Source organism: Phyllobates terribilis, unplaced genomic scaffold (assembly GCF_046119375.1).
Source record: "Phyllobates terribilis strain yellow unplaced genomic scaffold, ASM4611937v1 Scaffold_7__3_contigs__length_470593459, whole genome shotgun sequence".
In the NCBI taxonomy this organism is placed as follows: domain Eukaryota; kingdom Metazoa; phylum Chordata; class Amphibia; order Anura; family Dendrobatidae; genus Phyllobates; species Phyllobates terribilis.
Genome location: NW_027362767.1, coordinates 235363206 through 235507384, shown reverse-complemented (window position 1 = coordinate 235507384; position 144179 = coordinate 235363206). Strand labels below are relative to the sequence as shown.

The 144179-nt window shown below is 44.7% G+C and overlaps 1 protein-coding gene across 2 annotated transcripts; it reads right to left on the bottom strand.

Moving 5' to 3' along the window:
• Positions 1-39656: 39656 nt before the first annotated feature.
• Positions 39657-131244, bottom strand: AVPR2 (arginine vasopressin receptor 2). Of its 2 annotated transcripts, none has more exons than XM_073637764.1 (3): positions 130982-131244; positions 45397-46279; positions 39657-42342 (listed from the first exon to the last, which is right to left on the bottom strand). In XM_073637764.1, the coding sequence occupies exons 2-3, from the start codon at positions 46277-46279 to the stop codon at positions 42137-42139; spliced, it is 1089 nt and encodes a 362-aa protein (XP_073493865.1). In that variant the 5' UTR covers positions 130982-131244; the 3' UTR covers positions 39657-42136. The 2 variants fall into 2 exon arrangements, with proteins under 2 accessions (XP_073493865.1, XP_073493866.1); XM_073637765.1 differs by lacking the exon at positions 130982-131244 and adding an exon at positions 54561-54715.
• Between the last annotated feature and the right edge of the window lie 12935 nt (positions 131245-144179).

Genomic DNA, 144179 nt, shown 5'->3' with positions numbered 1-144179 from the left:
CAGGCAGCCGGGGGTTCCCTGCCTCGACTGGTGTGGTGTCCTGAAGCGCCACGGCTGGGGTCAGCGGGCCTCCAGAATGTGCAGGGAGATGCAACGGTAAGAGCATGAGCATCAGAAGAACGGACGCACTGCTTCTCCCAGGAACCTTCATATAAGCTGCAGCCCGATAATAAATAACACACTTCATGAGCGGATAGTATAAATAGCACTGTATATCATACATACTTATTCCAAAGGTGATTATACTATCCTATATTGGACCAATAGTGCTCCATCGTCAAACCATAAGATACACACAGAAAAAAGAACGAAAAAAGAGCCTGAAGTATTGCCAAACATATATAATATTTATTAGAATAAATAGTTAATCAGACATATATAGGAGCACAAAGAGAGGTATGAGGCAGAAAAACCACAACAACCCTCACCGCATGGCTGCCACCAAGGAAGGACTAGCAATAAAAGAAGTAACAGCTAACTATCAAAACATAATGTGTGTACACCAACATTATCAAAGTTATTCTGGTATCCCCATGCCAAATATGATAGATACATCTTGATAAATAGTATATCTAATAATATTGTTATTGATGTACGTTATCACAGCCCTACTGTCTATATCATAGATATAAAATCCCCATTCATATATGGTGTATAGAAACTGATTACCACTGTATACATACCAGGAATGTGGTTAGAAACTATAGACAGAGGTAATAAGAGGGCAGAAGTCCGTCCAGGGGGCAGCACACGCGGAGCAGGGATGCCCCGACGCGCGTTTCGGTCTTCCCTTCGTCAGGGGGCATATTTGCTGTGTTGTTACTTCCTCCTTATGTAGGCGCCGGACCGGCGCTGCAAACCGGAAATGACGCATGCGTTGCCATGGAGGACCAGACGCCGGCCGGCGTCCGCGACACGTGACATCCGGCGGGCGGGACAGAGGTCCCGACGCCGTATGCCACTCAGATACAGAAAGCCGGCAGGCGTCACGCCCCACACAGCACGCATGCGTACATGGTTGCAAACTACAGAAGGTATGTATCATCCAGTGGTCACAATTATCCAAGGTAATCCACCACCCACATCATTGTTGGAAAGCATCGCTTCCTCAGATGAAGGGACATCATATTCATACATGAATGAAAAAAGATACAGATTCCACAGCCAAAAAGACATCATACTTCAAAATAAAGGGGACGGTGGAAAGATGAAGCAATACAATAAATATAAAGGAATACATACAGACACAGGGTGACATCGTATCCAACTAGATGTAATCATGTTACAATGAACAGAGTCATGAACAGTCAGAGCAATTACATACAGTAGAGCACCATGATATTATAGAGAGACAGATATTCAGAGCGAAGCAAATAATATCAAGCCCTCTATGACTATGTTTGCCTCATTCAAAATATGTGCCCCTATTGGTATAAAAACATTCGCAGAATATCTAAACCATCATGTTACATGGCATAATTATCATACAAAAGAATTCGTCCATTTCATGGTACCCTCTACATAAATATCATGCAAATAGATTTATTGGTACAATTCCTTTTTCATTCATGTTATCATGTCTAATGCCACGTTGTTGCTGGAAACCAAAAGGAGAGGGATGCCCATTCATAAAGCTGAAATCAATGTCACCCATAAATAGTAGGAGAAGTAACAACCGGAAGAAAAGGGGATCCTAATTAATATAAAGAAAAATAAGAACTGTTAAAACCAAACCACATATAAAAGATATGTAAAAACAAGCCTCAACCACATGCATAGATGTAGGTGAAATCAGGGAAGGCTACAGATGACTAAAGGAAGGGGGGATAACTGATATTCTCATTTAATCCCTTAGGGCATAATGTATCTAGGGTCCAGATCCACCGAGATTCCATTTGTGCAAGTTTCTGGCTCACCTTACCCCCCCGTATACTCGGTATCACACAATCGATGCCCCGCACTAGAAGTTTGGAGGCGTCACAGTCGTGATAGGTCTTAAAATGTCGGGGTAAAGTTTTGAGAGTGGATGCGTCCGTATGGTCGACCGCCGCGAGGATGCCCAAAACGTGCTCGCGAACACGTATCTTCAACTGACGGGTAGTCATACCCATATATATAAATCCACATGGGCAAGTGGCAAAATATATCACATATTTCGTGGTACAAGTGATTGATCTTTTAATCTTGTAGACTTTCGAACCATCAGATTTAAAGAACGTGTTAGAGCGCTCCACGTTTGGGCACGCGACGCATCGACCACAAGGGACACATCCACTCCTCATAGAAAACGTGTCCAGAAAGGTGGTCACAGCAGACCCCTCATAGTGCGACCTCACCAAATGATCCCGTAAATTCCAGCGCGCTGGTATGGAGTGCGCACCCGGAACTTCCGGGCTCCATTGCGCAGGCGCGAGGACGCACCGGGGGCGCTTCCCTATGATGAGGCGCCGCAGTGCATGACTGGGTAGCCGGTCTGCGCATGCGGTGCACGTCCAAATCCACCCAAGACGGCGAGCCGGGCGTCCCCACGGGGGACTCTCCAGCATGGAAATGTATTAAAAAAAAAGTTGGGGTGTGTGGAGGCAGAAGGGGGAGGAATAAAAAGAAAAAAAAAACAGAGCTTAAATACTATCAGAATGCACCATGAAGGTGCTTCTGATAGAGCTCTGCGACCCCCCACTTCAGCTATGAGTGACCAGGAGCACCTGGAGGTGCAGATTCTGTATCCCCAGTCACCACAGCAGCTGCAGCCGCAACGAGAACAGCAGCAGCAGTGGAAGAAGCTGGAAAAACATACGGGATGACAAGAGGACCCTTCTCATCATCACAAGCGTGGTAACAGCGGGAGTGGGCGTTCTGGCAGATCGTCCCAGCGCAGCAAGGACTCCAGTGTGGCGTCGACCCCGAGAGTGAACCCATCTACAAAAATGGTTCCTCTGTCTAACTCGGTTCCCATTCTTCCGTCAGGATGGTAAGTGATGTTCGTGAAAGTTCACTTTGTAATTAGGGTCCCCCCTTTTTTCTCTTCTCTTATCAGGGAAGGAAAAGTGCGGACAAGACCAAACACAGGACCTGTGCTCTCTGCGCAGAAGAGTTACCCACTACATGGAAGAAAAGACTCTGCAGCTCACGTATAGAACAAACAATCTGCGAGGAAACCCCAAAGTTCACCTTGGGGCTCAGGTCCATAATAAAGTCCCAGGTATTAGATACCTTTAAGTCTCTTCAGGAGAAAGGGAAAAAACATAAAAAGCACAGAAACATATCCCCTGAATCAGGATCTAGCAGTCTAGAGCAGGGGTCCTCAAACTACGGCCTGCGGGCCACATGCGGCCCGCGGAGGATTTTTATCCGGCCCGCGGAGGATTTTTATCCGGCCCGCCGGGCTGTGAGCGGAGGAGAGCGGTGCCAGTGCCCGCCCTTCTCCCCCGCTTGCTCAGGCCCCCGGCAGCCGGATAGTTACTTCTCCCCGTGCCTCCGCAGATCCGCTGTCTTCCTGCTGTGCGCTCCCTGTGACATCTCAGGTCAGAGGGTGCGGTGACATCTTTCCACCGCGCCCTCCCCTGAGCAATCACAGGCAGCGCAGAGCGAGAAGACGCCGGCGATCCTGAGGAGTCTGGACCTGAGCAGCGGCAGCAGGTGAGGAGGAGGGAGGTGAGTATTTGTTTTTTTTTAATGTATGGCGGTATGGGAAATAATATTAGGGGTGACATCCTGCATGGGGCATTATATGGGGGGGGTGACATCCTGCATGGGGCATTATATGGTGGGGTGACATCCTGCATGGGGCATTATAAAGACAGGGGAGTGATATCCTGCATGGGGCATTATATGGGGGGGGGTGACATCCTTCATGGGGCATTATATGGGGGGGTGACATCCTGCATGGGGCATTATATGGGGGGAGTGACATCCTGCATGGGGTATTATAAAGACAGGGGAGTGATATCTTGCATGGGGCATTATATGGGGGGGGGGTGACATCCTGAATGGGGCATTATATGGGGGGGTGACATCCTGCATGGGGCATTATACGGGGGGTGACATACTGCATGGGGCATTATACGGGGGGTGACATGCTGCATGGGGCATTATATGGGGGGTGACATCCTGCATGGGGCATTATAAAGACAGGGGAGTGATATCCTGCATGGGGCATTATATGGGGGGGGAGGTGACCTCCTGCATGGGGCATTATATGGGGGGGTGACATCCTGCATGGGGCATTATATGGGGGGGTGACATCCTGCATGGGGCATTATATGGGGGGGTGACATCCTGCATGGGGCATTATATGGGGGGGTGACATCCTGCATGGGGCATTATATGGGGGGTGACATCCTGCATGGGGCATTATATGGGGGGTGACATCCTGCATGGGGCATTATAAAGATAGGGGAGTGATGTCCTGCATGGGGAATTATATGGGGGGGAGGTGACATCCTGCATGTGGCATTATATGGGGGGTGACATCCTGCATGGGGCATTATATGGGGGAGGTGACATCCTGCATGGGGCATTATATGGGGGGGGAGGTGACATCCTGCATGGGGCATTATACGGGGGAGGTGACATCCTGCATGGAGCATTATAAAGACAGGGGAGTAATTTCTTGCATGGGGCATTATATAGTGGGAGAAAGGGACATCCTGCATGGCGCATTATATTGGGGGGGTGACATGCTGCATGGGGCATTATATGGGGGGTGACATCCTGCATGGGGCATTATATGGGGGGTGACATCCTGCATGGGGCATTATAAAGACAGGAGAGTGATATCCTGCATGGGGCATTATATGGGGGGGGGATGTGACATCCTGCATGGGGCATTATATGGGGGGGTGACATCCTGCATGGAGCATTATATGGGGGGCGACATCCTGCATGGGGCATTATATGTGGGGTGACATCCTGCATGGGGCATTATATGGGGGGTGACATCCTGCATGGGGCATTATAAAGACAGGGGAGTGATATCCTGCATGGGGCATTATATGGGGGGGGGGTGACATCCTGCATGGGGCATTATATGGGGGGTGCGGTGACGTCTTTCCACCGCGCCCTCCCCTGAGCAATCAGGCAGCACAGAGCGGGATGACGCCAGCGATCCTGAGGAGTCTGGACCTGAACAGCGGCAGCAGGTGAGGAGGAGTGAGGTGAGTATTTGATTTTTTTTTAATGTATGGAGGTATGGGACATAATATTAGGGGTGACATCCTGCATGGGGCATTATATGGGGGGGTGACATTCTGCATGGGGCATTATATGGGGGGGGGTGACATCCTGCATGGGGCATTATAAAGACGGGAGTGATATCCTGCATGGGGCATTATATGGGGGGGTGACATCCTGCATGGGGCATTATATGGGGGGGTGACATCCTGCATGGGGTATTATAAAGACAGGGGAGTGATATCTTGCATGGGGCATTATATGGGGAGTGACATCCTGAATGGGGCATTATATGGGGGGGTGACATCCTGCATGGGGCATTATATGGGGGTGACATGCTGTATGGGGCATTATATGGGGGTGACATCCTGCATGGGGCATTATAAAAACAGGGGAGTGATATCCTGCATGGGGCATTATATGGGGGGGTGACATCCTGCATGGGGCATTATATGGGGGGGTGACATCCTGCATGGGGCATTATATGGGGGTGTGACATCCTGCATGGGGCATTATATGGGGGGTGACATCCTGCATGGGGCATTATAAAGACAGGGGAGTGATATCCTGCATGGGGCATTATATGGGGGGGAGGTGACATCCTGCATGGGGCATTATATGGGGGGGTGACATCCTGCATGGGGCATTTTATGGAGGAGGTGACATCCTGCATGGGGCATTATATGGGGGGGAGGTGACATCCCGCATGGGGCATTATACGGGGGAGGTGACATCCTGCATGGGGCATTATAAAGACAGGGGAGTAATTTCTTGCATGAGGCATTATATGGTGGGAGAAACGGACATCCTGCATGGGGCATTATATGGGGGGTGACATCCTGCATGGGGCATTATAAGGGGGGAACAGCCTGCATGGGATATTATAAGGGGGGAGCAGCCTGCATAGGGCATTATAAGGGGGAAACAGCCTGCCTATTGAGGACCTATGCTGCCTATTGGGGACATTTACCTGCCCATTGAGGACCTATGCTGCCTATTGGAGACATTTACCTGCCTATTGGGGGCATTTACCTGCCTATTGAGGACCTATCCTGCCTATTGGGGACATTTACCTGCCTATTGGGGACCTATGCTGCCTATTGGGGACATGTACCTGCTTATTGGGGACATGTACCTGCCTATTGAAATACCGGTTGATTTAACTTTACTTGTTCTTCATTTTAAATATTGTATTTGTTCCTGTATTGTTTTTTTTACTTCAAAATAAGATATGTGCAGTGTGCATAGGAATTTGTTCATAGTTTTTTTAAAAAATGATATTCCGGCCCTTCAATGGTCTGAGGAACCGTGAACTGGCCCCCTGTTTAAAAAGTTTGAGGACCCCTGGTCTAGAGGATGATGAGGGAGATTCAGATACATCTGATTCATCTTCATCCAGGGATAGAGGTGGATGTAGCTGTTTCCCTATAGAGGAGATATATAGTCTCATTAAGGCTATGTGCCCACGATGCAGAAGTGCTCCGGATTTTTTCCTGAGCGTTTCTGCATCTCCCTGGCAGAAAAAACGCATGCGGATTGTACATGCGGATTGTACATGCGGACTGTACATGCGGATTGTACATGCGGACTGTACATGCGGATTGTACATGCGGACTGTACATGCGGATTGTACATGTGGATTGTACATGCGGATTGTACATGCGGACTGTACATGCGGATTTTACATGCGGATTGTACATGTGTTTTCCTGCCAGGGACATGCGGATGTGAAGCGTCCTTCACTTGCATTTCCGCATGCGGGTTGTCAAGCACTTTCCAAGCGATTTTAGCATCACTTGGAAAGTGCTTGACAACTTGGTCACACTATAAAAATCCATGCAAACAGCATATATAGTGTGACCGTAAAGAATGTTAAAAAATAAATCTATACTTACCTTCCGATGGCCCCCGGAGTCTTTATTCGCTCTGTCCTGGCTTGCCGGCAGATCGCGGTACACTGAAGGACCTGCTGTCACATGACTAAATGACGTCAGCGCAGGTCCTTCAGTCCACCGCGATCTGCCGGCAAGCGAAGACAAGCGCACCGCAGGCCATCAGAAGGTAAATACAATATTTTTTATTTTATTCTTTTTTTACAGGTTCTATGGTACCCGGGTCCGGAGGAGAGTCTCCTGTCCACACCCGGATACCATCCGCACATTGAAATGCGTGGAATCCGCATGTACAGATGCAGTGATGCGTTCCAATCCAAGTCAATGGCGGCGAAAACGCAGCGCTTCTGCAAAATAATTGGTAGTGCTGCGTTTTTTTCCGCAATGATAATCCGCAGCGGAATTTTCCACAGCATGTGCACAGCACATGTGGATTATCATTGGGGAACATGGCAGGCCTTCTACCATGCGTTTTTTAAGCGTTTCTGCAGTGTTTTTGCTGCTGCAAAAACGCTTAAAAAACGCGCCGTGGGCACACAGCCTCAGGCCGTCAGGTCCACTATGGGGCTGATAGACACCCCCCATCCTAAAAGATCTGTCCAGGATATAATGTTCGGCGGGTTGGAACAAAAAAAGAGGAGATCTTTCCCTCTTGATGAGAAAGTCCACTCCCTGATTAGGAAAGAGTGGAAAAGACCAGAGAGGAAAGGCCTTTTATCCCCAAAGAGAAAATACTCATTTGATGACCCCATATGTTCGTTCTGGGAGAAGGTGCCAAAATTAGAAGTGGCAATTTCTAAGGCCTCCAAAAAATTCTCCCTTCCATTTGAGGACATGGGAGTGTTAAAAGATCCCATGGACAAAAAAGCGGACACCTTCCTAAAGGGTTCATGGGAGGCCGCTGTGGGGGATTAAAACCCGCGGTAGCTGGCACTTGTACGGCCAGATCACTAATGGTCCGGCTAGACCAATTGGAAGCACAGCTAAGGGAAAAAACATCTAGAGAGACCATATTATACTTCATCCCTGTAATGAAAGGGGCAGCTGCTTCCTGGCTGACGCATCTGCTGACTCTGTCAGGCTTGCGGCCAGGGCGACAGATTTCTCTAACACAGCCAGGTGGGCCCTCTGGCTGAAATGTTTGCCGGTGATCTCCAGACAAAATAAAGGTTATGCTCCATTCCCTGTGAGGGTGAATTCTTGTTTGGGCCTACAATCGACAATATTCTGGACAAAGCTGGGAGTAATAAAAAATGCTTCCCTGTCCTCTCTAACACCTCTTATAGGAAGTACTTTTGGAGTAAGAAATTTATCTGCAGGAAACATCCTAGGGACCAGAATAAGTGAGAGGATACTGTAGAAGGAGGAAAACCAAAGGGTTCATGTTCAATAGGCCTCACGATGACAACAGAAAACCCTCCCAATGAGGTTTTTCCCAGGTGGGGGGAAGATTATCGCTTTTTCTCCCAACCTGGGAAAGGATATCCAACAGCTCTTGGATCTTAGACATTATAAAATCTGGTCTGAAATTTCAGTTCCACTCAATTCCCCAACCAAGTTTCATAGTGACACCCAAAAGATCCTCAAACGAAGAACAACTAGCTTTAGAACAAGAGATTCTAGGCCTGATAGGGAAAGCAGTCTTTCAAGAGGTCCCTGCCCAGGAAAAAGGCGAAGGATTCTACTCCCCTCTGTTCCTAAGGAAAAACTGGACTGGACTTTCAAGACAATTGTGACGCCCTCCCTGAGCAGATGGGGGGGGATACTCGGAGCCGAGCCTTGCAGATGTTGTGGGGATGCAGTCGTGGCCTAGACCCGTTCCGTGCCCAGGGCTGTCACATGAAAAATGGGCTTCTGGATGAGTGGTTGTTCGACTACACCACCTGTGGTTTTTGGTGAAGGCCACCAGCGCTGCAACAGTCCTCTGAGGCTGATGTTCTGGCAGCTAGGTTGGTGCTACTCCCCACAGGCAGAGTAGGCCTCAGGGTTGTGTTTGAAGAGCTGTGTGGAGGTATGACGGGTGCAGTGCCGCGCAGGAATAAACAAGTGGAGGCGGTACATGAAGTCATCCAGGTCTTTACTCACTTTAGATGCACTTTCAGTCGCAAAGCTTCTCTCTGCTACACACGGCGTACTGCGGCCACAAGGAAGGGGTTCAGCGCTCCCCAGGTAGACCAGGAGTACCTGTCAGGACCCCGCCGATGTGTTCCTCTCCTTAGTAAGTTCTCCCACTGAGTCTTCTCCTGACCGTGTGTGGTATGAACGTGGTGTAAGGCCGGGTCCCACTGGGTAAACGCAGGTTGAGAGCTACAGGTGGCGACTCCGCTCCGTCCGTATCCCCCTGGGATCCACTAAGCCTCCAGGCTTTTCTGACTGAGATGTGAAGTGACAAATCAGATATCGGGGGCCGGTTACCCCTTTCGCAGCAGAAGTCGACAGGTGGCGACTCCGCTCCGTCCGTATCCCCCTGGGATCCTTTTGCCTGTGGAGCCTATCTCCTCCGCTCCCCTCCAAGGCCTTCTTAGAACAGGACCCTGACCGGGCAGAGACACTTGTTAACTCTGAGCCGCTCCTCGCCTCAAGGCCAGAGAGCGAGGACCGCAAATCTTCAGCCAGCTACAGACTCTTGCTGGACCCTGACAGAAGACCCACAATCAAAGACCTTGTACTAAAGATGGCCAAATATTATTTATGATTCTATAATTGCTTCCTGTAAGTGTTTCCTCCACCCTCACCCACTTCTTGGTTCCCCCCATCTCCTCTATCCTGGGCCAGGGCAGCACCCTGGTGCATTTAGACCCCCTACAGGACAGGAGTGGTGTAGTGTTGAGTGGTGAAGTGGGGTCCTGTGTGATGCTCCATCCTTACCTGGAAGAGGAGATACCACACCTCTATCTGAGGTGCAGTACCTCTGTGGCGACTGAACCCTCAGGGGCGCCACACAATCATAAACCTGAAGAAGTTGAACAAGTTATTGAAGGTTCAAACCTTCAAAATGGAAACAATAAAAACATCAGTAAAAATGTTTCCGGACTGTTTCATGACTATTCTGGACCTAAAGGACGCTTATTATCACGTCCCTATCCACAAGGATTATCAGAAGTTCCTCAGGGTAGCAATATCGATAGGAGGGGTAGTCAAGCACTATCAGTACACAGCTCTCCCGTTCGGTCTAACCATAGCTCCACGGGTGTTCACCAAGATAATTGCAGAGGTAATGGCACACTTGAAGGAACAAGATATCCTGATTGTCCCGTACCTGGACGACTTTCTGATAATAGGCAGTTCTTTCCAACATTGCAAGAACCAACTAAGGAAGGTCATGGATTCCTTGACCAACTTAGGCTGGCTTTTGAATCTAAAGATATCCAAAACCGAGCTGAATCAAGTACAGGAATATCTGGGCATCGTGTTAGATTAAAAAAGTCAGGAGTGTCGCTTCCCGGCAGAAAATCATAGCCCAGATATCTCGGATAAGGGACCACCCCTCTATGACTCTGTGGAAAGCTATGTCCCTCCTAGGTTCCATGACTGTATCCCAGCTGTTCAATGGGCTCAGTTGCATATCAGAGATTTGCAATCTTGGGAGCTAAAAACTCTCTAAAAGGGCATTTAGAAGGTCAGCTAACCATGTCGTCAAAAAACGTACTTTTTCTGGGGTGGTGGATGAGGATAGACAATTTAGCATGGGTTATTTCGTGGATGATCTCAGTCTCTCAGATTCTGACCATAAATGCGAGCCCCAGGGGATGGGGAGCTCACTTGAACGACCAGTTAGCTCAGGGTGTCTGGACAGAGAACCTAAGATCAGTATCCTCCAACATGAAGGCTCTTCTAGCAGTAAAGTTCACCCTTTTAGAATTCTTAGACACTCTGCAAGGTCACCAGGTAAGAGTGTTCTCAGACAACCAGGTAGTAGTAGCATACCTGAATCACCAGGGAGGAACCCGATCCCGTTCTCTGATGGAAGTAACAAAGTCCATCTTCCAGTTCGCCGAGAGCAATTTAGGGTCTCTATCGGCTCTCCACATAAAAGGGTCAGAAAACCGCAGAGCAGACTTCCTGAGCCAGACCCAGCTGAGACAGGGCGAGTGGGAACTGAAACAGTCGGTATTCAATCAGATTGTAGAGATGTGGGGATGTCCTACCAGGGGCGGACATATCGCTGGTGCAACTGCACCGGGGAACGGCGGTGCAGGGGGGCCCTTGCCAGCTGGCTAATGATGAGGGCAATCTGGCCTGCTTCTCAGACCCCCAGGCTCCGGGGTGGCCCATGGCCAGATTGCCCTCATCATATGTGGCGGGCAGGGAGCAATCCCTGCACCTCCGCTGCTGACAGGAGGAAAATGGTCGTCATCATGCAGCGCGGGCCTGTGTCAGGGGGAAAGTTACCGGAGACAAGGAGGATGCTGCAGGGGAGCGGGGTGAGAGGTAAGTTGTGTGTGTTTTTTTTATACTGAAACGCAGGGAGATGAACAGGAGAATGAGGGGAGGTGGGGGAGAGCAATGATGGGGCTGAAGTGAGCAATGATGGGCATGGGGAGAGCAATGATGGGGCTGGAAAGAGCAATGATGGGGCTGGGGTGAGCAATGATGGGGCTTGTTTGAGCAATGATGGGGCTGAGTAGAGTAATGATGAGGTTGGGGTGAACAATGATGTGGATGGGGAGAGAAATGATGGGGCTGGGGTGAGCAATGATGGGGCTGGGGAGAGCAATGATGGGGCTGGGGAGAGCAATGATGGGGCTGGGGAGAGCATTGATGGGGCTGGGAAGAGCAATGATGGGGCTGGGGTGAGCAATAATGGGGCTGGGGTGAGCAATAATGGGGCTGGGGAGAGCAATGATGAGGATGGTGGGGATGGGGAGAGCAGTAATGAGGATTGGGAGAGCAATGATGAAGATGGTGGGGATGTGGAGAGCAATGACGGGGTGCTGGAAGAGAGCATTGATGGGGGTGCTGGGAGAGCAATGACTGGGGTTGCTGGGATAGAGCAATGATGGGGGTGCTGGAAGAGAGCAATGACGGGGGTGCTGGGAGAGAGCAATGACGGGGGTGCTGGGAGAGAGCTTTGATGGGGGTTTCACTTTGCTTGTACTGTAAAGCCTTGTATATTTTCTGTGTGCACATAGCCTTACAGTTATTTGGGGAGAGTCACAGAATAGTTTATATTATTGGCCGGTGGAGATTATAATTAATGGGGGGCACAGTGCTGCTTATCACTATATATTTTGATTACTAAGTGGCTAATAGTATATTAATGGGAGGGTTACATATCTGTATTCAGGGGCGCAGTGCGGGGGAGACACATGTATATATGCAATATATGTAACCTTATTATTTTCTAGGCTGGAGATCATCGTGACAAGACGAGACGTGGCTGGGAGATGTCGACATGAAGGTCTGACCAGGTGGAGAAGAAGCAGCAGAAACCGACTCTGATCAGATGAGACGTCAGCTGTAAGTGCCTGGATGTAAATATTATTCTGTATCTGCACTGTGTGACTTGTAGTGATAATGTTATCTGTAATATCCCTGAGGCTGCATTCTCACATTTGTGTGAAATGTCCGTGTGCTGCCAGATTTTTTCATCGAATGGTCCACAGACTCGTAGAGTTTATAGATCCATTCACACATCCATGAAAATCATGGATCTGAGAATGAGATCCGTGAGGGTCAGAGAATGTCCTGTTCTGATCCGATTTTGTCCTGTTCTGATCTTTTATTACGTATCATCCTCTCTAGTTATATATGGTGCCATCTCTTATTATATAGCTTCCTCTGCTGTTATGTACAGTGCTGTCCCTTACATAGCGTATTCTTGTTATTTTTGTCAGTCACAGCACCCTCTCTTTATTAAATAGTCCTCTCTTGTTAGATATATAATGACTGCTGATGGGGCAGCATCTGACCAGAAGACCAGTCCATCAGCTCATCCATCAGAAAAGAAGCTTTCCCATGCTCCATCAGCCGTTGTTGCATTATATATCTAACAAGAGAGGACGGTATGTAATAAAGAACAGGGTGCTATAGATAATCCGATGTGTAAGGGACGGTGCGGTACATAACAAGAGAGGGCACTGTGTAATAGGGGCGGCAATATACATAATAAAGGAGGCTATGTAAGAGGTATATATGTGTGTGTGGCTATATATACATCTGTAGCTTTGTCGCCATAAAAGGTGGGGGGCCCAGACACATTTCTTGCACAGGAGTCCCAAGCAATCATTGTTCGCCCCTGCGTCCTACCATAGATCTATTCGCCAATAATCAGAACAGGAAGGTAGATGTATTCTGCTCAATAGACCCCAAAAGGAACCCAATAGTGTTAGACGCCTTCATGATCCCATGGAACCACCCTCTAGCCTATACTTTTCCTCCAATTTCCTCCTGATTCCAGCAGTTCTGAGAAAGATCAGGGAAGACAAGGCAAAAGTAATATTGATAGCCCCTTCTGGCCGAAGAGGACGTGGATTTCTTGGCTGAGGATGATGTCCATCTCCGACCCCTGGGTACTTCCGGAACTTCTGGATCTTCTTTCCCAGGGACCAGTCCTTCATCCTAAGGTAACAAACTTGCACATGACAGCCTGGAATTTGAGAGTGCTCTCCTGAGGAATAAAGGGTTTTCCCCGAGCTTAATCTTCACGTTACTACAAAGTAGGAATCCTGCAACCACTAAACTTTAAGGGAAAACTTGGAGAAAGTTCCTTTCATCTTTCAGGCTCCAGATTAGAAGGAGGGGTCCCACTAACAGCCATTTTACAGTTTCTACAGAGGGGGTTGGAACAGGGCCTAGCTACAAGCACTTTGAAGGTTCAAGTCGCAGCATTAGGGGCCCTATACAATTGTGACCTGGCCAGGAATCGGTGGATATCTAGATTCATCAAGATTCATCAAGGCATCAGCTAGATCTAGACCCATCCCCTCTCGGAACCCTCCTCCTTGGGATTTAAACTTGGTCCTTACAGCTCTAACCAAACCTCATTTCGAACCCCTGGCAGATGCATCTCTAAGAATCCTATCCCTTAAGACATCACTTTTGGTAGCTCTTACTTCAGCACGTAGAGTCAGTGACATCCAGGCATTATCTGCAGGGCCTCCCTTCACACAAATCTGAGAGGATAGAGTGACTCTTAAAACCGGCCCAGTCTACCTACCAAAAGTTGCGTCACGATTCCTTAGATCTCAGGAGATCACCCTCCCTTCTTTCTGCCCCAATCCCAAAAACAAGGTAGAAAGGGACTTACATACACTAGATGTCAGAAGGCGCCTAATCCAGTACCTAGAGACCACACAATAGTGTAGAAAGGATAGGGCTCTCTTTGTGTGCTTTCAGGGACCTTGAAAGGTACAAAAAGATTCTAAAGGCATGTTGGCAAGATGGATTAGGGATGCCATCACCCTATCATACTCCTCACGTGGGGAAGCCACCCTAGAGAAACTGAAAGCTCACTTGACAAGGGCAGTGGCAGCCTCCTGGGCGGAAAGAGGCGGTGCCTCAATAGAACAGATATGTAGAGCTGCAACATGGTCTTCCCCTTTACATTCTTCAATCACTATCCTCTATCCTCTTCTTCAGACCTTACTTTCGGTAGAAGGGTTCTGGAAGCGGTGGTCCCTCCCTAATGATACATTTCTCTGCAATTCTCTCCGTGGTGCCGTCATGGGGGAAGGAGAAAGACGTAGTTACTTACCGGTAACGGGATTTCTCAGAGCCCATGACGGCACCCGTACGTTTCTTCCCTTTGCGTGTGGGTGTGCACACTTATTTTCGTTATTTATACGTGGTGTTCCTGATAAGCTTCATAGTAATGTTGAACGTTGTGTTATTAACCTGGAGGTCCTCTCGTGCTCTGTAAACAACTGATGCGGGAGAGAGGTGTCGCCCTTTTTATCTGTAGGTTTCCTGTCCTTGAAGGGCGGATCCCCTCTCTCTGTGGTGCCTTCATGGGCTCTGAGAAATCCCATTACCGGTAAGTAACTACTTCTTTTGATCCAATGTTGGATCCCATGTCCTGACTCTTCCCCCTGTGATTTCTTATTTTTTGACGGGTTTACTAGATACAGAAAAACTGCTGCTTCCAAGAATAGTACAGATTGAGTTGAGTTCTGATGTAATTTTACCCAGTTCTGCTCCCTCATTGGTGGAAATTTAAGCTCGCGTTATGACATCGCAGCACCTCATGGGCGGGGTTATCTGGTTTCTCTGAACGATGCTGCTTTCTGATTGGTGGAAATCATAACATTTCAATCCTGAATAGCCTGACATTCAGCATATGAGCTGACATCTTGTGCTCCTTACAAATACACCCAGAAGTTTGTACTTTTGAATAAGTGGTATTAAAAAGTAGAAACGGCCTCATTCTTATTCTTCAGCTCCATCCAAACAATAGGGCAGAGCTTAAATACTATACTTGCCCATGGACGTAAGGAAACGGAGATAGGCCATTAAAGGGGCTTTTCAGTGGCTTCAAGGATCAGGCGACTGAATGGACAGGACTTTATCACTTCCAGTCCTGGCTGATTCCTTTCTTCTGGAAAGTTTTGTAGAAAACTCCTTTAATTTTTTTTATTTCTGGAAAACTGCTTTAATGTCCCTCTTTATATCCTGTGGATGTTATAGAGCTGACCAGACTGATAGACATTTTTGAGGGAAAGTTTCAGTATAACTCATATTTTATTCATGTTACGATACTGGCGTAGTACTGCTGGAAACCAGTGTCCGAAGAAGCACATGCAGGAACAGCAAGCGGTAGTAAAAGTTCTTGGAGATAGCAAGGAGTTGTAGGAAAGAATCCGTAGATGAATAGAACAGTCTGGATAAGAATGTTCAAGAGCTGGAGACTGAAACTAGGCTAACAGCTAGACACAATACTCAAGCAATGAGTGAGAGATCCATGAAGCTTTAAGTAGGCCCAAACAGGAAACAAGATGGATTCCATAGATTCAGAACCTGCCATCTTGGTAAAGGGCAAATACAGAACACAACAGAAGCCTCCAGTGGTAAGGAGTGAAACTACAGCACAATATTAAAGTGAACAATAGCAGCCACTAGTGGTCAAACTGTAGAAGGGCAACAGAAATCCTGACAATTAATTGTAATCCCTGGTGTTTGTATTTAGGAGTCCAGTGGGCAGTTCTACTTGTGATTGACAGTTTTCCCTGTATGACTGTATGTAGAGATCGCTGTCAATCACAGAGTAGCCCGGCCCACTGGACTCTTATATACAAACATCAGGGATTTCAATTAATAAAATATAAGTTGTACTTAATCTTTTCCAACAACCCTATATATCTTTCTGCTCAGCTTCTTCTCTATACTATGCGTTCCACAGATAGGACTACATGTGCCACATGACTGGTTCCTTTTAAAGGGTTTCTGCTTTTATTTCCAAAATCAACACCACTCGTTTCAATGATAGTTGCTGATTTTACAGCACTTTACTTCAATGGCTGATGAGTTACAATAAGAGACAAAGCCCATGGATAAGAGTGGGATTTCTTATACACGTTTAAAGGGAATCTGTCACATTCAATAACTTGTCAAAACTGTTCCTAATGCAGTATATGTGCCAAATCCTGTATCCTAGTAAAGACTCTATAGTTTAAAAAGTTTTAATTTGCACAGTCGAATATGCCAGGACTAGTCCGGAGGGGCGTCTCTTACCCCAGTCTTGCCTTGCCTTGGATCTTCTAATCACGCCTCCTTGTGCATGATTGACAGCTTCGATGCAATATCCTTTATAGTAGGACTGCTGGCAATTTGAGCAAATGTATGAGATTGCCAGCAGTATTACAAAGATGGGGATTGCATTGTGGCTGTCAATCATGATGAGAAGATCCGAGCAGGATTAGCCCACGGGGAAGAGACATCCCCCTTGACTAGTCCTGCGTTATTTGCATATGCAACAATCCAGTTAAACCTTCATTTTTAAAGCATAGCAGTCAGGGGCGGACTGGCCCAACGGAGGATCGGGAAAACCCCCGGTGGGCCCCGGGTCCCATTGGCCACGCCCCCAAGCCATGCCCCCTACCCCCCTGGGCCCTATACATGGAACAGAGGGCCCCCCCCCGGCTCGCTAATCATATCGGCAGCACTGCCGATATGATTAGTGATGGGCCCTCTGCAGCGGCAAAGCAGGGAGAGCGATCTCCCTGCTCTGCCTCCTGCCGCAGTGCCCCTCTGCCTCCTCTGCGCAGCGCGACACTGCCGGCGCGTGTGCAGGAAGTCAGTCTCAGGGCGATGACGTCATCACCCTGGGACTGCTTCCTGTGCGCGCTGTGGAGGATGGACCCGGCGTCGCCCCAGGCAGCGGCAGCAGAATCTATGGGCTCCTGTCAGGTATGTATTATTGGAGGCAGCAGAATCCATGGGCTCCTGTCAGGTATATATTATTGGAGGCAGCAGAATCTATGGGCTCCTGTCAGGTATATAGTATTGGAGGCAGGAGAATCTATGGGCTCCTGTCAGGTATATATTATTGGAGGCAGCAGAATCCATGGGCTCCTGTCAGGTATATAGTATTGGAGGCAGCAGAATCCATGGGCTCCTGTCAGGTATATATTATTGGAGGCAGCAGAATCCATGGGCTCCTGTCAGGTATATAGTATTGGAGGCAGCAGAATCTATGGGCTCCTGTCAGGTATGTATTATTGGAGGCAGCAGAATCCATGGGCTCCTGTCAGGTATATAGTATTGGAGGCAGCAGAATCCATGGGCTCCTGTCAGGTATATATTATTGGAGGCAGCAGAATCCATGGGCTCCTGTCAGGTATATAGTATTGGAGGCAGCAGAATCTATGGGCTCCTGTCAGGTATATAGTATTGGAGGCAGCAGAATCCATGGGCTCCTGTCAGGTATATAGTATTGGAGGCAGCAGAATCTATGGGCTCCTGTCAGGTATATAGTATTGGAGGCAGCAGAATCCATGGGCTCCTGTCAGGTATATATTATTGGAGGCAGCAGAATCTATGGGCTCCTGTCAGGTATATAGTATTGGAGGCAGCAGAATCCATGGGCTCCTGTCAGGTATATATTATTGGAGGCAGCAGAATCTATGGGCTCCTGTCAGGTATATAGTATTGGAGGCAGCAGAATCTATGGGCTCCTGTCAGGTATATATTATTTGATAATCATGCCCATTGCCCAGCTCCCGCCATATGTTGATCGCCAGCCAGATAAAACAAGGCAGCTGGGGGCTGGGATTCGCAGCATGGTAAGGCCCAAGCGTTCTTGGCCCCCCACGCTGAAAATCGCAGCCCGCAGCCACCCCTGAAAATGGCGCATTTATCATAGCACCTATTCCAGGTGCTTTACCCGGCTCTTCCAGCGGCCCTGTTGGTGAGTGGCACCCTGGGTAATAATAGGGTTAGTACCAGGCCAGCTTTGTATTATCAGCTGGTACTAAGCCCGAAATTCATGGTGTCACGCCAAATTAGACATAGCCACCATGAATTTCTAGTAAACAGAAAAAAAAAAGATAGATTTTTTTTTTTTATTAAAAATAAATCACATTTAGGGACACCATCTTTAATAAAGAAAAATCCTCACTCACGTAATCCACAGGTCTTCTGTCTTCAGCTCTGCTATATCTTTGCCATCAGACAAATATGTCTGCTGACAGAGATGAGCCGGCACAGAATGACACTGGAGCAATGTTACTGTGTAGTGCGGCACTATGTTTCTTTTTTTGTCATTTCATGCAGTGTAGAAATCTTGGGAAAAGTGTGGATTGTGCTCTGGAAGTGATCAGTTATAGCTAACTATGTTATTTTCTGCAGAGATGAGTCCTTCATAGAAGATGTGATATATATCGGTCTGCAGCAGATAAAGAACTTCACCTAGAGACATCACTGGTGAGTATGTGCATTACCTATACACACACACTGACACTATATACAGAGCTCCTACATATAATATCACTGGTGATCACTGTATTATCTGTACACTATATACAGAGCTCCTGTGTGTAATGTCACTGGTGATCACTGTATTATCTCTACACTGACACTATATACAGAGCTCCTGTGTATAATGTCACTGGTGATCACTGTATTACCTGTACACTGATACTATATACAGAGCTCCTGTGTATAATGTCACTGGTGATCACTGTATTACCTGTACACTATACACTATATACAAAGCTCCTGCGTATAATATCACTGGTGATCACTGTATTACCTGTACACTGGCACTATATAAAGAGCTCCTGTGTATAATGTCACTGGTGATCCCTGTATTACCAGTACACTGACACTATATACAGAGCTCCTGTGTATAATGTCACTGGTGATCACTGTATTACCTGTACACTGACACTATATAGTATATACAGAGCTCCTGTGTATAATGTCACTGGTGATCCCTGTATTACCAGTACACTGACACTATATACAGAGCTCCTGTGTATAATGTCACTGGTGATCACTGTATTACCTGTTCACTGACACTATATACAGAGCTCCTGTGTATAATGTCACTGGTGATCACTGTATTACCTGTACACTATATACAGAGCTCCTGTGCATAATGTCACTGGTGATCACTGTATTACCTGTACACTATATACAGAGCTCCTGTGCATAATGTCACTGGTGATCACTATATTACCTGTACACTATATACAGAGCTCCTGTGCATAATGTCACTGGTGATCACTGTATTACCTATACACACACACTGACACTATACACAGAGCTCCTGTGCATAATGTCACTGATAATCTCTACATTATCTGTACACTGACTCTATATACAGAGCTTTTTTACATTTTCATTATCAGTCACTATCTGGTGCCATTATGTGCCATGGTCATGGTGTTGCGGAATTTGTCCCTTGTATGTGGTATTATTCGGACAGTCACTATGTGGTGGTAATATGTGGTTTTCTCATGGTGTGGCAGTATATATACCTTGTACTTGGTAGTATTTGATCACTATGTGGTGGTATGTGTTCTGGTCGTGGTGTGGCGGTATTTCTCTCTTCTATATGGTATTATTAGTCTGGGGATGGTTGTCAGTCATTTGTTTTTTCGGATATTAAGAATGGGAACATTCTTTATTTGCAATACATATTAAATACTTGGATGGTTAACCTCTCCCTGTGTTGTGACTACTGCACAGCAGCAGAGATGCACGTCAGCTCAAGACGCAAAAAATAAGCCGTCACACAGCCCCAGATCCAAAAAAATGAGAACACTACGGTGCGCAGAATATGGAGCGAAAAGTGTGATTTTTTTTTTCAAACTTATGAATTTGTTTTCACCACTTAGATACCAGTAAAGGTATACATGTTTGGTATCTACAAACTCGTACTGACCCGAGGCATCACCCTGTCACGTCGGTTTTTCCATATAGTGAACATGGTGACTAAAAAACCCAATAAACAAACATGTAATTGCTCTTTTTTTGCAATTTTACTGCACTTGGAATTTTTGTTGCTATTTCCCTGTACCCTATATGGTAAAATAAATGATTGCATCTGAAAGTACAACTCGTACTGCAAAAAAACTGTCTTTCCTGCTGCTACAGACTTTTATATGACTACAATTTACATTCTGCTACTTATGCAAACATTTTTGCAGTTTACAAGACCCTTCTTACACTTGCTTGCACCCAGGTTTCATGTGAAAGAGTGTTCTCAAAGCTGAAAATTGTAAAAAATCGTCTGAGGGCTTCGATTGGACAGGAGCTTTTAGAGTCCCTCCTTCTGTTGAACATTGAGTGTGACATTTCAAGGAACTTAGACTATGATGACATTATTAATACGTATGCAATGTCATCTTCTGTTCTGAAAAAAAAACTTTTGTCATTTTGCTGCTGAAAGACTGTTAGTGTGCGTTTATTTGTTGTTTTGGGCCTTTCACTAACTATTGAATGGTATTGTATTATAGAGGAGAGGAAAACGTGCAATACAAACTTCCAAAATGCTTACAGAATTCTTTTACTTTTCCCAGTGGGCCAAGTTTGGTGCTGCTACAATGATGCCGGCTGCTGGGATGCCAGATGGATGCAGGTTCAATTTGTGGCTCTTATACTTTAAGAGAATGTACCTTGAAAGTATTTATTGTTATTGTTCTGTTGTGGCACTTTATCACACACTGGTGTGAATAAGATAACAGTGTTCCTCTTTTGCCAGGAGTGTTTCTTTAGTTTATTTATTCGTTATATTGGTTATTTATTGGTTAATAAAGTTGATTCATTTTGAAAGAGTTTGTGGACTTATGTTATTCCTATATACGGTATCTGCATGGTGCTGGTGGGCCCCAAGATTGATTTTTTCCTGGTGGGCCCCAGGTACTCCAGTCCGGCGCTGATAGCAGTGTCACTGTGCTACTTCATTACAATACAGGATGTACCTCTATAATAGTGATTTTGAATGTTTGTGGGACCTGACAGGTTCCCTTTAAAAAAAAAATTCTATGCACCAAAATGAGTAGGTTTATCTTTTTTTCTGATGTTTTTTTAACCTGAATTCAATGTCCCTTTACAATTCAATGTCCCCGGATTCATTCTCCTCTAGCTAATAAACACACTAGAAAATTTCTCCATGACCTTTAAGAAGAAGGGCATGATGTCCCCAGTGCCACAATACCAGCAATAAACCTATAAATATACCCGCTCAGGATGTGGCCGCTATCATCATGCTCAATAATAGAGATATTAACTGCAAATAGTGCAGGTCAGGAGGAGCAGACGTAGGCGCCTTACGTCAATCGGATGTATGAGATGGCATCACTTCAAGGCACGAAAGCCATCTGGGAGAACAAAGCTCCATGGAGTTAAAATCTTGAATTTTGTTGGATGATGTAAACATCCAAGTAATGTCCATGTAGAAAAAGCCGACGCGTTTCTGGTGCGTAAAGCACCTTTATTCATAACTTGGATGTTTATCTTGATTTTACATGATCCAATAAAAGTCAAGATCTTTAAGTAAAACTCTGCACTGTCCTGACCCTATGTTATTCCTCCTGGAAATGTAAATATACAGCAGGGGTATAATAGACAATTAATACTTAACTTTTAATTAGATAAATACAAAATAATATAAAAGATTTCAAAACTATTAGAGGAGACAGCAACGGTATGTTCCCAACTGGTACTGAAAACCACAACCGAGAGAGGGACCTTGCTCTCCTTTTTAACCAATGGGCAATGGCCGATCGAGACCAGATGGGTAAGTCGGTCGATCAATTGTCCTTTTACAGTGTCCAATCAATGCTTGGATGGGCAAAGTGAGTCACGCTGGCAGACTGTTTTTCTTCTATAACAAGGAGTAGAGTAAACAATAGTATATGTGGCTCTAATATATCAAACTAGTTGTACAAGAATACGTCTGAGGTCAGTGATACAATCTGTTCTGTGTATAAATTCACACAATATAAACATGCATAGAGAGTAGCCTTCAGAGAATTAACACAGACATACAAGGATCTAATCACTACTTGGTGGGAGGTGAGGAGCCTAGAGAGCTATATAAAAGCGGGAATTGTACCCCGGAGCTTGAGGATTAATCTAGCAGTTGGCACAAAACATAGAGACCCTAATTTTCTCGCAAAGTGGGAGCAAGAGGCAACTAATAGTTCCATATTATTTATGCAATTATTGCTGGAACAGGAACAATTATCCCTAACTGTACTTAACGAAAAAGTGAAGGAACAGGTGGAGGTCACTAAAAAATTCTCAGCGGAACCAGAGTTTTCAGCAAAAGAAACTAAATTACGAAACGTTCTAGAACGGTTCCAATATCATTTGAAAGACAAGAAACACAAACAGTACTCCAGAGATAGTCAAGACTTTAAAGATTACAAAGCCCACCTTGTCCTTAATAATAAGTCCACCCTGCATGACAGGGAAACTACAACCAATATATAAATCCGACAAAGAGGTCAATTGTGTTCAATTAAAAAGACCTTTATTATGACAAATAGGATACTTGGTGGCAAAGAGAAAGAGCGCACACACACACACATAGTGATACCATATTACGATTAGAAAGTATTAAATATTGTTGTATATATATAAAATATAGAAAGTACACCAGAGCTGAATGGCAGTAACTCAATTATGATTATAGATTCAATGTAAATGCCAATAGTACGTCCAAGCTAATGCAGTAGCAAGATATCAATCCCAGATAATAACAAATTAAAGCCAAGTATAGGCGTAACCAAGGTCATAACCGTCAGTATATGCACCTATCAAGAGGTAAATTCTGTTTAAACTAATTAATTCCAAAAGGCATCTGTAGTTATTGGTAAGTAGCACTACATGCTCGCCATATACATATATGTATCATTGTATAGTGTTCTAATGGTTCGTACCTGATTTGTGAGACATACACGTGTTGTAATAGCTCTGGGCTCAATGGTCCTACTGCTGGTGTGGCGCTCACCCCGATGCACGTTTCGGTGCGTCCTTCACCCCCTGCATTTACATTGAATCTATAATCATAGTTGAGTTACTGCCATCCAGCTCTGGTGTGCTTTCTATATTTTATATACAGTTATATGAAAAAGTTTGGGCACCCCTATTAATCTTAAGCTTAATGTTTTATAAAAATTGGTGTTTTTGCAACAGCTATTTCAGTTTGATATATGTAATAACTGTTGGACACAGTAATGTTTCTGCCTTGAAATGAGGTTTATTGTACTAACAGAAAATGTGCAATCTGCATTCAAACAAAATTTGACAGGTGCATAAGTATGGGCACCCTTATCCTTTTCTTGTTTTAAATACTCCTACCTACTTTTCACTGACTTACTAAAGCACTTTTTTTGGTTTTGTAACCTCATTGAGCTTTGAACTTCATAGCAATCATGAGAAAAGCTACTTAAAGTGGCCACTTGCAAGTTGTTCTCCTGTTTGAATCTCCTCTGAAGAGTGGCATCATGGGCTCCTCAAAACAACTGTCAAATGATCTGAAAACAAAGATTATTCAACATAGTTGTTCAGGGGAAGGATACAAAAAGCTGTCTCAGAGATTTAACCTGTCAGTTTCCACTGTGAGGAACATTGTAAGGAAATGGAAGAACACAGGGACAGTTCTTGTTAAGGCCAGAAGTGGCAGGCCAAGAAAAAAATCAGAAAGGCAGAGAAGAAGAATGGTGAGATCAGTCAAGGACAATCCTCAGACCACGTCCAGAGAGCTGCAGCATCAACTTGCTGCAGATGGTGTCACTGTGCATCGGTCAACTATACAACGCACTTTGCACAAGGAGAAGCTGTATGGGAGAGTGATGCGAAAGAAGCAGAGTCGGCTGAGGTATGCAAAAGCACATTTGGAGAAGCCAATTTCTTTTTGGAAGAAGGTCCTGTGGACTGATGAAACCAAGATTGAGTTGTTTGGTCATACAAAAAGGCGTTATGCATGGCGGCAAAAAAACACAGCATTCCAAGAAAAACACTTGCTACCCACAGTAAAATTTGGTGGAGATTCCATCATGCTTTGGGGCTGTGTGGCCAATGCCGGCACCGGGAATCTTGTTAAAGTTGAGGGACACATGGATTCCACTCAGTATCAGCAGATTCTTGACAATAATGTTCAAGAATCAGTGACAAAGTTGAAGTTACGCAGGGGATGGATCTTTCAGCAAGACAATGATCCAAAACACCGCTCCAAATCTACTCAGGCATTCATGCAGAGGAACAATTACAATGTTCTGGAATGGCCATCCCAGTCCCCAGACCTGAATATCATTGAACATCTGTGGGATCATTAAAGAGGGCTGTCCATGCTCGGCGACCATCAAACTTAACTGAACTGGAATTGTTTTGTAAAGAGGAATGGTCGAAATACCTTCATCCAGGATCCAGGAAATCATTAAAAGCTACAGGAAGTGACTAGAGGCTGTTATTTTTGCAAAAGGAGGATCTACTAAATATTAATGTCACTTTTCTGGTGAGGTGCCCATACTTATGCACCTGTCAAATTTTGTTTTAATGCAGATTGCACATTTTCTGTTAGTACAATAAACCTCATTTCAAGGCAGAAACATTACTGTGTCCAACAGTTATTACATATATCAAAGTGAAATAGCTGTTGCAAAAACACCAATTTTTATAAAACATTAAGCTTAAGATTAATAGGGGTGCCCAAACTTTTTCATATAACTGTATATACAACAATATTTAATAATTTAATACTTTCTAATCGTAATATGGTATCACTATGTGTGTGTTTGTGTGCTCTTTCTCTTTGCCACCAAGTACCCTATTTGTCATAATAAAGGTCTTTTTAATTGAACACAATTGACCTCTTTGTCGGATTTATATATTGGTTGTTGTTTGTTTCCGATTCGTCTATCCAATCCAGTCAGCAGATATACATCTTTTTATTATGTGGATGATTTGGACCATTAAGACTATATATAAGTACAAATGTATATCATCTGCTCGTCCTCTGCAATTTTTTCATGACAGGGAAACTGACTTATCCTCTACCGAAAACAAATTTTCAGACTCTAAGAGTAGAGGTAGCACACAAAAAGGAGAGGTAGAGGGAGGGGTGGTCACAGATCTCATGATCGACAATTTAAGACCTCTAACTCTCCTTTTTAAGAACAAGCCTACCCCATCAGGAACCGCATGCAACAGAATAAGAATTAAAGTCTGATATCCAAATCATTAATCTTTCCAAGAGAGTTCTGAACCAGTCGGAAATGGGAGTCTTGAGCAAGGGACTATCCTTTGTCCCCAGTTCCAACTTTGATCTTTTTAGAGACAATAAGGACCTTCACCTGTTCCTTCGAAAACTGAGATGGAGGAAACACTTCATCAGACAGGATAACCGTACATGTCAATAATTGGGTATCTCGAATTAAATACTACCTGATGTTAGATTACTGAACAGTACTGGTGACGAAGATCTTAACCTCAGGGGTATGGGCCCATTCACCACTCTAAAAAATAAGAGCACTAGGAACCCACCCCCCTCTAATGATATTTCAGCGATTGATATTTTTTGTAACCTTGTAACTGGGGATCTTAAGAAACAATCTAATCCCTCAGTCTATAACTGCAGTAAACCTGAGATAAAAGCACTAAAAAGTCTGGAGCATGACAGCCACGTTGTCATTAAGCCCTCCGACAAGTGTGGCAACGTGGTTGTCCTGGATACCCCTCATTATAGACCGATGTGTGGAATCATATGTTTGTGATAATCCAGACTTATTGTGGAAATTGGAGGGCCTCTCTGTCTAACCAGGTGTGATGATCGGAAGTATCGACGTAGAGTCCCTCTATTCTTCTATACCACATGAGAAGGGTCTGCAAGCTGTACGATACTATCTTAACTCAAGAGGCTGCCAATACCAAGCCCATAGTGAGTTTGTCATCAAGCTGTTGGAGTTCTGCTTAACAAAGAATTATTTCCTCTTTGTACCACCAGCTCAGGGGCACCGCGATGGGTAGCCCATGCGCGCCCACCTATGCAAATTTGTTCCTGGGCTGGTGGGAAGACACTAAGGTCTTTGGGGGAGAGATGGAGGAATATACTGTTAAACTAGAATTATGAACACGCTATATCGATGATGTGTTTTTAATCTGGAAGGGAGGCCAGCAGGAGTTATCTCCACACTTAATCAGAACGATATTGGTATGTTCTTTAGTTCGGTGTTGGGGACATACTCGCTACCATTCCTTGACATTGTCATCACAAAAAATGAGATTGGTGAACGGTCAACACAAACATACAGAAAACTAACAGCTACGAACTCACTTTTACAGTGGATAGCAGCCACCCAAAACATCTGAAAATGGATATACCCAAAGGGCAGTACCTCAGGAGGAACTGTACCTTTGAGATACAGGCCAGAAACCTAAGAGAGCGATTCAGGGACAGAGGCTACCCTGACTATATCCTTAGGAGGGACTACCATTCAGCAAAAAGTGTAACTCAATTTAGTTTGCTCATACCAATGAACAAATCCCCCAACCCTGAGTCCTCCAGATTCATAACAACTTACCAAAATGGGGCCCAACAAGTGACGGAAATCCTCAATAAACATTGGGCCATCCTATGTATGGACTCTGACATTGGGGCTCATCTAGCGAACCGGCCTCAAATCACATACAGAAGGGGCAGATCCATCAATGACAGATTGGTTCACAGCCACTATCAGACACCCAGAACCCCCACATGGCTGAAAAAACACAAGGGCTGTTTTAAATGCCACAACTGCGTATCATGCCAACACATCAAGACCGGTACAAATTTTAGGAGAGATGTCACCAACAAGAACTATGAGATAAGACATTTCATTAATTGTCGAACGAAAGGGGTGGTATATAAAGCCACCTGTGACTGTGGCCTCGAATACGTAGGCAAGACCATTTGTGAGTTTAAACGCAAAAAAGGCGAACATGTCGGTGATGTCGAACACCCCTTGCCAGGCATATGAATGTGTGCCATAATGGTGACATGAAGCTCCTTAAGTTTATGGGGATTCACCATATACCTAAGCTCCAGAGAGGAGGAAACTGGGATAGATTGATATTACAGGGAGAGACTAAATGGATCTTCCACCTGAACATGGTGGCACCTTTGGGCCTAAATGAGCAGTGTACCTATAACTGCTTTATTTAGGCCTTTCCAGATATATGTATATATTTGGCTCTGTGGACTGAGACATTAGACATCATCCTTCTAATGCCCTGATATACTGATATTGCCTTGCAAACAATCACTATTTAATATAATTTCTATCTAATTCATTCCCATTACTAATTCATTCCCGTTACAGAGATAACCCTATCTATTTTCATTGACTATAATAATATTCACAGTGTACTTTTTTGTGCTTGGTCTTGTCAGATTATTTATTGTTTTTGCAAGAAAACTGTATTCACCTATCGTGATATATTTATTGGCTCCTTGTTGAGCATTTATGAATGATAAAATATCTCCTTATGGCCCCCATCTATCTCTATATATTTGGCCAACTTTGATATTACCAACAAGATGGCTGTGCGTTTCATATGGATTTGAATGGGAGCTATGCGTTCCAAAATACCGCCATTGTTATAATGATGTGGCCGTGGCATCACCGGATGTGACATCACTGGATGTGGCGTCACCGGAAGTGACATCACTGGATGTGGCGTCACCGGAAGTGACATCACTGGATGTGACATCACCGGAAGTGACATCACTGGATGTGGCATCACCGGAAGTGACATCACTTGATGTGACATCACCGGAAGTGACATCACTGGATGTGCCGTCACCGGATGTGACATCACTGGATGTGGCGTCACCAGAAGTGACATCACTGGATGTGGCGTCACCGGATGAGACATCACTGGATGTGGCGTCACCCGATGTGATATCACTGGATGTGGTGTCACCGGAAGTGACATCACTGGATGTGGCTACACCGGAAGTGACGCTCGTGCAGTCCACACAGCGGGCGTGCGTTCCACACGAGCATTGACTATAGAGAACTTGCTTCATGCGACATGAATGCCTGGTAAGCAACTACATTCATAGGTCACCTGATGACTCCAGATGGAAGAAACGCGTCGGGACTATAGGGAGAGTGCAGGGCTAATCAGTGCCGTGACTAGATGTGGACTGTCCTTATCAGGACAGGAGCAAAGGGGTGTTGAAAAATACACAGACCCTTCATTTTACAGATATTTTCAATCCTTTAAAAGCTAAAATAACCAGTCTTTTATATTATTTTATATTTATCTAATTAAAAGTTAAGTATTAATTGTCTATTATACACCTGCTGTATTTCTATTTGGACGGGGTATTGTTTACAAATGATTACTTATCATTTTTTTGCTGCTCCCTCCTGGAAATGTAGAATAAAAGATTAAACTGACAAGTAGGTGTTACCATTCCCCTTGTGATATGTGCTTATCCCTATACAGAGTAATAGTAAGAGAATAGGAGTGGTAGTCTGTGCTGCTGATGTGGAAATCGAGAAGAAGTAGTACAGGATTGACCATTCGGTTTAGTCTCAATGCGTTTCGAAGACTGACCAACTTCATCAGGAGAAGCACAATATAGATAAAGAATATTGAATACAGAATATTGTGCTTCTCCTGATGAAGTTGGTCAGTCTTCGAAACGCGTTGAGTGGGGGCATGGTTATACAGATCAGCTGGACTGCCTAGCACATGACAACTAGTCCTGACGTGATAATCTCCTGCTTGTAAAACAGTTATATTATTAAAACAGCAACACACAGACCAGTAAGTGACACATCACTGGAATCAGACTCTCTGCCCCTACATCATGCTGCTCTAAGATTAAATAGCAAAAACCTGCTGACAGATTCCCTTTAAATAATAGCATAATTAAAAATAAAACAGTTGCAGCTGCTCTAGGAGAAAAGTCCTGTCAGTCTGCAGAAAAAAACAACATCTCAATCTAGGGGGTCTGACGTTACATAAACTTTTTGGGAAAGAGATAATTCATACTAGTGGTCATGGTTCCCTCCGTGGTTGTCGCCCACCGTCACTAGACTTTGGAATAGCAACTCTGCTTAGTTCTGCGGTGATGTATGAGCAGATGGGGACCCTTTACATCATGTTTTCAGGATTTCCTTAGTATTTCACAGGTGACGAAATTATTAACAAGATATTAGAAAGTGCCACAGATTCCCTCACCAATGCTAAGGAGATCCTGAAAACGTGGTCTGTTGGGGGCCGTGAGGACTGGAGTTTGGGAAACACTTCTCTACATGATGCTTTACATCCAGTGCCTGAAGGACCTCACTGACTTAAATGGGGTCCATTGGGTTTCCTCTATGGTATCCGTCTATTTAGTGGAACATTTTGGCCTATTTTTTTAGCACCTTTCCTTTTATTGCTCTTTATACAGAATCTTTATCATTTCCCATTCTATAGCTATAGACATTAATAAAGCGTCCCCTCCACTTTGAAGCCATAACAGTTTCCACTCTTCTGGGAAGGATTTCTACAAGATTTTGGGGAATTTTTTTGATCTTCATCCAGAAGATCATTTGTGAGGTTAGATCCAGATGTTGGGGGGAGACGAGGCTTGGGGTCTCCTTCCTAGTTCATACCATAGGTGTTGGATGGGGTTGAGATTAGGGCTCTGTGCAGTCGGTCATATTCTTCCACCAAACTCCCCCAACCATGTCTGTATGGACCTTGCTTTGTGAAGTGGCTTTACACCACTCCATCCGACGCTTGACATTGTGCTTGGTGATGTAAGGCTAGAAGGCAGCCATGGAAACCCATACCATGAAGCTCTTGCCATCTTCCATCGAATGATCCTGGACAGGTCATCTGGTTTAAAACTCCCAACTACTTTTCCAAACTTTGAAGATCCCATGGATGGACTATATGAGAAGTTCCCAAGTGCCACCTTATTTCTGGGATTCCGTTCATATTTGATGTGGTTTTCTCAGCTACTTCTGCCTATTTCATCCCTTCTACCCTAGTAGATATGCCCCTGACTAACCTTTACTATGGGTGAAGGATTTAATTTTGGCAGCGATTGTACAAGATTATCTTAGGTTTAGAGGCACTAAGCCCAGAATATATCAGATGTACTCTACCTTGTAGGTAACATTAAGATTTGATATTAATCAGAGTCAAAATATAAAATACACGTCCAGTTAGGAATCTGTGGACTGATTTATTTTTGGAAATGTGAACAACATGGCAGATTTATGGGAGAGTCTGAGTATCCTAAATCACTTCTTCATCGGACAGAAATGACTGGTATGCAAGGGAGTATCAGGTAACCATAGGGCCCCACAGCAAAACCTACAAGGGGCCCCCACCCCATTAGGACAACCAACAGAAAGTTGCTTTTGGAAATGTTTTTTTCTTTGTATGTTTATCCGGCACTCACTATTAATCCCTTGGAGATGTGGCCATTATTCACTTTTATTTTTTCCTCTTTAGATTACAAAAGGTATTAATTTTTCATTTTTTCCAACAACATTACCGGATGAGGACTCATTTATTTTTGTTTTTGTTTGACACCATTAATTGTTCCATATAAAGTACTAATAAAATAGTGACGTGGAATTGAAAAAACAACCCCCTAAAAACAGCAATTCTGATCGTGTTTTTTGGATTTTGTTTCTTATGACATTCAGCTTGGCGACTTGGCTGTACGGGTCAGTATAGTTATAGTGACACTGTCACACATGGTGTGGGAGAGGCTAAGTGCAACACGAAGGGAAGAAGGGGAGGAAGCCCAAACACTAGGGAAAGGGGGAGTGGAGACCCCTAGGCAGATCTAATATCACGCTGCCTACCCTACCGTCCCTATATAGGTTCCACACATCGCCGAGCAGGACCCTAAACCCTGGATGACCCTAGAGCTAGGCCCTAGATAGGAAGGGAGAGGGGTGAGCACTGGTCAGGCCCCACTACAAGCTAAAGACAACAAGGTAGACAAACAAAGGGGATTAATTTAGCTTGAGCAGACACCAGAGGCCAGAAGAGTAATGCCAACTGTCCTCCAAGGGCAACAGAGAAGAAGCTAGCCAACTGCTACTGTTCCAAGCCTGTACATAGAAGTATCACCAGCAATTCCCTGGAGTAAACTGAGTGTTTTTAACTCCCAGGCAAGGGTGTATCAAGCAGCAGCAGGAGGGCGGTCGCCGCTGGGTCCTAAAGGAAGAAGGATTAATAAGACGTGTGTAATGCCAAGCGCAGAGACCTTCTAGAGCCAGATCCAGAGCGACTGTCTATTACACCTGACAACACCGGCGACAGACATTAAATTTATATAGTTATGTTTTTATATTGCCACTTAAAAAAACAAACTTGCAAAAATAATTTGTTTTCACTTGTCATATTTTGAGAGCCATAAACTCATTTTTAAATTCCACTTGGTAGAGTTGTATCATGTCTTGTTTTTTTTTGCTGTAGTTTTTATTAATACCATTTTGCTGTTCATACAACTTTTTGATATTTTTTTTCATCATCATCTTTTTCCTTTCATAAAGATCTTCATTTAAAAACTGCATTTTGTGATTACTTGTGTTATCTTTGTCTAATATTTAAGTTTGTTTTGTGATCTGAAGCATTTAACTGTGACAAACATACAGAAGAATAAGAAATCGGGATGGGGGCAAACACTTTTTCACACCACTGTACCTCTCCTTTATAACACTGGAGATTAAGTGCCCAAACCAATATTGTCTTTCTCTAAAGAAAAGCTCTAGAATAAACCATCTTAGCCTTAAATGGTCACTGTCATTTCAACATACTTGACATCTATACATCTATAGTACATGCGATAACAAAGTTTGTAAAATATCTTATAGGAAAAATATACTTATTTTTCCACTTATGAGCCACTTTTTCCCCACTCCTTGCCTCCTGAACTCGTAATTTACCTTGAAAAACTACTAAAATAATCAAAATAAGATGGACTGACAGCTCACTTAAGCATCAGATTACATGCTGCATATCAAAGGCGAGGAGTAATTTGAGAGAGGCATAGTGGCAGATCAGTACTGCTGCTTTCTAGTAGGTGTTTTATCTCACCTCAGAGCTGGATTAACAGCTACACTCCTTAGAACTGCTGTATATCAACCTCTATGCTGCTGTTTCTTGTGAACGCATATAACATAGACAACACCATAAAAGCTAGTGCTAGCCCACTAATATCTGGGATAGCTGAAACCTAGCGCCAAGGAAAAAATTCAAAATGCAAGTCATAAAATGACTATAAATCTTGGAGGTTCTTATCATGTACATACACATAGTAACTTATTCTGGAAAGTCATCTGTTACAACAGGTCCGTTTTAAGATGACAGCCTATTGATCTACACTGCATACCGAGTATCCCTTTGTCCCAGTGAAACTATTAGTGAATGGAAATATTACACATTATTACTCATAATATGGCTCCACTTTGCAGTCAGATAATTATTTTTTTCACCTGTGTCCTTTTCTGGCGCAATGACAGATGTCTTGTGTTTGCCCATAGTTGCTGAGAGATGCAAAGGGTCAGAACAGGTTAATTAGTCTTGGCAAACCCTTGTAGGAAGCCAATGTACATAAACTCCTCTAATGTCTGTACCCAGCGAGCAAACATGAATTCACAGTGACAACTTCATTTTAGAATGAGTTTTCATGGAAGTTATTATTGTCTTATAATAACTGAAGGTTTGTCGCCCTGTCTTTTTTAGACGCCATCCATGCAGTAAGAAATCATATGGACCCAACTCAGTCAAGCAAAAGTCCAGAAACTGTGCATGTATAAGCATCGGTATACTGTTCACTATATACACTGAACAAGATGGAGTATATTTTGACTCCATAACTAGGCTGCGAGTGTGGGGTTCCTGAGACACCGTTTCTATGGATGTCTATATTGACCAGTACTCACACGAAGAGATTTCATCAGATAGCTTGACTCAACAGCAGAGGCACGTATGAAGACTCCAGAAGAAGGCTTATTTTCAAGTTGAAACCTTCTAATTATGCACAATTGTGGGAAGTAAAAAGACAATTCTGAACCAGAGCTTTGTAAATATGAAATAGCAACATGGCTGACATATACTATCTGAGGAAGAAGGACAAATTTCTAAAATGGTCGGCAAACCTTATTGCATAGCAGTGTAATCGTAACAATACAATGACAATACAATACTGTAAGATTCCCAAGTTGTGGGACATGACACTCCTTGTCTGAAATCTTTAGATTTCATGATGATCCAATCTTGACACAATGTCCTTCATTGATATTCACTGCTGTTCTTGATGCCTGAAAGACAAAAAAGAAACACACAATGCAACAATCAAACTATAAAGAACTGTAAAGTCCAAATTTGTGGTTGGTGGCCTATAGTCCACAACAATAGGATAAGTCCAGGTTCCAGTTAGAAACCCATCTTTGGATTGGAGAAGCCACAACTTGCAAACACTTCCACCAACCCAATAATCCAAATGTTGAATTTTGAAGTTCTAACATAGCTAGCTGGGAGTATGTAGAGGTGTGCTCCCCGCCATAAGCTGTGTCCAGCAGTAGTGTGATGCCTTCTCTCATGAAGCACTTGGTGATGTACATCAAATGAGCAACAGCCTACACGACAGATGACCAACTCAAGTGGTGCCCAAAGCAATGAGACCTCAGCTTCAATCAGCTGGTCTTATCTCCCTGTTGGACTCCTGTTTCACAAGCCCATAGGTACTGCTGGCATCAATAGCGCTAGGATACTCGTATAGGAAATTTGGAGGCAAGAGCCACATTTCGTTGCTAAGGTTAGATGTAGCTATAAGTCCTGTTCCTTGAATAGCTGGGCCCAGGCCAGTGGAGATGTGGTGCCACTCCTTAGCTATAAGTCTTATTCCTTGAGTAGCTATGGAGATGTGGTGCCAATCCTCAGGACAAACTTCGTGATTTCCACTACCAGTACAGCAGCAAAAAGTTCAATTCTTGGTACAGAGTGTGCAGGTTTTGGGGTTAGACTGGGGTTACCCTGGACAAAACCACAATGTACCTTGTTGTTGGCTTCTGAGGTCTTCAGATGGACTACTGCAGCTACGGCCTCTGAAGAGGCATCAGAGAAAATGTGGGCTTCTCTTCTGACAGCAGCTATAAGGGACTTTAAGGTATAATAATGTGAGATTTGGAGATGTTCTACAACCTTAGAGACTTCGTCCATGTCTCCCACCTTTGTTATTTCTGGGACGGTAACAGAGTGTTCCAATTTGTGTTCTCAGTGGTAAACTCTCTCAGCGGTGTCTTACCGTGAAGGGTGATGGGTGCTATAAACCCAAGAGGGTCATAGATGCTGTTTACCACTGATAAGACTCCTTGTTTGGGGCACGGTCCTGTTTAGTGTCCCAGCGCAGACCAAGGCTGCGTTGCATGGGAGAAGCAGTACTCCTATAAGGCTGTTGTTTAAATTAGACTCAGTGAGGAGCAGGTTATTGAGAGAGATTTCATACTGAGCATTGGAGTCAAACACCACTCTGATTTGAGTAGGTTTGCGAGGGTGATGATCACCAAAGGATGGAAGGTACCAGCATTTTTCTCCTTCCTTTAGTGGTGGTGCTTTCTGTCAAACATATTCTGCATGAAATCGATGAAATGTTTTTCTGTCTCTGGTTTCCTCTTTAGGGTGCGTTTTAAGGGGTAAAATCTTGCAGTTGTTTGCTGCAGATTGTTCAGAAACCCTGTTCTTGGAAAATGAAAAGGTAAAGGTGCTACCCAGCCGCTGGAATCAATGTGAGCGAATTCCTTTTCCATAACCTTTATGAATTATTTCTCTTCTCTTGTAGATGCCAACTTGTTGTCCTCATTTGTAGAATTGAACACCGTTGACCATGTTCATGTTGTCAAGAGGTTCTTATCACCACTTACTGTCAGTCAGCGTCTCCTTCACCCAGTAATGATGTGCGCATGGCTTAAAAAAAGGGCTGGGACCTTTTTTCAAGATATGAGTCTTACATGAGGAAATTTTGGTAGGTCTCTTCATCTTATCTATGGAAACATTACCTATGATAACCCAGCCTAGATCAAAGCGTTGGGCAAATGGAGCATCATGTGGTCCGTTGATTTGCTGACGTACATTGTGTAGGTGAAGAATGTCTCTGCCAAGCAGAATCAGGATATCCACACTGTTGTCAAGGGCTGGTATCTTGTTGGCTATCTTCATTAGATTAGGGTAATGAAGAGCCGCCTCTGGGGTTGGGATCTCTTCCTTATTGGATGGTATCTGGTTGCACTCAACAAGTATGGGTAAGGGTATCTCCACTGTGTTCTCAAGAGAAGCTACTATAAGACCACTGACTTTTCACCCAGACACCTCTGTAAGACCACTATAGGTGCCCAATGTGTAAGGGTGAGCATTCTTAAAGTTAAACAGATCAAAGAGTTCTGACCTTGAAAGTGATCAGTTGCTCTGATCGTCTAAGATGGTGTACACCTTTACGGTCTGGGTGACCCTTGGAATATACGTTCACCTGACATATGTTCGCACAGGACTCGCACAGGTCCTAAAGACCTTTTCCGCAGACTTCTGTGAATGAAGAAGATACTGGGGTAGAACTTGCTGCATGAACTCTGTCCTCCCTGTCATGCTTTGTGGTGGGAGAAGGTGTAAGCTGTGCAGAGTAAGGTTGGAATGGATGGAGCGCTTGTATGTGGTCCTCACTGTCACACTCCAAACACTTAATAGTCATTTTACAGTCTTTAGTAAAGTGTTCAGTAGAAGCACAACATCTGTAGCATACCCCAAAATTCTTTAGAACCTCCACAAGTTCCTGGAGAAGTTTCTTTCTGAAGCCGATGCACTTCATTAAGGTATGTGGCTTCTTACAGTCGATTAGAGTTTTGAACATTTTCACCCTTGTTGCTTTTGTCTGGAGCTGATGTAGGTGTGTGAAGAATATCATTTTTTCTACTGAAACTGGACCTCTGCGGTTTATCTGGTTAGAACGTGAACTCTCATATTTAGGAATAGATAAACCAGTGCCGCTGGGTTCTCCGTAGGAAAAGCTTGGGTCAGTCTTATTCTCTGCAATATATCTGATAAACTCACAGAAGTAGGAAAACAGAGGAAAAGAGACTTAATTTTCTCTTTTGTATCTTGACCCAAGTGTCGTCCACCTCTCAAGTATATTGTACGGCAGCTTAGAGACTATTTGGTTTACCCCATCAGCGGTGTCCAGGTAGCTGTGGCCAGGTAGATGAGTGCCTGCCCTGGGCAGCTGAAGCTCTAACAGCAAGTCACTGAGCTCTTGGAATTTTGCACTGTCCTTGCTGGATATTTTTGGAAAATCCTGTAGTCACTTGAACAATGCATTCTTTATGGCTTCAAAGAATCCTAGAATGTTAGAGTTGGAAGGGACCTCCAGGGTCATCGTGTCCAGCCCCCTGCTCAATGCAGGATTCACTAAACCATCTCAGACAGATGTCTGTCCAACTTCTGTTTGAAGTCTTCCATTGAAGGAGAACTCACCACCTCTCGTGGAAGCCTGTTGGCTTCAGGACTGCTAAAGCTTGATTTTCGTCTTTTCCATGCAGCCATGAGACCAGCCGCTGGATTATTGAAGTGGACAGATATGAGTCTCTTGACCCGCTCTGTGGATTGTGGCCTGAGCCACCTCATCAGCAGATCGAGCTCTACAGCAGCAGTAATGCTGATGTCTTTAATTACGGTTTTAAAGGCACATTTCCAACCCCTATATTTTTCAGGTTGATCAACAAATCTTATGAGACTGGTCTTTGTAAGTTCACGGCAAACCATGGACCTTGCAAAGTTGGACATGTCAGTTTTCTCTGATTTTGGGAAGACACTTGCTGGCTGAGTACTGTTATTCATATGGTCATTAGCGTCTTGACCTAGAAATGCAGGAACTGGTTTGAGGTGCATAGTTTCTGCCACATATGGAACTGGAACTATGTGGTTGTCAGGAGTATGGTGTCTTTCCGGCATATTGGTTTGCATGTGGCCGTCTATGTATGGAAATTGATGAGGCACAGGGCCCTGGCATGTTCTGATGCATGAATATGGTTCATAATTGTGAGGAGCTGCCCACTTACTAAAGACTATGATACTTTTCCAGCAACGGACCACCATTTTTGTCAATATTATTATTGTGTTTTATTAGTGATTTACTTGTTGTGTTTTATATAGTTCTGCTAACTTGTCAGTATGTGCACTAGATTCACTTGTAAAATGTCCAGCATTCCACTGATCTGTATCTCAGGATATCTGTATCTCAGGAGTATCTAACCATTGTTCCAACAGCCAATAATCTCATTATGTGTGTGTAGATTGTAGATACAGTGGAGCCCTCACCACAGGGGGTCTTACATGCAGTCTCAGGTGAAGGCTTCTAGAATATTCTTCATAGTTTTTAGCTAACAGTAAATGCTTAAGGGGGAGGGGGATCATTTCTGACCTGGGAGGAGACTGATCCCAGCGAAAGAAAGGACAGACATGTTTTAGTCAGAGTTGTGTGGAAGGATTGAAGGAAGAGGATAGAGACCGTGGACTTGGAAGGATGGATTGATAAACATGTTACCAATATGGATTATGTCGTTTGGATTTAAACTTTCTTAAAAGGACTGCTGCTACTGGATACCTGTGCTTTCATTTGTTTTATCTGCCGTCTAGAGGATCATGGACTGTGGCTACAGACTATACTGGCTGGAAATACGAAATCTGTGGGCCAACCAAAAGTTGGGAGACAGTGAGTATGGCCTTATAGAAAGCCAGTGGAACTACTGAACTCAGATTGGAAACTTGAGGACTGAGAGAATTGTATTTTGGCCATTTACCTGGAATTGCTTTATTACCATGGCTGTGATCAATAAAATATTGTTGCATCGTTAACCTGCCTAGGTGATTACTTACAACCCACAACCTCAGATCTTTACAATAATAATGATTTGGCAGTGTATTGTACCGACTTAGAATGAAGGATGGTGTAGAAGGTTCAGCATCCTGGTGCTATAGAGAAATGTCTGTACTCTCAAAAACAATTGTAGCAATCAGGGTTGCGCTATTTTGGATTAGTACGTAGTCTCTTGTGCGCATAAGAGGGTCTTCTTCATCCATTTAGCTTAAACTTATGCTGTCTCTTTGATTCCCATTGATAGCTTGTTCCAGGACCTTTAACTTTTCCATGGCACTCCTTCTCTAAAGCCTCTTTTTCTGCTTTTTTGTTCTGCTTCTGCTGCGCTCACTTCCAATGCGTTTATTTCCACCTTTCTACACACCGCTTCTCCTGCTGCTCTTGCTTCCAGTGCATTTATTTCTGCCTTCTTTTGCACAAAGGTGGCTTGTACCTTAGTAGCCTCAGCTTCTGCACAAGCCCTTATTAATTGCTTACCGAGAGTTAAACATTTCAGAAAGCGTCACTTAGATGATCGTTTTAATTGCTTGGTAGACCCAGAGATATCACATACTATGCGGTCTCTCTCAGAATTAGGTTGGCGGAAACCTTGCAGTTCTTCTAGAGAATCCTGTGTATTAAGTTTCCTCAGAGTTATAACATATTCCTGGCTTTTTCTTGTATAAACTTCATATGTTGCACACAGTTTTTGTAATGCTCCCTCTACTGGTAGTCAGTGAGCAGCAGGCTGAGAGATGGTGCTGATGGGACTCAGCAATTTTTGGAGTAAGTATGATACATTACAGGAAAGTTAATGTTTCACAGTTTCAAGATTTTTTTCTAAGCTTCCATGCGAGCTTGGTAGAGCGTTTAGCCTTCTCACTGGACTGTGGATTAAGATCTGTACTTTCTTCATATGACTATGGATCTTGCAAAGGTCTTGCAGTCTTTCCCTCAGACATAGCAGTTCACATGCAGAATATATAGTGATGTGGACTGCTGGATTCTAGCAGAATCTATGCTGAGGAAGACTGAGCTGAAATTGCTCTACAAACTGATAATGTTTTATGTGCTGTGACCAGACGTTCTGATGTTTGTTGCTGTATCTCTATAGAAGTTGTAATATGGCTTTACAGATCTATCTGGCAGAATTGTATTTTTATTATTCTGACTCCATAACTAGGCTGCGAGTGTGAGGCTCTTGAGACACCATTTCTATACATGTCTGTATTGAGCAGTTGTCACACAAAGTGATTTCATCAAATAGCTTGACTTGACTGCAGAGGCACATATAACGATTCCAAAAGAAGTTTTATTTTCAAACTGAATTCTTGTAATTGTGCCCAACTGAGGTAGGTAAAAAAGACAATTATGAACCAGAGATGTGCAAATATGAACTAGCAACATGGCTGACATACATTATCTGAGGAGGAAGAGAGGGGTTACTTTAATCAAAGCTAACATCAGAGCTGGGCTACAGGTAGAAAGGGAAGACAAACTTCTAAAAGGGGCAAACCTTATTACATAGCAGTATAACAGCAAGAATGTAATGACAATACAATACTGTATGATTCCCAAGTCATGGGACATGACAGAGTCTGGAATACTAAGTCTAGGTATGGTCATTTTGTAGTTTAGGTATGATGGCGTAAACCTATAGTGCCATATAATAAGTATTTATATAGCACTATATTGTAAGAATCCATGTTTATATGGATTCTTACAATACCAAGGTTTTGCAAGTTCTTCCTGCTTTTCTTCTCCAGTCCATGACCCCCTTAAAGGGAATCTGTCAGTAGGATCAACACTCCTAAACAGTCTACATGGGCATGCAAGTCATAGAAAATTGAATAAAGTGATACCTTGAAATCTGTATGTGATCCAAAGCTGATCTCTGCAGAGCTGTGTGTGATTACAACTAACACAGTACAGCAGAACTGAATTTTGGATCATTATAAACACAGTTACAGCAGCAGCCTGATTATAACCAACACAGTATAGCATAGTTAAACCTGGTCTCAATACAAACACATTTGCAGTTGTCTTCTCACAGAGCTTTTATCTCTGCTGAACTGCCCTTCCCCATACACTGGCTGACTGTGAGATGGAAGCTCACAGCACTATTAAAGGACAACTGCAGCTGCAAATGTGTTTGTAATAAGACCAAGTTCATATTTGGAATACTGATCTCACTGCAGAGCTGTGCCTCACATGTCTCACACTGGTAACACCACCTTTCATTTAAATTAACCTCTGGAGGCAGATTCTCAGGGAGATCTATGTCCGGCCCATAGATCTTACCAGCTCATTTACATATTAAGAAAATAATGGATTTCTCTGGAATCAGACATCGGATTGCAGATATCAAGTGATCATTTTATTCAACTTTCTATGATCTACATGCCCATATAGACGACTTAGGAGGGTTGATCCCACTGACAGATTCCCTCTAATGTCAATGTGTGACTTTCCTTACCTTTCTTCTTGGTTCCAGATATCCAGAGATGAGTGGTGAGAGATGACCAGTAACACAAATGTTTTTTTATTTCAAGGCTGGTCACCTTACGCTATTCATTTCAAGATATCAATCCAAGACGAAATGCATAGATTCGAGACATAATCTATTGTGGAAGACTTCCTCTACTAGTTCCTACAATATCTATTCACACCAAAGTCCAGAAGAACCAAATCGCCACCCCATTAAAGAGCCCATGATCTTGATGAATCAGACCAGTAGAACCTCTGGGATGTCTTCATTTCTAGACTACTAAGTAAGAATTTTTTTTTGTATCGTTTAGAAAACCAGAGTAGAGCGCATCTACTAAGAACGAATTTCAGGATATTGCATATTTATTTCATCGGAGACCATGTAATACCTTATTTCCCCACCGAGGGTGCTGTTGGTGTCTTCCATCAATTACTGCTGACCATTGGGGGGTCCAATAAAAAGAAGCATTGTGATCATTTTATTTTTCAAAGAAAGATTAGAAAAATTGTAGAACCCTTGACAACCAAAGATTTTCAGTTTTTGGTACAGGTCTCTCTGGCAACCAGCAGCGATCAAAGACTTTCTTTAAATTAATTTATTCTGTACATGTTAAGCACTGACTGTACACTGCACATACTTAGTAGATTTAATTGTTTAGACCATTTGTGATAGAAAATATGAAAATCTCTCACCAAATCCACTTAATGTTCACAGCATCACAGAGAGCTGTAATCCAGCTCTGAATACACAGACATCTACGATATTGTCATCTCTTTTCAGTACAGAAACAAAAGTTTGTGTGTTTTTTTTCTACATGGTGGTGATGGAAGAAGTTCATAGTGATTCTTGTAGGACACTCCAACAGTCCCAAAAAGTCCCCAAAAATGTCTTTATTGTTCTTAAAAAAAAAAGTCTCATTCCCTTGGACACAAGGGTGCGATATTGGGTCCATTATCATATTTCCGATAGATAGCTCTATACAATATATATATTTTAACACATGACGTGCATGTACTAACAATATATAGATATTATTGTAGATCGGGTATGTTAGGAACCTAACCCGTCTTCCTAAACAACGGCTCTGTTTAGACGCCGGCATATAAGGTGCAGTGCATTAAGATTGTTTCACAGAAAAATGAAGTTCTGATGATGCCTTCAACAAGACTAAACTGTTGTGTAGACGTAAGGCCACCATCATTCTTCTTTGTTGGCACAAAATCCATGTCTGTCCCATCAGCCTATGACTGTTCATGTTTGGTACACACGATGGCCAAGCTCTATTTAGTACAGAGACTCCTTAGGTATGGTGGTGGAGCCAGTAAAACAGGAGTCTTCAGGCAGAGAGTTCTTCCGTTGCCTCTTTTTGCAGCCACAACACAAGATGGCTTGTACATCCTTAGAGACACTGCTACTGAAGATGGTGTAGATCCAAGGGTTTGTGCAGCTGTTCAGACTTGCAAGTATCATCAGGATTTGGATGGCAGAGTCTGAGGAACAGGAAGACAAAAACAAAATAACATAATTTAAATGTAAATTTATTGGTATCTTATTGGTTAAAAAAAAACAGACTGCCAGCTCACTGAAGGACCAGATTACAGCTGCCTACTGAAGTCTATGGAGAGGGAAGGGTAAAGGAATACAGTGAGTGAACAAGCAGAGGGAGACACAGACAGATAGTGCTGCAGTTGTTTAGTGAGTCTTTATCTCACCGCAGTGCTGGATGCACAGCTACACTTCTCTGTGCTGATGGTGATTTTGAACATGTGCTACATAGAGATAAGAAAGCAGGAATCCACACAAAGACACAGATTCCTGCTTTATTGTCTCTATGTAGGAAATGTTCAAAATCATCATCAGCAAGGATGACACTGTACAGCAGGACAGAGCAGTGTAGCTGTGAATCCAGATTAATCCAGTGTATGGTAGACATTATAGCAGCAGGTCACCACCCACTAGCTGAGAGTCAATTCAAAATTAGAGATATGAAAATGGTGAAAAATGCAGGTTAGAAGTCATTTAATGACCAGAAATAATGCTATTCCTCATTTGCATACATCCAGATTAAAAATCCAGAGGTCTAAGCCTTCAGACTAGGACTGATAACCATGACAGAAACTCCTAAATCATCGAGGGGAACATGTCTTTCATACATTAATTATCACACTGTGAGAACTCGGTTCGAAACTTTCCAGAAATGTATTTACATATTAATAGTATGTTGTAAATTATACCAAATAGGCTTATCAAAGTGGGTCCTAACCCCCCGGTCAGTCTCCTTGCTGGAAGGATGCCCTGTCCTAGAACGTCTTATCACATTCATGTTTTCTGTCTTGTCACATCTCATAAATTGGACAGCATCCTCTGGTGATGCCCTGCCAGAAAAAATGCTCCCACAATCCCACACAGTAATAGATATAATCAGCCCCTCTGCAAAAATCCCAGAGCCAGTGTTACCGAGGAGCACAAAGACCCCAGAGAACCTGGAACTCCGCAACGCAGTCCCTTTAAGTCTTCAGGAGCAATACCATGCAGACAGTGGTGCTTATCATTCCAGGATCGGAGTCTTATAGGAGGAGATTTATAACTCTGGGCTATTCACACCAAAAGCCAAATCCAATAGGAGCACCTGAAGAGTGTTTGGAGAAGGCTGCGCTTGTTTATTGGGGATTTTAAGGTTCAGGCTACAGTAAAAACATTTGTGGGTGTGGAATTTTTCTCTCTCCATGAGAATGGTTGGGAAGAACTGAGAATGTAAAGGGCCCTCTTTCATTGCAGGATGGAAATTTATAGTTAGAAATGCTTGTCACCTTTACGTCATTATCTCAGAGTAGATATTGCTGTTAAATCTAAATCATGCTCATTTACAAGCCCAACCACAAGGGTGGGGGCATCGTACCATGTGTGGGGGCATCATACCGTGTGTGGGGGCATCATACCGTGTGTCAGGGCATGTTAACGTGTGTGGGGGGGCATGTTACCGTGTGTGGGGGGCATGTTACCGTGAGTGGGGGCATGTGACTGTGTGTGTGTGGGGGGCATGTTACCGTTTGTGGGGGCATGTTACCGTATGTGTGGGGATGTTAGCGTGAGTGGAGGCATGTTACCGTGTGTATGGGCATGTTACCGTGTGTGTGGGGGCATGTTACCATGTGTGTGGGGGCATATTACCGTGTGTGGGGGGGGCATGTTACCGTGTGTGTGGGGGGCATGTTACTGTGTGTGGGGGACATGTGATTGTGAGTGGGGGCATGTTACCGTGAGTGGAGGCATTTTACCGTGTGTGGGGGGATGTTAGCATGAGTAGAGGCATGGTACTGTGTGTATGGGCATGTTACCGTGTGTGGGGGCATGTTACCGTGTGTGTGGGGGCATGTTACCGTGTGTGTGGGGGCATGTTACAGTGTATGGGGGGGGCATGTTACTGTGTCTGTGGGGGCATGTTACCGTGTGTGGGGGCATGTTACCGTGTGTGGGGGCATGTTACCGTGTGTAGGGGGGCATGTTACCGTGTGAAGGGGGGCATGTTACCGTGTGTGGGGGGGCATGTTACCATGTGTGGTGGGGAACGTTAACGTGTGTGGGGGGCATGTTAACGTGTGTGGGGGGCATGTTAATGTGTGTGGGGGGGCATGTTAACGTGTGGGGAGCCATGTTACCGTGTGTGGGGACATGTTACCGTGTGTAGGGGCATGCTACTGTGTGTGTGGGGGCATATTACCGTGTGTGTGGGGGCATGTTACCGTGTGTGGGGGGGCATGTTAACGTGTGTATGTAGGGCATGTTACCGTGTGTGTGTGGGGCATGTTACCGTGTGTGTGGGGGCATGTGACCGTGAGTGGGGGCATGTTACCGTGTGTGCAGGCATGTTACCGTGTGTGGGGGCATCTTGCCGTGTGTGGGGGCATGCTACCGTGTGGGGGGGCATGTTAACGTGTGTGGGGGGCATGTTACCGTGTGTGGGGGGGCATGTTACTGTGTGTGTGGGGGCATGTTACTGTGTGTGGGGACATGTTACTGTGAGTGGGGGCATGTTACTGTGAGTGGTAGCTTTGTGGGCTCATCATAATGTGGGGAAGACACTGAGGGAGTATCATACTGTATAGTATAGATTGCTCTAGTATATACTGTACAGTATAGATTGCTCAGTACACATAGTTTACTTTGGACTGACTGTGTAAACAAGCATTCAAACAACTGCCGATCTGTCACAGTTTACCGATTGGGGGTCGTATGGTACCACTAGTCGGTCCATGTTAACAGACCTTAAGTCTTTTTTTACTGAGTTTTTAGAGCAGAAACTTCCCAAAATCGTCTTCAAAAACTCAAAACTCTTCAAAAATGTGGAGTTTTCGCTCAAAAAAACTAAAAAAATAACTCAGTGTGAACACATCCTTAGTCAATTAATATATATTTGCTTGCATATTAAGCCCTAATAAATACCTGTTTTATGATACTGCTCTTTGAACCCATCACTACATACAGCTTTATGGCAGTGGATCATATACAGTATTGTAGCAAAAATAGTCTAAAAATCTACTTACGACTCGTTCCTTGCTCTTCATTCCAGACATTCCACAACTGTGCGATAAAAAACGGTGTCCAACAAACCACGTAGATCAGAACGATAGCAAGAGTCATCCTCACAGTCTTGGACATGGCTTTGGTCACCCCAGTGTCTGAGACTGGTGGCACTCCATTCGTTCCATTCACCAGTTTTTCTTTTCTCCTTGATCCAGGTGATCTTTCTGTTCCTAAATATAAACTATTGTGGATTTCTCTGAAGATCAGCACTTGGCACGTTGTAATAAAAAATGCGGGAAGGATAAGGACCGCCAGGGTTATCCAAGTCACATAAGCTTTAAGGCCCCATGGCTTCACAAAATTTGCCCAACAGTCGTGCACACCGGGATGGACCTCAGTTCTGGAGAATATAAAAATCTGTGGAAGACTGAGGATGCCAGATGCCACCCATGCCAAGCAGACCGGGATGTTCCACCGGGCTGAGCCCTTTTTAAAAGTCATCATGGGCCGGCAAATCGCTTGATGCCTATCGAAAGTCATGGCCACGATCATATATGAAGATGCAAACATTCCAACAACCTGGAAGTACCTGACAGACCTGCAAAGGAAATCTGGACCTTGAAAACGGTCAGTGATGTCCCAAATGAGTTGAGGTAAAACTTGGAAGAAAGCCACCACTAAGTCCGCCAAGCATAAGTGAATCATGAAGGTGTGCATAAGAGCATTGTGCTTCCGTCTTCTCAGAAGAGTGAACAAGACCAGACAGTTTCCAAAGGTGGCGAGGCCAAAGACAATGGTGAGAAGAGCAATGTTCCACTGTGCCACATATGGGTTTTTTTTGTCCCCATCGTCACTGGTGACATTGGCACTAATACTTGCAAAAGGGCTGTGTGTCACAGACATCTACCAAGAAACAAGACAAGAAATATGGTCAATTTACAGCACAATGGGAAAATTCATACTTCAAAAAGATGTAAGGGATAAAATTGTTTGTAAAAGGGCACTGACTTGTATAAAAAAAAAATAAAGAAGTAACACACTCCAGTTCCCGCTATTCTCTACCTCTTCATACACCAGAAATGGTCACTGGCTGTGGTAGGTTATCACTGTGGCCAGTGATTGCCTTAGTGAGCGTTTCGGGCATGTCGAAATGCGTAGATCAGCATGGACTTGGTAAACACAGGAAGATCGATAAGGGCTAAAGTAAGTATTATTTTGTTTATACTAGTGTGAGCCCTTTTACAAATATTTTTACCCTCTGGACAACTTCTTTAATATGTCTGCAAACATTTTCTCCTATGTAAAGACGCGGGATATTTTCAGCATATTTACATTACACAAGAACTAATTCCCAGGAGCCGATGAGATAATGATGTACCAATTAGTAACAGTAATGGAAAAAGGAATAGACCCCCTTGGAGTCTTTTAGATCTACTCTACTGTGAAGATCTTCCTGTTCAAAATTGTGGACTGAAATGTCCTCATTGTTGACCTAATGTATTGGTGATCTACTCAGAACATGCTAGAAATCATGGGTTGCCTACCTTGGGCTTATACTGATATGTATTGGTGCCTGAGGTTAAAATATAGGGCAAAAGTGCCAGCTATAATAATTTTTTGATGGACAAACAGAACTATTGACCAAAGGTACCAATCCAACTTCCAATTATTACATGGCAAGCAATAACAATAACGTTTGTCCCAATACATTGACCTTATAGCAAATATCAAAATAGAGCTCCTTGTGCAATGCTGGTTTCCACCTCTATACTTTTTTAGTCTTAGGAGGATATGGAACATTTTCATTCTCATTATTTGTAAAGAATGACCTCAAGAACTTTGGGTCAGTCCTCTACTCCCTTATTTGGTAGCACTACATTGTTTTTGGGCTTCGTCATGGGGACACTGAGCTTTTTTCTTCTACGTACCTCTCATTATTTGTAGAGAAAGACCACATGATCCATCTCCCTGGTTTGGTACTACCTCTCTCTTTTGAGCCCATGTTGGGAGAGCATGGAGGTTGAGAATGACTTAATAAATCATGAGTTAGTTCTCTTCTGGCTTTGCTTGTAATTGGGAAACCCAACAGTCCTCTGTTTTCGGGAATACCTGGAGTGTAGCTTAAATTCCTGAATTTTGTATTCTAAATATTGGTAAACCTGGGAAACCATGTGCACCATGTGTTGGACTGTGACGCCAAGGGCCGACCAGTAACCAACCCAAGGGGCCAAATTTTCAGCTACAATGCAAATGTGACATTATCCTCGATCACAATTTCTTATAACAATGAACTGGGTGGATTGTTAAATGAATAAGATGCTGCCTTTCTCTGTACATAGTGATTCAAGTGTATTGTGCCAAGTACAGCTCATATAAGAGGGTGGTGGCCCACTCTTGCACAGGGGCCCACCGGAGGATTCTCCTGTTCTCCTGTGGGCCAGTCCAAGCCTGGCACCATCGCAAGGAAAGAGGAAAAGGATGAACTTAACTTGGATCTGCATTTATGGATACAAAACTGAAGGACCTCTACAGTTCACCTTTCTTCAGTATAACTTGTCCATCAGCTCCAATCTTCTTGATTCCCAAACAAGTCAATCTCTGTTAGAGGAATTTGTTTAAAGACGTTCCCAAAAATCTCTAATATCCAATATATCTCAAAACATCTTGTAAATATTGATGTTGGAGGGCGTACAAAAAAAGGCAAAAATGGAGGCAGCATTCAAGTTTTATTCAACCATCTAAGTTTTGCACATTTTTCTTTTACTCGGACGCATCGAGTGCCTTCATTTTTTTTTTTGGATATTCAGAGAAATTTCGTGGTCCCTGCTCTAGGAGGGTTTCCACCACCGACTGAAGTCTGTGCTGCTTTTTTGATTACTATGCTGGAGGGTAAATCATTGCGGTCATGTATTGGAATTGTGAAAGCACTTATAATATATGCCACCCATCGAGAAAGCAAAATTGCATATCAGTGTAAAATTAGATATACTTGGCTCATACCCCATCTATATCTCCATCTTGGCACCTATTTGCCATCTACTTTGAAGGATTCAGTATATTTGGGTAGGTATTTTCATGTCAATGTTTTTTTTTCCTGTTTTGGGAACGTTACGACATGAAATATTTTCGTGACACTTTATGATCCGCCTATGAGGGAGAGGTTGCATCTACAGCCGTGTAATTATCCAGGAATCAGGCATCTCCTCTGGGTGCTCATCAATGCTTCGCAGGTGCCTATTACATACAGTATAGCTATTTATGAGCTGCATTGTTACCTTCCCTATACACGCTGACGGGAGTAGTACACGCCATCATTGGAACCATTACATTCAAGTATCTGGTGCATTCCCAGAGTGAATTTCTATTTCTTTATGATAATTATTGACCAGATAAAAGCTAACATTTGGGCAGCATCGGTATACTCTGTATTATCTACTATTAGCTAGATTTCATATAGGCTCATTACTTTGCTCGCTGTGACCCGAATCTATCCACTGCTCCCAAACCTCTCTACATTGTATGATATATAGAGTGACATGATAATCCGATCCCAGGAGGCCACAGATGCTGCATTTCTCACTTACGATAAATCATGCCGTGCCTTACTTATTAGTCCTGGATCCATAGCAATATATCAGTGCAGATTTATGTACATGCAGGGTCCATGGGTGACTAAAAACCCCTATGAGATAGGTACCCATTTATTCATTAACATCTGAATCTTTCAGGTTTTTCAGATAAAAGGGTTATTGACTTTATCTTCAATTCAACAAGTGGAGATGATTTTATGACACTTATTACTATATAAGTATTACAAGTTCTTTTTCTGCACTTTTTAGTACAACCTTCCTTATAATTCTCCAAATAGCTGCTGGTGGAGTTGTATGTGACCAAAGTTGTCCAACAGCCTCTTCCAGTTGAGATACACGGTATACGAGAAAGCAGCTTTTCAACTGGAAGAAGCTGAAGGACACATCTACTGTATGCTCCTCCATCAGCAGTTATTTTGTACAGTGGAGAACTGTGCAGTCTGTAAGGAAGGAGGAGGAGAACCTGTAATGCTTATATATTATAAAGTGCCACCAAGTCATGCCCCCAACAAATTACATTTTATGATTTTGACTTTTCTTAATGACTTATAAAATAAGGTAAAACGTCAGAAGCAACTTAAGTTCTGGCCAGCATCATCCATTAGTGCAAAAAGCTATTCTTCATGGACTTTGAGAAAAGGAGATATGGATAACTTCAGCATCAGAAGGTTACGTGTGATAGTCTTGAGATATGAAGAGGATATGGGAGTGGTAAATATATTGCTTCAGAAGATTTGGGAACTGAGGATCGATTTGGGTTCTAAGTAAGTTTAAGGGTCTGAATAAGTTCAGGAGTCTTAATAATTTTGGGGTCTGATTTTAATTCAGGGTTCTGGTTTGGTTTTATTACTAATAAATGAAAACAAATCTTTTAAATAGTTTAAAGGAGTTTAAGAAAAGTTTCATAGTTTTAAGGTTGAACGAAAACACAAATCTATTGAGTTCAACCTATGACCTAACAAGTTGACAAGACGACATCTTTAAGTTGGTCTCCAGCTCAGACCTTCACGTGACCGCAGATACAGGTAAACCATAATTGCTGACTCTCCCAGGGGCAGAAACTTCAGTCTCCCAGAAGAGTTGGTAAATTTGTTAAGGGCGCACCGCAGCCTTTTGAAACCTCCCGGAAAGATGAGATTCTGGACATTTCTTGTGCGTGACGCTGGGATGCTCCTTCATTGAGCAGAGCCCGTCATCTAAGTGCACATTCAGTGGGGTGCAGGGAACATGATCTGAAAAGAGGTGTAGTTACGGGAAAAAGCTTTAATACTACACTAGAAACCCTTCCAGAAAAACGTAAAATTTCATACCGTTGGCCTATGAGTCCTGTAATGGTCACTATGAGTGGTTGTTACCATTAGAAACCCAATACCCCAAATAAATCTAATGAGCACAATCATATGGAAGGAACCTAGTCAAAAAAATGTTTGCCGGCACCAAGGATGTACTAGAGATGATCAAACATGATCAAATCAGTAGCCATCCTAAATTCTGGTAATAACAACTCATAAAATATTTTAATGGTAGAGGTATAAAATTACAACAGAAAAAGCAAAGGAGCACAAGAACTATGACCATATGCCACAGAAGAATCGAAAAGAGCCTATAAAGGTAGGGGGTCTCAATTCAGGTGGCCCCATCTTTCTTTTCAATTGGTGGTATAAGCCTGCACAAGGCCCCTTATCCACAGGGACCTCTGAGGGTCACTAGCCTCTTGGTGGGAAGGAGGACCAAACGCAAGAAAGAACCAAAGAAGGTGAGGAGCAGATGGTAATTTATCCATTTTTGGCACATGTCCCAAAACTCTTACATTCTTCTTCACAGCTTCTGGATTTCTATGTTTTCCTGAATGACTGCAGTATGTGTCAGATGTGGTCTGTAGGAGAAGATACGGCCTCTTCGGTCACCAGATACTTGATCCTGCTTCAAAATTGTTGTAGAAGCAAAATGAGTCCCTTCTCAGTAAATTAACACTGTGATTGATATCCTAAGCTTTCTTCTCTGCCGGGGGGTTACAAATGTTGCTTATATTAAGTAAAGACTTTCCAAACAAATGACCATAAACATAGATTTCCATTTGGTTAAATGTCTGTAGAAGGGGCAGTATGACTTTACATACAAGTACCGACTGTGCATATACTCAATCCAAAGGGGCGCAGCACCAGAATAAGGGCTGCAGTTGCCATACTTAAACCCAAAGCCCTTCTGCCACATAAGAAGATGCATTATTTTTCGACAAAGCCCAGTTGGTCATTTGGTACTATGTGCTCTGGTTTTTAATGGGACACATGAGAATTTACCCTGCTACATGTGTCTTTGGTGTTGCCTTTGCCGATGCTATGAAACAGATTCTGAATCCAAACTATTAGTTATGGTAGTCCGGAAATGTCCTTACGGGGTTATGTAAAAAGCCTCACAAAGGACATTTATCACCTACAGTGGGGAAAATAAGTATTTGATACACTGCCGATTTTGCAAGTTTTCCCCCCTAAAATCACATTTGTACCAGTCATCTAAATGAAAAAAAAATCTCGAAATATAGAGGTCAACGATGATTTATCATAATGCCCTAGAAGGGAATTTTTCTTGCAAAGCCCCAATCCCTTGGCTGATCACACTAGTTGGTTGCTTTTTGGTCTGTTCTTATCAAAGACCAGATGGCAAAAAATAGGTTCACCATGTACACAAAGGATTAGGATTAGTCCTAGGTGTATGTATAGTATCTTGTTAATGTTTGATCTCTGGGGGCTTCACAATTGGACACCAACTGATCACTAGAATGAGGATACTGAGCCCCCTGCTCCACCTCACTGGCCCTCATTCTAGTAATCAATGGGACCCTCGGTTATGAGACATTTATTACCCATGTTGTAGACAGATGACAAATGCCCTTTGTAGGTCAATCCTTTAAGGGGCTTATAACATGAACACACATAGCTATTATTTTATGCTTGTGAGGGTCCGACCATTGGTACCCTCACCAACTCTGGGAATGAAGGGGCTACAGTGCTGATTTAGCGATATGTCTCTTTTTCTAGTTTTACCTGTGCAGAGAACTATAGCCTGAACCTATTTAAGTTATGGGGGCAGCTATAGGACCCTGCAGGTGGCCAGAAGCTTTGCTGTACTGGGAAAACCTAGAAAGTGCTAAATCATCTATTCTTAAGATCAAGGCTAATGGCCCCTGTCCGTCAACTATCACATCATTTATAGGAAAGTTCTTGTCTCTTGTGGCAGAGGGGCTATTGGACCTCTTCAGATACCTGTGCTGTTTGCTCCCCAATAGTTCCTTTATTAGTAATTCCATTTACATTATAACTTTCTATATGTTATTCTTTGCGCAGACAGCCCAATATTGAAATCTGCTTGTCTTTGCATGTAAGCATCATGGAAAATCTTAGAATGACATGCTAACAATCAAGAAATCTACTTTTTTACCCCAGTAGCTCAGGGTGACTAATGTAGTAAACGCAAAAGTTAATACTCAATTATTACAAAACCAACAGGATTGCTTGTTGAAGTTGAACAGAGTCAGAAAAACATGGCAGCTTTCTTCTAAAAACAGCGCCACGCCAGTCTGTAGGTTGTGAGTGGTATTGCAATTTAGCCCCATTCGTTTCAGTGGAGTTCAGCTGCAATATTAGATTCAATTGAAAATAACGGATGTGGTGCTATTTCTGGAAGAAGACTGACATTTTTTTTTCTAATTTTGTGCAACCGGTCCAGACATTAGATGGTAGGTCTGGGATATCTGGAGGAAACTCATGGAGAACTTGGGGGATAATTAAAGGGTGGTCAGTTTAGATCTGTAAGGGTAATTAATAGACACATGGCTACTCTGTAAACTTTTTTAAGCACTTTGTAGATTTTTATAGCCAGGCAAATTCTTAAAATATTTATATGCATAAGGAAACACTTGGTATACATTTATAGACATGAAAAGACTTGGGGAAAATTTGACAGATACAACATGGGGACTTTTAATGTTTTAGATTTAGAAACCTTGAGTTTGTTCTGGTGGCCACATTGTAGGGGAGTTTCGAGATGTTCCTACTGAGACACCAGATTTTACACAATTTCTGTTGGACCAACTTTTAAAACATTCCCCAAGGTTCAATTAGACAACCCTTACTTCAAACCACTGGAAAGGAATATAAAATCAAACTTTAAGCTTGTAAAACCAGTCTCAGTGTGTTAGTTTATGAGGAAGATTCTTAAGGTTTAGGTTCAAAGAACACGGTTATGGGCTGCAAGTCGTTCCTAAGAAATGTTCAATGACTAAGGAGTAAACGTTAAAATCCAGTACCACTGAACATGGATATACTAGGGCGGAGGTTTTTTCCCTCACTCTCACCAGTAGGATCTAAGTCTTTCTAACTCAAGAGGGTTCATACATATTCTAGGGTCATGAGGACTATAGAAAGTCATGAGAAACAATATTTTTTTTATAGAGTAACCCTGGGCTACATGGTAGAGTTACCACCAATGACCACAAGTTAACACAGATGAAAATGTCTTGACTCATCAAGACAAGGATGCTAAAGTGAAATGCCGGAGTAGCACCAAGTGGTCGAAAAGAACGGACCAAAGAAGAACCTCAAAAGGCACAAGAATGTTTGTAAGGTCTGCCGGGTCTTAACTCTCGACTCCTTTGAGGTGCTATAAGTCTCTACAAGGTAATTTGAAGGTGATTATCTTTGGAGTAAACACGAGAGGAAATAAGAAATGAGAAGAAACTTGACATAATGAGATGAACAGTCGAGTTGCTGCCAGATGTCATGGTAAGGGCCCAGATTTTTAAAATGTGACAAAACAAAGTGACGTAAGAATATGGAAGAAAGTGGGATCACTAAGAGAAAAGTACTTTGAAATTCCATGCCAATATTGCTTCAATCAGAACTGGATAGAGAGAAACCTCTTTGAGATGACCACCCAAATGTCTAGTTGGGTTGTCTTCTCAGAGAAGTTGGCCAGTATACATAGCACATGGTGGAACTAAAAATATGTCAAAGGAAAATGTGAAAAAAGGAAATGGATTATCCTGAAAAAAGTGGTCTTTTAAGAGGTTTCATTGTGTTGTACATGGCCCAGATGCTACAACGGGGATAAGCATTGTAACCAAAAACAAACAACATCGTCGGAAATGGACGATCCTCATATTTCTAGATATTATATGACTTCTATATAGAACGCCGCACTATAGAATTCATACAAGCGATACATTTGTCAGGTTACCTAAGAGGTCGTCTGATTCATAGCTGTTGTACTACAAACTACATAGTATAAGACATCCTCAGCTTAGAATATACTTGTAATGTCATAAGTAACTGAGCTGAGGTCTATGCGTTATCGTTTATGACACCAACGCTCATAAATATAATAGAAAAAATAATAGACCCAAGAAACACACAAAATAAAATGTCATAGGATGAAAAATTCATACATTTAGTGCAATTAAGGAGCACGCATCTGGAACAGTGTAATTCCAAATCATGTTCTACAAAGATATATGTACAGTAAGGAAGATAATTTGACGATTTCATTACAATATACCACTAATATATTGCTGAGATCGGTTCTATCTACGTGCTTACCCTTCGCTCTTTCTTCCTTTTCTTCTCCTTCTACCACTACAGACGATTTTGCATTTTTCCCCAGGTGTCGTTACATAAAATGCAAATCCTGCTCTTCCAACTGATGTAACCCTGCTTCATGTAGCAATACTTCCACACCAAGACTTAACTTTGTCCCCACCCATCTCCGTCACCACCTCTGACCTCATTTCTTCTCTCACTATTCCCAGGTACTCTTTTTCCTTCTGTTCTTTATTTCTCTTGACATATTAATTTACATTTTCATTCTCCATTAGAAATAAAGGTCCTGTTTCATATCAGAAGAAAGGATTAGTGGGAATTGTGAGCTGGGACCATCATCAATCACCAGAAAGAGGAGGTCTATGGTGCTTCACCAAGCATTGAGCTACTTTCGTTGTGGATTCTCTGCTAAAGTGCAAATTAAGTATTTTTTCATGATTCAATGTCATGTCATGGTAATAAAGTTGCATACTAAAGAAGACCTTTCACTGGAATTTTTTAAATTTAGACTGACTACCTCCTCCAATTCAATTTCTGCAGCTCCACTGATTCTGGGACAGTTTTTGTTTTCCTTCTGTGCCCCTCTGTTCCAAAGTTATGCCCTCTGGTAATAAAGGTTCAAATTCTCCCTTTAACCATGAGGGCGTATACTAAATATCAGTCGACATTTTCTTTTTCTCCTCTGACGCTGGCTAATCAAAACAGGGCCATGCCTACAGAGATGTTTTATGGTACATGCCCAGTTGGTTGAAACCAAAATTTGCCTTTTTATTTCTGGGGTAGGGGTATAACTTTAGAATGGAGGGGCTCAGAAAACGAAAATAAAAACTATTCCAAAATCAGAGAAGTAGCATCAATTGGAGGAGGTAGTCATTTTAACTTAAAAATTCCAGTGTAAGGTCATCTTTAAGACAAATGCATCCAATCAATTAAATAAAAAACTTCTGGAGAACAGTGGCTGAGTTAAGGTGACCTTACACATTAAGGCCTTTCCAGTGTCGGATTGGGGTGCCAAGGGCCCATCAGTAACATTGAGTCTGGTGGCCCACTGTTCAGTTACATGCAAAAATCACATCACCATCACTCACAAAATTGTCTATATTTCTATGTGATAATAAACGGGGTAGTTTGTTAAATGAATATTGAGAGGATGCCCTTGTCTGTACAAAGTGAAACATGTATTGTGCCAACTACTTCTCATATAGGTGGCGTGGAGAGCCAATTCCTGCATGGGGGCCCACCGGAGGTTCCTCCTGTTCTCCTGCAGGCCAGTCTGAGCTTGGGCCCTTATACACATTAGACTAATGTCTGACTGACCTGGCGATCTGTTAGCAAGGTCACCTGACAATGCAATGTGTATGTATGGGGGCCTTCTGACTTTTCCCCAACAAATAATTTTGGGGAAGAGAAAGATCTGGCCTGGTGAAATTCAGTGGTCGATTATTTTTTCTCTCTCATGATAAGCCACCAGAGGACATAGGGGCTCGAGAGTTCCTGTGTATAGGGGAGTCGGGGGAGGCAGAAATATTTAGTATACATAGGGGGACTTTACAGTAAAGTGGTCCGAACCTCCTGATTTTGGGGGAAGCAACAACTTTGTAATGTGTATGTGAGCCTCTCAAATTTTCCCTACTCTTATTAGGGTAAAAGGGACCGATCCTTTTATTCTCAACATAGACAAGCTGCCATTAAACGTATCTGGCTGCATCTTACTTGCCTTTCTTCATTAGAAACAACCCATCTATGCCAAGGCCAGGCATGCATGTATATGATGGGGGTGGGGGGGGTCTAAAAAAATGGCTGTTCATTTGGTCGACAGCTATAAAAGCTACATGGGGTCTTCTCGTAAGTAACTCATTCCTTGTACAGGAGAATAGTAATGGTTCCCTTCTCTTTTGACGGACGTTACTGAATGCCCCTTTGAGGACTGGAAGCCCTGTATAAGGTCACACGGGCCCACAAATAATTTTACCAAAAAGATAAGTGCTCATGGATCAATAATACTTAGGCTTATGGATCCTCCCGTGGATCGTAGTGTCTACCAGTGGCTCAGATTCTGCTACAATGCCAGGATCCAGCAGGAAAGGGGTCATTTTATGCCCCTTTTGTGGTCCGGTTACAATGAAACATGTTGCATCCACAATTATAAATTAGTTTTTTCCCTTATACCTATATTCTCATTTGATGCATTTCTATGCAATGCCCCCACAGTTCCCTCCACATACAGTATGATGCCCCCACAGTTCCTCCGCACAGTATGATGCCCCCACAGTTCCCCCCCACGCAGTATGATGCCCCCACAGTACCCTCCACATACAGTATAGTGCCTCCACAGTGAGAGCAGGAACCAACACTGTACATACACAAGCAAGTAAACACCCATTACTGCCCAGGCAGCAGGGACACCACTCATGTCATGGCAGTGCCCCATATAAGTGTGGTTGGCATTAAGAAGGCACTTTTCTTAGCATATTTGCCATGTGCCTGGGATTAAGATAGTGGCACTGTGGCCGTAAATATACAATATGGACACATATAAAAGGCAGCACTAATACAGTGGGCACTGATTTGGGGCACCAATGGGTGGCGCTATGGCTATGACTCGTATAGGGCTAATATAACTTATTTAGGAGCCCTGGGACTTATGGAGGCATTGTGGCTGGTGTGTTCTCTAGTGATCAGCAGTCATTAGTTTAGGGGGCATTTGAAGGCATGGTCACGTGAGGCATATTTCTTAAAGTTACCAAGACCACTCAGTGTGAAGGAGAGCTGTGTACCCTGACTATCTTCTTGGAATGGTGTCCTTCTCCTTGTCACTGAAGACCATAAATCTCTTACATAACACCAAGCTATGTAATTTATTTGTCACGATACATGATTGCACCTCTTATCTGCGGTGACACAGGACTGGAAGCCCTGTATAAGGTCACACGGGCCCACAAATAATTTTACCAAAAAGATAAGTGCTCATGGATCAATAATACTTAGGCTTATGGATCCTCCCGTGGATCGTAGCGTCTACCAGTGGCTCAGATTCTGCTACAATGCCAGGATCCAGCAGGAAAGGGGTCATTTTATGCCCCTTTTGTGGTCCGGTTACAATGAAACATGTTGCACCCACAAATATAAATTAGTTTTTTCCCTTATACCTATATTCTCAGTTGATGCATTTCTATGCAAGATTAACCCTTTGCACGGCAACAAAAGGTAATAATAACTCTAACAATGGGGAAATCTGTAGATCAATGTGCTAAAAGCGTCTTGTCTTCCCCCACAGGCCAAGAACGGGTCAGTGCGAGGGCCTGCATTTATAATGGGGTCGGCTGCTGACGTAACCTTTAACCACCATTAACACTGTACCACAGAGATTCTGTCTCCCCTGAATACAATTGAAGTGCAGACATTTATTAGTGGAACGTGCTGTCAATGAAGATAACCCGCACATGTAAGGACAAATGGGCCTGAGTTATCAAAACTAACAAACCCCCGCCTTGTTGTCCATAGCAACCAAATTGAGTTCTGCTTTAATTTCTTTCTTGGAAGTGATTTGTTGCTATGGGCAACAAGGCCTATAGGCTCAGCACCCCATACCGAGCGAGTTCAGGTTGCGTAGCAACCAAGTGTCTTCTTATCTGGGTGACCAAAATGTCAGCACACAGGAATGTGCGTACCCCCAAAATATGAACGACAGTAAAGCGGGACAAATATTGTGCATGTATAGAACTGTACAGCTCTTTTTGTGACCCAAACAGATAAAGTGTTCGTAGTAAAGCCTCTTAGCGTCCCCATACAGTTAGATACCCTTTTTATAGGCCCTAGACAGTATGATGCCTCTCTATGCAGAGTGATGCACCCACAATACCCCTTCACACATCATAGTGCCTCCATGTAGAGTATGGTGCCCTCCATTTCCTCCCACATACAGCCTAGTACCACCACAATTCCCTCCACACAGTATGGTGCTGAGATAGTTCCCTCCACATACAGCATAGCGCCCTCAGAGTTTATCCCAATCACAGTATGGTGACCACCCCCCACTTTACACCCTACACAGTATGGTGACCCCTCAGTTTGCCCCTCACACAGTATGGTGACCCCCCCAGTATACCCCCCACACAGTATGGTGACCCCCCAGTTTACCCCCCACACAGTATGGTGACCCCCCAGTGTACCCCCCACACAGTATGGTACCGCCACAGCTCTCCCACACAGGATTGTATCCCCAGCTTACCTAACACACAGTATGGTGCTCCAATAGTTTCGCCCATTTACAATATAGTGCCCCGCCGTTCCCTCTACACACAGTATGGCGCTCTCACATTTCCTTCCACAGTTCCCCAAATATACAGCATAGTGCCCCCACAGTTGCCCCCACACACAGTATGGTGCTGACACAGTTTCCACCACATACAGCATTGCACCCTCAAAGTTTATCCCAACCACAGAATGTTGCACCCACAGTTTACCCCTATACACAATATGATGCCCCCACAGTTACGCTCACATACAGCATAGTGCGCCCACAGTTCCCCCCACACAGTATGATGCCCCCATAGTTCCCTCCACATACAGTATAGTGCCCCCACAGTTCCCTTCACATACAGTATGGTGCCCTCATAGTTCCCCCACACAGTATGATGCCCCCATGGTTCCCTCCACATACAGTATAGTGCCCCCACAGTTCCCTCCACATACAGTATGATGCCCCCACAGTTCCTCCGCACACTATGATGCCCCCACAGTCCCCCCCCCACACAGTATGATGCCCCCACAGTTCCCTCCACATACAGTATGATGCCCCCACAGTTCCTCCGCACAGTATGATGCCCCCACAGTCCCCCCCCACACAGTATGATGCTCCCACAGTACCCTCCACATACAGTATAGTGCCTCCACAGTGAGAGCAGGAACCGACACTGTACATACACAAGCAAGTAAACACCCATTACTGCCCAGGCGGCAGGGACACCACTCATGTCATGGCAGTGCCCCGTATAAGTGTGGTTGGCATTAAGAAGGCACTTTTCTTAGCATATTTGCCATGTGCCTGGGATTAAGATAGCGGCACTGTGGCCGTAAATATATAATATGGACACATATAAAAGGTAGCACTAATACAGTGGGCACTGATTTGGGGCACCAATCGGTGGCGCTATGGCTATGACTCGTATAGGGCTAATATAACTTATTTAGGAGCCCTGGGACTTATGGAGGCATTGTGGCTGGTGTGTTCTCTAGTGATCAGCAGTCATTAGTTTAGGGGGCATTTGAAGGCATGGTCACGTGAGGCATATTTCTTAAAGTTACCAAGACCACTCAGTGTGAAGGAGAGCTGTGTACCCTGACTATCTTCTTGGGATGGTGTCCTTCTCCTTGTCACTGAAGACCATAAATCTCTTACATAACACCAAGCTATGTAATTTATTTGTCACGATACATGATTGCAGCTCTTATCTGCGGTGACACCCTACTGCCCGCAGCAGCCAGAGGATGTGGCACGTTTCCAAAACTCTGCAAGAAGTTACACTCAGGATATGGCGGAGCTGTGACAGACGAATATGAGGCACTCAGAAGGAGACTGTGAAACCATTAGACAGGGAAGCACACTGTGTGCACAGTAGTGGCAGCTGCAGCGCTGCTTGGGTGACTGCATTAATTGCTTTTTGTCTGACCGCGTTGTTCATTATTTGATATGTACCCGGTTCCTACATGTAAGGGGTCATTTCACAATTGCTATGAAAAGCGCTGTCATGGAAGAAGTAGCGTTTACTCCACATCAAGCCACATCCATCTAGAGTTCAACATTGCAGCATACAGGACATTTGTAAATGACATCTCATTTATATCACTCTATAAAATATAGGAGCTCCCTGAATGTCTACATTTACAGTTGAAGCCAGAAGTTTCGATACACTATATAAAAAGACACATCTCCATGTTTTTCTCAATATCTGACATGAAATCAGAATAAACCTTTCCTATTTTAGGTCAGTTAGGATTACCATAATCTTTAATATTTGCCAAATGCCAGAATAATGAGAGAGAGAGAATGTTTTAAGGCATTTTTATTACTTACTGCAATGTCAAAAGTTTACACACACTAAGATTACTATGTCTTTAAACAATTCTAGACTGCCCATATGATGATGTCATGTGTTTGGAAGCTTCTAATAGTTTTTTTTGGCAACATCTGAGTTAATTAGAGACACACCTGTGGATGTATTTTAATGCACACCTGAAACACACTGCTTCTTTGTGTAGCATCATGGGAAAGTCTAAAGAAATCAGCCAAGATATCAGAAAGAGAATTGTGGACTTGCACAAGTCTGGCTCATCCTTGGGCACAATTTCAAGATACCTGAAAGTGCTTCGTTCATCTGTACAAATAATTATACACAAGTACAAACAAGATGGAAACGTCCAGCCATCATACTGCTCAGGAAGGAGATGGGTTCTGTGTCCCAGAGATGAACATGCTTTGGCCCGACATGTGAATATCAACCCAAGGACAAAAGCAAAAGACCTTGTGAAGATGATGGCGGAAGCTGGTAAGATTATGTCAATAACCACAGTGAAACGAGTACTATATCAACATGGGCTGAAAGGATACTCTGCGAGGAAGAAGCCATTACTCCAAAAGAAGCTTAAAAAAGCCAGATTAATGTTTGCAAATGCACACAGGAACAAAGACCTTCATTTTTGAAGACATGTCCTGTGGTCTGATGAAACTAAAATTAAACATTTTGGGCATAATGACCATCATTACGTTTGGAGGCAAAAGGGAGAAACTTGGAAGCCTAAGATCACCATCCCGACTGTGAAACACGGGGGTAGCAGCATCATGTTGTAGGGTTGTTTTGCTGCAGGAGGGACTGGTGCACTTCACAAAATAGATGGCATCATGAGAAAAGAAGATTATGTGGCAATACTGAAGCAACATCTCAAGACATCAGCCAGGAAGTTAAAGCTTGGGCGGAAATGGGTCTTCCAAATGGACAATGACCAGAAGCATACTGCCAAAATGGTAACAAAGTGGCTTAAGGATAACAAAGTCAATGTTTTGGAGTGGCCATCACAAAGCCCTGATATCAATCCTATTGAAAATTTATGGGCAAAGCTGAAAAGGCTGCGAGCAAGGCGACCTACAAACCTGGATCAGTTACACCAGTTTTGTCAGGAGGAATGGGCCCAAATTCCGCCCAACTATTGTGAGAAGCTTGTGGAAGGATATCCCAAACGTTTGACCCAAGTCATTCAGTTTAAGGGCAATGGTACCAAATACTAATGAAATGGATGGAAACTTTTGACTTTGCAGTAAGTAATAAAAATGCCTTAAAACATTCTCTCTCTCCCATTATTCTGGCATTTGGCAAATATTAGAAATGATGGTAATCCTAATTGACCTAAAACGGGAAAAGTTTATTCTGATTTCATGTGAGATATTGAGAAAAAACATGCATATGTGTCTTTTTATCTAGTGTATGGAAACTTTTAAACTATGTACTGATATTTTTTTTTACTTAAATGCATGTAATTGCAGCTATTAATCGTTATTTCAATTGGATTTCATTAAAAAGTTTACACTGTTTAACTTCTGTGTGGCGCTATTTATTCCTGGCTGCAGAACGAATAGACTTAGAATCCATCAGCGAGCTCATTCTAATTGATTCTAATGGTCTGACGCAGGGGCCAACATACCATTGGCTGCACAGGGGCCCAAGAGGTAAGGGGGCCTACTTCTACCTCCAATGGAGATGGAATTGTACATTATGATGATCATTTGACTACAAAGGACCCCTATATTATTATTGCACAGGGGCTGTCTTCTGTCTATGTCTGACCGTAGAGTTTGTAACTTTTGTATCTGTCTTTTTTCTGAGCTCCTCTGACCACAGACCAAATCAATGTTGAATATGTAGAAAAAAAAGAACCTGTAAAAGTCAAAAGGATCAACATTTGTAATGAAACCCAATTGTAAAATTGTTTTTAATCCCAAATATATGCATTTAAGGGAAAAAAAATGTCTTTAAGGTGGGCTGTCCATCTTTGGGTATAATGATTTTTTTTATGTAAATGCATGTATTTTGGGCCAAAAAATATTATTGTAATTGGGTTTCATTCAAATTTTTACACCACTTGCCATCTATAGCCTCTGTGTTGCTCACTGCAGGATATGTGAACTAAGAATCTGTCAGTGAGCTCATTCTAAAGGTCCAATGGGAGGGTTTCTAACTCTTTTATCCGTCTTTTTTCAGCTCCTCTCAGTTGATTTATAACTACATCAAAGCTGAATGTACAGGGAAAAGGGTTTGTAAAACTCAAATTATGCAAAATTTTGAATGAAATCAAATAGCAAAAATGATTTTCCGCCCCAAACACCTTCACTGCCAGGATCAGTTCCCCAAAAGATTAGGTTCTGATATCAATGCATCTATAGGCAGGCAGAAAGTCTGAGGAAAAGCAGGAATGAAGACAAATCCTCTAACAAAGTGATTGGCAAACTTTCATATCTTTCCATGCTGCTGGACAAAATTATTGAAAAAAAAAGTTTAGTTACTCTTTAACTTTCTGGCCAATGGCCAATGGTTGACATATGCCATTGTAAGGTTATATATCAGAGGCACACATCGGAGAATAATCCTGATGTATATCTTCAACATTTAGCCATGGCATGCTATACACAGTACCCAAGACTATATATCTAGAGACTAGGCTGTGATCCTGTTAGAAATTTCACTTTATTAAATCTTTTTTGCTGTAAATCGCTATGTAAACATTCATTTCTCTTCTATAGGAGCTGATTTAGCGGTAACATTTACACTTGATCCTCGTTATTAAAACACCATCTGTACTACATAGATACAGAACCAGGAGCAGAGCTGTCCTTGTATCTGTCACACTCCTGTTCCTCACTTTTTAGATTTCATCAGTGCCAAATATGGATTCCAGCTTCAGGATCCGAGACAACAAGATTGCTTAGATGAGTACAAATTAGAAAAAAGTGTGTCATTATCTATTATGGTAAAATGCTAACTTTTTCTAGGCTAGACTTGTTTCCTTGATGTCAGTAAAGAATTATCTGCCTCCGCGTCAGTAGGAAGCAGTGTACACTATTCAGCCTATGATGAACCCATATGGAACAATCATATATTCGGTAGCCATATATTACCTGTGATGAGAGCGACAGCACTTGCCAGGACTGGAAAGTGCCCTTGGGGCACTTGCCAGCCGCATCCACATAGGGGTGTTAAAATTTGTCTTAAAAGGGTCATCCACGAGTGGACAACCCTTTTTTAAATGACAGCACTCAATTTGCACCTCAAATAAATATTTTCTTGGGTGATTAGCATTTAATAAGTGCCCATACTATTTGTGATGGCCAACGTTTCAGTCCTTCCCGGACCTTTTCCACAGCCTGTGTTGCAACCTATCAATTTTCTCATATTTGCTACTGACTCCATGTGAGTGCATAGATAGGTTGACAGGCTGTGAAAGAAGTCCAAGAAGGACTGAAACGTTGGCCATCACAAATTATATGGACACTTATTAAATGCTAATCTCCCAATAAAATACCTTATTTGTTGTGTTTTCCTATCATCTACTTTACTTTATGTCTACCATGGAACACCAAGATAGAGTGTCGACCATAAACCATTACTATCCCCTTATTAATAGGCCTGTTAAAAAAATAGATACCTTCTGCACTGGCTCCTCCATACTCTGCTCTGCATCTTCTGCCATTTTACTGAGGGCGTCATGTAAGCATGGCAACCAATCAGAACCTGATGATCAGTTGCAGCTGTCATGACTCTGTTGGTGGGTATCCCGGGGCCAGGGCCTCCTACCCTGTCCCTAATGCTAGGGGAGCCCTAGCTGGCCCGGTTCCCCGGATTACTTCTGAAGGTGAAGACGTCGGGGCCACGTACCTTATCCGAGCTCCTCAATCCGCCCTCAGTCTGTTCCCTTCCCCCACCCAGGGAAGAGGGGAGTAGTAGTGTAAGGCAGTACACCAACCAGACTAACAAGGTAATACAAACAGGGCTAAAGGAAAATACCAATCATACAAATACAGTATATGCACACAAACAACAGAGGTTAACACCGGGAAGTGAAGGATGGGGAACAAACTAAAATAGGAGAATAATAGGGTTAACACACAACCAAAACCATGCAACAGTCTAAGCTTAAATCCACCAAATGCCTTCTCAAACAACAACTCTCCACCAAACTCCTAGAACCATGCAGCATGAAGCTAGCTCTGGCAATGATAGCTTGCTCAAGCCCAGAATATAAAGAGCAAGGAGTAGCTAACAGTGAACAGCTGAGAGCCTAAATGAAGGTAAGCTTCCAAGGAGCTCACAACTGAGCAGATTAACCCCAGCACTGCTAACAGAAACCTGCACTGTTTAACCTTCTAGTGAGTGCAGGAGTGGAAGGAATCCAACGCTGCGGAAATCTGGCTCCTCTGTCACGGTAAACCCGTGACAGCAGCGTTCACAGTTCATCAGAGCTGAAGAAACAGTGTTCTTCCGGGTAGGACGATAGATGGCTCTGTAGATGGTTTCACTTCTATGATTACATTTCTACATTTTTTGTGTTTGGACTATTGGGACTTTTGTTGTTGATTTCAAATCACTTGGAAAATCCAGATTACCCGGATTAATAATATTCATAGATTAGCCAGTAGTGTTTGTAATCAGAAACTATTATATTATTAGGAAAAGAACACTAAAGTACTAAGTAATCTGGTCCTGGCCACTGCCAAGGACAGTACCTTGTGTTACTAGATCATAAGAACTAGTTACTGTAGTTGTGATCCTAGGAAATGGTTGTTCTACTTCATCACTGGGGATAGATAGGATCTTGGGTTCCGAATCACCAGATTTGGAACTACTAGTCTGTTAGAGACTGAAAAATATGCCATTAGGACACCATGGAGAGAAAAGAATCCAGCTTTGGTCATTAAGGTTGGGTCACATACCCACTGAGTCCATCAGTGACTGGACAATTGAACTGGGTCACTATCTCCGCAGGTTAAAGTTTCAAGTCACCAATATCTGTCCCAATCAGAGCTGGTCTGAACGATCAGAGGATCTTTCATTGGGTCCTAGACACTGACACAATAATGGACTCTAAAGATTCCTCAGAGGACAACCACTTTTTGCCAAAAATATTTAAAAAAATACATTTAACACAAAAAAACTAAGGGCCATGTGGGAAGCACGATGGCTCAGTGGTTAGCACTGTTGCTTTGCAAAAGAACAACATTTGCAAGGAGTTTGCGTGGGTTTCCTCCCACACTTTTGGAGACATACCAATAGGCAATTTAGATTGTGAACCCCAAAGGGGACATTGTCTGTAAAGCGCTGTGGATTTAATGGTGCTATATAATAAATAAATGTAAGCAATATATCATTTTTGATGATAGCATAAACTGCCCCCGGTGGTAGTCGTGTGAGTGGGCCACCCTCTCTTACAATAGCTTACCTTTAAGATGGCCAATCACCTTGGATAGTAGTCAGCCCAGTTTGTTTTCCTTCTGAACCTGCCATACGCCTGAGCCAAGTGTGTATTTCAATTAGGAGAGGGGAATAAGTCTATTCTGTGGGGGGCACAAAGAATCAGACATATTGAAATCAAACATGCCCAATCCTTCTTACCCCCAGCATCTGTTGATAAATGGGACAGTCGCCATTCACATTAGATAATAGGTTTTTGCCAAAGTAGGCAAGTTTGGATGACACTTGGCGACCTTTGATTGCTAGGGATGGGTCACCAGAGTACTGGCCCAATAAGCCACCAGATATTGGCTACAACAAGTGAAGAAGGAATCCAAACTCGTAAAATGTTTGCTCTTTCATGCTGGCAATAAAAGGAACCAGTTTGTGTCTTTATATCTGAGAGATAGAGAAGATAAGGTTATTTTTTTCCATGGGAATCCACAAAACGGAAAATTAATCTGTTATCAGATTTCGTGGAATTATACAGCGAAAGCCTGAGCCGAAGAAGTAAATTTCCACTTTGTAGTACTAGAGATGTCCAACAGATAGCAGCAACGTCCGATGAGAGCAAGTCGCAGACTGTTCTTACTGGCTTACGGGTTGGGGACATCACCGGAGTGCACTACACCGGAGCACTTGGGGGAGATACCTCTCTTTGTAGCAATGCATCGACATTCATAGATATGATCTTTTACATGATGGCGGAACCAGACAAACTTGTAGAGAGAAGCTCAGGAATCCTATCAAATAAATGATAGCATGGGGCATGGGAAGAACAAATGTGCCCTGTCATCTCCTACACTTCACGTCAATAATATAAAATTCGTCAAGATCGGTTGAGATGATATTTAACGTATAAGCAGCTAAGAAATGCTATGGAGACATCTATAATGCACGGAGCTCGGGATTATCTGGTAGATACATGTATCAGTGCTAAGTTTGGCCGTACTCAGAATCATATCTCAATATATAATCTGTGGATTCACAAAGAACTGCAGATAAATACTCTACTATATTATCTTAAAAGGCCACAGCCCCACTATCAGTATTTGGTCAGTATTCAGTCAGTACTTTTTCTCAGGAGTGGGAGGCGACACCAGGTGAGGAACAATCAGAGACTACTATGGCTAAGCTAAAAAAATGGGATTTTGGGGTGATACAGTACATGCTGTGAAGCTGCGAATGTGTGGCCACACGGGGGTCAGAGGTGACAAAGCTTGGTAAATCCCTATAAAGGGGTATGAGATTAGGAAAAGAGGATATTTATATACATATTATATATGTGTATATATGTATATATATATATATATATATACATATATATATATATATATATATGTATATATATATATATATATATATACACAGTAATGGCCAAAAGTGTTGGCACCCTTTAAATTTCTCCAGAAACTGAAGTATTTCTCCCAGAAAATTATTGCAATTGCACGTTTTGTTATACACATGTTTATTCCATGACCTAAGGCACAAAACCAGTTTTCTGACATTGGGCACTCTGCTGTGACCTAAAATCTGTTGGTAATCTTTAGATTTCATGATGCCTTGCATACAGTCAAGGTACCCAGTGCCAGAGACAGCCAAACAACCCCAAAACATCTTTGAACCTCCACCATATTTGACTGTAGGTACTGTGTTCCTTTCTTTGCAGGCCTCATTCCGTTTTCAGTAAACAGTAGAATGATGTGCTTTACCAAAAAGCTCTATCTTGTTCTCATCTGTCCACAAGACGCTTTCCCAGAAGAATTTTGGCTTACTCATGTACATTTTGGCAAACTGCAGACTAGATTTTTTATGTTTATATCAGCAGTGGGGTCCTCCTGAGTCTCCTGCCATAGCGTTTCATTTCATTCAAATGTCAACGGATAGTTCGCGCTGACACTGATGCACCCTGAGTCTGCAGGACAGCTTGAGTTTCTTTAAAACTTGATTCGGGCTGCTTATACACAATCCGGACAATCCTGCGTAGCAACCTTTCAACAATTTTTCTCTGCCGTCCACATCCAGGAAAATTATCTACCATGCCACTCAGACACACAATGCAAAGATTGATTAAAATTCTCCCCTTTTTATCTAGTTTCATATTTGTATGAAACAAAGTTTTTACCTACAATTTTAGAAAGGTGCCAACAATTTTGTTCGGCACATTTTGGGGGTTTTGTGTGACATTATATCCAATTTGCCTTTTTTTTTCTCAGTTTTTTTGTGTTGTTCCATGTATAATTGCAATGATTTTCTAGGAGAAATACTTCATTTTCTGGAACAATTTCAAGGTTGCCAACACTTTCGGCCATGACTGTATGTGTCTGTATGTATATGTATGTATGTATATATATATACACTGTGTTCCAAATTATTATGCAAATAATATTTTCTCAGATTTTCCCAAATTACCTATATGAATTGCAGTCATTGTAATTTTCCAGTCAAATAACTAATAGAGTACAATTGAAAGGTTTTTGTACAAACTGCCTATGATAACAGTATATTTAAAAAAAAATAAACTCAAACTGCACTCAAAATGCATGTTCCAAATTATTATGCACAGCAGAGTTTTCAACCTTTTCATTTTAATAAAGAACAAAAAAAATGGTCATTTTTGAAATTATAAGCATTAGCAGGTTATTACAAACTGAAATCAAACAGTTTTCAACTCAAAACTTTATTCTAGTTGATGTTACATTTGCACATAGGACCCCTTGTTCGAAAGGAGCTTCTGAACTCTCTCGTCCATTGAATTTGTCAGGTTTTGGATGGTTTCTGCTTTAATTGTTTTGCATGAGGACAGAATACCCTCCCAGAGCTGTTGCTTAGATGTGAACTGCCTCCCGCCATCATAGACACTCCTTTTGATGATGCTCCAGAGGTTCTCAGGGGGGTTGAGGTCAGGGGAGCATGGGGGCCACACCATAAGTTTGTCCCCTTTTATGCCCATAGCAGCCAGAGATGCAGATGTGTTATGTGCAGCATGAGATGGGGCATTATCATGTGGGTGTGGTTCTCAAATCTTCTTTGTGGGCGTCTTCTTGAGAACCACACCCAGTTGAATAACAATACTAGATTTATATACAGGGAAGAAGGGGCCATATCTCAGAAAAACGGAAAGGTGCAGGAAGAAAAGAAAAATAACGTTGGAATCAGGAGAACAGAGGCTTTTACACCAGGTTAAAAAATTAAAAAAATACATATTTATGGCAAGTGTTGTCCTCTTTAAACAGAAAATTAATCTCTGCTACATCTGTGTCCATGATTAAAAGACTGGTAAACCTAAAATGGTCTATAGCTAACAGTCTGGTCACCGGTAGTTGGCTTGTAGAAATGTCGGCCATCCATCAACGATTCAAATTGTACAATTCTCATCTATACAGACGCAGAGATTATTACCTTCACCTACCAGGCAGAATATTTACCATGTTTAGCAGACAGGCTCCCTTCATTATCTCCCCTCCATGGTGAATGAGATGATTGATGTGAGAGGTATCAGTGACTGCGCTGTAGATGGATAATCCCAGCAAGTATGCCTGTTATGCTAAATGGTCAGGTAATACCAGGGCAGAGGAGCATCATTGCCTCCTGTAATCTCCAGACCTTGACATAAGGTATAGTTAACCTGAGATCTGTAGAATTTTACTGTTCCTTAAAGGGGTTTACCAGTTTTAGAAGACCCCTGTCCCCTGGCTGCACATTGTTTCAATAAAACAAACTGTGCTTTACTCACCCCTCCTGGGTCCAACCCTTAGTCTCCACCACTGCTCTGGGTGTCCCTTATTGTCTGCATCGCTCACATAACGTTGACAGCACTGCAGCCAATCAGTGAGCTCGGCGGCTCGTGCAGTCTAATCGGGCAGTGCCATTAAGCTCAGAGATTTAGTACTAAACCTGGGGAAGGTGAGTTAAGAAAGTTTTTTTTTTTTTTTAGCCAACTGTATCAGGGGTTTTATGAAAGCGGAAAGCCCCATTTAAGGTTCTTTTCAACATTTCAAATGATTGACAAGTTTTCGGTATAAATGTTCTGTCCCGATCATTGGCCTGAGTACACAAGGCAGCGATCTGCTGATATTCGACAGCTGATTGCATCTTTTATGCTACCTGAAAATTGTAGTTTTTGTCTGGTATTGCAGCTCACTGCTATTAAAGTGTGCAGAGGAGAGCAGCAGCTCCAACACCATAATCCTATAAGTCAATATCGACTCTTTAACAGGCCTGGCCACGTCACTTAGGATAGGAGACCAAACTAAAATCTCCATTTCCATTCAGCAGCTTTGTTTATTTTTCCCCTCATCAGTGCAAAGTAAGAAATTGGTTGGCTTCGTTGGTGGTCTTATGTATAAAATTTTTCCTTAAAGAGACCGCCAAGTTGTTGTAGAGAGACTTATAGGCCATGCAAAGGTCTCTAGGAAACTGATACTGAAATGACTTACTAGGGTATAAGGACAGGAATTGTCAAATTGATATCCCCCTTTTTTTTTTTTCCATAAAACTATTATATTTGTTGATCAAAAATTCTATACCCCTCCTACAGTTACTGGGAGGCATCTCCACTTTATGGTTGCCCCATTGCTTTGAAGTTTTAAAGATAAGAACAAAATGAATTTGGTCATGTAAGCACAAGGTGAGGACCCTCAGCTCTTCTTCCAAAAAAAATGGTGTCTCCACTTTGTTTTGTGGAATATAGGATGATCTAATGAGCTTGTTCGAACAGGATCCAGTGTAAACGTGAAGGTTGCTGTAGTTCTAGCTCGATGCAATAATTAGATATCTGTTTTGTATTCTAAATTACAATAGAAAAATGTCAATTACTTGCATCGTTCTCCTAAATAAATGAATAATGATGAATACATTTCACAATCTGCCATCATCACGTCTCAGATAATGGTAATCTGATGTCTAGAAACAAACATTAGCTGAATGGCTGATCATTAACGCTCATTGTGTTACATCTGCCTTACAAATTAGAGATCCTACAAGTCCCATGGACTTTTCCTACGTTAAGCAGAACAAACAATCCCTCGAGTGATTCATGTGTCACGTAAACAGCGGTTATTATCTATCCACAGAATACGTGATCACTGGGTCCCCCACCAATTACAAGATCGGGGGTCCCACAGGTCCCGGTGCGAATGGAGAGGTAGCAAGCATTGTGACCACGACACCAGAACCGCTCCATTCACAAAAGGGACTCGGCGCCCTGTTCTTGGGATGGATCCCAGCGGTCATAGATTTATCACCAATTCTGTGAATAGGAAATATATGTTGCTTATAAGACAACCCCATTAAAGAAAATTTCTAGTTTCGGAAAATCCTTGTCCCCAGCTTCACTTTGTATTCTTTACTCATCCTCACCGGGTCCAGCACTGACACCGCTGCTGCTCCCTCTGTCTTGTTATGGTCCGCAGCACACAAGCGGCTCAGATTGGCTGCAGCGCTGTTAATGGTATGTCAGTCCTGTAGACAATAACAGACACCGGGTCCCGGCAGTGTAGATCCAACTGTGGACCCGGGGATGGTGAAAAAGGCTCAGTCAATAATGCTTATCACATTCTTATGAGTGCTAACTGAATCTTGGGACCCCCATAATCCCTAATACGTTAAGACAGATGTTCCTATGCCAGTAGTTCTGCATAGCAGGAGGACATGCCATGCAGGAGAACTGCTTTTGTTTTAGAGAGTGACAGATAATGGAAGATCCTTTGTTTTAAAGAGTGGTGAACTTGGTGGAAATTGGGAAGATCTTTGCTGGGAAAATTAGTGAAGGAATTAGGCAATGAACCCCTTTCATTCCAATAATTGGGGGATGGTTTGCAGAAACAATGCCAGTCAGGTTCATGGGAATTGTCAGGTATTTATAGAAATAGAGCAGAATTGCAATACCAGACATAGTTTACTGGTAAGGGTGGCGTTGTTTTGCCAAAAAAAAAAAAAAGGAAACTCCTTTACAGCCTGCGAATGACTAATAAATTGAGATGAGCGAACTCAAACTTAAAAATTCGGGATTTGTCTGGTGCTAAACTCCGAACACGGACTTTTCCTGGAAGTCTATTTTAATGTTCGGCGTTCCGGGAAAGTCTCGGAGGAGAGAGACGGAGGCGAAAGAGAGGGAGGAGAGAGGGAGTAGAGAGGGAGGAGTGAGAGAGAGGGAGGAGAGAGCGCGGGAGTAGAGAGAGGGAGGAGAGAGGGAGGAGAGAGAGAGGAGAGAGGGAGGAGTGAGAGAGTCGGAGGAGAGAGCGCGAGAGTAGAGAGAGGGAGGAGAGAGAGAGGGAGGAGAGACAGGGAGGAGAGAGAGAGGGAGGAGAGAGAGAGGAGAGAGAGGGAGGAGACAGCGCGGGAGTAGAGAGAGGGAGGAGAGACAGGGAGGAGAGAAAGAGGGAGGAGATAGAGACGAGAGAGGGAGGAGAGAGAAAGGGAGGAGAGAGGGAGGAGAGAGAGAGGGAGGAGAGAGCGCGGGAGTAGAGAGAGGGAGGAGAGAGAGGGAGGAGAGACAGGGAGGAGAGAGAGAGGGAGGAGAGAGGAGAGAGAGAGGGAGGAGAGAGAGAGGAGAGAGGGAGGAGAGAGAGAGAGGGAGGAGAGAGGGAGGAGAGAGAGAGGAGAGAGGGAGGAGAGAGAGGGAGAGGGAAGAGAGAGAGAGGAGAGAGGGAGGAGAGAGGAATGAGGGAGGAGAGATAGAGGTAGGAGAGAGGGAGGAGAGAGAGAAGGAGAGAGGGAGGAGAGAGGGAGGAGAGACAGAGGGTGGAGAGAAAGGGAGGAGTGATGGAGGAAAGAGGGAGGAGAGAGAGGTAGGAGAGAGGGAGGAGAGAGAGGGAGGAGAGAGGGAGGAGAGAAAGGGAGGAGTGATGGAGGAAAGAGGGAGGAGAGAGAGGAGAGAGGGAGGAGAGAGAGAAGGAGGAGAGAGAGAGGGAGGAGAGAGAGAGGGAGGAGAGAGAGAGGGAGGAGAGGGATGAGAGAAAGAGGGAGAAGTGAGGGAGGAAAGAGAGAGAGAGGAAGGAAAAAGAGAATTTTCCAGTTCTAAAAGTTTGGGTTCCCATGTTTTCAATGGGGTTCTGGTTCAGGTTCAAGTTTGGATACAGTCCTGATACTGAACTTTAGACTTAAGTTCGTTTTGGATACCAGAACCCTAACTTCCACGTGTCCGCTCATCCCTAATCCCTACTAATAAATAGTACAATAGTCTGCAAGGTTTTTCTTCCCTGACTTGTTTGACTTTTTGGACCTTTGGAGTCAGTTTGAAAGCCTGATCACCACAGAGAAGATTCATCATCATCATCATCATCATTCTTCAGAACATTTCTCATTGTGTTTCCATAGAGTCCATGCAATGGCTTATAGACCGATATATTTCAGCGTCATTTTTCATCTGCCCTTGTCCCCTTGCAGAAAAAGTGTGAAATAATTAAAAAAATCCCAATGTCCTAAGGAAGCATTAGAAGAGTTAATCAAGCAGTATTTCGTATAAAGGCGTTGACGTGTCCCTTTAACTCCAGAGCCACGGCTTGCTCTGATAGCCCATCTCTCCCAGCCCGCACCGTTGCACAATTTTCCTTATCTGATAGAGCCAACTCCGCACCCGGCGCCCTCCCTTGTACTGCCAGCTGTCCCCTTAGTGATTTTATGCCTTTGTGTCTCTGCTCGGAGATTACACCTGCTGGCTGCCAGCTTCCTTTGATGTGTTACTCCAGGTGGGATCCAAACCCGAATTTGGGGAAATGTCATCAAATGTGAGACCCCCTGTAGTGACAGCTCGTATTTTGCCTGCCAAGCTCTCTGACGACTGAACACCCATAAAACCCATCATTTCATTCTCACTTTTTCACATTTGCCAACATTTGAAAACAATTTTCAAGGCGACTTTGAAGTCGGGGGGGGATAATCTGTTCTCGATGTTGTGTACAGGAAACTCCGGGAAGATGTACGACTCGGTATAATACCTAAAAGGACATGCAGGATGTAATTTGGGATTTCAAGTTTGTTCAATTCTTAGATAGCATGATTGTGTTCAGAATATAAGAAAATATATCTGATTTGTGTAGACACGAGCTATTAATTCCCCCCCGTCACACTAATCATTCGCCGGTAGCAATAGCCATACACATGTGGAGCATTGAATGGGTTGAAAAGAAGTTTTAAAGAACCTTTTCTATAAATTTGCAGGGACACTTACCCACTGAGCCAGCATAGATACAAGAGTATTATTCATGTCGGGAGATTGGGTGGTGGTGTCCTAGGAACTGGTTATGTACAAAAAGTTCCTGATGACTTACAGGGAATCTGTCACCAGGATTTTGCTACCTAATTTGAGAGCAGCATAATGTAGGAAAAGAGACCCTGATTCCAGCGATGTGTCACTTACTGGACTGTACTTGCTGTAGTTTTGATAAAATCACTGTTTCATCAGCAGGAGCTTACCACTAGTACACCTGCTTCTACTTATTCATAAGCTCTGTATAACTACGCCCCCATCATTGATTGGTAGCTTTCTGGCTATGCACAGTGGACACAGAAAGCAGCCAATCAGAGGTGTGGGCTGGGTTATACAGAGCTCAGCATTCAGAGAACTGCTAGATTTGCAGCAGAAAAAACTGTGATTTTATCAAAACTGCAGCATACAGACCAGTAAGTGATACATTGCTGGAATCAGGGTCTCTGTCCCTACATCATGCTGCTTAGATGGGGGAGCAAAAACCTGTCGAACCCGCTACTAGAAGCAGTGATTACAGTAATTAAAATAATTCATTATTTAGTAGAAACCTATGTAATCATTACTTTATTCTGCAAATACCATGACATTTACCTCTCAATCCTTTGCATTGATCCATAGATTATATAGGGCCCAGGACATTGCTAACTACAGGGATTGTATGTGCTAAGTGTATGTTTGTTTTAATGTCACTAATTCACATTGAAGATTCCCCCTGAGACTAGAAACGAAAAGATCCTCCCAGTAACAGCTGTAAAAAGAAGCGAAGATCTGTGTCACCATATAGTACAGTCACAGCTGAGAAAGCAGCTCTTCTAACCTAGTGTCCTATCACCATGTGTTTCCATAAATGGGCCTCGCCGTGTGGAGAAGAGCAGGAAACAGCCAACAAGCCATTATGTAACATATTATATCTTATAATTCTGCTATAATGCACTAACTTGTGATATCTTACAAATAAGACTCTAAGGAGTTACATCTCTCCTTGTGGAGAGTGACATGCCAGTGTAAGGAGACTTATAGGCCATGCTATGCTCCTCTGGGAAATTAATTATGCAAATTGCTTCTTCAGAGAGGAAAAGGACTTGAACTCTAGTGCCACCTATTCGAAGTAACAATCCTAAAAGTCAATATCGACCCTTTAACAAGCCTTGACATATGACTTAGGATAAACGCCAAACCAGAATCTCAATTTGCAGACATATATTTTGGGGTGTTGAGATCTGATTTGGCTGAATGAGTGGCCTCTTTAAAAGGCCAATTTGACTTTTAGGATTGCTACTAGGTGGCACTAGAGTCCAAGTCCTCTTCCTCTCTGAAGAGACAATTTGCATAAATGCAAGGTCTAAAACTAACCAAAGAAACTTCTCATAATCACTTTCCAGAAGTCCCGACTGTACAATTAGCTTTGTCTTATGATGCTCCGAATATTATTATTTTTGGTGCAGTTCTATCAATCTGTGCTTAAACAGCTAAAACCCCAAGTTTTTGATGACAATGTGGTGTAATTTCTACCAACCCCAACTTAAGTCTACTCTAATCTTTGTTCGTTGCGTCATCCTCTCCATTGCTGCAGCTTTGTTACATTATAGTGAACTTCCAGATGGTATAAAGCTATCAAAAGAGGTCTATCTAAAGATGGTCACTTGTCAGGCATCCCCAATCTAAAAAGCAAATTACCCTTACCTCCTCCCAAATATGTTTTCATGATGGTCCTAAACTAAATTTAGCTCCTGTCTAATATCTCATGATGGCCCATGCAACATAATTTTGGATTCAGGTCTATCAGTCTGCATCTCAAAAACTAGTATTATCCAGCATTGAGGTTCCGACAGGGCCAGGGTGTGGTTGCTTCGGTTGTGGCTAAGGTCTACCAACTCAACTAAAGTCTACCTGAAACAATCTCCCACTGAACTGGTATACCTTCTGGTGCTGTTAATTTGTTGAATTGCAATCACCTTCCTAATGTGAAGTCTGATAGAATAGAAGGAGGCTGTTCACTTGCCAGGAGTCTCCACTCTAAAACCTAAACTACCAATCTTACTAGATGTATGTGGTGGTTTCAGTTCTAAAAACTCAACTAAGGTCTACCTAAATGGAGGACATTGATGCATTATACTTTAACAAGGTCATCTTCCAAAGGTCTGATACTATCCAAAGTTGATCTTTATTCATGTTCACTTGCCAAGAGTCTGCACTCTAAACCCAAACTACCAATTACCTTTACTTCCAACCAAACATCTTTTCATGATGGTCCCAAACTAGATTTAGTTCCTCCCAAACATTTCATGATCATTTCATGAACATTCCATCATCATTTCGAGTTCAGTTCCATCAATCTAGATCTACAGAATTAGCAACATAGAGCTCTGAGCTCCTGCTTAGATGTGTGTGATTTAAGTTCTACAAACACAACTAAGGTCTACCTAAATGAAGGACGTTGATGTGTCATATCTTCTGATACTGCAACTTTGTTAAAAAGTGGTCAACTTCCAAAGGTCTGATACTATCCAAAGTTGATCTTTATTCATGTTCACTGGCCAGGAGTCTCCACTCTAAAACCAAAACTACCAACTACCCTTAGTTCTATCCCAAACATCTTTTCATGATAATCCAAAACAAGATTTAGCTCCTCCCAAACATTTCATGATTTGCCACCCATCATTATTTTGAGTTCAGTTTCATCAATCTAGATCTCCAAAGGTAGTGTTATACTGCATTGAGCTCCTGCTAGATGTGCATTGTAACTCTAGTTCTACAAACTCAACTAAGATCTTCCTAAAAAAAGGACGTTGATATGTCCTACCCTCTAAATTGTGGTCACCTAACAAACTTGAGGTCTAATACTATCTAAAATGGCTGTTTATTCATGTTCAGTCACCAGGAGCCTCCACTCTAAAACCTAAATTAACTTTAGTTCCATCAAATGTCTTCTCAGGATGGTCCATCCATTATCATTTTAAGTTCAGTTTTGTCACGTAGTTGTGTGGTTGCTAAGTCCTACCAACTCAACTATGGTCTACCGGAACCAACCCACCTTTGATGTGTCATGCCTTCAAGTGCTAAAGTTTTGTTGGCAAGGGTGGGAAACTGACAGAATAAGTTCATTGTATCTTCTTTGATATCAAAAGTTCTAGTCTGTCTCTTGACTGGTTGTGGAACATCTTTAAACTTGGCTCCTTCTAATATAATTGACAAAAAAAACTAAACACGCACAGTGGCCCTTTAACGAAAAAAATCCACAATATTTTTACATCATGGCGAGAAACATATAAATCTTATCAGCTTTATCTGCGTTCAATACACAACGTTACAGGACATCTCTCGGAATCTGCATTAGCGGAAAACAAAAATTCTTTTTTTTAAATATGTGTTGATTATTTTGCTCGTTATGCCACAATGATCGATCAGACCCTCAGAACAGCATTGCGAAGTAATGAGCCATATTGACCTCATTGCATCCAATTAAAACATTTTCACTGCCGCGTATATTGTATGTTCAATGGAATTTTCAGTGAAAGGTTTATATTTGTCATTAGAGTTCAATATCTTCTGGTGTCTCAAACTGTTCCTTACCGTAATTGTTTTCAAGCCATTCTCTACCCATTTCCATTTGTTTGCCATCTTTGATGTGTTTAGCAGAGCTTCATATTTATGGGAAATTCTTTAGATAATTTGGGTAAAATCCTATATCTTCATTGGTATTACTGATTGAAAAGGAACACTATGGATTGGTTTAGATGGTTCATTAATAAGATAAGCCACTTTCCCGTACACATTGATTGCAAATCTTGGAGATCCAGTCCGTAAGTCCGTACAAGAATAGGAGAGGTGGGATTTGGTTGCGAAGGAAAATATCGGACTGCTTCCCACCAACCTAGTCCCTAAAGTTGTCAGATGAACATTAGTCCATCTTATGGCCCCTATCCCAAATATTTTTACTCTCACATTTTTTCCCCCTAAATTCCCTTCCCCCAAAGAAACAGATGACTGCACTAAATTATACTGTAAATTTATGAAATGTTAGGGATCAATACTTCACTGACCTTTATATTTTTTTTCTATGTATGCGAACGTGGAGTTGCAATGTTCCCAGAGTCTGGAGATTCACTTAGGGATGAGTGATTGGCGTTGGGAATTTATAATGTCTTCAGTTACTTGAAACAATTTCTCAAGTTATGAAATATATCTATCAGGTCCATGGGATAGAGATCGGTATAGAGGGATTAGGTTCATGTGTACCTCAGTTATTAGAAGCTTGTCCTCTCCCATATGAAGGTATACCTCAATAAATATATGACGGGCATTCTCCTGATGACACTTAAATATCCTGATTAGTATCTTCAGGTATGGATGTCACAATAAAGAACCAAAGTAGAGGAATGAGGATCTCTTCTTAGGATCACGCTTTCTTTTTACAAACTCTGTCTCTTACACCCTTGAGAGAAGAAGAATAGAAACACGGGAGATCTTTAGTGTTTCATCTGAGGATAGGGCATGTTCAGTCTTGAAATGGATGGTTACACCATACGCCAAAATAATCAAACTCAAATAAGTTTTTTTGTGCTTTTAGTTGAGCCGACAAGACTAAAGATCTCCATGGTTTATTCTCTTGTTCCCTCAGTTGGTTGACAAGTTGACTTAGGCATCACCCTACGACTGTTTCACTGAGCTTTTTCCATGTTTCTAGTTATTCTGTCAACCTTGAACATAACATTGTTACCATCAAAAGTAGGATTTAATGTAGGGTATCTACAAAACCATAGGAGAGATACTTGTGGGGCAAAGGTGACAACTTTGGAGCTGTTTCATGATGATTTTATCGAACATGTTCCAAATGGAAATCCATTTATATATACTAAAGCAAAACATTCTTGAGGTTTTTGATAATTTTTTGTGTTGTGCACCCATCTCAGCTCCAGGACTGGGATCTGCTCCCTTCACCTATGGCCTCTGCCCTTTGCTGTGTTGGATTTAACAAGTTGCCTGGCAAAGTTCAGTGACATGATCTTCCAAGGCCATTTAAGGGCAACTCAGACACTCACATGTATATTTGAGTATTAAGTTTCAGATACATTGTGCTTTGTAGTTTGCCACAATCCAGTTCTCTCAGCTGTAATCATCTCTGCAAACACCTGTGGTTTCTACAACCTTCATCTATTTCCTGGCTCAGACCTGCTGATTAAGCCTTCATCTGCTGTAAGCATAACAAACTGTTATCGACTTGTTCACACTTCATCAGAGTGTATCTTCTCTATAAACAAGTTTGCTTCTACTCCATTGGTTTGCTGATTAACTCTTCATCTGCTGTAAGCGTAACAAACCCTTCACTTCCTCTGCTTGTCTATACCCGTGGCTCTGTGTCTTCTGGTTTCTCCTGCTCTTCTTGCCTGCCTGCTGTTCAGCTTACGCAGTTGTCCTGGTCCTTGCTGCTCCAAGTGGCAACCATTAAGTCCTGCCCGCTGTGCCATCACACTTGGTCCATGTGTTCACCTTGACCCATGACTTAGTGAATCCACCTCACCATGTGAGCCCTAAGATTTTGTTTGTAGAGCAGATGATATGGTGGAATTTATGGAACTCATTTATTTTCAAATTTTTTAGCGATGTTTTTTCTCTTTTGTATTGGATGGGATGCATTCAGAGAAAACCATCCATACGTATAATTGAGTAATGGAAATGCGACACACTGGTCATTCGCCGCTGCAGTGTCTGCCCTCTAAGCTTTCAGTGTTAACTACATTGTTTTCCTGAGGTCACATCTGCTGTCTACCAACTTCTATATGCTCAGAATCACATATAGTTTCCCACTTGACTAAAAAAACAAGATGTTCCACGGCCAGGAGCTAGAATCTAGCCTGTTTTTCCACTAAACAAGATATATGACCTGCACACACCACAGTAAAAGTACAGAAGTCGCCCATATACTATATCCAAAATATAATTGAATGCATGCATAAATAAATGTATAAAAACTTCTTCTTTCAATCTATCCTTTAACTGTAATGTGTCACCTGGGGTGGCCTGAAGTGAGAGCTACCGAGATATATATATGTCCCCTGAGACGTCTTAAGCTTTTGGGATCCATCTATTCCAGATTTCCCAGAACCATGTAATTTTTTCTCTGTTCAAATCAAATCGTCGTGCTCCCAATGCACTTCACTTGTCAAGAAAGCGCAAAATAATCTTCTAATTGTTTGCCACACTTGGCTCTGGAAGCTAGACATATGGTCTTTATATAGACTCAGCAACTATCATGTCAACAAGATACTAAAAGTCTTAAACTTTTTGTTGGCAATCGATATTATGTTGGAAGACGCTAGATTGGAGTAGCCTTGATGTTACTCTATTTCATATAGTGATCTATAATCTTTTGAAAGACTTAAAGAACCGGCGCATGCGCAGACTTGTAGCTCGGGCGGCCATTTTCCTGTAGATCACAACTTCAGGAAGATGGCCACGCACACCGGAAAGCCGCACACGCAGCTCTGGCCCGCAGCTAGACACCGGCCCCGGTCCCAGGCAGGCCCCGGCATGCAGCCAGACACCGGCCCCAGCCCCCAGGCAGGCCCCGGCACGCAGCCAGACACAGGCCCTGGTCCCGGCCACCAGGCAGGCCCCTGCACACAGCCAGACACCGGCAATGGTCCCGGCTCCCAGGCAGGCACCGGCACGCAGCCAGACACCGGCCCCCAGGCAGGCCCGGCACACAGCCAGACACTGGCCCCGGCCGCTACACACTGGCGCTGGGCCTCGGCCAGGCCCCAGGCCCGCGGCCAGGCACTGGGCCTCAGCAAGGCCCTAGGCCCCCAGCCAGGCACCGGACCCAAGCCAGGCACCGGGCCTCAGCCATCTCACCTCTTCTGCGGCAGCTGTCAGGTTCCTGAGGAAGGGAACAGAGGGCCCTGCGATCCTGCTCCACCACCACCGCAACTCCCTGCTGCTGGAGCATCGGCTTCCTGAAGGACCCTGCCTCCTGTGAACTTCGCTCCACTGCCCCCCAGGTAAGATATCATACCTATTCAGACTATAAGACAGACCCCCATCTTCTAAAAAACATTTTTTTCTATATTCCACCCCAAAATTTGGGGTGCGTCTTATAGTCCGAAAAATAAGGTAAGTATTTGATCACCTACCAACCAGCAATTCTGGCTCTCACAGACCTGTTAGTTTTTCTTTAAGAAGCCCTCCAACTCTGCACTTATTACTTGTATTAATTGCACCTGTTTGAACTCATTACCTGTATTAAAGACACCTGCCCACACACTCGATCAATCACACTCCAACCTCTCCACCATAGCCAAGACCAAAGAGCTGTCTAAGGACACCAGGAACAAAATTTTAACCCTGCACAAGGTTGGGATGGGCTACAGGACAATAGGCAAGCAGCTTGGTGAGAAGGCAACAACTGTTAGCACAATTATTAGAAAATGGAAGAAACACAAGTTCTTCCTCGGTCTGGGGCTCCATGCCAGATCTCACCTTGTGATTTAAGGATGAATCTGAGAAAGGTCAGGAATCAGTCCAGAGCTACATGGAAGGACCTGGTCAATGACCTGAAGAGAGCTGGGGCCACAGTCTCAAACATTACCGTTAGTAACACACTACGCCATCATGAATTAAAATCCTGCAGGGCAAGCTAGCTCCCTCTGCTCACGCCAACACATGTCCAGGCCCGTTTGACATTCACCATTGACAATCTGGATGGTCCAGAGGAGGCATGGGAGAAGGTCATATGGTCAGATGAGACCAAAATAGAACTTTTTGATATTAACTCCACTCGCCGTGTTTAGAGGAAGAAGAAGGATGCGTACAACCCCAAGAACACCATCCCAACCATGAAGCATGGTGGGGGAAACATCACACTTTGGGGGTGCTTTTCTGCAAAGGGGACAGGATGACTGCATCATATTGAAGGAGGATGTATCTCAATATTTTGGCCAACAACCTCCTTCACTCAGTAAGAGCATTGAAGATGGGTCGTGGCTGGGTCCTCCAGCATGACAATGACCCGTAACACACAGCCAGGGCAACTAAGGAGTGGCTCCGTAAGAAGCATTTCAAGGTCCTGGAGTGGCCTAGCCAGTCTCTAGACCTGAACCCAATAGATAATCTTTGGAGGGAGCTGGAACTCAATGTTGCCCAGCGACAGCCCCAAAACCTGAAAGATCTGGAGAAGATCTGTATGGAGGAGTGGACCAAAATCCCTGCTGCAGTGTGTGCAAACCTGGTCAAGAACTACAGGAAATGTCTGACCTCTGTAATTGCAAACAAAGGTTTCTGTACTAAATATTAAGTTCTGTTTTTCTATTGTATCAAATACTTATTTCATGCAATAAAATGCAATTTAATTATGTAAAAATCATACAATGTGATTTTCTGGATTTTTTTTTATTCTGTCTCTCACAGTTGAAGTGTACCTACGATAAAAATTACAGACCTCTCCATTCTTTGTAGGTGGGAAAACTTGCAAAATCGGTAGTGCATCAAATACTTATTTTCCCCACTGTATATTTTCTCTGAAACACCGGAGCATTTCGGGGAATATTATATCTGGCTGCCTGCTTTTTGGCAGGTTCCCTTTAAATACATCAGAAAAATTCAGAACAATGATTCACCACGGTGGGACATATTCAAACTTTCCCAAGTCTTGAAGTCTTCAAACTATGACCTCTGAGAGACAGTTCCATGACAAAAACGTGTCTCTGCTATATCCAGATGCATGTGTTAGGCTGTGTGCCCACTCTGCGTTTTTTAAGCGTTTCCGCAGAGGCAATTCTGCCGCAGAGATGCTTAAAAAACGCTTGGTAGAAGGTCTGCCATGTTCCCCAATGATAATCCGCATGTGCTGTGCACATGCTGCGGAAATTTCCGCTGCGGATTATAATTGCGGAAAAATCTGCAGCACTACCAATTATTTTGCGGAAGCGCTGGGTTTTCATGTACTGAAGTTACATTTTTGGCATGTCAAGTCTAGATACCAGTGTTACCGGGTGTAATGGAATCAGGCTATATTGATCTCTTCTACAGTTCCAGAATTTGGAGCACAAGCTCTTGTCTAAGGGGCAACGTTTCTCCTTTTGAAGACTGAGAAGCCAAGTCTGACATTTCAGAGTGAGGAGATTTATAGACCATGCATGCTCCTCTGGGAAATTAAATATGCACATTGTCTCTTCAGAGAGGAAGAATACTGGAACTCTAGCGACATCTATTGGAAGCAGCGATCCTAAAAGTCAATATCGACTCTCTAACAAGCCTTGCCATATGACTTAGGATAAAAGCCCTAACCAGAATCTCAATTTGCAGACACGATGTTTCGGGGTGTTACCCCTCATCAGTGCAAAGTATGAGATCTGATTTGGCTAGGTGAGAGGAGAACTCTAGCGCCACAAACTCTTAAATGTTTTGCACAGCAGAAATGACAGACGGTAAAAGAAGCCATGAGGATTGTAATATTTGGAAACTAAGATGACGTTGTACTTAAAATATTTTTAATTTTCCTTTGTCACCTGTGCTGTAGTTTATTTCTTGCTCTAAGATCATGGTTTATTTATATTGCCCTGAGGCCTACTTAGTGTATGTTGTTAGATACCTCCGATATACTGTAGACTGATAAAAATAAATAAGGACACCCTTACACATCACAGTAATGTACTTCGGAGATACCAATCTGCTCAATTACCAAACAGAAGTGATTGTGATCTGTGTCACCGGCTTTAGTGCAAATGAAAGTGATCACAGGAGTCCTGGAGAGGAACAGCAAGACGACTCCCAAAAAGGGAATGGTTTTGTAGGTGGTGGCCATGGATAATTTCCATCTCCTAATCTTTCCTGATTCTGCTCTCATCTTGCATTTTGCTGGTGTCCTTGTCACTACTTGTATCATGAAGCGATACCCGCTGCCAATTAATAGGTCATCCAGTTCCTCAAGTATGGTACATTCATATGTGCCATCGCAAGACGGTTTGCTGTATCTCCCAGCACAGTCTCAAGAGCAATGAGGAGATACCAGGACAAGGTTGATACATGAGAAGAGCCCGGACGTGGCCATAGAAGGTCATCAACCTAGTAGAAGGTCTGCTTTTGTGCTTCAGAGTCCCACAAAATTACCTCAAGGAGGCGACTAGCGTACATGTTTCTGAGCAAACTTTTAGAGACAGACTCAGATGGCTTAGGATGTCCTGTGGTGGGACCTGCACCCACAGCGCAACACTGTACAAGTTGATTGGCATTTGAAAAACAAGAGAATTGACAGCTCTACCACTGTCACCCATTCATTTCACAGATGAGAGCAGGTTCACGCTGAGCCCATGTAACAGATGTGAAGGAGACGCCATAGTGAACATCTGGCTGCCAGCTACATCATCCAGCATGACCAGTTTGGAGATGGGACAGTAATGGTCTGGGGAGACTTATGCTTGGAGGGTCACACAAAACTCCATGTGATAGCCAATAGTATCCACTTCTGCTACGTACTGGGATGAAATTCTAAGCCATTGTCAGACCTTACCCTGGAGCAGTGGACCCCAGTACAGGACAATGTATGGCATCATGTGGCCAAATAGTGTAGGCAGTTCATGGATGACCAATGCATTGATGACATTGACTGGTCCTCATATTAACCACACCAAAATAATCTTGAGAACCTCAGGGACATTATGTACTAGTGCATCCTATGCTGCTAAATAGTGCCGCAGACAGTACAGGAACCCATGATGCTCTGATCCAGGACTATGAGGAAATTCCCCCAGGACACTATCCTCCAACTTGCCAGGATCAAACCGCTAGGTGTGCACATAGCGCAAAGGGACCATACACACCACTGAGCTGCCAGGATGAAATTCACACAAATTGGATTAATTTTTTACTTCAATTTTTGGAGTGATTTGGAATCCAGCTCTCAGTTGGTTGATGATTCTGGCTTCCATTATCTGTTGATACATTGACTTGTTCTCAACAGTTTATACAATTAATATCAGGAAAGATTTTAAACTTGAATCGGGAAGGATTTTTTTCCCTAATATGGAGCAATTAGCATCTGCCTTATGGGTTTTTTGCCTTCTTCTGTATCAACATGTTAGGCTATAGGTGGAACTCGAAAAACCTATGTCTACCTTCAGCCTTAAAAACAATGAAACTATGAATCTCCAACATTAGATATATGAAGATAATGCTTTCATTGCTTTGCAGGAACCAGGGAGATCTTCAGATACAATTTAGGACCAATAATTACATTTCTTAACTGACCTCAAATTGTCTTAATATTGTTCTTCTCTCCTGAGTTCCATATCTACTTTATGGTAAGGCATGTCCACAAGTGTCCTTCTTCATTACACAATTCTCTTTGATGAATTAGTATTGACCAAATCTCAAAATGGGTTTCTTTTGAGAAAATAAAGCTCAATACCTCCCCATCCCATGGGATCTCCATTGGTGAAATTCCAGCTGATCTAAGTGTGTCCTCTAGATGCCCTTTTTGATTCTTCACACAGAATTGATGTTTTGTCTTGTATCCGCCTGGTCATAGCCAAGGTGAGATTGTCCAACGTACACACTACTATTAAATAATGTATGTTTTGCACAATACTCCTACTCCATAGATCTGTTGCATACATTATAACTCTAGATGGAACAGAAGATACTGTTTCATGAAGATATTTAGCTTTGTATATACTGGATTCAAAATAACCAAGCAATGTGAACTGAGGTCTAAGATGGTAGACATGCAAGAAATAGGAGCATGTTCACACTAGCAAAAAGAAGCAAAACCTACAAAAGACAAAAATATATCTCATACCCTACCATCATTATATATAAATGTAAAGCAAAGTTGCATAATAAATATAGGGTACTTAGTGAACTATTTTTGATCAAAAAAAGTATACAAGCCGTCCCACCAGCGGCAAGGTGACCCTAAATTGGGACGGTACCTATACTGCCTATATTAAATACCTTACTGTATATCAAAGTTGAAGTAATGCATATAAAAGGGTAGACAAATAGGACCGGGTCCCAACTCCAGACCACCTAGGCCCGTGGTAAGCTACATATATACTAATCAGCTCAACAAAGGGGATGCCACACCCTTAAATTGCACAGAATGCAAACAAGAAAAAAAACCAAGCAATGTGAACTGAGGTCTAAGATGGTAGACATGCAAGAAATAGGAGCATGTTCACACTAGCAAAAAGAAGCAAAACCTACAAAAGACAAAAATATATCTCATACCCTACCATCATTATATATAAATGTAAAGCAAAGTTGCATAATAAATATAGGGTACTTAGTGAACTATTTTTGATCAAAAAAAGTATACAAGCCGTCCCACCAGCGGCAAGGTGACCCTAAATTGGGACGGTACCTATACTGCCTATATTAAAAACCTTACTGTATATCAAAGTTGAAGTAATGCATATAAAAGGGTAGACAAATAGGACCGGGTCCCAACAAATAGGACCGGGTCCAGACCACCTAGGCCCGTGGTAAGCTACATATATACTAATCAGCTCAACAAAGGGGATGCCACACCCTTAAATTGCACAGAATGCAAACAAGACAAAAAAACAAGCAATGCTTTACATTTATATATAATGATGGTAGGGTATGAGATATATTTTTGTCTTTTGTAGGTTTTGGATTCAAAATAAGCCTAATGATTGTTATGGTATAATTGAAATATTACAAAATAATGTCCTGAGGAGGAACCATGAATACCCATCCATTGCATATAGGGTTCTTGCAAACTTCCAGTTGACCATTAATCAAAATGGTTGAAGCATCTTATATGTAACTGGATCCAATTTCAATCTAGATGCTTTTCTTCAAAATTTGATCACCACCCTGTTATGCACACGCCCGGGCTGAGCGGCGTGTGCGTGTGATAGTAGTGATTCCACTGGACCGTGCCGGAGAGTGAATGCCTGGAGGGGCGTGACTAAGTATTCACCCGATCCGACCAGGGTCGCACGACGGCATACGACGCCAGTGCACCAAGGAGGAACCGAGCAGAGGGACCAGGTGCTACTCCAGGACAGACCCCGGACACGGCTGTTGACCCACACAGGGGAATACAGGAACAGGCTGGTAGGCTGGCACACAGACTGGAGGGTATAGGCAGGCACGACTGGTATGCAGGCAGGCGGGTAAAGGCAAGCGCAGCTAGAGTGCAGACAGGGAGGCACTAGCAGGTAGGAACACAGGCGGGATAGGACCCAGTACACACTGGGACTCAGGAACAGGCAGGTTAGGCTGGCACAGACTGGTGGATATAAGCAAACACGGCTGGTATGCAGATGGGTGGATACAGGCGAGTATGCAGGCAGGGAGGTACTGGCCGAAAGGACGGGCTGGAGCACAGAAAGGTTAAGACCCAGTACAGACTGGGTCACAGAACCGCAGATGCGGTAGACAACCACAGCAGAGAGGGAACGCCCGAAGCGGTGGGCAAGAACAGAGCAGGACGGGGCTGCAGGAGCAGCGAGCACAAGCAGGGCAGGACAGGACTGCCGGAGCAGCGAGCACAAGCAGGGCAGGACAGGACTGCCGGAGCAGCGGGCAGAAGCAGGGCAGGACAGGACTGCCGGAGCAGCGGGCAGAAGCAGGGCAGGACAGGACTGCCGGAGCAGCGGGCAGAAGCAGGGCAGGACAGGACTGCCGGAGCAGCGGGCAGAAGCAGGGCAGGACAGGACTGCCGGAGCAGCGGGCAGAAGCAGGGCAGGACAGGACTGCCGGAGCAGCGGGCAGAAGCAGGGCAGGACAGGACTGCCGGAGCAGCGGGCAGAAGCAGGGCAGGACAGGACTGCCGGAGCAGCGGGCAGAAGCAGGGCAGGACAGGACTGCCGGAGCAGCGGGCAGAAGCAGGGCAGGACAGGACTGCCGGAGCAGCGGGCAGAAGCAGGGCAGGTCAGGACTGCCGGAGCAGCGGGCAGAAGCAGGGCAGGACAGGACTGCCGGAGCAGCGGCCAGAGGAGTCAGAGCAGGCTAGGCTGAGTAGGGGGGACAGGGCTCTGTTCACACGGAACAGACAGGAAGGGAAAGGCAGAGCCAGACACCCACAGGGTACTTGCAGTGAAGTAGCGAGTGGACCACAAACTCACAAACGGGAGAACAGAGACAACAAGCAGGAGTTAGGTACGAGTTCAGACTCTGCAGAAAAAGGAAGGGAACGGACATAGAGGAAAAACAGGTAAAGGATAGGAGAGAGTTCAGACTGGAACTGAGTGTACGGAGGAGACCGACACTGCAGCGGGATACAGGAGCGGGTCTGGGAATACGGCCCCCAGAGAGGCAGGATGAACAGGCAAGGAGCGTGTACAGACAGGTAAGACAAGATACAGGAACAGGTCTAGGTAATCGGCCCCTAGAAGGCAGGAGGAACAGGCTAGGAGCGTGTTCAGACAGGTCAGACAAGATACAGGAACAGGTCTAGGTAATCGGCCCCTAGAAGGCAGGAGGAACAGGCTAGGAGCGTGTTCAGACAGGCCTGGAAATACAGCCTCCAGGATAGGCAGACAAGAGAACACAGAACGGGACCTGGCACCTTCAGAGTGCAAGCACACACTGAAAGAAACACTTATGCTCAGGCAGGGATAGAAGGGAGCTGCTGAGCTATATACCAAGTGTCAGACAGCAATAGGCTGAGGACGCACAAGGGGTGTGACCCACAGCAGGTACAAAAAGCAGGAAGTGATCGGGCGCCGCCCTTAAGCAGCAGAGACAGACACAAACAGACAGCATGGAGGGAAGCCAGAGAGACACTCTGGACAGGAGATCAAGTGCGCTCTCTTGCACAGTGGGAGATGGACCACCATGCAAGGACGCCGCCAGGTATGTTACAGTACCTCCCCCCTTACGCCCCCTCTTCTTCAGGCCTGCCAGAATCTTCCGCAGGGAATTCGAGGACCAGTCGTTCACTGGGTTGGAGGGGGACAGAGACTTGAGGGTAATCTCTGCTTCGAGGTACATCTTGTCAAGCTCACAGGAAAAAATAGACGGGTTATCAGGTACATAATGAGGAAAAGTCACTGTCTCATTGTTATCTGGTGGTACCCCGGAGGATTCAGGAAACAACTGGAGGTCCTCCGCCGGGTCAGAAGAGTGCAGAGGCTCAGAGAAAACAACTGCTTCAGAGTACACTAGGTCGGACTCACTGGAGGAAGCAGGCGAGGTATCGGGTACCGAGTATAGGAAAGTCTCTGTCCATTCACCACCAGGTGGCACCCCGAAGGGTTCTGAACACAACTGGAGGTCCTCCGCCTGGTCGGAGGGGTGTAGAGACTCGGGAGTAACCTCTGCTTCGGAGTACACTAGGTTGGACTCACTGGACGAAGCGAGCGAGGTATCAGGTACAGAGTATAGGAGAGTCTCTGTCCTTTCACCACCAGGTGGCACCCCAAAGGGTTCTGAACACAACTGGAGGTCCTCCGCCTGGTCGGAGGGGTGTAGAGACTCGGGAGTAACCTCTGCTTCGGAGTACACTAGGTTGGACTCACTGGAGGAAGCAGGCGAGGTATCGGGTACCGAGTATAGGAAAGTCTCTGTCCATTCACCACCAGGTGGCACCCCGAAGGGTTCTGAACACAACTGGAGGTCCTCCGCCTGGTCGGAGGGGTGTAGAGACTCGGGAGTAACTTCTGCTTCGGAGTACACTAGGTTGGACTCACTGGACGAAGCGAGCGAGGTATCAGGTACAGAGTATAGGAGAGTCTCTGTCCTTTCGTTACCAGGTAGCACCCCGAAGGGTTCAGGAGACAACTGGAGATCCTCCGCCTGGTCGGAGGGGTGTAGAGACTCGGAGGTAACTACCACTTTGGGGTACCCATTGTCAGGCTCACAGGACGAAGCGGACAAAGTATTGAGTACCGGGTGTAGAGAAGTCTCTCTCCATTTGTCATCGAGTGGTATCCCGGAGGATTCAGGAGGCAACAGGGGATCCTCCGCCAGGTAGTAGAGGTGCACAGACTCAGAGGTAACCACAGCTTTGGAGCATCCTTGGACATGCACACCGGTTAAAGAGAGAGAAGCATCTGATGCCGGGTGCAGGAAGTTCTCCTGTGTGGAGTCTGGATGGGCAGAAGTCTCTTCGGGCAGGAGAACTGGTGCACTACCCACGCACATTACCCATTGGGGTTTCTCCGGGATACAGGGAGATGAAGCTTCAGTAGGGACTTCTAGGTTGGGGTCAGGAGGTCTCAGGGAGGACAGACCCTGGCGTGACGGCTTGCCTCTACGTCTAGCACGTCTGGACTGCCTCTTGAGGTTGAGAGAAGTATTCCGGAAAGCGTAGTCACCCTGTGAGGATTCTGGGTGGGCAGTAGTCTCATTGGGCTGGAGGACTATTGCGCTACCCACACACATTACCCATCGGGGCTGCTCCGGGATATTGGGAGGTGAAGCTTCAGCAGGAGCCTCCGGGTTAGGATCATCGAAGACCATTAGAAAGGCCACCAGGAAGGCCATTAGGTCCCGGAGGATCGGATCCTGTGTTTCATATAGGGGGTTGATCCATTCCAAGGCATCACCCGCCAGGTAAGACATCATAAAGGCCACTTTAGCCCAATCGGAAGGAAAGTAGAGAGGGTAGGCCTTAAAGTGTAGCATGCATTGCTCCACAAATGCACGACACTGTCTTGGATCCCCATAGTAACGTGGCGGATCCGCAGGAACGAGAGCTGATAGATCCATCTGGACGGTGCGTAATTTCGCCTGGAACTCAGCTAAGAGAAAAAAAATTTATTTATTTATTTTAATGCATATATTCGCTGGAAAACTTCTCAGAGGGCGAAGGCCGTGGGGCTCAACGGGAACCATGGCCTGAGCATGCTGTTATGCACACGCCCGGGCTGAGCGGCGTGTGCGTGTGATAGTAGTGATTCCACTGGACCGTGCCGGAGAGTGAATGCCTGGAGGGGCGTGACTAAGTATTCACCCGATCCGACCAGGGTCGCACGACGGCATACGACGCCAGTGCACCAAGGAGGAACCGAGCAGAGGGACCAGGTGCTACTCCAGGACAGACCCCGGACACGGCTGTTGACCCACACAGGGGAATACAGGAACAGGCTGGTAGGCTGGCACACAGACTGGAGGGTATAGGCAGGCACGACTGGTATGCAGGCAGGCGGGTAAAGGCAAGCGCAGCTAGAGTGCAGACAGGGAGGCACTAGCAGGTAGGAACACAGGCGGGATAGGACCCAGTACACACTGGGACTCAGGAACAGGCAGGCTAGGCTGGCACAGACTGGTGGATATAAGCAAACACGGCTGGTATGCAGATGGGTGGATACAGGCGAGTATGCAGGCAGGGAGGTACTGGCCGAAAGGACGGGCTGGAGCACAGAAAGGTTAAGACCCAGTACAGACTGGGTCACAGAACCGCAGATGCGGTAGACAACCACAGCAGAGAGGGAACGCCCGAAGCGGTGGGCAAGAACAGAGCAGGACGGGGCTGCAGGAGCAGCGAGCACAAGCAGGGCAGGACAGGACTGCCGGAGCAGCGAGCACAAGCAGGGCAGGACAGGACTGCCGGAGCAGCGGGCAGAAGCAGGGCAGGACAGGACTGCCGGAGCAGCGGGCAGAAGCAGGGCAGGACAGGACTGCCGGAGCAGCGGGCAGAAGCAGGGCAGGACAGGACTGCCGGAGCAGCGGGCAGAAGCAGGGCAGGACAGGACTGCCGGAGCAGCGGGCAGAAGCAGGGCAGGACAGGACTGCCGGAGCAGCGGGCAGAAGCAGGGCAGGACAGGACTGCCGGAGCAGCGGGCAGAAGCAGGGCAGGACAGGACTGCCGGAGCAGCGGGCAGAAGCAGGGCAGGACAGGACTGCCGGAGCAGCGGGCAGAAGCAGGGCAGGTCAGGACTGCCGGAGCAGCGGGCAGAAGCAGGGCAGGACAGGACTGCCGGAGCAGCGGCCAGAGGAGTCAGAGCAGGCTAGGCTGAGTAGGGGGGACAGGGCTCTGTTCACACGGAACAGACAGGAAGGGAAAGGCAGAGCCAGACACCCACAGGGTACTTGCAGTGAAGTAGCGAGTGGACCACAAACTCACAAACGGGAGAACAGAGACAACAAGCAGGAGTTAGGTACGAGTTCAGACTCTGCAGAAAAAGGAAGGGAACGGACATAGAGGAAAAACAGGTAAAGGATAGGAGAGAGTTCAGACTGGAACTGAGTGTACGGAGGAGACCGACACTGCAGCGGGATACAGGAGCGGGTCTGGGAATACGGCCCCCAGAGAGGCAGGATGAACAGGCAAGGAGCGTGTACAGACAGGTAAGACAAGATACAGGAACAGGTCTAGGTAATCGGCCCCTAGAAGGCAGGAGGAACAGGCTAGGAGCGTGTTCAGACAGGTCAGACAAGATACAGGAACAGGTCTAGGTAATCGGCCCCTAGAAGGCAGGAGGAACAGGCTAGGAGCGTGTTCAGACAGGCCTGGAAATACAGCCTCCAGGATAGGCAGACAAGAGAACACAGAACGGGACCTGGCACCTTCAGAGTGCAAGCACACACTGAAAGAAACACTTATGCTCAGGCAGGGATAGAAGGGAGCTGCTGAGCTATATACCAAGTGTCAGACAGCAATAGGCTGAGGACGCACAAGGGGTGTGACCCACAGCAGGTACAAAAAGCAGGAAGTGATCGGGCGCCGCCCTTAAGCAGCAGAGACAGACACAAACAGACAGCATGGAGGGAAGCCAGAGAGACACTCTGGACAGGAGATCAAGTGCGCTCTCTTGCACAGTGGGAGATGGACCACCATGCAAGGACGCCGCCAGGTATGTTACACACCCTTTTTTTAATGATTAATTAATAACCTAATAGGCCAAGTACACACAAGACATACCAGTAGCTTCAGATTTTGGTTGATGGTCTACCTCCTAAGCTTTCATTGTCTAATTAGGTGGCATGGTCTGTGCCAAGGATATCTTCCCTCTACATCATTCTTGAGTCATAAACCAGCTCACGTCCAGTCTAGAATACTTCACCACCAATAGCATATATATTCATCTTATCAATGTATTGATCTCTACAAGACCTGAAATTCATTTCAAGTATCCAGAAGGCACATGGTAAACACATCTCTATGGAGCTCACTTTAGCTGTGACCAAGAGCTGTAAAGTCTGTAGCACTTGGTTTACCCATTTTCCCTCTTAAGGCCCAGTCACACTTAGAGACGCTGCAACGATCCCGACAACGATACGACCTGTCAGGGATCGTTGCTGCGTCGCTATGTGGTCGCTGGTGAGCTGTCAAACAGGCAGGCTCACCAACGATCAGGGGAGCAGCGACATCGTGGAAAGAATCTTTCCACGATGTCCTGCTCCGGTTACCAGCCTGCTGCTGAAGCAGGAGCAGGCTGGTAACCATGATAAACATCGGGTTACTAGGGGCACACGCGCACCTAGTAACCTGCTGTTTATCATGGTTACCACTCTGCTACGGTGAGCGGGAGGTTACCGCTCACTTTAGCAGGCTCGTAACCATGATAAACAGCGGGTTACTAAGTGCGCGTGTGCCCCTAGTAACCCGATGTTTATCATGGTTACCAGCCTGATCGCTGCTCCCGCTGGTCACACACAGCGATGTGTGCTGACCAGCGGGAGGGCAACGACCAAAAAATGGTCCAGGACACTTTGCAGCGATCAGCGACCTCACAGCAGGGGCCTGATCGCTGCAAAGTGTCACACATAGCGACATCGCTGGTGAGGTCGCTGTTGCGTCACCAAAACCGTGACACAGCAGCGATCTCGCTAGCGATCTCGCTATGTGAGACGGGGGCTTTACTTTCATCTACTTATCAGGGTAAAGGACTTTAAATGCTGATAGAGATCCATAAACAATAAAAGGTCCATAAACACCAGGAATAAAATGATTGACATGATATGTTCTGCATCGGTCTCAGTGACCAAAGAGTCAGCTCTTCAAACCTACTAAGCTGCTATGGTTACTGACAATAATTCACACCGGGAACAGAAAAGGGAAGGTTGGCTCCCAATAAAACCAGAATTTGGTCAAAAGCGTAGCTTAGGTCAGGGATGCCCAGCCTGTGGCTTGGGAGTCAGATGTGGCTCACAGGTGTCACGCAAGGTGTGGGAAAGACTTAGTGCAACACAAAGGGAAGAGGGAAAGGGAGCCCAGACTCTAGGGAAAGGGGAGAAGTGGAGACCTCCTGTTACGGGTCTGGGTGGTGGAGCCTCTGTGCTTCGGTGCAAGGAGGGACCAGAGGGGCATAACTAAGTGCCTACTCGGACTGACCCAGGTCACACGGCGGCTTAGTCGACTCCGTGAACCCTTGAGGGACCGGGGAGGTGAACCAGGTGCCACTCTGGGACCGAACTTGTGTGAGAGCAGGTGACTCCCACGGGTCAGATGACAATAGCTGACCGGTACAGCGGATTAGCACGGCAGGAAAGCTGGCGGGTGATCCGGGTGGATAAGCAGGCAGAGACGGCTGATAGCCAGACAAGTGCTCCTGGTAGGCAAGCTGGCGGGCACGACAGGTAACTGGCAGGTGCTCCAGATAGGCAGACTGGCGGGCACGGCTGATAGACAGACTGGTGGGCAGGACTGTTAGACAGACTGGCGGGAAGGACTGTTAGACAGACTGGTGGGCAGGACTGTTAGACAGACTGGCGGGCAGGACTGTTAGACAGACTGGCAGGCAAGGCTGACAGGCAGCGGGACCTGAGAGCTGAAGAAAGTGTTAGCACACAAAACCACAGCCTAGCACAGGCACCTCCATTTTGGAGCAGGTGCCTTATAAAGGGGAAGTCCTCCGACCATTGGCCGGGGACTCTTTAGGACGGCGCGCGCGGCCCCTTTAAGAGGGGGCGTGCGCCCTAAGCACAGTGCCCGGGAAGCTGCGCGCGATGCGCGCCGCAGCAACAGCAGAATGGGAACAGGAAGACGCCGGACTGGGACCATGGCGGTGAGGGGAACGGCGTCTCTGTCCGGCAGGAGGCAGAGACGCCGATGCTACACCTCCTAGGTTGATCTAGCATCACCATGTCTCCCCTAACGTCCTCTTTACAAATCGCTGCTTGCGTGCCTCACCCTGTCTTTCCCTGGCGTATGACTAAGGCTAGGGAAGAGAGGAGATGAGCACTAGTCGATCTCCACTAAACACTATAGAAAACAAGGGTGGACAAACAGGGGGAAATTGCTTAGCTTTAGACGAACTCCAGACAAATGTGCACCCATCTTCAAGCTCCAGAGAGGACGAAGTACTGCTCTTGCTAAAGCTTTCACAGGTAGTAATGAATATCGCCGGAACCTCCCCCTGAAACACAGCAGGTATTTATTCACCGAGGCAGGGTGTTAATTAGCCAGAGGGAGGTAGCCACTGGGTCCTAGAGACAGCCTCTAAGAAGATGTCTGTAATGCCAAACGTAGAGATCTCCTGCAAACAACTGCAGGGCGACTGTCTGTCACCTCTGACACACCCGTGACAACAGGACCATGATCTGTGGCTCGCGGCTGTCTGCCAGCTTGATGCATTAGCAACAGATCTAGCAAGCAGCTATGAAGAGCAGGTTTCCACATGGTAACTTTTGTGGCTAGCCCCATATAGAAGAACAGATCTGGATGAGCAGATACTGGCCTCGGGATTGGAGAGATAAATTAAGTAAATTCTAAACTGTACATAGAAAGATAGAGGGGTGCTTGAAGCTTGATGAGATAGCATGGTGGGCGTGCATGATGTAAGAAAACTGACTGAAGGTAAGGTGGTAACACTTAGATGTAAGTATACTTCCTCAGTGTAATTTGTATGAGGAATCTTTGGCTGTCATCAGACTGATAATGAAGGCTCTAGGTATCACTACTGTGTGGGAGGCAGGAGCTGGATGTCACTATTTGGTGGGACTTTGGATGTGGCTCGCGACCATCTCTCGAGGTAAGAAATGTTTGGGTTCACTGGCTTAGGTGTTGATGTGTCCTGGGTAGAGTTGGTACTAATTGATTCGTATTACCAAGTCCAGTAGCCAGATCAGGAATATGTTGACAGGAGCCTTGTGATTAGCCGGCCTGGCAAAATTTTATTGTTACGGTGTGAAGCCCATTTGCCACCATGCCAGGCCGGCTAATCAGAAGAGGAACAATGGATGCCAGAAGCTAGGAAGCGGTCAAGGTTCGTATCCAGCAACTAGACATTACTGACTTGACTGCAGGTCTGGGTTCTACGAATCGATTCACACCAACTCTAGCACTGGGGGGTTAGTGATATCAAAGGATGCCAACAAGTTTGACTATGACATTTAGACAGACTGATAAAATTATTTATTGACCTGGTGGAAGGAAAGTCTTACCATGTATTTTGCGGTAGACCGGCGCTGCCATCATGTCCCCTATACATGTTTTATTACGTCCCCCCCTTTGATGTCCATCTGCCCTTATGGAAGGGGTTATATTCATGGGACAACTTCTTGTTTTTTCATTCTGACTACTCATCTACCTGGCAATGATGAGGTCTATATGCAGTTAAAACAAATGTGAAGTTGACAGAACCTGCGGAGCACATGTGGGCACACTGTATAGCGATTGTGTCCTCCCTTACAATAATCATCAGTTCTTTTCTATTCATCCCCCCAACATTGAAAACTTCCTAACCAATGCACAGCATTTCTACGGACACCAAAAATTTGCTTCCGACTATTTTAATAACAAAACCTTCCTTTGTGTTGTAGTCTTGTTTCGAACAGTTGCTCTGTCTTTTTTTTTTTCCTTCTCAAATTCTTCAGCCTGAGAAAAACATTTGGTGGGAATTGCTCTAATATGTCATAAATCACTAATATGTTCTGCTTGTCAAGCTTAACCTAAGCAGTGAGCAAGGGAAGATTTGCATTATCAAAAAAAGTTTAACCTTCTGAACTCGAGCCGTCATGGCTGACATAAATTTGGGATCATAGGGGCAATTTCAGAAGGGACTGTTCCAAGTTCTCCAAGGTGAAAATCTGGTATGTCCGTCTTTATGAGGGCACTATTATGTTGAAATTATCCATAACCAAGAGTCCTAAAGCCATCAACTTGTTGACCTCCATGCCCTTCTCATGTCATAAATACCGAGAACTGATGCTTTCCCACTGGAGAGAGGTAGCCATATTTATCCACCGAGACTTGGCAACATTTATGCTTTATGTCGAAATACTTAATAATGTTGCCAGGGTTTGTACGTATATGGCGAGGCAATACCTTCTTGCAATTTTCAAACTGGCTACTTGGGCTTTTTTAATCTCTAACTTCCTATTGTTTCAGGAAATAACACATGTACATAGCCACAATGGTTTGAGCCTGACCCTATCTTTGGTACTGAAGCAGTTTATGAGCATGTGCACAAGTCATTTGTAAGAGGGCTGTTACACTACCTATTGTGATTGGTGGATCCTTTGTTATCAGCTTCATTATCAGCTGTGTATAGAAGTTGTGACAGAATCACTGGTGTTATATATAAGAGGGGAGGTATGTGTCACTCTGGCTGCAAGCCTGTGTGAACTGAAACCTACAAACTTTCTGCCAGCATGTTATAGGCTGGGGGTTATCTCACTTAAAGGGTGTGTTTTTTTGTGAATGGCAAAGAGGGTGGGAAGCCATTCACACTACCTCCCCTCAGGGAGTGGCTGAGCAAGTTTAAATGCTCAATCACTGTTTTTTTTTTCTGCTGTGTGTGGTCTAGAGAGTGAAGTCTCCAGGCCGTGTTTGGTGAATCCAGAGAGCAACACCGAAGGATTGGTGTTTAGTGAGACTTCAATGTGCTACCTAAAGTGTGCGAAGCCTCGCTCGCTAATGGACTCTTATACTTTATCTTTTGTTTTCCCGTTACCCCGGAGAGGGCCTGTTTATTTTTGTGGAACCCTGCTGGAGCTTATGCCGTCTAAATAAACCATCAGGAAGTTAACCTGAGACGTGTGTCCTGTGTCTGCTTCTAGGAGAGCTGAGAAAGTCGCTTTACCACAAGGTGTTTGTTACCTGTCTCTGATGATCAAAGGAGCATGCAATTTTTTTCTTTTTATTATTCTATTTCACAATCGTTATTAAAAATAAAAAATAGAAATCTTGCAACTTTTTTAACATTTAAGACTCTTACATTTTTGCTGTTTTATGAAATGCACATGTACATTAGCAGCCATCGACTGACTCTCATCCTATCGTCTGTATAGAAGCATCTAATGAGCGTGTGAAAAAGTCATCGTGAAGAGAGAGAGAGTGGGGTCAGCGGTGACATCGTCAATTGTGATTGGTGGATCCTGTGTTATCAGCTGTGTTTACAGGTGTTTTCAGTCATTGCCTCTAATGTTAATGAGCATGCTGAAAACTCTTCTGTAAATGACAGTAAGTATAGATATAAAAAAAAGCCCCAGGGGCCAATTTGGAAAATTTCTAATTTTATTTTCTTATTAAAGATGAAAATGAAAAAAAAGTCAAAATTTTATACAAATACTTTTAAACATAAAAACCTCATTTTTTTGATGACTGCTTCCATTTAAAGAACGTTACTTTAATGTATTAAAAACTTTGTGTTTTCGGATAATATAAAGTGTGTCAGTGGTAGCGTCACCTCGAATTTTCCTGATCACAGCGATCAGTGTCCGTCCATCAAGGAGGAAACACCTCCCAACTGGTAACATCCACCTGTCAATTTCTTCATAAATTTCTAGTATGAACACAATGACAACACAATTATTTTTTTTTTATAGAATACAATTATTTACTAAAACAGACATTTCAGGAGAGTTCTTTGATCTTTAAAAAAAAAAAGTTCTTCGTGGAACTACGCTTTGAAGCACAACACATGTTCACGAAGTTGTCATATGTCAATATTCCGGGTGCTAAACAGGTTCATAAACTAATAATTTAATCTGGCAATGTAATAAAGTTTTCAGAAATAAAAAAAAATATTCATGTACCCAAATATATCCAACACTATTAAGAACAGTAATAATATTTATCATAATTGTTATTTCTACAGCACTAAGATATTCAAGAGCACTTTCGAATTCCGGGGATTCATATACTGATTGTTTGCTCGTGAATTCTCTGAATAGTAAAGTGCTGCTGAATATGTTAATGCTGTAAAAATAAAAATGATGACATTACAGAGTAAAACAAAGTAATAGAGAATTCATATAGTAGGCTCCCAAGAGCTTACAATCTACGAGGAAATGAGGGTGACATAAAAAGTAAAAAAGGTATTTGGAGAGCATGGTAAGGGTGGGATACAGGGATGAGGGAGGAGATGTAGGGTGGTGCATCAATGTGGATAGCATGGGTAGGGTTAAAGAGATGAGGGAGGAGATATATGATGGTGAAGCACTGTGAAGAGCATGGGCAGGATAATAGACAGATGAGAGATGAGATATAGGGTGGTACATCAATGTGGTGAGCACAGGTACTGTTATATAGACAGAGATGAGGGAGGAGATGTAGGGCGGTGCATCAATGTGGAGATCACAGGTAGTGTTATATAGACAGAGATGAGGGAGGGGATATGGGATGATGCAGCAATGTGAAGAGCATCGGTAGAGTTTTAGATAGAGATAAGGAGGAGATGTAGAGTGGTGCATCAATGTGGAGAGCAGTGAGAGAGTTATAGATAGAGATGAGGGAGGAGATGTAGGGCGGTGCAGCACCATAGAGAGCATGGGCAGGGTGGGATACAGAGATGACGGAGGAGGTGTAGGGTGGTGCATCAATGTGGGTAGCATGGGTAGGGTTATAGACAGAGAGGAGAGAGGAGGTATACGATGGCACAGCACTATGGAGAGCACAGGTAGGGTGGGAGACAGAGATGAGGGATGAGATATATGACGGTACAGCACTGTGGAGAGAATGGGCAGGGTAATAGACAGAGATGAAATATAGGGCTGTACATCAATGTGGAGAGCACGAGTAGTGTTATAGACAGATGAAGGAGGAGATGTAGGGTGGTGCAGCACTGCGGAAAGCACAGGTAGAGTGGTAAACAGAGATAAGGAGATGTAGGGCAGTTGCAGCACTGTAGAGAGCACAGGTAAGGTGGTAGACAGAGATGAGGAGGAGATCTAGGGCGGTGCAGCACTGAGGAGAGCTCGGGTAGGGTGGTGGACAGAGATGAGGGAGGAGATGTAGGGAGGTGCAGCACTGAGGAGAGCACAGGTAGGGTGGTAGACAGAGATGAGGGAGGAGATGTACGGCAGAACAGCACTGTGGAGAGCACAGGTAAGGTGGTAGACAGAGATGAGGGAGGAGAAGTAGGGCAGTGCAGTACCGTGGAGAGCATGGGCAGGGTGAGGGAGGAGATGTAGGGCGGTGAAGCACTGTAGAGAGCACAGGTAGGGTAGTAGACAGAGATGAGGGAGGAGATGTAGGGCAGTGCAGCACTATGGAGAGCACAGGTAGGATGGTAGACAGAGATGGGGAGGAGATGTAGAGCGGTGCAGCACTGTGGAGAGCACAGGTAGGGTGGTAGACAGAGATGAGGAGGAGATGTAGGGCGGTGCAGCACTATGGAGAGCACAGGTAGGATGGTAGACAGATGAGGGAGGAGATGTAGGGCGGTGCAGCACTGTGGAGAGCACAGGTAGGGTGGTAGACAGATGAGGAAGGAGATGTAGGGCGATGCAGCACTATGGAGAGCTTTGTGGATGAGATTGATTAGTTTATATTTTATTGTATAGTGGATGGGCACCAGTGCAATGATTTACTATGTCCAGGACTGGAGCAAGGTTGTAAGGAACTTAAAGGAGACCTTTAGGTGGTAGAAGCCCAGAGGTAATTTCTCCAGTATCCCTCCTTATTATCCGAGCCTCACCATGCGTTGTGAACCTTAGATGGAGCTCTGGCGGAAAACACTGCTTTAGCATTAGGCACAAAATGCTACATGATTTATTTGATAACGTCCATCTTGAGATGACATTTTCACATGTTACCACACACACATCAAAAGGAATTCTCTGCAATGTTTTACATTAGATTATGCCCGCTGATCTCATGTGCTTAGAGCTGAAATGAGCTTAAAAGTTATGGATATTTCAAAAGCTTATCGGATGCAGCTGATGATACAGGAGGCGAGATTTTCTTGTGGTTTTATAGAGATAACAACTTCATTTAAGCTAATAAGCTTTTAAACCCCCACTGAAAAAATTGCAAGTCTTTCCGTGCTTCAATCTGTATATGCAAAGTAATGAGACGCTGTGCTGTATGTGATTAACTATAAGTATGAGGAATGTAGATGAGGCTGGAAAGGGCTACAATCTTCCCTCTGGTAATGAGCCACGTGCCAAAAGTTAATTGATCAACTAGTACACAGTATTATTTGCACTGCAGGTATTAATGGTTGCTAGAGTCTGTCACCCCCAAAATCAATATCAAACAATCTATACAGTAATATAGGGGTCTTAGTCCCTTATAAAAATCATGCTACTATTGTATGTGTTACTGGCACAGTGCCTGGGAAAAATACTTTTAATCTGCATGCAAATGAGGTGGCTTTAGTGCACCCTTGGCATGGCCAATGTGGCACCCCAGGGGTCTGGTTTTCCACAGTAACAGCAATGTTATGTCTGAGAGCAGGTGGGAGGTCTCTTGGTCAGGGATCCTATGCATGCCACACCTCCTGCCCAGTCCTGGGAGGGGAAGAACTTCCCCTATAAAAACCTAGGGCTGAGGCAGGGTTAGTGAGTAGAGAAGAAGCAGAGAAAAGAAGCACATATAGGAAGAAACAACAGGAGCTCTGTGGGAGCAGTGTTACAAGGAGTCAGGGGCTGGCAGCTGCAGAGCTCGCCCTGACTGAGAAGTTATCACCGGACCCGGAGTCCGAGGCTGTGGGGACTAACTCCTATCCAGCAGCAGAAACCGACCGGCAGGGGATTGCAGGTCCTCTGGCCCAGAAACCCGAAGGCCCCGAGTCACCGGCCATACGGGTGAGCACCACACGGTACACTCAGGGACGTGGGCTACTTATAACCGCCTCTAGCAAGGTAGCCAGAAGAGTATCGTTAGTTTGGGAGGCCTACAACTCCGCCTGGCCAGGGGAGATCCCATCTGCTCAAGGCCTGACCAGGCCCCAATCGCTAGCCAGTACTCCGGGAGGGTCTATCTTTGTCACCAGTAAAGACCCTGAACTACACAGTACCGTCTCCGAGTGGTTCCTGCTACCCCCATCATCCACGTCGGCTGCCCTGAGGCCATACCCCTCCCGTTGGGGGTTATACTATCACGCTGCACAATCCTACCACCGGCCTCAGCGGTCTGCCCTGCAGCAGCAGCTCCCTGGCTGCACTCAACAGGTGGCGTAGTCGTCCAACATCTACCGCTGATACAGCGCCACTTAGTCTGACTCCCTGGGCACGGACCGGATCACCGCCACGAGACTACAACCCTCAACAGATCCGGCTCCGGGTAAGCTCCCGCGTGCGCAACGCTGCGCGACACAGGCCCAGGGGCGCGTCACCAACAGCTTGGTATATCGTTACACCCCCTAATTTTGCATGTTAGGTACTTCCCCCGCTTTTGATTGGCAGTGTTTGTGCCACGTGTACAACCATGGGAAAAGGGGGGGAAGCCCAATAACTAGGGAAAGTGAGAGTGGAGACCCCTAAGCAGACCTTACAACACCTTGACTCCCCTACGTCCCCTACGTCCCTAAATAGGTTCCGCACCTATTGCTGAGCAGGATTCCTAATCCCTATCTGTGCCTAGAGCTAGACCCTAGGTAGGGAGGGGAAGGGGTGAGCACTAGTCAGCCCCCACTGCAACTAAGGACAAACAAGGAAAACATACAAGGGGATACACTTAGCTTGAGAAGACACCAGAGAGAAGACGACAATAATCCACCATAAACTCCAAGAAGAAACTAGCCGACTGCTAGTACTCCAGGCCTGAGGAGGGGAAAATAGTTCTATCACTGGTGACTCTCTGGAGACACTGAGGGTTTTTATATATCAAGCAAGGATGTGTCAATTAGCAGCAGAAGGTGGAGATCACTGCTTGGTTTTAGCGAGAGAAGGATACCACTACACTACAGAGATGAAAGAAGGTGTCTGCAAAGCCAAGCGCAGCGACCTTCTACAGCCGGATCCAGAACGACTGTCTGTCAAACCTGATATACTCCTGACAGTTTGCTTCTTAGAGTGAGCACTGCTCAAACTTTTCCTGTGTGTGTGAAAATGCACGATGACACTGCCTGAGGCCAGTTGTGCCCATGGTGTGGGTGGGCACGTTCTCCGCATTGGTTTCTCCCCATGGACGCTGCTCACTATACTAAAAAATCTGAATGTGTAGAAAGAAGCGTCTTCAGAGAGGAACCAGGGAGGAGAATGTGACAGCCCACACTGTTTGTTCACCAGCACTAACTCTGTGTGCACCATCGAATTCAGGCAGTGTCAGTGTGCCTTTGCATACATGTGGGGTGAGTTCAGACAGGGCTTACTCTGAGAAGAAACTGCTGTCAATCAGAAGCGGGGGATGTCCCCAACATACAAAATGAGAGGGCATAATGGTGCACCAAGCTTTTGGCCACACCGAGGGTGCACCGGAGCCCCCTCATTTGCATGCAAATTAAAAGTATTTTTATGAGTCACTGTATGACTTAAAGGTACAGTGCTAGTATGATTCCCATAGGAGATAAGTCCCCTATATCACTTTATAGATAATTTCATATCGATTTTGGGGCTGACAGACTCCCTGTATCTCATAGTCTGCCTCGCTATAAAATAAAGGAGAACATCTCGCATGTCTATCACACAAGACCGTTAGGAAACGAGGAGCGGACAGATGCAAAATCTTAATGTAGAAGTCACGACTTTTGGTTTGAGCACAGCAGGTGACCAAAAAACTCAACCACAACTATAAACAGCTCAATGGGAAAGCAACTGTGGGAACTGTCAGCGTCTACAGAGGATGGACGACCACCATGCTCAAACAGCGGCAGTAGACAATTTGTCATCTGACACCATCAATGAATGGCCATGAGATGTGCTTCACTTGCCTCCGACTTGACCTGACTATACTTCTTGATGTTTCTACCCATTAATTAGACAAAAAGTCAAAATAAATTAACTGGATACGCAGCTTATTACATTGTCATAAAATAATCTATTAGAAAGATTTTCAGATATTAAAGGGGTTATCAAGGAAGAGAAAACAAAACGTTTGTAATATAACTTATCAGAGAAATCCGCTTCTTTCTCCTCCTGGACTGATCTGTCAATCTCAAATTAAGGGTAAAATCTGTATGATCTGTCTTCAGTAAATACAGAGTTTCCCATTACGGAAAGAAGAAATGACAGTTGGTGCTTTTAAAGTTCTATGGAGGGAGGGAGGAGTTAGAGGCGGGCACAGACATTCTGCTGCTAGTTCTCCGGAAGCGACAGTTACAGTTTAAATATTAGTTATTTACATTTTCAAACCAATCTGATATTGAATCAATTGGAACTAATTATTTGGGATTTTTTGGGAACACATTCTGCCGAAATGGCCAGTGCTGCCATGTTGATCATCATCCAGAAAAAGTGAAATAACAGCCCAAATGAATCTGGAGAAAGCTAACGCAGTGTGAACAATACCATAATCCTGGCATTGACCTTGACATATGTAAGTAGAATATTTGTTCCTTACGTCCTTAGTACCACCGAACACCTCATAAATTCATGTCAGGATGTTCTGTCTCCCATAATCCGCTAACATGATTTGGTTGCATTGTCCTATAAGTCGAGCACTTCTGATATTGACTTTTATTGTAATGTAAGAGGTTGTCCTTGGTTTGTTCCTAAGCTGCATTAGTGTTATGAGGACACAGCGACTTTGCGGCCTTTGTGTCGAGAGGCTTTGTGTCTAAAAGAAATATGAATGGTGGGAATAAAGCACTTCTACTGCCATTGGGATCCATATGTGAAACACTCTGTAAGTTTCCCATTTATCAATCTGGACAGAATCAGACTTTGGTATTCGAAAATTTAGTCTCAGGAATTTTCTTATTAAAGTAGAAGATCTGTTTTACCCAGATAAGATGTAATGATAATGGTATAAACACCAGTCCCATAAAACATATTAAAACAACTCTGGGACTGTATTAAGCAATACCCTTAAAGAGGACCTGTCATCAGGTCAAAGGTGGGCAGTTTTTGCTCTTATTTTATTCCTGCTGCTTCTCTGAGTACTTCTTTTTCTTTTTCTTTTACATTCCAGAGATATGGGCCTTTTTATTTAGAACTCCTTTTTATGATCTTTCCAAGGAGGCGTGGCTCACAGGATCCTCAGGGGCGTGTCTTTACCAGGGGAGTGGCTCACAGGATCCTCTGGGATGTGTCTTTACAAGGGGAGTGGCTCGCAGGATCCTCTGGGACGTGTCTTTACAAGGGGAGTAGGGGAGTAGCTCACAGGATCCTCTGGGACGTGTCTTTACAAGGGGAGTGGCTCGCAGGATCCTCTGGGACGTGTCTTTACAAGGGGAGTGGCTCACAGGATCCTCTGGGACGTGTCTTTACAAGGGGAGTGGCTCGCAGGATCCTCTGGGATGTGTCTTTACAAGGGGAGTGGCTCACAGGATCCTCTGCGGCGTGTCTTTACAAAGGGGAGTGGCTCACAGGATCCACTGCGGCGTGTCTTTACAAGGCGAGTGGCTCACAGGATCCTCTGGGACGTGTCTTTACAAGGGGAGTGGCTCACAGGATCTCCTCTGCGGCGTGTCTTTACAAGGGGAGTGGCTCACAGGATCCTCTGGGACGTGTCTTTACAAGGGGAGTGGCTCACAGGATCTCCTCTGCGGCGTGTCTTTACAAGGGGAGTGGCTCACAGGATCCTCTGGGACGTGTCTTCACAAGGGGAGTGGCTCACATGATCCTCTGGGGCGTGTCTTTACAAGGGGAGTGGCTCACAGGATCTCCTCTGCGGCGTGTCTTTACAAGGGGAGTGGCTCACAGGATCCTCTGGGACGTGTCTTCACAAGGGGAGTGGCTCACACGATCCTCTGGGACGTGTCTTCACAAGGGGAGTGGCTCACAGGATCCTCTGGGACGTGTCTTCACAAGGGGAGTGGCTCACAGGATCCTCTGGGACGTGTCTTTACAAGGGGAGTGGCTCAGAGGATCCTCTGGGGTGTGTCTTTACAAGGGGAGTGGCTCACAGGATCTTATGGTACGTGTCTTTACAAGGGGAGTGGCTCACAGGATCCTCTGGGGTGTGTCTTTACAAGGGGAGTGGCTCACAGGATCCTCTGGGACGTGTCTTTACAAGGGGAGTGGCTCACAGGATCCTCTGGGACGTGTCTTTACAAGGGGAGTGGCTCACATGATCCTCTGGGGCGTGTATTTACAAGGGGAGTGGCTCACAGGATCCTCTGGGACGTGTCTTTACAAGGGGAGTGGCTCACAGGATCCCTGGGCGTGTCTTTAGGCTGCTTTGTATTATTGCTCTGTGAGTACCGCCCCCTTGGTTAAGATGATAAAAATGACCACTAAATAAAAAGGCGCATATCTCGGGAACCGTATGGTGGATTTCAAAAATAGTAAAAGGGAATAAAGTAAGAGCAAGGTCATCTTTAAGAAGGCTGTACACCATAAATATGAGTGATTGGTTCATTGGGACATGTATGTTTTTTTCATTTGGGAATGGGGAGTACGTCGCTACTGGCTGCAGGTACAAAGGATGGGGCATGTTAAAGTCATATATGCCTGACCACTTTCCCTTAACATATCCTGTATGTCAGTCTCAGTGATGGAGTTGAGCAAGTCAAGTGACGGAAGAAAAGAAGATTGGAGGAGGCGTAAGAACAGGTGAAGAAAGGTGAGTTTAACGTTTTTTCCATATTTTAACGCCTTTTCCGGACCTCAAAACAATCCAGACAAACAAAGGTTGGCTGCCCATTATTTTGCTGGATTGGTGTGAATGCATGTGATTCATAATGAATCAATTTGGCAGCATGGTGGCTCAGTGGTTAGCACTGCATCCTTGAAGCGCTGGGGTCCTGGGTTCAAATCCAACCATGGACAACATCTGCAAGGAGTTTGTATATTCTCTCTGTGTTTGCGTGGGTTTCCTCCCACACTCCAAAGACCTACTGATAGGGAATATAGATTGTGAGCCCCAATGGGGATAGTGCCCATAATGTCTGTGAAGCGCTGTGGAATTAATAACGCCATATACAGTAAATGAGTAAAATAAATAAATAAATTTGCTCATCTCTAAACAGAATTAGGTATCTCTTATTCTGGAGCTTACACAAAAATCTTGTCTTCTGGGCCTGTCATTAATGATGTCTTGAGACAAATGGGACTTTAGCAAGACTTTAGCAATTCAGGGGTAAATATGCCGGGGTGAAATTGACTTCTTTGAAAAAGAATTGCTCTAATTTTATTCCAAACAGCAAAATATATTTGAGAGTCGTAAAGAGGAGAGGGAGCCATTTAGAAGAAAACTAGACCCGAGGCCTCCGTATTTTTTGCTTCATGCCATAGTGGTCTCCACCCTTCTGGAAGGAGGATCTGGCGATTCCTCTGACTACGCCCCCTCCAAACTTTGTTTGGCTGGTCCTGTGGAGGAGACATCTGGCTAATGGCTGAGGTCAACTCTTGAAGCTGGTAAGTGACGCGCCCCTGGGCCTGTGTCGCGCTGCGTTGCGCACGCGGGAGCTTACCCGGAGCCGGATCTCTTGAGGGTTGTAGTCCCGTGGCGGTGACCCGGTCCGTGCCCAGGGAGTCAAACTGAGCGGCGATGTAACAGAGGTAGATGCAGGACGACTACGCCACCCGTTGAATGCAGCTATGGAGCTGCCGCTGCAGGACAGTCCGCTGAGGCCGGTGGATGGATGGTGCAGCGTAGATGGTATAACCCCCAACGGGAGGGGTATGGCCTCAGGGCAGCAGATGTGGATGATGGGGGTAGCAGGAACCACTCAGAGACGGTGCGGTGTAATTCAGGGTCTTTACTGGTAACAACGATAGACCCTCCCGGAGTACTTGCTAGTGAACGGGGCCTGGTCAGTCCTTGAGCAGATGGGATCTCCCCTGGCCAGGCGGAGTTGTAGGCCTCCCAAACTGACTGTACTCTTCTGGCTACCTTGCTAGAAGCGGATATAAGTAGCCCACGTCCCTGAGTGTACCGTGTGGTGCTCACCCGTATGGCCGGTGACTCGGGGCCTTCTAATGGCTTCCGCTCCACGATGGCGGTGCTGGTCCCACGCGTGTGACCGTGCCTTCGGGTTTCTGGGCCTGAGGACCTGAAATCCCCTGCCGGTCGGCTTCTGCTGCTGGGTAAGAGTTAGTCCCCACAGCCTCGGACGCCGGGTCCGGTAAGAAAGCTTCTCAGTCAGGGCGAGCTCTGCAGCTGCCAGCCCCTGACTCGTAGTAGTATTGCTTCTGCTGTTTCTTGTCTCTACTCTCCTTGACTGGCCAACCCTGCTTCAGCCCTGGGTTTATATAGGGGAAGGTCTTCCCCTCCCAAGACTGGGCAGGAGGTGTGGCATGCACAGGATCCCTGACCAAAGGACCTCCCACCTGCTCTCAGACATAACATTACATTACTGTGGGAAACCAGACCCCTGGGGTGCCACATTCCCCCCTAGTAAAATTTAGTACTCCGGGACTAAACACATTTTAGAAAAACATAACAAGATATAACAATAACAATACAATAAGAAACACATAAAGGTGGTCACGGCATGTCCGTAACCGGGTGCAGTCTTTGAAGAAAGCAAGGTGTCCATTTCACCAAAACAGGGAGACGTAACCAGGTAGGGGTCTGTCCTACCCCGAGTCCTTAACAGTCTCTAGTCCATCCTGGGTTACGCTCCAACTATGTACAAGGATTCCCGGTAAATCCACCAAGGACTCCTAAAAATAACTGGAAACACAAAATTATACACAAGCAACAATACACAGATAAACATAAATAAAACAATTTATACACTTCAAATCCTCCAGCGTGCGGGTAACTGGCCTCTAGTGGCCCTAGTGGACCTACGGAGCTGACTGTCTGGCCCTGAACTACAGGGTGTAGGAGCTGTCAAGGGTAAACTGGGCAGCTGTCTACCGGCTCTTTGTCTCACTAGGGGTACGGCAGGCTCACTATAAGCAGAGGGTTGATCCTCCTGTTCTGCTTGTGTGGAGTCTTCTGCCTCCTGGACCGGCTGTTCTTCCAGCTCTACCTGTTGCTCCGTAGGTGCTTGGGATGCTGGTTGGAGGAAGGTGAGTACGGGTACCACAACTGCACCATTGACTTGAGTCCAAGACCGAGGGAAGTCCCCGAGCACAGTACTAACCATATCTTCCCTTTCCTCTACGGGTCGATGGTCTTCTTGTTCCTCTTCAGGGTTCCTCAGTTGTTCGGGACACTTCTTCAGGTGGTCCCGGGATACAATGGCTGTGGTTTCCCCTCCGTCCTTACTGATGGTACAAACCTTCGGGTTCTCGTGGCTTGAGGGCAGTACGGTGTACGGGTCCTTCTCCCACTGGTCATCCAACTTGTGGAGCCGTCTCTTCCTCTTCAAGACCTGCTCTCCGGGTACCAGGGGAACAGCGGGAGCATACTGGTTGTAAGTTTTCTCTTGTCTTTCCCTAGCCTGACAGAGACTTCGCTCCACGCTCTCCTGTACTCTCCGGTACTGCTGCTGCCTCTCTGTGTCCCAGTCTGTTTCTGGTGAAGTGTCCTCGGGTGTCAGGACTCCCATTTCCAGGTCAACAGGTAACTTACCAGGTCTTGCCCTCATTAGGTAAGCCGGGGTACAGTTGGTGGAACCTACCGGGATGTGGTTGTATAGGTCCACCAGATCGGGCAACTTCTCAGGCCACAGACTGCGTTCTTCCAGGGGCAACGTTTTTAGAAGATCCATTACCACCTGGTTCATTTTCTCACAAAGTCCATTAGTTTGCGGATGGTAGGGTGTCGTCCTTATCTTCCGGCAGCCATACAGATTGCAGAATTCCTGGAAGACCTCCGCTTCAAAGGCAGGTCCCTGGTCCGTCAGCACTTGGTCCGGGTACCCGTGTGGACGGCAAAAGTGCTGCTGGAAGGCTCTAGCTGCTGTTTGAGCCGTTAAGTCCTTGACGGGGACGACAACCAGAAACCGGGAGTAATGATCCACGATGGTTAACGCGTAGACGTAGCCACTTCTGCTTGGGGTCAGTTTTACATGATCCAAGGCTACCAGTTCCAACGGTTGCTGGGTGACGATGGACTGCAGGGGAGTCTTCTGGCTGGCACGGTCCTTCCTTCTCAGGTTGCACGGGCCACAGTCTCTGCACCACTTCTCGATGGTTCCCCTCATGCCTACCCAGTGGAACCGCTCGCGCAGCAGGAACTCCAGCTTCTTCCACCCGAAGTGTCCAGCTCCGTCGTGGTATGCCTCCATCACCATGGCTGCGTCTCTTCGTGGCACCACTACTTGCCAGAGTAATTCATGCGTCCGGGAGTTAACCATTCTGCGGCACAACTTCCCTTTGTAAAGGAACAGTCGACTCTTCTCTGCCCATAGTTGTTTGGCTTCCTCCGGAGCGTCTGGTTCAAGGCGAGCCTCCGGCCGAGTCAGCATCTCCTTCACCAGTCGGACGGCAGGGTCGCTGTCTTGCGTTTCCGCCCAGTTGTAGTGGGGTAAGGGGTTCAACGTAGCAGCCTGCTTACTCCTTACCCGGTGGGAATACTGGATAGTCCCATGACGGTGGAACGCAGGGAGTTCAACTTCTTCCAGTCCCTCCGGATCTTCTCCTCCGTCCGGCAGGTTGGGCATCCTGGACAGGGCGTCCGCGTTGGTATTGGAGCGTCCTGCCCGGTATTTGATTGTGAACTCGTAGTTGGACAGACGGGCCATCCACCTCTGCTCCAGGGCACCGAGTCTTGCCGTGTCCAGGTGTGTCAACGGGTTGTTATCCGTGTACACGGTGAACCGGGAAGAAGCGAGGTAATGCTTAAAGCGCTCGGTGACTGCCCATACTACGGCCAGGAACTCTAACTTAAATGAGCTGTAATTCTCGGGGTTCCTTTCGGTGGGTCGCAGTTTTCGGCTGGCGTAGGCGATTACTCGTTCCTTCCCCTGCTGGATCTGGGACAGTACGGCTCCTAGCCCGATGTTACTGGCGTCGGTGTAGAGGATAAAGGGCTGGCTATAATCCGGGTACGCCAGGATTTCGTCCCCCGTGAGGGCCATCTTCAGCTGGCGGAAGGACTCTTCTTCCAGCTCCTCCCATTTGAAGGGCGGCTTCTGGTTCTTGGCCTTCCGGGACTGGCCTATCAGGAGGTCCTGCATAGGTGCTGCCTTTTTGGTGAAACCGGGAATAAACCTTCGGTAGTAGCCTACCAACCCGAGGAACTGCCGCACTTCTTTTACGCTGGAGGGGCTTGGCCATTCCTTAATTGCGGTGATCTTATCAGGGTCGGGAGCCACTCCGTCAGCGCTCACCACGTGTCCCAGGTACTGCACCTTTGGTTTCAGGAGGTGACACTTGGAGGGTTTCACCTTTAGGCCGTAACTTGCCAGAGCTTCGAACACTTCCGCCAGGTGTTTCAGGTGGTCCTCATACGTCTTGGAATATACGATGACATCGTCCAGGTACAACAGGACCGTCTCGAAGTTTCTGTGGCCCAGACAACACTCCATTAGTCGTTGGAAGGTTCCCGGTGCGTTGCAGAGTCCGAACGGCATGCAGGTGAACTCGCTAAGTCCCATCGGGGTGGTGAATGCGGTCTTCTCCCGGTCCGCCTCTGCTACAGGAACCTGCCAGTACCCGCTAGTGAGATCCAAGGTAGAGAAGAAGTTAGCAGATCTTAAAGCAGCCAATGACTCCTCTATCCTTGGTAAGGGGTACGCATCCTTGTGTGTGATACGATTGATTTTCCGGTAATCTACACACATCCTCATGGTGTTGTCTTTCTTTCGGACTAAGACTAGTGGAGCTGCCCAGGGGCTACAGCTATCCCTGATCACCCCAGCCTCCTTCATGTCTCTAAGCATCCCCTTGGCGTGTTGGTAGTGGGCAGGGGGTACGGGTCGATACCTCTCTTTTATAGGAGGATGGTCTCCCGTGGGGATGTGGTGTTCTACCCCCTTGACTCGCCCGAAGTCTAACGGGTGTTTACTGAACACTCTCTCGTACTCCTGAACCACCCGATAGACTCCTTGTTTCTGGTGTGCGGGAGTGGAGTCAGTACCCAGATGTAGTTGCTGACACCAGTCCTCCATGTTTTTCTTAGAGCCGTTACCTTCCTCCGGGTGAGATGGAGGCAAGGGTTCCACAGATTGTATAGAATTTTGGTTAATGGTATATAATTTGGCTAGCGTGGCATACCGGGGCAGGTACACTTCCCTCTCCCCGATATTTATTATGCGAACGGGCACCCTCCCATGGCGTACATCAACCACCCCCCGTGCTGTCAAAATGGTGGGCCTACTGTCCGAGTAAACTGGTTCTACCATTGCCTGGTAATCTCTACCTCTCAGACCAATAGCTGCCCGGCACCAAATCATCATTTCACTTTTTGGGGGCATGGCAATAGGAAAAGGGTCACACATTCTTACGCTACCAATCTCACCGCCGGAGAGTTCCACCTGTTGCCGTCGCATCAGTGCCCGGATCTCTTTCTGGAGCACCCGCTGCTCGCCGGAGCTGGCGTTCTTGGCAACCTGCTGTAAAAGGAAAATCACCTCTGCAAGACAATTTTCAATTACATTAGTTCCTAGAGTTATTTTTGGGTGACTCTCATGTTTGTCAATATCTACAATGATCAGTCCCTGTGCTGCCAGTTCGACTCTACCGATTTTGATGGTCACCTCTTTAAATCCGATCTGTGGCACGGGCTGGCCATTGCTGGCGATGATACTCAAGTCGTCGTCAGGGTAGCGGGTAATATCCGAGTCATTCCAGTACTGCTTAAAGAGCACGTACGGGATGGTGGTGACCTGTGACCCGGTGTCCAGTAGGGCACTCATGGGAATGCCATCCAGTACCACAGGCAAGACTGGACGTCCTCCCACATATCTGTCGCGCCAGTTCGATGGGCCTGGTGATCTTTTTCCTGGGGGTTGGCCCTCTACCCCAGGTTGTGCCCGTTTAAAGAACAGTACCTTGCCATATGTCCGGGTTGATTGCAGCGGCGGCAGATGGGTCGTCCGTCTTCGCTGTATCGGTCACTGGGTCTTCCTCTGGCCGGTGGGGTCCTCCTTGGTCGACGCCACGGGATGTCCTCCGGTCCGGATGCCAGCTGGATCTTCCCTGGGGTGGAAACCTGTAAGGACTGCACAGTTCGGGTTAGCGCAGCAACGCTCTTAGCTAGCTCTTGGACCTGATGGTGTAGGTCTGGAGCCGGGTCATTGTCCAAAGCCTGCGCATCAGCTCCCACAGGCCCTGCCGACAAGGGCGCCGCCTCCTGGTGGTAAGTGATAGCTGGGCGCCTGTGGGTCACAACGCCACCCGGATGGCTCTGTCCTTGAACTGTGCAAAGCCCAGATGGGGATCCTGTAAGGCCATCGCCCGCAACTGGGTTCGGTGGGCATTACAATATAGTCCCTCTATAAATTGTTCGGTCAACAGCCTGTCCTCGTTTCCCACTCCATCAGGGTCGGTCTGCTTAATGGCCCTCAGGGCCTCTTGTAGGTTTAGTGCATAGTCCCTTATACTCTCATGCGCTCGCTGCTTGCACCCGTAGAATCTAAGCTTAATCTCGGCTGAGGTGCGGGTATCAAAGGTATCCTTCAGCCGGGTTAGTATCCCTGCGACAGTCTTCCTCCCAGGTGGCCAGGATTTTACTTCCCTTTTGGCTGCCCCGGTTAGTTGGGCCACCAGGATGCTCACTTTTTGCTCTTCTGTGAGGGGGTACACCTGGAAGAGGCTATCCAGCTTTTCTCTAAAGTCATGCAGGGTATGTGACTCCCCTGAGTACTGGGGTAGCCAAGCTGCTCCCGGGATATAGGGCATGGTGAAGGGCATAACTGCAGCAGCGGTGGCGCTGGCGGGGGTTGAGGCAATGAAGCTCTCCTCCGCATCCGACATCTTCCTCCCCCCTAGTGGACCGTGGCCTACCTTGCGATGATCCTGTTCCGTAGGCCGCGGCTCCGCAGTAGATCGTCAGGGTTGAGGACCTTCCGTCGCGCTCCGGTGACGTCGGCGTCTGCTGGGCTCCTTCCAGGACCTTACGCAACGTCCGGACGTGAGGCGGGGCTTCAGTTCTCGCGCGCTTTCGGAGTCCACGCCCCTCTTCTTCCCGCGCGGCGTCCTCAAGATGGCGTCCAACGGCGGGAAAACTCCACGGATGGCGGGAAGAAGGCTGAAAATGGCGCCGGATGGCGGGAATCTTCACCGATGGCGGGAAAACTTCACGGATGGTAAGTTTTAAAAGTCTCTTTTTTCAGGCACGCAGTACCCGGTGGTTGCGGGCACGAAATCCTGCCGACTACGCCAAAGTTGACGCGCCCCTGGGCCTGTGTCGCGCTGCGTTGCGCACGCGGGAGCTTACCCGGAGCCGGATCTCTTGAGGGTTGTAGTCCCGTGGCGGTGACCCGGTCCGTGCCCAGGGAGTCAAACTGAGCGGCGATGTAACAGAGGTAGATGCAGGACGACTACGCCACCCGTTGAATGCAGCTATGGAGCTGCCGCTGCAGGACAGTCCGCTGAGGCCGGTGGATGGATGGTGCAGCGTAGATGGTATAACCCCCAACGGGAGGGGTATGGCCTCAGGGCAGCAGATGTGGATGATGGGGGTAGCAGGAACCACTCAGAGACGATGCGGTGTAATTCAGGGTCTTTACTGGTAACAACGATAGACCCTCCCGGAGTACTTGCTAGTGAACGGGGCCTGGTCAGTCCTTGAGCAGATGGGATCTCCCCTGGCCAGGCGGAGTTGTAGGCTTCCCAAACTGACTGTACTCTTCTGGCTACCTTGCTAGAAGCGGATATAAGTAGCCCACGTCCCTGAGTGTACCGTGTGGTGCTCACCCGTATGGCCGGTGACTCGGGGCCTTCTAATGGCTTCCGCTCCACGATGGCGGTGCTGGTCCCACGCGTGTGACCGTGCCTTCGGGTTTCTGGGCCTGAGGACCTGAAATCCCCTGCCGGTCGGCTTCTGCTGCTGGGTAAGAGTTAGTCCCCACAGCCTCGGACGCCGGGTCCGGTAAGAAAGCTTCTCAGTCAGGGCGAGCTCTGCAGCTGCCAGCCCCTGACTCGTAGTAGTATTGCTTCTGCTGTTTCTTGTCTCTACTCTCCTTGACTGGCCAACCCTGCTTCAGCCCCGGGTTTATATAGGGGAAGGTCTTCCCCTCCCAAGACTGGGCAGGAGGTGTGGCATGCACAGGATCCCTGACCAAAGGACCTCCCACCTGCTCTCAGACATAACATTACATTACTGTGGGAAACCAGACCCCTGGGGTGCCACATAAGTCCTAAGTTGTATGTATGGCTTTGGTTCTAGCTATTGAGCACCTCTAAATGCATCGTCATCCCAAGCTGTCGTAGAATTGATAGTCAAAGCTTCTGCCCAAGACATTTTGGGTCTTGACAGAGTTCTGTTGTACAGAAGGAGAGAAGTACTCTGACATATGTGCAATGAGGAGCAATTCTGGGGTTTTGAGTCAGTTGAGTATAACACAACCATGGACATAACTTGGTGATATCCTTTGGACTTAAGCCCCCATACACCTTAGATGGCTGTTGGAGGATAGTTTGTCCGGCAGCTATTTCGGCCGGCCCACCTATACACAAGACTGCTCTCTCTGCCGAGTACTCTTGTTTTTTCTATGAGAGAGCAGCTGCAAAACATGACTGATGGCACCTTATTTCTCAGAGAACAAAAGGCATGGATGTCCGAAATCGAACATGCTGGATTCTTATCTCCTAGACTGATGGTTGAAACTGTTGATAACGGCGGGTTTGACTGACGTTACATTCTCCAAGATACAGATCTAAAGACGTGGACTTGCTTACAAAAGATTTTGGCAGAGAAGAGGTTGATGTTAAAAGAGTTACAACAACGCAAAGTCCCAATTTTCTACTTGTTTAGGTATTGTTAGAGTTTGGTGATGGAGCAGCTCAAGGTGGCGATACACATCAGATAGCTGTCAACTCAACAAGTTATATCTTTTAACCCTGACAGACACATATAAAGTATACTTGGGTTGCTGAGTTATGTGTTCATAATTGGGAGGAGCTTAAGACATCTTCAGTGGCAGCTTTATTCTCTAAGAACAGAAGGATAGGGTGTTGAAATTGAACCTGCTGCGTCCTTCAAACATCTACTAGGATAGGAGGTCCTACACACATTACCATGGTAAGTGGGTCCCATTGGAATCTTTGGGTTTGATCAACCCAAATCTAATTTTATCTAGCCACCTTTAGTGTGGCCTGTAGAGGACAATGTAGGACTTAATCTATTCCCTATTATATTAATTTACCTAAAACCACTTAAGGCTCCCATACCAATTAGAGTAACACCAGCTGAATCCACCGATATTGGCAGAGTCGGCCAACACTTGAATGTGTATGGACTGATGATGTCTTATCTGACTTTGGACGACCGTTTCTTTTGTTCTCAGTGAGATAAGTCACTAGTAAATAAGTCTCTCTCGTACAGAACACCGGAGAGCTCGGCAAAGCAAGTGCTCCTGTGTATGGAGGACCCGGGAGAGAAAACTATAGGACGAAAGATTGGTCAAACTATTGCTCGGCCAACATCTCCGATCTTTAAAGACTTTTCTACCACATAAGAAGAGACAAGTATTATCATTGTGGTTTTTGCATTGAGACCCAAGAGCGACCACAATAAATACTTTTGCAATTATTGTAGTGGAACAACAAATTGATTTTCACAGCGTCAGATTAGCAGAATGTGGAACATAATGGGCCTTTAGGTTAAATCCCTCATTAATGTAATTGCATATAATGGGATTTTAGAAGATGCTGTAGGCCTCGGTTATTTTAGTTCAATGTTTTTACACAGGCTCACAGCTAATGTAAATTCCATAATAAAATTAAAACAGGTTTGGTCCTAAAACTTGTTGAAAATCCAGATATTTATGGTTGTTCATAGACGGAGCAGTCCAGCCTGTCTGACCACATATAAATATTCTTCTTGAAAAATTTGACTTAAGGCCAAACTTGAAAATATTTTTGTGAAGTTAATTGACTGGGTTATTTTTTTTTGTAAAGACATAAGGAAGTTTGAGAAGAAATATTACAAAGGTGCCCATACACCTTAGATAGCTGTGCCCAGAATGATCATATGGCCGCCATCTTTGCCTCCAAACCCAACCACATGTATGGAGGTGCTGCTAGTCACATCTGAAGAAGAAAAGGATCAGACATTGAAATTCAGTATGCCCCAACCCACTTTTCTTCTACATCATCTGTAAAGAGAAAGTTGGAGTCCTTTATACAGATTCTATGGTCCCACTGAATCGGCAGGCTTGGCCAACTTTATTTTAATGCGTGTGGGAACCTTAAAACTTTAGAAATTGTAAAACTTTTATATTTAAAACTTTAAAATTTAACTTTAAACTTTAAAAAATATTTCAAACTTTTGGGGTAGGCTCATAGCAAGTTGGAATAGGTTTCAATTATGGTAAAATGAGAAGTGTGTCCTCTACTCCACTGAAAAAAATAATGCGAATTGTATTATTATAATGTATTTTCTGAACCAATATATTAATCAGGTCGGCTTTGGTCATTATCATGGATTTCCATCATCTTCTGGATACCACTAATGGCTTTACAAGCACTCTTTTCCACCCTACATTTTGGGAGATGGTTGTCATACTTAAAGGGAAGCTATCTTCAGAAAATAACCTTTTGCTTAACTAAGGTTTTTGTGTTATATTGTTAAAAAATGGCAATTTTGTATATAATTTTTTTTCAAAAAAAGCAAAATGAGTAATTTTTCAATCTTCATAATAGCCGCTGGGGCTGTTAGACTCATACTTTCTGCCCTTTCAGTTTTCAGCAGACTCATTATCAGCAGAGGCAGGATTACAAAGACTGGTAACACTTCTATAAACAGCTGATAACACAGGATCCATCAATCACAATAGGTGATGTCTCACCTCCTTCCCCTCCCTTCACAATGACCTTTGCACATGCTTGTTAGATACTTCAGTACAGAAGAGAAGGTCAGGGTCTGACCATTATGGCTATGTACATGTATTGTTTCCTGAAATAACAGATAGTTATAGTCTAAAAAAGCCTCAGAGGCAAGTGGGAAAGTTGCAAGATTTCTATTTTTTACTTTTGATAAAGATTGTGATATGTAAAAATAAAAGACAAATTGCCAATTACACACGCTCATTAGATACTCCAATACAAAAGATAGGGTCAGGTTCTGACCATTGTGCCTATGTACATGTGTTGTTTCTTGAAACAACAGGAAGTTAGATTCTAAAAAAAACAACTCAGTGACCGGTGGGAAAGTTGCAAGATTTCTTATTTTTGATACAGATTGTGATATATAAAAATAGAAAAAAATTGCCAGAAATAGAAAAAAAAATACTTTAAAACACAAAAAGCTAATTTAAAAAATAGGTCATTTTCTGATGATGGCTCTCCTTTAAGCACACGGCTATTTTACTCTGTAGGTGAGTGCAGAATAGTTCACGCTCCGGTCCGTAGAGTGCCAAATATCTGTTCTCGCTCTTTATACGAAGGATATAAAAAACTCTAAATTGAAGCTCATGTCATTAGTTAATAAATGCTCATGTTTTATGGGCAATAATAGTAATATGTTATTCTAACTCCATATCTTTTCATTTTATTCGCTCCGTAAGTCACTCAGTCCTAATTTAACCTGTGGTTTGCTGGAACGCTCCATTCCAGGAACGGTCTCGTCGCTGAATGGTCACATAACTACAGTAATACGAGCTAATCTCCAATCAAGAATAAACACATTACTACGCAAGTAAAGGGTGAGGAATGACAGAGTGCTGAGGTCGGGGATCATTTTTCTTTTATGGATAAATGCATCCTTATAATGTAGATAAAATGATTTCGTTATGACACCGGACATGTAGGTTGAGTTTGCTCTATAAGGAGAAGTAGGTCATTTCCACAATGTGATTCTCATGACTCTTCACGGTTGTATGATTAATAGATTACTATTGTTTTTTTAACGGGTTAAGTCAGAAAACATCGTCAATATAGCGTTCCTTGTGCTGGGGCCCTTTTGATTAATGAAATGGAGAAAAGTTTTGCTTTATTCAGACAAAAAAAAAATGTAGAAACAAAAAAGGACGACTTTCCACCTGAGTTGGATCAGTTTTGTTTCTCGGTGCGTTCTGTTTTTCTTTTTTTACTAACCCAATGGAAACTTGTTTGAGAGTTGGACCGAAGTAGTGCAAGCTGCGGTTTTCTCCTGAGAACTGGCCCATTGCCTTTATTAAATCCATTATTAGGTCATTGCTCAGGCCGAGCGCTGTCTGATTTACACTCCTAAGTGACTATCATTCGTGTGAATACTCCTTAATGCTTGCTGATCAGCGGTTGCCATTCTAGGTCCTGGCCACCAGGGGCGTTAACTATAATAGGTGCAGTGGCTGCAATTGCACCGACAGCCCGCAGCCTAGGGGGCCCAAAAAGTTCCTTTGGTCCATATAAAAGACTATTAATATTAAGGACCTTCTATAATTGGGGGTCCTGTTGGAGATCTTGCATTCGGGCCCACGAGCTGCATGTTACCCCACCGCTGGCCATCTTCCTTCTGGCTCCATGCTCGACATCGGACAGTGTTTCCCATATGGGTACGTGATTGGAGCTGTGGGTAAAGGAGGCTAGCTGGCTTCTTATTTGAATAGGTAGGGCAGCCCCCTTTTCCTATTTGTAGGGGGCTTGCTCAGCTATTTAAATAAGCACTCAGCCAGCCCCTTTAAACGCTGCAACCGGAAGACTAAAAGTAAAGCATGCTCAGCAGGAGTAGTGTGTGAAGAGGGTTTCTGGACTCTTTTTCTCATTAGTTAAGCAGATAGGCAGAGAAGGGGGCTGGCTAGCTCCTTTTTTCATTAGATAATCAGGATTCCTCCAATAGATAGACAGAAAAGGAGGCTGGCTAACTCCTTTTTTCATTAGATAAGCAGGATTCCTCCAAAAGAAAGACAGAGAAGGGGGCTGGCTAGCTCCTTTTTTCATTAGATAATCAGGATTCCTCCAATAGATAGACAGAAAAGGAGGCTGGCTAACTCCTTTTTTCATTAGATAAGCAGGATTCCTCCAAAAGAAAGACAGAGAAGGGGGCTGGCTAACTCCTTTTTTCATTAGATAAGCAGGATTCCTCCAATAGATAGACAGAGAAGGAGGCTGGCTAACTCCTTTTTTTCATTAGATAAGCAGGATTCCTCCAAAAGAAAGACAGAGAAGGGAGCTGGCTAACTCCTTTTTTCATTACATAAGCAGGATTCCTCCAATAGATAGACAGAGAAGGAGGCTGGCTAACTCCTTTTTTCATTAGATAAGCAGGATTCCTCCAATAGATAGACAGAGAAGGGGGCTGGCTAACTCCTTTTTTCATTAGATAAGCAGGATTCCTCCAATAGATAGACAGAGAAGGGGTCTGGCTAACTCCTTTTTTCATTAGATAAGCAGGATTCCTCTAATAGATAGACAGAGAAGGGGGCTGGCTAACTCCTTTTTTCATTAGATAAACAGGATTCCTCCAATAGATAGAAAAGGGGGCTGGCTAACTCCTTTTTTCATTAGATAAGCAGGGTTCCTCCAATAGACAGACAGAGAAGGGGGCTGGCTAACTCCTTTTTTCATTAGATAAGCAGGATTCCTCCAAAAGAAAGACAGAGAAGGGGGCTGGATTGGCTGCAGCAGTCAGCTGGCTCTCTTCACACACTGCAAGAATGTGACCAAAATAAAGGCAGTCTGGCCTAAAATGAAGCAGCTGGAGCTGTGCATAAAGGGTGCTGGCTGACTGCTTAATTCATTACTAAAGCTGGCCCCCTTCTTCAACATAGAAAAAGAGAAGAGGCCTAGAGTTGTGTGAAGGGGGCTGGCTGACTCTTTATTTCATCAGATAAGCAGGATTCCTTCTCCAATAGATAGACAGAGAAGGGGGCTGGCTTGGCTGCAGCAGTCAGCTGGCTGTCTTCAAACACTGCAAGCATGGGACCAAAAGTAAGGCAGTCTAGCCTAAAATGAAACAGCTGTGCATAAAGGGTGCTGGCTGACTGCTTAATTCAGTACTAAAGCAGCCCTCCTTTTCAATATAGAAAAAAAGATGAGGGCTGGTGTTGTGTGTGAAGGGGGTTGGCTGGCTCCTTTTTTCATTAGATAAGCAGGACTCTTTCTCCAATAGACATAGAAGGGGGCTGGCTTGGCTGCAGCAGTCAGCTGCCTCTCTTTACACTCTGCAAGCACAAGATCAAAAGTAAGGAAGTCAGGGAATAAAAATTGAGCTGTATTGCAAGGGGGCTGGCTGACTTATTTCAGAAGCCAAGCTGGCCCCCTTCTCCAGTACAGAGACAGAGAAGATGGATGGCTTAACTATTGAAATAAACAGTCAGCCAGAGCCTTTCATACACTGCAATTACAGGGTTAAAAGGGAGACAGTCAGGGGTCTAAAATGGAGTGACTAATGGAAGAAAGGGCACCGGGGTTAATAGGACGATATTAATATAATAACTTAATATTAGAAGATAATTTATGTCGTCACTTTTTATTTACATGAAAAACCTCTTTCGGCATATAACAATGGATTGAGCCATTAAATCCTGGAAGGTTCTATATAGACATTACATCTAAGCGCCTGACAGATATGATGCGGGCTCCCCGCTGACTGACACATCTACATAGTAGGATAATGACCATTCAGTATGAAATAGGAGAATTGTTGAAGACATTGACTAAACAAGTGCTGGAATAATGGATCATCACAATAGGAGGATTACGTTACCTTTGTGCCGATCTGTTTCCAGTTGTCCAGCATTCGATAGGCACAATAAAATCATTATTTGGTCTTGTTTGACCACAGTGATAGAATTTGCCAAATTGGATTAGTCAGCTTAATAAAACACCCAATAATGGAGTCGGAAATGAAAGGTTAAACCCACCAGAGAGACGTAATTAATCATCCACATCCACAGTACACATTGTACCCGAGGGCACTATGGCACGTGAAGATAAATTAGTAGAAACAAGCGCAGATCAAGGATAAGACTTTCTTATTCGCGGCTGAAATTGCACACAGACCTAATACTTCTCACAATCCAGAGTTTGATACTGTTGTATCCAGTCGAAGCAAAATACTAAACACATTAGGCAAAATAAACCTGCAACAGAAAACTCTTTCCTGCCCTGCGGATTCAGTGCAAGATGTATCAGCCCCTGCTCACAGAGGACTGCAGACAGGGGATACATTGTAGCAAACAGGGCGCTAGATAAATACACTATTGTTCAATTTCACATCTTGGTCGGCCAATGTTTACTTTGTACACATCAGTAATTTAATTAAACTGTACTAATCCTAACTGCCATCTCAGGTGAGGAGAGCAAGACATTATGGTTTAAACTTGGGAAAATCACAAAAAGAAATGTGTTTATTTACAGCTGTACCAGCTTTTTATCACTAAAAATGCAGTAAAATCTGATACCTGCGTTTTTACACTTATTCATTGCTTTCTATGGGTGAAAAAACTATGCAAAAACGCAAAAAAAAAATTGATATGCTGCAGTTTTCAAAAACGCAGCAGATTTCCAATTCGGTCAGAAAGAAAAACGATGTGTGTGCATGAGATTTCTGAAATCTCATAGCTTTTGCTGGTACTGTAAAACGCAGCTTTTAATTTGCATTAAAAAAACACAGAAAAAAAAAAAGCAGCAAAAGCGCAAGTGTGAACATAGCCTTAGGTATGTTTCGGATGGAAACAACGACGTTGGCGGTCACGTGATCTCTCACATGACTAAATTACGTCATGGAAGGTCCTTTTACACCACCGCGAGCCGCCTGGGAGCCAGGACGCACTGGAGAGAAGACCGTGGGCCATCAGAAGGTGATTATAATGTTTATTTTTTATTTTAAATTCTTTTTTTTACAGGTACTATGGCACCCAGGTCTGGATGAGAGCCTCCTCTTCTCCAGACCCAGGTACCATCCGCACATTGAATCGCAGAATATCCGCATGTGCACATGTAGTCATGCGCATATTATGCGATTCAATGCAAGTCAATGGCGGCTAAAACGCTGTGATTCCGCACAATTAATGGACATGCTGCGTTGTTTTCCGCAATGATAATCCGCAGCAGAAATTTCCACAGCATCTGCACAGCACATGCGGATTATCATTGGGGAACACGGAATTGCCACTGCAGAAACGCTTAAAAAACGCATCGTGGGCACACAGCCGTATAGGAGAAAAAGTGCAGTATATGGCAGCAGGCGCTAAGTAATGTACGGGGCTGCGATGTCCCGCCAAAGCAGTTTTCAGGTAAATGGTAGAGGGTGTCTAGTATCAGACCCCCAATGATCTTATATTGATAACCTATCCCACTGATACGTCATCAATTGTTAAGTCTTGCACAACCCCTTTAAATTCCTTAAAGGCAAACAGGGACCTAGAAAATTGTGAGAAATGGATGCTGGAAGCATAGAAAGTTGCATAACTCTATATGATGATTAAAGTGGGTGTCCCACAGAATTTATCTCAAGAACGGGGCTCCACCACTGTAAAATCATCTGTATAGGAGTTCAGATATTTGGCAGACCCAGCTCTACTAATTCCACAGACATCAGCATCACTGTCCCCATTGGGGCTCACAATCTACATTCCCTATCAGTAGGTCTTTGGAGTGTGGGAGAACTCGGAGGAAACCCACGCAATGGCTGAGCTCAGATAGGCAGGGGTGTAGCTATGGTCATACCTGGACCATTTTGCCCAAAACACCAGGATAAGAAATGGCACATAGTAAGTAAGTGACTAGATATTGTACTGGGGTCCATGAACCTAGGGTTAGTTGTGTGCTGATAGGAGCATATTTAGGAAGTGTTATTTATGCAATTCTCCTCCAATCATCTTTCCTTGTGTGCATAAATGATGTTGGTGATTGGACATTGGGAAAGACTTTCCCTTTATTCTGGTTATTTTAGACTGTAAGTATTTCTGTCTTTGCAGACTGCAGACCACGTTCCTTCCTTACACTCCAGCAATGGGAAAGTATAGTGTGAACGGATGCATGCGCAGGTGGAGTAGACTGCATCACCACAAGGGTGTTGTACGTAAGGCTTTGATTTAATTGGAGAACCAATGCTATAACTAGTGCCATAATATCGGCATCAGCCCTGCACACTACTGTCAGCACTGACTGGTTTGTTATACTGAGGCTCCAGGTTTGGGCCAATTCATATAGTATATTAGGGAATTGCACTATAAGCTATTCTATAATGCAGCATTATATCATTATTAAATCTGTTGGCAAATAGCGTATTCCTCGTAATATCTCCAATCAATAAATCTAGGCTGTCAATAATGGCGTCTGCAGAGCATTTGCTTGGTCACAGTCCTGCAGGCTTACTGTCCAGGAATAGCTCCGCTAAACAGATCCGTAGCTAGGCTTTCATCACCCGGGGCAAGGCTTCAGTATCGAAACTGAAATACAGTGACCAAGGCAGAGTAGCACCCCAGGTACTGATTACACGCAGATGCCATTCTCCGCAAAGAGGAGACCCCTATACTATTATTTTAAAGAGAACATGTCATTTGCTAAATAAATGCATTAGATATTTTGTAAAAAATCCCTGAGCTCTCCTGATTCTGCCGCTCTTTTCTGTTTTCTGCTGCGTCGATCCATTGCAGAGATATTCACATTTGTTTCTTTTGGAATGTAGTATGTGAAATCTCTGCTTGTAGTGCAACTGGGAGTTTTCTCTGGGGGTTTGCGTTTTCACCCTTCCCTCCTAGATGCTGCCAATCACAGCTTAGCAATCTCTAAGCCTGCTAGATCAGCTGCAGAGCTGTGATTGGCAGCATCTGGGAGGGAGGCGTGAAAGCGCACGCCCCCAGAGAAGACTCTGAAGAAAAGCCTACAAGTAGAGATTTCACATGCTGCTCTCCAAAAGAAACAAATGTGAATATCTCTGCAATGGAGCGACACAGCAGAAAACGGAAAAGAGCAGCAGAATCAGAAGAGCTCAGGGATTTTTACAAAATATTTAACTCATCTGTTTAGACTCTGGAGAAATGCTCAGTTGGTCTGTAAAGCAAAGATTTCACATAGAAGAGACTCATGCAAAACTCTCTGCAATGGAGAGATACAGAATAAAACAGAAAACAGTGGCAGAATCAGGGCAGCTGAGGGATTTTTACAAGGTATTGAACTTCATTTTTTCATTTTTTTTCAAGTGACAGGCCCTTTTTAAGCAATTGCTTAATACAATTTCCTAATTTAACAGATAAAGAGAATATAGATATGCCAAAAAGTAGGATTGGTTGGGGCCGTAACCATCCCGGATGGAGAACTCTGGCTCTCCATCAAAGTCAATGGGAGATATAAGAGATGGTTACCATGCCTGGACACATCTCCAACTTACAGCCATCAGACAAGCACATTGTGAGAGCTTCAGTGGCCAGATCCTCATTAAAGGGTCCACATTCCACAGTGGATTTTTTGTTTAAAAAAATGGTGAAAGGGACACAAAAAACCATAAGTGATATTCACTCATTTAAAAAAAATTAAATTAGCACATTTTTTATGAAAATGATTACGCAAGTGGTCAACCCATTTAAACTTTTGTAGGTGAAACTAATCTGAAGAGGCTCCATACAAGAGCTTCACTTTATCTTTCAATCCCTTATGCTTAGCTTATTGACAACTGAGCATAAATCTGAGCAGTAAAATGTGTTTACTTTCATACCATCTTCTACTTCCACCCCCTTAATACCATCTTCTACTTCTACCCCTTCATACCCTCACCATACTCTCTTCTACTTCTACCCCCTTCATATCCTCTTCTATTTCTACCCTTCATACCCTCTTCATGCCCTTTTCTACTTTTACCCCCTTCATACCCTTGTCTACTTCTACTCCCTTTATACCCTGTTTTACTTCTACCCAATTCATACTCTCTTCATACTGTCTTCTACTTCTATTCCCTTCATACCCTCTTCTACTTCTACCCTCTTCTACTTCTACCCCCTTCATACTCTCATCTAATTCTACCCCCTTGATACCCACTTATACTTCTACCCTCTTCATACCCTCTTCTACTTCTACCCCTTCATACCCTCTTCATACCCTCTTCTACTTCTACCCCTTCATATCCTCTTCATACTCTCTTCTACTTCTACCCCTTCATATCCTCTTCATACCCTCTTCTACTTCTACCCCCTTCATATCCCCTTCAGACCCTCTTCTGCTTCTACTCCCTTCATACCCTCTTCTGCTTCTACCCCCCTTCATACCCTCTTCTACTTCTACCGCCTTCATACCCTCTTCTACCCCCCTTCATACCCTCTTCTACTTCTACCCCTTCACAGTCTCTTCTACTTCTACCCTTTCATACCCTCTTCTACTTCCACCCCTTCATACCCTCTTCTACCCCCTTCATACCCTCTTCTACTTCTACCCCTTCATAGTCTCTTCTACTTCTACCCCCTTCATACCTTCTTCTGCTTCTACCCCTTTTATACCATCTTCTACTTCTACCCTCTTGATACCTTCTTCTACTTCTACCCTCTTCATACCCTCTTCTACTTCTACCCCTTCATATCCTCTTCATACTCTCTTCTACTTCATACCCCCTTCAGACCCTCTTCTGCTTCTACTCCCTTCAGACCCTCTTCTGCTTCTACTCCCTGCATACCTTCTTCTGCTTCTACCCCCTTCATACCCTCTTCTACTTCTACCCCCTTCATACCCTCTGCTACCCCTTCATACAATCTTCTAATTCTACCCCTTCATAGTCTCTTCTTCTTCTACCCCTCCATACCCTCTTCTGCTTCTACCCCCTTCATACCCTCTTCTACTTCTACCCCTTCATAGTCTCTTTTACTTCTACCCTCCTTCATACCCTCATCTGCTTCTACCCCCTTCATACCCTCTTCTACTTCTACCCCCCTTCATACCCTCTTCTACTTCTACCCCCTTCATACCCTCTTCTGCTTCTACCCCCCTTCATACCCTCTTCTACTTCTACCCCTTCATACCCTCATCTACTTCTACCCCCTTCATACCCTCATCTGCTTCTACTCCCCTTCATACCCTCTTCTGCTTCTACCCCCCTTCATACCCTCTTCTACTTCTACCCCTTCATACCCTCATCTGCTTCTACCCCCCTTCATGCCCTCATCTGCTTCTACCCCCCTTCATACCCGCATCTGCTTCTACCCCCCTTCATACCCTCATCTGCTTCTACCCCCTTCATACCCTCTTCTACTTCTACCCTCTTCATACCCTCTTCTTCTTGGATGCAGTGCTTATCTGACCATTGTTATTCTGTGGTCACATTCCTTCACTTCAGGAAACAATTCAGTTTTCTGTCTAAGAGCTGTATCTAAGTGCCCTAAATAAGGTAGAGTGGCACGCCCCTGGCATTCAGAAGCATCTCCCCACCCTGGAGCGGTGCCCCTGGTCAATATTCCTTCCTAATTCGGACAGACAAAGTCTAAATTGGGGCACCCCACCTATAAACTCATCATCTCAGTGAGGGCAAGGAACTATTTTAATAGGGTTTTTAACATGTATATGCTAAGACAATCTACCGTCAATAGTTTCAAATTGCAAGTACAAGTGCAGACTGTTCGGTGATCCGGCTGCAGTACCCACATTTTGGCTTCAAATGTGTAATAACAAGATAATAAAACTGATTATAATTGTCACATAAGCTTTAGAGACCAAGTCAAAGTAGCCAAAACTGGTGGTGATATTCAGATTTATGTGAAATACGTGCTTCAGTCTACAAGCCACTTATCCAAACGTGACAGCTCTTATGTCATGTGGAGAGCAGACAACCCTCAGCGGGAATTCTGTCCTAAGTCCAACTCAAGATGTACCAGATTTTAAGCTTTATTTCTAGAAATAAAAGTAATAAGAAAATAATTCCAACAGGAGACAACACAAAAAGACCCCCAAAAAATACATTGTGTGTGAATATGAAATATTACTAAATTGGAAAAAATAGTAATAACAATAATCGTAATAATAAGTAGAAGAAGTCAAAGGAGGAGAAGACAAAGATGAAGAAGCAAAAGAAGAGGAATAATAATAATATGAAGAAGAGAAAAGGAAGGCAATGAAAATGAAAAAGAAAGAGAAGAAGGATAAGGAGAAGAAGAAAATAATAATGAGAAAGGGAAGAAAAAAGGAAGAAGAAGCCGTAGAAGAAGAGGAATAATAATAATACAAACAAGGAGAAAAGGAAGAAGGAGAAGAAAATGAAGAAGAGGAAGGAGGAGAAGAAGAGGGCTAAGAAGAAGGGCAAGTAGAAAAAGAAGAATAAGAAGAAGAAAAAAGGAAGGAGAAGCAGAAGAAGAAGAGGGATAATAATAATGCAAACCAGGAGAAAAGGCAGAAGGAGAAGAAAATGAAGAATAGGAAGGTGGAGAAGAAGAGGGCTAAGAAGAAGGGCAAGTAGAAGAAGAAGAAAAAAAAAGGAAGAAGAAGAAGAGGAATAATAATACAAACAAGGAGAAAAGGAAGAAGGAGAAGAAAATGAAGAAGAGGAAGGAGGAGAAGAAGAAGGCTAAGAAGAAGGGCAAGTAGAAGAAGAAGAAGAAGAAAAAAAGGAAGAAGAAGCAGAAGAAGAGGAATAATATGAAGAAGAAAAAGGAGAAGAAATGGATGAAGGAGGAAAAGAAGAATAACAAGAAGAAAAAAATAATAATAAGGAGAAGAAGAGTAATAATAATAAAAAGAAAAGGAAGAAGAAGATCATGCTTCTATAACTATTATTATGTAATAGGAAACACAACTGTTTTCTGCACTGGTAAAAGAAGGAGCAGAAAAATGCCAATTTGTGCCAAACTGAAGAACATTAACAGCATTTTTTAGCTTCTTCTATATTGCTGCCATTTTTTAGGAAACGGGGCACAGATAAAGTCAGACACCTTAGAGCCGATGCATGCAACCATCTGTACAAACCCTGCAAAGGTTCCTATTACTGCACCTTGTGTGCCGCCATAAGGTGCAATGAGGCACCATCCCGTCCCTACAAGCAACGCTTTTAGAAGAGAATTCGATTGTAATGGCACCCGATGGAGCGTGTAATGTGGATGTTAAATACAACCCCGGAGGCACTCGGAGGCACACATGGCCGTCTGTGGGCACCAAATCAGGCATCAGTTTTGTGCATGTCTCCCATGAAAATGTAATAGATAACAATAGCTAAGACTTGATGCTTCCTTGCTATGGCACTTACTCCGGAGAAGGGGAAGCATAAGTTAACATCAGTCAAAGTTTTAAAAAAGTTTTCCACTTAGATTTTTAGATCTGTTCAGGAAAAATACAGCTGAGCGCAAAATGGGAGGATTGTATCTCCAAGTGTCACAGCCAGATAAAAAAGCAGATTATTTCCCCCCATCATGGGAGCAGCCTGGAAAATTAGCATATACAGCACAAGATGTAACAGCAACTCTCAGTATATATGTCAGAATAACTGGAATATTACTACGTCATGTAATAAGCAGCACACCGGGGCTCGTCCATCTTGTCCAGCCTCCGAAGCAGTTATGTATAAGGCTATATTCACACATTCGTGTGCTGGACCCATAGAGTTTCATTGATCCACATACATCCGTCTTAAGAATGGATCCATCAGACTCAGAGCGCGTCCTATCCTCATCCGTTCTGCAGATCAGACTCGGCCATTAAAGTATCCGTTAAACATGGATAAAAAAATGCAAGACAGACCTCGTACTTCCATGTTCCATCCATTTTTCATCCATTTCTGACCCATTATTGGGTTTTTATAGGTATTCAATGGGCAATTGCTCATTATGCAATTCCCTAAATATGCAAAATAGTTCCAAAACGATGATTCGCTACATAAATCCACGTACTTAAATATTTGTTTTAGATTCTAAACTTCCTCGGATGTAAATTGTATCGTTATATTATTATGTTCACACTATGACAGGTCGGGTGTTTATGCCAGATCTGTTTTCTAACCGGTTACTGCTGAATTCCTATGGACCCCAATGACTTTAATTGGGATCCGACTTGGTTCTGATACTTTAAAAGTGCAAGAAAAATGCTGCAGATAATATCATCCTTGCCGTCAAAAACATTGAGTCTTGTACCGTACCATGAAGTGTGAAGAACGACGTATTACCAAGAGGAATAATATTATATCTGATAAAATAATAATAATTACACCAATATTAGAGCTAGCAGAAAATTGTAAAAAATAATGATAAATAATAACGACACTAATATGAGAGATAAAAAATAAAATAATAATAATGCAATAATCAAAAATAAAAATACAATAATCAATATTAAATAGTATAACGTTGCTAAACATATAATAATAGCAACAATAATAATAATAATAATAATAATAAATAGAGGAATAATTAAAATAATTACGTGCAACAATAATTACGTTAACAATGATAATTAAAATAATAATAAAGATAAAAAATGTGGATAAAAAACAATAATAATAATAAAATAATAATAATACATAAATAAATAAATAATACTAATAATAATAAAATAAATACACAATAACTTCTACTTGACATTACTTCAGGTAGAATGATTGATACTGATAGGGGATAATTTTCCCCAACATCACATAAGATTTGGGGTTTTCTATGTGCCAGTTCTCAGCAAACAATTCGGCGCCCCCTTACCTTGAGATGGGTGCTGGTAGGGTGACCCCTCTTCTATCCTGGCATCTGTCACTTGCTGTATTAATCCAAGCAGAGGACAACACCTGTCCAGAGAGCTTACAATCCTAAGGAGGGTCTCTGGGGGGTCTTCTAGCTCCAGAGCAGGGGCATTTAGTAGGGGGCAGTGTGGAGTGCAGGGCTGCATGTAGCTGGAGCAGGGCTGCACTTGTGTGGCTGACAGGAGCAGGAGCTGATACTTGTGCACTGGGAGCTGCAGGAGGAGGAGGAGGAGGATCACACACAGGGGCTGGCACATGCATCACTAAATCTCAGCACTTGCTTTCCTTGAGCTCCCAGTGTTTTTTAGCAACAAAAAATGTAAGATTGTTATTTAAACCTGAGTATTAGGCTTTGTGCACATGGTCAGGATCTGCCCCAGACAAGTGTGCTGCACAGCCGGCGGTGATGGCAGGAAAAACGCTGCGTAAAATAGGCATGTTTTTGTCTAATTTTTATTTACATGCGATTTTTGTTGTAGATTTTCCCCTCTCATTATTATGGGTCAGATATGCAGCAAAAACGCCGAAACAAGCTTGCAGATTTACCTTTTGTATTATAGCTGGAAAATGCCTAGGGAACATGTACCAATGCCAATGGATCTATCTGTATCTGTTATCTATCCATCTCATATCTATTTATCTATATATCTACCGGCTATCTATTATCTATTATCTATCATCTATCTATTATCTATCTATCTATCATCTATTATCTATCATCTATTATCTATCATCTATCTATCTATCATCTATCTATTATCTATCTATTATCTATCTATCTATTATCTATATATCTATTATCTATCTATCTATTATCTATCTATCATCTATTATCTATCTATCATCTATCTATTATCTACCAATTATATATTATCTATCTATTATCTATCTATCATCTGTCTATTATCTATCTATTATCTATCTATTATCTATCATCTATCTATTATCTATCATCTATTATCTATCTATTATCTATCTATTATCTATCATCTATCTATTATCTATCTATTATCTATCTATTATATATTATCTATCTATCTATTATCTACCTATTATATATTATCTATTATCTATCTATTATCTATCTATTATCTATCTATCTATTATATATTATCTATCTATTATCTACAGGTGCATCTCACTAAATTAAAATATCATCAAAAAGTTCATTTATTTCAGTTCTTCAATGCAAAAAGTGAAACTCATTATATAGAGTCATTACAGAGTGATCTATTTCACGTGTTTATTTCTGTTAATGTTGATGATTTTGGCTTACAGCCAATGAAAACACAAAAGGCATTATCTCAGTCAATTAAAATAATTAACAAAAACACCTGCAAAGGCTTCCTAAGCGTTTAAAAAGGTTCCTTAGTCTGTTTCAGTAGGCTCCATAATCATGGGGAAGACTGCTGACCTGACAGATGTCCAGAAGGCAGTCATGGACACACTCCACAAGGTCCCAGAGTCTGGAGGAAGAGTGGAGAGGCCACAATCCAAGCTGCTGGAGGTCTAGTGTGAAGTGTCCACAATCAGTGATGGTTTGGGGAGCCATGTCATCTGCTGGTGCAGGTCCACTGTGTTTTATCAAGACCAAAGTCAGCGCAGCCGTCTACCAGGACATTTTACAGCACTTCATGCTTCCCTCTGCCGACAAGCTTTTTGGAGATGGAAATGTCATTCTCCAGCAGGACTTGGCCCCTGTCCACACTGCCAAAAGTACCAGAACTGAAATAAATTAACTTTTTGATGATATTCTAATTTAGTGAGATGCACCTGTATCTATCTATTATCTATCTACCCCTGTATGTAAATATCTGTTTTATAGTTCAGTGCGGCATTAACAATTCTTCATACTTCAGTGCTGAACTCTCCCAGCATTAAAAGGTTTTTGTGCAACTATTACATTGATGACCTATCCTTAGAACAGGTCATCAATATATCACATATATCGGGGTAACTTCAGCAGCAAGCAGCACATGATGAGATTAAAAATCTCCCTGTTCTTGATGCTGGAGAGGATTTTTAGTAATAAGTACAGTAAATTGTAAGGTAGCTAGGTTTTACAAGCACTTTGCAATTTTAACTATTAATAATGTTGAGAAAAAAAATCATTTAACTGAGTTTCTCCATTACAAATTATGTGAGGAATGAGAGGAGCATTTGTTGGAACAGTAAATTCTCCTTAAAGGTCAGCAGGTTTTTGTTATGTAATCTGAGAGCAGCATGATGTAGGGACACAGACCCTGATTTCAGCGACGTGTCACTTACTGGTCTGCTTGCTGTAGTTATAATAAAATCACTGTTTTATTAAAAAGAGATTATTATTAGAGGACTAATAAACCTGCTGCCATATAGTCCTCCATATTCATGAGCTCTGTAACACCCAGTCCCCACCACCGATTGGCAGATTTCTGCCTATGCACAATGTACACAGAAAGCTTCCAACCAGTGGTGGGAACGGGGTGTTTATGACGGAGGGACTCTGAAAGTCACAAAGCCTATTTTTACAAGGCCATCAGGCGGCTCTTACTATTGTTAGAGGGCCAGCCGTCGTCCCTCACCAATAGTAGAGGGCCATCAGCCGGCTATGCTTTGTTGTTCCCATTATTAAGGAGTGGATCTCCTAAACTGTTATTGCGTATGCAGTGACTGCAAGGGCTGCCAAAAATTAGGACACACTCCAATACCCTTTTGAAGAGACGTAGAGGAGGGCCTCATTAAAAAAATTGTTCCCATTTTTAAGGAGTTGGTCTCCTATAATGGTAATGCCCATGCAGTGACTGAAAGGGTTGCCCAAAAATTGGACGCACTCCAATACCCCTTTGAAGAGACGTAGAGGAGGTCCTTATTAAAAAAATTGTTACTATTGTTAAGGAGTGGGTCTCCTATACTCTTAATGCCCATGCATTAAGTGCATGGGCTGAAAAACATTTACCCCTGGGGGGTATACATGAACTTACTGTATCACATACAGAATGTTAGAGGTAGGCCTCTAAAAAAATCTCCTATTGGCATCATAAACACCCTTAAAAAAATTATGTGGGTTTTGCATCACAGTCACACTGGTGATATGGTGGTGGAGGATGAGGAAAGGAGAAGGAGGAGGACAACAGAACATAGACAAAATCAGAAAGCATATATCCATTTCTAAGTGGGAAGTGGTGCATAGGAATAGACCCCCCCCAAAAAAACACTGGATTTGACTTTATGTTCCGCTGCTATTATTCAGTGGTGTTGAGAAGTCTGGCCCAATCCAGCCCTTGTTCATTTTGATAAGAGTCAGCCTGTCAGCATTTTCAGTTGACAGGCGGATGCACCTATTGGTTATAATTCCATCAGCGGCACTAAAAACCCGCTCTGACAAAACGCTAGCGGCAGAGCAGGCCAGGACCTCCAAGGCGTAGAGAGCCAGTTCATGCCACGTGTCCAGCTTGGATACCCAATAGTTATAAGGCACTGAGGAATCAGGGAGGACGTTAGTATGGTCAGTAAAGTACTCCTTCAGCATCTTCCCAAACTTTTCCCTCCCTGTCAGAATATCCCGCGCATCAGGGCCTGTGCACTGGGAGGGTCTGAGCAAACAGTCCCACACCTTTGACAGTGTTCCCTTGCCTCTGCTGCATCATATTTTTGTCTCCCTCGCCTGTACACCTTGGTTGTCTAACGAACTGTGACCTCTGTCACCAGCGTTTTCAGATGGGAATTTTTTAAATAATTCCTCAACAAGGGCATTCTAGTACTGCAACATTTTATTAGACCTCTCCGCCACGGGAAGGAGAGATAGAAAGTTCTCCTAGTAGCGTGGGTCTAGAAGTGTGACCAATCAGTAATTACTATCGGCTAAAATGTGTACAATGCGAGGGTCACAGGAAAGGCAGCGGAACATAAAGTCAGGGATGTGTGCCAGACTGCTAACAGGCAAGTCTTCCCTGTCCTGACCAAGAGGACGACTGTCCATGCTCTTGTGGCGCCCCTGAGGGTTCGACCGCCACAGGGATGCTGCACCTCTTTAATGGAGTGTAGTGTTCCTCCTCTGAGGTATGAACAGTGCGATGGTCAGGACCCCACCTCCACATCCAACACCACACTTCTCCCTCCAGAGGGGGCTAGAAGGCACCAGGTGCTGCCCCTACTGGCAGTTGGGAGACTGGGAAACCCAGAGTTAGGGGGAACCAATTAGTGGGTGAGGGTGGAGGACTCACATTTTAGTGACACTTAATATTTCATATTTAATACACTGCCATCTTGGTTCTTGGTTTTTTGACTGTCCTTTGATCGTTATCGCATCGTGACCTCCCTCCCTGAGCATTGATCTTGTGTGGACCTGCAGAGGATGGAGGCACGGCCCTTGTACCCTGGCCTTGGGTCGAGAGACAGGTTGCAGATAAGGAATGTCTCAACCCGGTCAAGGACCATGACCAAGAAGGCCCGGAGCTCAGGAGTGTAGCTCCACCGCAAATGGATCCCGGGGAGGATGCAGACGGAGCGGTATACGCCACCTGTCCTCGCCTACCTGATCTATTCAGAGGGATTCCGGCTGCAAGAGGGGTACCGGCCCCCGACACCTGACCTTGCTACTCTATGTCCTGGTCAGGGAAGCCCGGTAGGCCCAGAGGATCCCAGCGGGTATCCGAAGGAGCGGAGCTGCCACCCATACCCTTTTTCTGAGTGAAGTTCAGAGGGAGACCCGGCCTATCTACACACACACAGACAGGAAAGGACTCGGTCTGAAGCCTAGGAACACTCCGGTGCGGGGTCCTGATTGAACACTTGACTTACTCGGAGGTTGTCGGACCCCCGTTCCTGGTGACTGCAGAACCCCGTGAGGAGCAGGGAGAAGCCTTGCAGCTGTAATCTCCACCGTGAGTAAAAACCCTGGAAGTTAACCCCTATGGCCTCCGGACTCTTTATTCTGCATTACACCGCACTACGCAGCACCAGACTTCCTATACTACAACCCCCTCCATCCTGTCTCTCTGCCCTGAGGCCCTGCTCCGCCTGTGGGGAGTAGTACCAACGACGGCTGCCATAACACCCTGCCTCAGCGGACTGCAGCAGCGCTGGTGGCCTTCACCAGGTGCCACAGGTGGCGTAGTCGAGATCAGCCACTCAACCCGGATAAGCCCATACCATCTCTTTTTAATGTGACGGCCCTGGGCACGGAGCGGGTCCGGGCCACGGCTGCACCCCATCTACAACATCAGGACCCGGCTCCGAGTCCCCCATCTCCCAGGGTAGGGCTTTCCAGCGTCACACAACCTGGCGTCACACTCTCCTCCTTCTCATCCTTCTCCTGGTCCTCCTCCTTGTTCTCCCTCTCCTCAGGCCATCCACGCTGAACACATGGTATGGCTGTTGTATAGGTAGTACCGTCTGTAGCGCAGGAAAACAGCTCCTGTTCCTTCTCCTCCTCCTCATTTATCACCCAATCCAGGTTGAGATGAGATGAGGCTGGGCTGTGTGGCTTCTCCCTGTATGGTTCCTTGCTCCATCTCATCGTGCTCCTCCTGCAATGCCTCCTCTTTAATTGTGAGCAGAGAGCGTTTCAAAATACAGAGAAGCGGGATGGTGATGATAATTATGGCGTAATGGCCGCTCACTAACTTGGTGGAGCCCTCAAAGTTTTGGAGGACGGCACAGATGTCAGACATCCTTGCCCACTCATCAGCTCTTATGTGCGGAGGCTGACCTGAATACCGACAGGAGTGTTGAAGCTGGTACTCAACAACTGCCCTTTGCTGCTCACTAATCCTTCCCAACATATGCAACGTTGAGTTCCAACGCGTGGGGACATCGCACACCAGTCGATGAGCTGGAAGCTGCAAACGCGGAAAGATTCCGTCTCCATGAGCCTAAAAGGCAACATTTCCAGCGTGAAATGGTGCAGTTTTTATTCTGGTCTGTGAGTGGTTGGCTGCGTATTTGCACTTGAGTTCCAAGGACTGGGGTAGGGACAACTGAACGCTGCGCTGGGAACAGGACATGGACATGGTTGCTGATGATGGTGGTTGCGAGTGTGCAACGACAGGTGAAGGGCGGGAGGCATCTTCGCCTGCACCATAGAGAGGGGATTGGTGTGCATGCACAACAGCGGTACAGGCAGTGGTGTCACCCGCAGACACTGTTTCTGGACCCTGGTGTTTGGCCCAACTAGTCAGGTGCTTTGCTGTCATGTGCCTGACCATGCTGGTGGGGGTCAGGCTGGTAGTTTTGCTGTCCCTACTGATGCTGCAAATGGCCTTTTTGGAGTTATCTGGACAGTCTTTAAAAAAGAGCCAGACTCTGGAAGGCCTAACAGTTGGACTGGCAACTTCCATCGTGTTGGTGTTCAGGGGAACAGTTTCCCGCCTTGTGTCTGTGGCCACCCCACTGCTTGCTCCTGCCTCTTGTGGTGCTATGCCTCCCTCTCCCTGTGTGCTCTTGTCCTCGCTATGCATGTCACCTTGCCAGGTTGGGTCAGTGACTTCATCGTCCACCACCTCGTCTTCCACGTACACACCCTGGGCCTCCTCCTGATTTGCTGGCAATTGTGTCTCATCATCATCATCAACCTCTGGCGACAGTAATTACAGTTTCCCACCGTCGCCTTCGTGTGACCGTAGCTGCTCAAATATTTGGGCATCGCTACATGCGATCTCCTCTTGCCCCGCTTGAAGCGGACCAGGCGAGAGGCCCGAATCTATAAATGGAAATGTTCACAGAGTGTCCAAGTGTGGGATCTGTTGTCTCCAAGCACTCGGCATGGTGGGAGAAAGGAGGATCAGGGTGAGGAATATGTGGTCCAGACTCAGGGCTACTGAGACTGGGCCGTGTGGAAGACAGGGTGGTGGTGATGGTGGCGGCGAACTGACTGGAAGATTTATCTGCTATTCAACCAACAACCTTTTCACATTGCTGTGGCTTCAAGAGTGGTGTTCCGCGGCCCTCTAGTAATTGGGACAGGAAGATAGTTTGACATGATGTGGCTGTTTGTTGTGCTCCCTCAGCAGGCCCACTTTTATCTTGCCAATGGCCTCGGTCTCTGCGTGCTCCATCAGCATCACATCCACTTTCCCGCCCCTTGCCACGTGCCTTGCCCCTTCTAAATAAAGTGTAATATTTGGCACACTCCAAAAAATGTGACGATTTTTACCGCAGTAATATCTGATCCTGTCTGATGACCATGGTTTTAGGCAGTGGCCTTGTAGTATGGTAATGGCAATGGTCAGTGACCAAGTGTGAATAGGTTGAACAACACACAACTGGCAGACTTTAGCTGGAGTGTAATATTTGGCATGCTCCAAAAAATGTCACGATTAGTACCCCAGTAATATCGGATAACGTCTGATGATAGACAAGTTTCTCTGCTTCCACAATTCAGCAATGCGAATAAAATCAAAAAAGTCTGTCTGTATTCTGCTAACAAGAAAATAGAACGACGAGCAAAAAGTGGCGAAGTATAATAAAAAGTAACTTTTATTTATCTATTTTAAAAAAGATTCAATAAATATATAGAATATAAAAACGAACGATAGCCAATATTTCAAACGGTATTTAGCAGCCTAAGAAGTGGGTGTATCTGTGGAACTAGTAACACCCCTTATATAGTTCCCTCTAACTAGGGAACTTAATGGACCACAGGTGTATAACACTATAGACCACCACCTCAATTCCAACTAGGTGGTCTTGGTCTATACCAAAGGAAATCCTGTCATGCAGTAAGTATTAGAACATATTGGACATGCAGACATGAGTCAAGAATCCCCAGCACCCATAACTTCAACTCAAAGATGGGTAGGGAGAAGAAAAAGATAGACCAACTGCAATGTAGAGTCTAGATGTGACATAAAATACCTGGTGAAAGATAATTAAGATATGGAACAATCTCACCGTTAGAATGTCAATATCATCGCTGTTGACTCGTATCTATGCAGTTCTAAAGAGGACCCTTTGGAAGTGGCATTATCCAGTGGAGTACAGGACTCGTTTCTTCTGGAAGGACCTAAACCAACAGAGTGAGGGGTGCCCTCCCGACGCGTTTCCTCATGCTAATGATTCATCAGGGGAGAGAGCGATAATGCAGATGGGTCTATTGGCCAGCAGTGGAAATGGCACGGCTGCTAAGTGACACCCGTGCTTCTTTTAAATGTACCGGTGATACCGCGCTATAGCGGTAGCGTCACTTCCGGTTTTCGGCCCCTCAACTTCCGGTGTTTGGAGCGCATAAGCCGGCAGATGACACGCAAGCATCATTTTCGATGACGTAAGCCTCCAACTGGTCAGATGCTTGCTGTGTCGTGATGGCAACCCGCTGTAAACCATCCGGACACAGCTGTGGAACCACAGGTAAACATACTATTCCCCGGGTCCATCGGGTCACCATTAGTGTAATTCAGCTTGCGTGATGATTAAATAGAAACATCACGCAGCGCCCTAAATAGGGTGGGAAAGAAAACGGTTTGTCACGGGGTTCGAAGGAAGGGGAGGGGGGCAGTAGGGAGGAGGAAATAATTGATCTGTTCCAGAGGCACAGTTCTCTCATATGTAAATCTATTGGCTCATGTAAGTAAATAGCTTTATACTGTGTGGAGAGAAGCCTAAAAATATATAGGGGAGTTCAAATGGAGTACACGATGTATATGTGTATGGGCCCCTGTATAACCCTTAAAGCAGCAGGCCCCACTGGACAATGCACCACTCAAGTAGTGAGTGAGGTTGTTTTTTGTGGGGGTTGTTTTTTGGGGGGTAATGGTAGGGAGCACAAATGCTAGCTAATGGGAGAGAGGTGAACCCCAAAAAAACAACAAGAAAATGGAGCAGTAAAATGGTGAACTGTATTGCTTTTTAAGTAAATAATCAGGATTACGAGCAAAACAAAAAATTAGCCCAGATATCTAGGGCTATGGATATCTGTAACAGCAGCAGCAGCAGACAGAACGTGAAATGGACCCTATTGTGCTGTATACAGTGTCCACAAACTCCTGCTATTACCAGTAATATATGCAGCTGGATTAGTCCTCAGAAGGACTGTTAGTTTAGATGGATATATTGATATGCTGTGGAATACCTATACCTAACTAATAAACCACTAATTTTCTCCCTCATTCAGCAGCAGCTCTCCCTACACTGTCTGATTCCGGAGTGACTGTGACGAGCATAGGGTCACTGGGTCTGATATAGACCTGATGACGCTATGCGGCCAGCCAGTCACTGTAATGCCACAACCAACTTCCCTGTGGCATTACAGTGAGTGGCAGGTAGTGCCAAACATGTGGGACGGGGACTCGAGCTCCCGCCCGAACATTCCGTAAGTACTCGCTAAGCGCCGAGCATCTCGAGCAGTGAGATGATCGGGCTAGTACAGAGCAGGAGCGAGCATGCTCGATCATCATTAGACAGCAGTTCTCGAATGGCAGACCCTAGTTGTCCTTCTATTATATTTATGGCCAACAGCTGATTTTTGTGGGTTGGAGTGAGGAAGGTTGGGAGGAAGGAGGCTGTTAGGAGCAAGATCTGCAATAAACTGATCACCGTGTCATCGGCCAGTGGGGTCCATTTCTCAGCATCTCCACCAATCAGATGAATCTAGGAGACACTTGCACATTCTTGCCGGGGTGAGTGCATAATATTGTGACTGTATCATGTTGCAGATTTCAGCTTTCAGCAGAATTATTTGTCACATTGCAGGAGAATGAACTGTTTTGTTTGGGACATGCATCAACCATTATCTGATGGAAAGAAGTGACATATACAACACAAACTTAAGGGGTTGGCCGTTACTTTTTTATTGATGGGGAAGAGTCAGATGGCCATATGACTCAGATGAGGATCGCAACGCAATGATCCTACTGACCGGAATCTTTCCTAACCCAAGTGTGTCACCTGCATAGAAGTACATGCTGTCACACTCGGGTTGGGAGAACCGCCGGCCAGTTTGAGCATTGCGTTGCGATCCTTTGCCGCCTGACCCTTCCCTTAGGATAGGTCATCAATATGTGATCGGTAGGGCTTCAACACCTGGCACCCCCACCGTTCAGCTGTTACCGGCGGTGGCTGGAAGTTTTCAGATGCAGCCAGAACATGGCAGCTACATAATTTCTATAGTGGCTGTTGTATACTCCTACATATCAGATGCAACCACAACATATGGATGATGCTGCGCCAGGGTAAAAATGGATGACTCAATGATTCCAGGTGGGCTGGGGTATCGTCAGTCCCACCACAATCATGCAAATATTGATGGCTTATTTTAAGAACAGCCCATCAATGTAAGCCGTCATGTTTGTAAAGCATAACTATATGCTTATTTATATTTTATATCTTACTATGGAGACCAATGAGTGTTCGGAGAAGTATGGAAAGAAAAGACCTGGAACGGCCTCAGGTCAAGCTGATGCTACTGATTAGGACTTTCTAAAGCGACGTTTCTCATCCCAGTGCACTTTGCACTCTTATCATTGCCTGTTCCCAACCATCAGCCTCTTCAATCCTTCCCAGAAATTCTATGTAAATGATACAAAAAAAATATATAAATATATATAAAAAAAGAAACCATTTCCGGACAGAAAAATAAACATGTGCAGAAAGCATACTTCATATGTAGTATCCAATGTCTTGCCGAGCGAAACCTCTGCCAGATAACGTCATGTTATTGTGGCCCGCTCCTGGCATACTCTAAATAACGTCTCAATGCCAAGTCCTCCCCAGGGACACAATCTGCGACCCTGTAACCCTTGTCTTCCTTTTGCTCGGAGCATAGGCCACATGGAGTCTCTGATTGTGAGGTTTACAATCAGTTATAAAGAAAATTGGGGGAGGGTGTAAAACATTAACCTGATGACAACCTCAACTGCTTAATTATTATACGATTGTCTGCATTACTTTTTGGAACTTGTAGTTCTCCCTGCATCATTTTTATCAGTACGATTGCTTTGTCTCACAATTACACTACTTGAGCAATATGGTGCAGGAAGGCGAGGGATAAAGCAATTACGAGTCATGAGACTTGGTTTGTACCTTTTGTATTGGTGTGATATATCATGAGAGGAATGAACCAATGTTACCAGTTTTGAAAAAAAAATTGAATTTAAGATACTCAGTCAAGAGATGTTTGTTGTATATGTGTTTATATGGGGCCACCTGGTGGTTGGGGTGGGATGCAAAGGTTTTGCTAGTACATTTCAATAATGTATTGAATTTGGCTCTAGAGAAGCTGGAGTTCTTATATTACATGTGTAGCACCCTGAGGATTCGGCTGCTACAGGGGTATTGCACCTCAACCCAGAGGTGTGATATTCCACTCCCGGGTAAGGATGGAGTGTGGAACTGAGCTCGGTAGGCTGCATGCACTACACACATCCCATTTCCGAGGAGCAGACCGACGGTACTCCCACTTAGAAATGTGCAGGTACGACCGAGTCTGTTCCTGGCTGGAGTAGGAGGGGGGTGGTACATCCCAAGTAGTGTAGGGGCAGATAGGGGGAGCAGCCTGGGTAAAGTTAGGAGCTCATTGGGTGCTGGTCACCTGAGCTCACACATAGAGGGTGTATATAAGGTGGGCACCAACTAAGAACAGGGTCAGATGCAGAGAACAAGTCAGGAGTAGAGGAGAAGAAAGACCCAGAGTGAGAGAGGAGAAGAGAGAGACCCAGAGGCACAGAAGAACAGGACTCTAAGATCCCAAATTAAAACCCCGGGTGAAGAGTCGGCATCAGGGTACCGGAACCCAAGCTGGTGGGGGTAAAAACATTCCCCAGCCAGAGACCGGAGACCGTGGGCAGCGTTTGCCACGGTCACCCACCACATCCACCCCGAAGGCACACCACATGAAGGGTCGGGGAACCCAAGGCCAAGGGTGTCCCAACAGAAGGCCCGAGGGAGCTGGACCTAGGTGGATCACTGGTGGGGACGGCCAGAGAACGGGACAGAAGGAGAGCTCAGGGCCACGCTCTGGACTTGTTTGGGGGTTGGCTGGATCCAGGACCTGGTGGACGCAGCACGGCTCGGGTGGTCACTCGAAGCTGGAGTGACCAGTACAACATCTGCAGTAAGTAAACACCCTTAACTGCACAACCCGACTCTGTCTTCACTGCCGTCTGCACTGCACCACCACAACCCCCATCCTCTGCACCTGTCCCCCCTGAGGCTATACCCCACCCGTTGGGGGTTATATCATCACAAGCTGCACCTGCACCATCAGCCTCAGCGGACCCTGCTGCAGCGGCGGCCACAGTGACCGCATCACAATGGGTGGCGTAGTCGACACAAAAGAACTCTTAATAACATCTGTAGGACTGCCACATAACACTGAGCTTGACGCCCTGGGCACGAGCCGGGTCACAGCCGCTCGGAGACTACAACCCCCCATCTGATCCGGTGCCGGGTATTCCCCTCAAAAAGGAATATGTCCCAGGGGGCGCGTCAATTTTGGCGTAGTCGGCAGGATTACGTGCCCGCAACACCCGGGTACTGCGTGCCTGAAGAAAAATGCAAGTTTACCTCAGAAAGAAGTCTCCCGCCGGTTCCGGAGGGTCCACGCCATCGGACCCCATCACAGGTCGTTTCCCGCCGATTGTCCGCCATTTCCAGCTTGTTCCCGCCATCTGCAGAGTTTCCCGCCACTGGGCGACGATTCCCGCCAAATCCGAAGATTTCCCGCCTTGGAAGAACAGCGGACGCCATTATGGGCGTGCCAAAGGAGGGCAAGAGGCCGCCTCCCATCGTGGGCCGGGACAGAAAATGGCGCCAAAAGTGGAAACCGCCCCCACCAACAGAGACTGTGATGCTGGAGGTGTCTGTCAGCGTGAAAGAACTACCCCTGGAGCTGACAGTCACCGAGTTGCCCCGGGACCGCCCTCGAAGTGGGAGGAGACGAGAGGAAAGAACGAAGATGGGTGCCGCCTGGAGCAGTCTGGAGCGAGCGCACCCGGAGGCAAGAAGCCTGGAGAGGAGCAGCAGAAAAGCTCACCCGGAGATGTCCAGAGAGCAGAGCAGCACCGGCCCGCTGGCCAGGAGCCTGCTGGAAGAAGAGCAGAGCAGCACCGACCCGTTGGTCAGGAGCCTGCTAGACACCACGACCCCACTAGGCCTAGTGGAGGTCCTTGCACAGCTCCCCCGAGACCGGGAGTGTGCACAGACTGCCCTGGAGGGCCTCGCACGGAGGATGGCCCGGGTACAGCGCG

What these genes read in the sequence shown, in the direction of transcription:
- AVPR2 (XM_073637764.1), bottom strand. Translation starts at nt 46,279, where the DNA reads ATGTCTGTGACACACAGCCCTTTTGCAAGTATTAGTGCCAATGTCACC. An exon ending in TGAAGAGCAAGGAACGAGTC is followed by an intron (nt 42,343 to 45,396) that starts GTAAGTAGATTT and finishes CCTGTTCCTCAG; the next exon opens with ACTCTGCCATCCAAATCCTG.